Genomic DNA, 144,179 nt, shown 5'->3' on the forward strand with positions numbered 1-144,179 from the left:
AAGGAGTTGGGACTTCAACCAAGGATCAATTACCCAGCAAAGTTCAGCATAACATTTCAGGCAAGGAGAAAGTCATTCAACGAAATAAGGGATTTCCAGAGCTTCCTGACCAAAACACCAGAACTCAATAGACAATTTGATCTTCAAATGCAGGTCTCCAGAGAATCATAAAAAGGTAAACAGAGGGGAAAAAACAAAAACAAAAACTTGCTACTCAATTAGGGCAAACTCTTTACCTCCCTATAAGGGAAGATGATACCTGTTAATCTTGAGAACTGTGCAGCTATTATGATAAAAGGGATATATGTAGAGGGAACGGGCATAAAGTAAATGATGTCATGTCAAAAATATGATTTAAGTATGAGAAGGGATTGTAATAGGAGGTGTGAAAAGGGGGAAGCAGAAAATGGCAAATTATATCACAGGAAGAAGTACAAAACTATAGTAGAGGGAAGGAGGGGAGGGAGATGAGCATTGTTTGAGAGGTACTCTCATCTGATTTGTTCAAAGGAGGGAACAATAATCTTAAGTAGATAATCCTAACTAGCTCTATAGGTAGTAGGAGGGGAAGAGGGAAGAAAGGGGAGGGTGGCTAAAAGGGAGGAAAGAAGCAAGAAGAGTAAAGGGGAGTAAAAGGGAGGGGGGCTAATAGAAGGAGGGGAAGCCTGCAGGAGGAGGGGGAGAAAAGTGAATACTATTGAGGAGGGGAAGCGAGATGGGAGAGCTAAAAGCACAAATGGTGGGAAAGAGGTTGGAGGGAAATACACAGATTGTAATCATAACTGTGAATGTGAATGGAATGAACTCTCCCATAAAACGGAGACGGATAGCAGAATGGATTAAAAGCCATAATGCAACAATATGCTGCTTACAAGAAACACATTTGAAACGGGGAGATACACATAGGATAAAGGTCAAAGGATGGAGCAGAATATAATGTGCTTCAACTTATGTAAGAAAGGCAGGAGTAGCAATCCTAATCTCAGACAAAGCGAAAGCAGAAATAGATCTAATCAAAAGGGATAAGTATGGAAACTATATCCTGCTAAAAGGCACCATAGACAATGAAGCAATATCATTACTAAACATGTATGCTCCAAGCGGTATAGCATCCAGATTCTTAGAGGAGAGGTTGGTGGAGTTGAAGGAAGAAATTGACAGCAAAACTATACTAGTGGGGGACCTCAACCTCCCCCTCTCTGAACTCAATAAATCCAACCTCAAAATAAACAAGAAAGAGGTTAAGGAGGTAAATAAAACTCTGGATAAGGTAGATATGATAGATCTTTGGAGAAAATTAAATGGGAATAGAAAGGAATATACCTTTTTCTCAGCTGTACATGGAACATTTACAAAAATTGACCATGTACTAGGACATAAAAATCTCACAATCCAGTGCAGAAAGGTAGAGATAATCAATGCATCCTTTTCAGATCATAATGAATTAAAATTACATGTAATAAAAGGCCATGGAAAGAGAAACCAAAAATAAATTGGAAACTAAATAATCTAATTCTAAAGAAGGGTTGGGTTAAAGAAGAAATCATAGAAACAATCAACAATTTCATTCAAGAGAATGACAATAGTGAGACAACATACCAAAACTTATGGGATACTGCAACAGCAGTTGTTAGGAGAAGTTTTATATCTTTGAATGCTTACATAAATAAAATAGAGAAAGAGGAGATCAATGACTTAGGCTTGCAGTTGAAAAAGCTAGAAAAAGAAAAAATTGAAAATCCCCAAGTAAATATCAAATTAGAAATACTGAAAACCAAAGGAGAGATTAATAAAATTGAAATTAAGAAAACTATTGAATTAATAAATAAAACCAATAGTTGGTTTTTGAAAAAAGTAATAAAATTGATAAACCTTTGGTCAATCTGATTAAAAAAAAAGAAAGAAGAAAATCAAATTACTAATATTAAAAATGAAAGGGGTGAACTCACCTCCAATGAGGAGGAAATTAAAACAATAATTAGAAACTACTTTGCCCAACTTTATGCCCACAAATTCGATAATCTAAACGAGATGGATGAATATTTTAAAAAATACAAATTGCCAGATTAACAGAAGAGGAAGTTGAATACTTAAACAACCCCATCTCAGAAAAAGAAATTGAACAAGCCATCAATGAACTCCCTAGGAAAAAATCTCCAGGGCCAGATGGATTTACAAGTGAATTCTATCAAACATTGAAAGAACAGTTAATTCCAGTACTACATAGACTATTTTTGAAAATTGGGGAAGAAGGAGTCCTCCCAAATTCTTTCTATAATACAAATATGGTTTTGATACCCAAACCAGGAAGAGACAAAACAGAGAAAGAAAATTATAGACCAATTTCCCTAATGAATATAGATGCAAAAATTTTAAATAAGATTTTAGCGAAACGAATACAGCATCTTATCACGAGATTAATACATTATGATCAGGTAGGATTCATACCAGGACTACAGGGCTGGTTCAATATTAGGAAAACTATTAGCATTATCGTTCAAATCAACAACAAAGCTAACAAAAACCACATGATTATCTCAATAGATGCAGAAAAAGCTTTTGACAAAATACAACACCCATTCCTACTAAAAACCCTGGAGAATGTAGGAATAAAGGGAACTTTCCATAAAATAATAAGCAGTATCTATCTAAAACCTTCAGCAAGCATTATATACAATGGGGATAAGTTAGATGCATTCCCAATAAGATCAGGGGTGAAACAAGGTTGTCCATTATCACCACTATTATTCAATATGGTACTAGAAAGGTTAGCTGTAGCAATTAGACAAGATAAACATATTCAAGGAATAAGAATAGCCAAAGAAGATAATAAGTTATCACTCTTTGCAGATGATATGATGATTTACCTAGAGAATCCCAGAGATTCAAGTAAAAAATTACTTGAATTAATAAACAACTTTGGCAAAGTTGCAGGTTACAAAATAAACCCACACAACTCTTCTGCGTTCCTATATATTAGCAACAAAGTCCAACAGCAAGAGATAGAAAAAGAAATCCCATTTAAAGCTAGGGTAGACAGTAGAAAATACTTAGGAGTCTACCTGCCAAAACAAACCCAGGGATTATATGAACACAATTACAAGACACTTTTTGCACAAATAAAGTCAGATTTAAGTAAGTGGAAAAACATTAGTTGCTCATGGGTAGGCCGTGCTAATATAATAAAAATGACAATTCTACCTAAATTAATATACTTATTTAGTGCCATTCCAATTAAACTATCAGACAATTACTTTCTACAGCTGGATAAAATAATATCAAAATTCATTTGGAAAAACAAAAGGTCCAGAATATCAAAGGTACTAATGAAAAGAAATGCTTGGGAAGGTGGCCTCGCGCTACCAGACCTCAAACTCTACTATAAAGCAGCAATTATCAAAACCACTTGGTATTGGCTAAGAAACAGAGCGATAGACAAGTGGAATAGACTTGGCACTCAAGATGCAGTAGGCAAGGAATATAGCAACCTTCTGTTTGATAAACCCAAGGACCCCAGCTTCTGGGTAAGAACTCATTGTTTGACAAAAATTGCTGGGAAAACTGGATAATAGTGTGGCGGAAATTAGGCGTAGACCCATACCTGACACCATACACAAGAATAAAGTCCAAATGGGTACATGATTTAGGTATAAAGATTGACACCATGAATAAACTGGAGAAGCAAGGAATAGTGTATTTATCAGATCTATGGAGAAGGGAAGAATTCTTTACTAAAGGAGAGATAGAAAGCATTATGAAATGCAAAATGGATAACTTTGGTTACATTAAACTGAGAAGTTTTTGCACAACCAAAGCCAATGCAACCAAAATCCGGAGGGATGTAGTAAATTGGGAAAGAATTTTTACAGCTAAGCTCGGGGATAAAGGCCTCATTGCTAGAATATATAGAGAACTGACCCAAATGTATAATCATACAAGTCATTCCCCAATTGATAAATGGTCAAAGGATATGAACAGGCAATTTTCAGAGGAAGAAATTAAAGATATCTATAATCATATGAAAAAATGCTCTAAATCACTATTGATTAGAGAGATGCAAATCAAAACAACTCTGAGGTACCACATCACACCTATAAGATTGGCAAACATGACAGAACAAGAAAATGATATATGCTGGAGAGGATGTGGGAGAGTTGGAACACTAATTCATTGTTGGTGGAGCTGCGAGCGCATCCAACCATTCTGGAGAGCAACTTGGAACTATGCCCAAAGGGCTACAAAAATGTGCACACCCTTTGACCCAGCAATATCGCTACTAGGACTATATCCCCAAGAGATCATAAAAATGGGAAAGTGTCCCACATGTACAAAAATATTTATAGCAGCACTCTATGTAGTTGCCAAAAACTGGAAGTCAAGGGGATGTCCATCAATTGGGGAATGGCTGAATAAATTATGGTATATGAATATAATGGAGTACTATTGTGTCATAAGAAATGATGAACAAGAAGACTTCAGAGAGGCCTGGAAGGACTTATATGACCTGATGCTGAGTGAAAGGAGCAGAACCAAGAGAACTTTGTGCACAGCAACGACCACAGTGTGCGAGAGGTTTCTCTGGTAGACTTGGAATTTTGTAATAACGCAAAAACTTCTTATAAAAAAAAAAATCCCAAAGGTGGTTCTCAGGGCGAGGTGCCTTCCACCCTCGGAGGGGGAAGTGTGGGGGTCACTCGCAGAATTTAGCAGATCATGTTTGTGTGTGTGTATGTGTTTGTGTATCATGTTCTGATTTGTTGTACGATTTCTTTCATTTATTTTAGTCTGACTACATAGCATGACTATGGTGAGAATGTACTCAGTAGCAAGGTATATGTGGAATCTATACAGAGTTGTGTGCAATCATGGGGAGGGAGGGGGGTGGTAGGGGGTAGGTGGGGTGGAAAAAATCTCAATTGTATGGCAGTGATTGTTAAACATTAAAAAAAATAAAATAAAGTAATCTTTTGGTAGTTTGATTGGTAAGAGTTAAATAAATTAATTTAGGTAATCCTAAAAAAAAAAAAAAAAAAGAAAAAAGAAAAAACTATACTTGTTCCCTCCTACAAAACAATTCCCCTAAAAAGCTTCCCAAAATAAGCAGCCCCAGCAGTGGATGGGAAAGATATTCTATCACATTAAAATAATCAACAGACAAATACACAGTTTCTAGTTAAAGAAACTCTTGTTTTTGCACTTTACTATTTGTAAAGGCTCTTGATTGAGAAAGGCAAGATTCAATAAGAGGCAATTCATTATACTTAAACAAAAACAAAAAAGATCCTATTTTGATTCCATCACAATTGATACACAATACAGATATTAAGGTTGATACTACAAACAAATTAGGGTAACAAGGGACGGTTTATTGGTCAGATTTATGGAGAATGGAATCATTTTTTTTTTTTTTTTACCAAAGAAGGGATAGAGAACATTGTGTAATGCAAAATGGATAACTGTGATGGCACCAAATGGAAGGGTTTTGCACAAACAAACCCAATGCAATCAAGATTAGGAGGGAAGCATAAAATTGGAAAAGAATTTTTACAGCCAGAGTCTGTGAAAAACTCAAATTTGCAAAAATAGAAATCATTTCCCAATTGATGAATGCTCCAAGAATTTGAGCAGGCAGTTTTCAGAGGAAGAAATTAACGCTATTTAAAATCTTATGAAAAATGCTCTAAATCACTATTGATTAGAGAGATGAAAATCAAAACAACACTGAGGTATTATGTCACATCTATCACATTGGCTAACATGACAACACAGGAAGATGATAAATGTTGGAGAAGATGGGGAGAGTTCAAATAATAATTCACTGTTGGTGGTGCTGTGAGATGAACCAACCATTATGGAGAGCAATTTGGAACTATACCCAAAAAGCTACAAAAATGTGCACACCCGGGGCGGAGCCAAGATGGTGGAGTAGAAAGACACATATACACATAGCTCTGAACCCACAACCCATAGAACACTGGTAAAAAGGAACTCACGGCGAGTTCTGGAGTAGTAGAGGCCACAGCACAGTGGAGCAAAGGAGATTTCTGTTCCAGAGTGACCTGCAAACCTCTCGCAAAAGGTCCATCGCACTGCAGACGTGAAGCCCAACCCAGCCCTGCCACGGTCGCGGCACGGAGAGGAGCAGATCTGAGCGGGCTTCAGGGACTGGATCTCCAGCGGCCGCACGGGTCCCTCCACCCACAGGTGACGGGGGTCAGTGAGAGGGTCTTCTTGGCAGGTCGAGAGGGGAGTGGGGTGCCCCCATAATTCAGGACCCCTCGGGAGGCAGTAGCTGATGCAGTGGCAGACCAGGGCTCCCCAAGCAGGCAGGAGCCTGGATCCATTGTTGAAGGTCTCTGCATAAAGCCTCTGAGGGAACTGAGCCTGAGAGGCAGACCTGCCCTGACCTGAGTACCTGAACTTAATCTCACACTGAATAGCAGCCCCGCCCCTGCGGAAGCCATGAGGCTGGGAAGCGGCATTTGAATCTCAGACTCCAAGCTCTGGCTGGGAGGATCAGGAAGCAAGGTGGGTGTGAGGAGAATATTCAGAGGTCAAGTCACTGGCTGGGAAAATGCCCAGAAAAGGGAAAAGAAATAAGACTATAGAAGGTTACTTTCTTGGTGAACAGGCATCTCCTCCCTTCCCTTCTGATGAGGAAGAACAATGCTTACTATCAGGCAAAGACACAGAAATCAAGGCTTCTGTGTCCCAGCCCACCCAATGGGCTCAGGCCATGGAAGAGCTCAAAAAGGATTTTGAAAATCAACTTAGAGAGGTGGAGGAAAAGCTGGGAAGAGAAATGAGAGATATGCAGTCAAAGCATGAACAGCAGGTCAGCACCCTGCTGAAGGAGACCCAAAAAAATGCTGAAGAAAATAACACCTTGAAAAACAGGCTAACTTAATTGGCAAAAGAGGTTCAAAAAGCCAATGAAGAGAAGAATGCTTTCAAAAGCAGAATTAGCCAAATGGAAAAGGAGATTCAAAAGCTCACTGAAGAAAATAGTACTTTCAAAATTAGAATGGAACAGATGGAGGCTAATGACTTTATGAGAAACAAAGAAAACACAAAACAAAACCAAAAGAATGAAAAAATGGAAGATAATGTGAAATATCTCATTGGAAAAACAACTGACCTGGAAAATAGATCCAGGAGAGAAAATTTAAAAATTATGGGACTACCTGAAAGCCATGATCAAAAAAAGAGCCTAGACATCATCTTTCATGAAATTATCAAGGAAAACTGCCCTGAGATTCTAGAACAGAGGGCAAAATAAATATTCAAGTAATCCACAGAACACTGCCTGAAAGAGATCCAAAAAGAGAAACTCCTAGGAACATTGTGGCCAAATTCCAGAGTTCCCAGGTCAAGGAGAAAATATTGCAAGCAGCTAGAAAGAAACAATTCAAGTATTATGGAAATACAATCAGGATAACACAAGATCTAGCAGCTTCTACATTAAGGGATCGAAGGGCATGGAATAGGATATTCCAGAAGTCAAAGGAACTAGGACTAAAACCAAGAATCACCTACCCTGCACAACTGAGTATAGTACTTCAGGGGAAAAAACGGTCTTTCAATGAAATAGAGGACTTTCAAGCATTCTTGATGAAAAGACCAGAGCTGAAAAGAAAATTTGACTTTCAAACACAAGAATGAAGAGAAGCATGAAAAGGTGAACAGCAAAGAGAAGTCATAAAGGACTTACTAAAGTTGAACTGTTTACATTCCTACATGGAAAGACAATATTTGTAACTCTTGAAACTTTTCAGTATCTGGGTACTGGGTGAGATTACACACGCACACATGCACACACACACACACACACATAGAGACAGACTGCACAGAGAGAATTGGAGAGGATGGGATCATATCTTTAAAAAATGAAATCAAGCAGTGAGAGAGAAATATATTGGGAGGAGAAAGGGAGAAATGGAATGGGGCAAATTATCTCTCATAAAAGAGGCAAGCAAAAGACTTATTAGTGGAGGGATAAAGAGGGGAGGTGAGAGAAAAACATGAAGTTTACTCTCATCACATCCCACTAAAGGAAGGAATAAAATGCACGCTTATTTTGGTATGAAAACCTATCTCACAATACAGGAATGTGGGGGATAAGGGGATAAGCAGGGTGGGGGGGATGGTGGAAGGGAGGGCAGGGGGAGGAGGGAGCAATTTGAGGTCGACACTCATGGGGAGGGACAGGATCAAAAGAGAATAGAAGTAATGGGGGACAGGATAGGATGGAGGGAAATATAGTCAGTCTTATACAACACAACTATTATGGAAGTCATTTGCAAAACTACACAGATTTGGCCTATATTAAATTGCTTGCCTTCCAAAGGGAAGGGGTGGGGAGGGAGGGCGGTAAAGAAGTTGGAACTCAAAGTGTTAGGAACAAGTGTCGAGTAATGTTCTTGCCACTAGGAAATAAGAAATACAGGTAAAGGGGTATAGAAAATTATCTGGCCCTACAGGACAAAAGAGAAGATGGAGACAAGGGCAGAGAGGGATGATAAAAGAGAGAGCAGATTGGTGATAGGGGCAATTAGAATGCTCGGTGTTTGGGGGGGGGTAGGGGACAAAAGGGAAGAAAATTTGGAACCCAAAATTTTGTTAAAATGAATGTCAAATAAATAAATTTAAAAAAAAAATGTGCACACCCTTTGACTCAGCAATATCCCTTCCACAGCTGTATCCCAAACAGATCACAATAATGAGAAAAGGCCCCACATATACAAAAATATTTATAGTACCTACCTTTGTGGTGACCAACAAATGGAAATACAGGAAATACTCATGAGTGTGTAGAAACTAACTGACACTGCATGCCATTCTGAGGAGGCAGGGGGTAAGGGGGGGAAAATTCAAAACTTATGGAAGTAATTGTTGAAAACTGAAAACAAATAAATTGATGTAAAAGTAAAGGATAAAAAGAAAGAAAACATAGAGGAAACAAAACAAAAAACCGGGAGAGAAACGAAGTGAATATAGTCTGAGATGATCTGCTTTCAGATTCTATCTGTTTGTTTGTTTCTGAACATAGATAGCATTTTTCTTCTTGAGCTTTTCAGATTGTCTTGGATCCTTGTAGTGCTGGGAGTAGCTAAGTAACTCAAAGTTGATCATTGTATAATACTGCTGTTATTGTGTACAGCACTCTCGTGCTTCTGCTCACTTCACTTTGCCTCAGCTCATATAGCTCTTTCAAGGTTTTTCTGAAACAGTCATGCTCATCTTTTCTTACAGCACAATAATATTCCGTAACAATCATATATCACATTTTGTTCAGCTATTCCCAATTCATATTCCCATTCATTCCTCAATTTACAATTCTTTGCCACCACGAAAGAGTTGCTAATATATTTTTCCACATGTAGGATTTATCCAATTTTCTTTATCACTTTGAGATACATACTTAATAGTGGTATTGATGGGTCAATGGGTGTGAACAGTTTTGTACACTTTTGGCTGTAGTTCCAAATTGCTCTCCAAAATGGTTGGATCAGTTTACAATTCCAGCAACAGTGTATTTCATTCTCACCAACATTTGTGTTCTGTATTGCATCTGCCAATTTGACAGTTGTGAGGGGTACCTCAGAATTGTCTTACTTTGCATTCTCTAATCAATAGTAATTTAAAGGAGGGGTGGGGAACCTGTGGCCTAGTAGCCAAAAGGAATGCTAAAGAGATTAAGAATCTTCCCCACTCAGATGAGTCAACCTGGTAGAAGCTACAAACGTCACATTCGTGGGGGAAAGACAGGAGGCATCATCTGGCAAGGCAAGAACGTCAAACACTATCAACTCCTTGACCACTCTCTCATCTAGGAAGATGAGGACAATGGTATAGAACTTCAAACCCCAAAGCCAAAAGGATAGCAATGCTCCAAGCCAAGCGTCCACAGACATAAAGTTCAGATACAACCTTGTGGAGATGCAGCCTGGCAACTGCACATACAGTTTCCCCAAAGGCTTCAGCTCTGTGAAATGGTTCCCACCACGAAGTGATATAATTTTATAATAAAAGTGAAGGTAAGGGAAAGCCATGTCCTCTGCTTTGCTGCTACACCCTTAGGACCATGGGACCTTTCTATCTGACCTACAGATGAAATCCTCCGGGAGGAAGAGAGCTCCTTTACAGCAAAGGCTATTTTCATTTTCCTTCGGATCCCCAGTACTCAGTGTGGTGCTGCCACAGTAAGCAATTAATAAACATCTATGTGTTCATTCATTCCTTGTGGCTTTTACAAGATACCAATGGCTGAGGCTGGAAAGGCAAGCACTTCTCCATCAGAGTCTGTCCAATAAAATTTTACTTGGGTGTAATGATGAAAAAAGTTACCTGAAAGGGACCCATCACTTTTAAGAACTGATAGAACCATTACTTGAAGAAGTGAGCTCTATGTATGTGTTAAATATGTGAAAGCCTTTGGGAAGACTCTGAAAGAGCATGAGGGAAGATGCTGAAAGTGTTGGACCAGCTGAAAGGAAATAGCTAATGACTTTGAAAGGAGCACTCCTAGAGCAGTATGAACAATGTTATGGGTTTTAGTCACACTAAATCACAGGAAGACGGGAACCCAGTGTAGACAGAAGCGCCCCTGACTTGACTACATCCAAAGACCCTTTGAGATCTCAGGAGTTGGGTCCATTTTCCTCACCACTTGTTAAAAGTGATGGTGCTATCACCAAAGCACTAGATGTCCTCACTTGAGTGTATGACAATGAAGAGTAATGAAGCAGGAGAAGAGGCAAAGCTTGGTGTGAAAAGGAACCAAGTCTGTGGGTGACAACTGGAGAGTCAGAGACACCCAGCGTTCAGGACATGGTTGCTTCCACACAGAGGACCCAAGACTCTCCTCTTCTGAATCAATCCATCCTTTTATCTTGTCCTGTTCCAAGGACAGATGTTGGCTTAGAGACGTGGTGGGCAAGAAGCAGGGATCTTGTTCTGATTGTGGGGCCCTGAAGTTGTCTTAAAAGGGTGGGGTGGACCGGGCGTCAGCAGCCAGAAGGAGGCATTGTGGGCCTAGTTTGGGACAAGTAGTGATGGGATGGGGACCTTAGGAGTCTAATCTAGGGATAAGCCCAGCTGGCTCTGCCTATGACTGCTCTGACAGTTGGGATCATTCATGTGTGATATCTCTGCGGGGCTGGGCCAGGAAATCCCAACACCTCAAGCCTTCAACCTGAAAGACATGCCCTCCCCATGAACCCATCACCTCAGAAGTATGACATGGGGAATGGTTAAGAAGAGACTGCAAAAGGCACAGATTTGCATTAAGCCTGCTCCCACTCAAAACCCAGCACACACTTCAGGGAGAGGATGAGAGAGTCCTGGAACATGCTAAGCCCAGCTATGTGCTCTTGGAGCACTCTGAACCATGTCCTACCCTCTTCTCTGCCTCTTAGTACTGACTGTTTGCTCAGGTCATGGTTGCCCTCAGAGCCTTCCATGTCCTGCTCCCTCATCCCTGCCCTTGATCTTTGTGATGAGGACCTCTAAGCACCTTCTCCCTCTCATTTTCTTAGGCAATATTGCATTTCTTTGTTTCTAGGTTCCTTCTCCCAGCCTGTGCTGACTCAGGCACCCTCCATGTCTGCATCCCTGGGAGCCACAGCTAAACTCAGCTGTACTCTGAGCAGTCTATGCAGCATTTTCACAATCAAGTGGTTCCAGCATAGCAGAGGAATGAGCCCTTGGTATGTCATGAACGTCACCAGCAGTGGAAGAGGAAGTAGGGGTAAGGGGATTCCTGATTGCTTCTCTGGCTCCAGCTCTGGGGTAGACAGATACTTGTCCATCACCAACATGCAGCCCGAGGATGTAGCTGCTTACCAAAGTAGGGTAAATTATGGCACTGATAGTGGATGCTTAACACAGTGATACATTCAGTGAGAAAGTAAGACATAAATCTCCCAAGTCAACCCAGATCCAGATGGAAATCTGGCCCCAGGCTTCTCAAACTCTCTGAACTGCCAGGGCCAGGTAAAATCTTTCTGGTTCTTTCTGTCTCTTTCTTTATCTCTCTGACTCTGTCTCTGTCTATGTGTCTGAAACCAGATATTTTGATCTCAGAACAAGTATCTTCCCCCAAATACAACATGTGCACTCTGAGGAGACTGAGCCCAGGGGAACCTTTAGCTAAACCTTGGGGTTTTGGGCTTTGGCCAGAGTGGAGGGGACAGAGGAAAATCCTACCATGACTTAGCTACCATAGCTATGGCCCTGTGTCCTCTCATTAACAGTCGTTTGTTTGTCCAAGATAACCCTTAGACACTTGGCAGAGCATGACCACAATTGTCAGGCATTGTGCTAAGCTCTGGGAGTACAAAGACATAGACAATCCTGGATTTCAAAGAGCTTACAATCTAATAGTGGAGGCAAAATAAAAACAACCAGGTGCTGACATGCTGTAGACAAGCTAAGTGGAGGCTGTCCATGAATTGAAAACTCAGAGGGTTTGTGAAAGGCTCTGGGAGAGGGAGATTTTATCAGGGAATCCAAGGTACCGAAAGAATCAGACATGGGAAGGCAGAGCCTTCCAGGTATAGAGGCCAGTCAGTGGAAGTCTTCAGAGGAGGGAGAAGGAGAGTCTAGTGGAAGGAACAGCAAGGGTCACTTTCTATTAAAGACTTCCCATCACCAACAATGTCTTCTGTTTACTGAAATGCAGAAAAATCTAGTAGATAAGTGCTTGCAACAAATATTGACATTTAATAGACTATGGCTTTATTAACAGAAGAGAGACAGGATGGGACAGTGATGAAAGCAATGTGTGACACAGAGTGCTGGACTAAACGTATACTTATCTTCTCCAAAGTAATCATTTGTCCTCAACAGAAGCATTGACCCAAGGCAAGATGACAACCAGAAAACTAAATGTCAGCAGGTAAGAGAGCTTCTCCAAGCAGGCCCAGTTCATGGGTAACGTGGAGAGAAAGGTGTGCCATCACGTGGTTGACCACAGAGCAGCAGAAAAAGCGTAGAAGGCTTTCAGAGATTTGGTGGGCAGCACCACTTTTACTCCTCTGGGTCAGCACACTTGCATTCATAAAGATTTGTTTCTGAAAGTGATGGGAAATTCAGAACCTGCTAAATGGAAAATGGAAATTCTGCAGACTTTACCACCAGGATGGCTCATCCATCTCTGAGAAGGCATCATTTAAGTCCAAAAGAAATAAAATGCAAGTAAGTCTTAGAGAGATGCAGGATTTCTGGCTCAAGAAAGAGAGAGGAAATTCAGTTTTATGCTGATAGTTACAATCCAGAATGCTTTTATGATGCCCTGAAGGCTATTTGTGGGCTCAAGACATGTATCTGGATTACTCAGTGCTGATGGAGGCACATGTATCAATGCTAAGGAAATGATTCTGGAGAGCAAGGTTCAACACTTCTATAGACTTCTCAAGAAACCATCAACAACCTGTGCTGAACTCATTCACTATATACTTCAGGTTGAAGTCAATTCTTCTCTAACCAAACATTCAACAGAAGAAGAGGTTTTGAATATAAAAACTTAACTCTGATGTGGCAAAAGACCTGGTTTTGATTCTATACTAATTCATTCCCTCTTTGAAGAAGGGATTGCTTGGATGTTTTCTTATTATTCCTGATGCCTAGAACTATGTGGGATGGATAAGGGGTGATTATATAGGTGTTTCTTTGATTCATTGATTGAATGAACAACCAGGACAGTGTGACCTCTGACAGCATGTGTGAGAAGGAATCAAAGGAGGCCTGGTACCCCAGGCAGAAAGGCTTTTGGTATTCCATGAGATCTAGAGGCAACATGTCAGCTGAACTGGGTCAAGAAGAACTGAGAAGAACTTCAGGCATGCCCACCCGACCTCTGCTCATGCTTCTGAAGTCCTGGGTTTGACCTCAGTATGTAGATGAGAGAACAGATCTAGTCTTTGCCCCTCCTTCCTCCATATATGGAAATGTCAGGATTGTAACACTGGCAGGGTCTGCCATGATTCCCTTCAGGGCGAATACTTGAAAATAGTGGAAAGTCCAAAGGGTATCTCTTTGAATGTATCTGGGCAAAGTAATTGTGGAGTAGGGTATAGGTGCCACAATGATGAATGAGCATTTGAGGTTCATTTGTCCTGGAGAGACAGGGAAGAAGAGGAGCCATATCTGGATCTGGAAAATGATGTCAGGAGCAGAAAACAAAGAGGATCTTTCTTCCCAAAGCTCCTAGAGAAGAATGAGATGGATTGCGGGCTGCAGCAGGAGCTTGCACTGGCAATATAACATCACTCACAAGATATTAATGATTATAATAAAGTTTTTACTTTCTCCATTCAGTAAATAACTCTGATCTGTTAGGAACTGTGGGCCACTGAAAAGAAAAAAGCCCCACAGACATCAGAATGTTGATATCCATACTTTCTGTGATAGCTAAGGATTGGAAGTAAAGCAGAAGCCCATCACTGGAAGAAATCCCACACCAGCTGTACGTGGCTAATGTAATAGAATATCACAGAATGGAAAGGAAGGACGTGTGTGATAAACAGAAAGAAATATGGAAAGATCTGTATGACCTGATGTGGAGTGAAGTAAGCAGAGCCAGGAAAACAAGATACACAATGATAACAACAGTGTACATGATGAAGACAAGACACCGAAAAGGCAAAGGGAAATGGAACAAAATGATGGAGTCAAATGGGCCCTGAATGAACAGATAGGAATACCTTCCCAGCCCCCTCCTTTGTGGAGGTGGGAGGGGCACAGGTGTTACTCATGGCACATGGGCTCACATTTTATCAAGTTATTGTTCAGTTCTGCTGACTTTTTCACTATTCTTAAAGAAAACTGTTTGTCACAGGGGATATCTGTCAGGGAGGGGGAAGGGAAGAGCAATAGATTCATGGGATACTATGGGATTCATGGGAAACAGAAAATATCTACAAAAATAATTTATGAAAGGCAAAGAGAAACCAGCACACAGAAATTAAAAGTGTATGGACACTGGATGATCTACCAGTCATTCAAATTATGCCGTGGACTCCTTGATGAATTTCACTAATTTTTTCCTGAATCTTCATGAGATGAGCTGATACTTTCCTCACTTGTTCAATTAGAAAATGCAAAAAGTTAAATGCAAAAGAGTAAAAAGATGGAATTTTGTTCTCAGATGGATTCAACCTCCACCCCATCTTAGAAGATTAGAACAAGGCAACAATTCAAACAAGAGTAATGTTAATAGTACTCTCAAATTTCAACTGATTTTCAGTAGTAAGGTGGAGTAATGTGGACAGTTAGCCACGACAAAGACAAGGTGTGTTATTGCAGGTCATACATGAGGTGAGGAATTTCTGTGCCTTTAGACAGCTGTTCTAGCTGTACTGACCTCCAAGGAATCCAGAAAAGCTGGTTATTGTGATCCAGAGATGCAACTAATTGAGTTACTGAATTGAGCCACTGGCATGTAATTATGGCTCTGAATCTCAGAAACTGAAGGGGTTCCCCAAATTGTAGGTTAGCCATACAAGTCGATATGATCATCAGTGTGTCAGGGAGGACAACAGAACATTCATGTCTTTTTATGTCCTTGTACCACATGATGGCAAGATGCAAAGGAATAAAACAAAGAGCCAACCATAGTCTTCTGGGCAGACCGTCCTGATATCCAAGGTGGGCAAACCATGAGGGCATAAGAAATAGGCTAAAGACATAGACACTCTCCTTATACACCAATGTTTTATATTTATGAAAAAAAAATGCTTACATTTATCCCATTTGAAACTCGTACTTATTTTTCCCAATGACATTAAGAAACATTTTCAACATTCCATTTTTTTGAAATTTTGAATTCCAGATTCACTCCTTTTCTCTTTCTCCCCCTCTTTGAGATGGGAAACAAGTGATACTGATTATTCATGCAAGATCCATGCAAAACATATATTTATATTATTCATATTATGAAGGATAACACACACCAAACAAAACTAAACTAAATGAATAAAATCAAGTGAAAACAGTCTGATTTGATCTGCATTCAGACTCCATGCATTTTATTCTCTGGAGGTACATAGCCTGTGTCATCACGTTTCTTTTGGGAATGTCTTCGATGATTGTATTGCTGCCAGTAGCTAAGTCTGTCACAGTTGATCAGAGTATGATGTTGCTCTTATTGGGTACAATGTTTTCCTGGTTCTGTCCATTTCACTTTGCATCAGTTCATGTGATTATTTCCAGCTTTTCCTGAAATAATTTTGCTCATCATTTCTTAAAGTACAATAGTATTCCATGACAATCATATAGCACAGAATGTTTGGCTGTTCCCCAACCGATGGGCATATCCTCGAATTCCATTTCCTTCCAAGCACAAAATAATGATGCTATAAGTAGTTTTCTATCCATAGGATTTCTTTCCCTTTCCTTTCCATTTCTTTGACGACAATGAGACATAAAACTAGTTGTGGTATTCCTGGATCAAAGGCCATGCAAAACTTAATAGCCATTTGGGCAAAGTTTGAAACTGCACTCTAGAGTGGTTGGACGAGTTCACAACTCCCTCTACAACGCATTGGTGTTCCAGGTTTCTGACATCATCTCCAACATTTGTATATACATACATACATACATACATACATACATACATATATATATACATATATATATGTTTCTCTTTTGTACCTTATTAGCCAATATGATAGGTGCAAGTGGGATCTCAGAGCTGTTTTACTTTGCATTTCTCTAAAAAATAGTCACTTAGAACATTGCTGTTTCATATGAATATAGACAGCTTTGATTTCTTCTTCTGACAACTATATGTTCATACTCTTTGATCATTTATAAATTGCATAATGACTTACTTTGATATCAATTTGATACAATCCTTTATATGTTTGAGAAAGAAAGCCTTATTCAGAGATACTTGATGAAAAAGAATATTTTTCCTTGTTTCTTCTTTTATTCTAAACTCCATTGCATTGGCTTTGCTTGTAGAAAAGAATTTTATATAAAATTATTTGATTATGTAAAGGAAACAAAACTTTCCACTTAACTTTTCATAATGTTCTCCTCTTCTAATTATTATTGGTAAAGGTACATACTTTTAAGGATCAAGTCACATTTCTAACGAATATTTCTTGGAATGATTAAACAAAAGCCCTAGAGCGGACCAGTACATCACACCAGGATTCAAGATGTCCTTAATTACTTATTAAATGGCAAGAAGTTGTAATTTCTAATTCTTAGCATACCAGAAAGCTGAGGGAAAGACAAGAAGCAGCATGTAACAGGCAAGTAATCCCAATGCCACTGCATTGATCACCATCTCCCTACAGATTCTAAAGGAGACAACAGAGGACCCTGAACAAAGGAGCTTTGAGAAGAGCAGTGCTTCATTCCTAGTGTCGACCAAGATCCCACAACTATTCTTGAGGGAGAGATCATTTTGGATAAATGACCACCATCCATAGCAACACCAGTAACAACTGCTTACCAACAATCCCCAAAGGGATGACAACCAAAAATGATCAAGGAGTAGTGGGATCCCCCCCATAAGGAATCTCTATAACTATCACAGTTCTTAGAGCTGTCAGGCCTGGGAATACCTCTTGTGGAGGCGCGGTAGTCATCCTCAGTAACTGTCAAACAACTACTACCCATAACTCAGATGAGCCAACCTGTCAGAAGCCACTACCTCATCTCAAGGAGAAAGATAAGAGGTAGCATGTGCCAAGCATGTGTGATTGCAATCACCACCTTGACCAGCCTCTCCCCAATCATAAGGGCAATAATCCAGAATTTTGAACATTGCAACCAAAAGAATAGCAATGCTCATGGCCCAGGATCCATGGTCATAAAGTCAAGACACAACCTTGTTCAGATGCAACCTGGAAACTTTTCCTAAGGCATTGCAGTAACAACTTACAAAGACAGAGGAAAGAAGGCTCTGATTTCCAAAGGTTTCAACTGGATGAAGTGGTTGCAACCAAAAACTGATAAAATTTTAGGAATACAAGTGACCTCAAAGAAGAGTCATGAACCTCTGCTTTGGAGCCACATACTCATAATCATGAAACCGTTCCATCTGACCTGCAACTGAAAGCCCACAGGGAAAGGGAAGCTACTTCAGAACAGGGAATGTCTTCATTTCCCTTTGGATTCCCAGTCTTCAGCATAATGCTACCACAGGAAGAATTTAATAAAGGTTTTTGTGTCCCTTCATTCCTTGTGGTTATTTCCAGTTCCCTTTACCTGAGGTGGGAAAAGCAAGCATTTATTTGTCAGAATCTGTCCAACTAGATTTTTCTGGTTTGCACAGATGTCCCAGTCACTGTGAAGGCACCCATCAGCTTTAAGGAGTGATAGAACCATTATTTGGAAACCCAAGCTCTGTATATATGCTCATGACATCAGAACCCTCGGGAAAATTCTGGAAGAGCATGAGGATAGGCCTGAAGAAAATGGCTAGTGACTTTCAAGGAACAATCCTGAGAGTAATACACACAATCTATCATTAATTTAGGCCACATTATAACAGAGAGATGGGAATACATGCTGAGTGTAGACAGAAGTGGTTCTGAGTTCACTACATCAAAAAGCATTTTGAGATCTCAGGATTTTGGTCCATTTCCTTCACCATTCTTCAAAGGTTATAGTGTTTTTACCAAACCACTACATGTTCTCACTTGAGCATATATGATTGAAGACCAATGAAGCAGGAGAAGAAACATGCCTTTGTGTGAAAATGAACCATGCCTGTGGGTGACTACTGGAGAATCACAGAACAACCAGCTCTCAGAAATTGGTCTCTTCCACAAACCGGCTCCAGGGCTCTCCTCTCCTAATCCAATCCATCCTTATTTCCTGTACAAATATGCTGGCTTGGAGGCCTGTTGGGTAGCAAACAGGGGTCTTGTTCTGCATATGGGGCCTCTGAGGTTGGCTTACAAGGGTGAGCTGGATTGGAGGCCTGCAGCCAGGAGGTGGCACTGTGAGACTGGTTTGGGACAGGTACTGATTAGATGGGGAGCATGAGGTCAGAGGGTGCATCAACTCAGCTGCTTGTGTCTATGGCTACTCTGTTCATTCATAAATACAATCTATGCTCAGATGGGCCAGGAAATCCAAACTACCCATGCCCTTCCCCTTCAAGATATTACCTCCCCATGGACCTGTGACCCCAGGGGTGTGACATGGTAACGGTGATTAAGAAGAGCCTACATAAGGCACAGATTTGCATGCAGCCTCCTCTCATTGAAAACTCAACCCATGTCCCAGGGAGAGGATAAGAGGGAGTTGAAAGAGTGCTCTTTGGGGAGCAGAGCTTTTGGGGCCTTCTGCACCATGCCGTTGCCTCTTGTCTGCCTCTTACTGCTCATTGTGCTCAGGTCAGGGCTGTCCTCAGAACCCTCCCTCTCCAGCTCCCTCGTCCTTGCCCTTGGGCTCTCAGCTTAGGATCTTCAAAACCCTTCACCCTTTTTTCATATTCTAGTACATTAATGTATGTGTGTGTTTCCTGGTTCCTTTTCCCAGCCTGTGCTGACTCAGTGACCCTCCATGTCTGCATCTCTGGGAACCACAGCCAGACTCACCTGCACCTTCAGCAGTCAGCATAGCAGTTGCACTATTGCTTGGTTCCAGCAGAGTCCAGGAAAGTCCCCCTGATATGTCATGTATGTCAGCAGCATTGGAGGTGGAGGCAAAGGGAATGCGATCCCTGATCGCTTCTCTGGCTCAAGCTCTGGAGCTGATGCATACTTCTCCTTCAGCACCACTCAGTCTGATGATGAAGCAGATTACTACTGTGGGACAGATTACAGTGGTAGTAGTGCCTACATTTCTCTCAGTGATACATTTCGTGAGGAAGTGAGACAAAATCCTCCCCTACCAGTTCGGGCCCAGCTCCACACCTTGCCCTGGGCTCCTGCCAGGGATGTGTCAAGTCTTTCTACTTCATTATGTCTCTGTCTTTAGCTTTCTCCATCTGTCTCTGTCTCTCTCTGTCTCTGTGAATCTCTCCTTCAGTGCAGAAAATTATATGATGTGATTGAGGTCCCAATCAGAGGCAGAAACAGAAATGGGTCTTGAATCCAGGTCATCTGACTCCAGGAACAGGATGTTCCCCCACATCCCACATGTGCACTCTGAGGAGACTGAGACCATGGGGGCTTTTAGACGAGGCTTCAGGCTTTGGCATATGGCCTGGGCAGAGGAAACTGAGGCAAGCCCCGCTATGACATGGCTGACACAGCTGGGTCATGTTGGCTCTCCCAAACAGCAGCCTTCTTGTGTAACGTGACCCTTGAACACTTGCAGAGCATGCCCACAATGGTCAGGCATTGTGCTAAACTCTGAGAGTGAGAAGAACTAGGGCAATCCTAGGGCACTGATCACCATCTCCCCATAGACACTAAAGGAGACAGTAGAAAACCTGAACACAGGAACTATGGGAACAGTAGTGTTTCATGAAACGTCATACCAACTGACAGCCAGAACTACACAACTATCCTTAAGGAGAGAGGTCACTTTAGAAAAATGACTCACTTACCTCATTAACAGCAGCAACATCTGCTTACCAGCTGCCACAAAATCCTGACAACCACAAGTGAACAAACGGTAGCAGCATCCCTCAAACAAGCGATACTCTTCCTAAGTCAGTCATCACAGCCATCATCCATGGAGATAACTCTTAGGAAAGAGGGTCAGCCATCCTCAGCAACTGTCAATCAACTGCTACCCACAGTTCAGATAAGATAACCTGGGAGAAAGTATTAAGTGCACCAGCATTTGGGAAAGAAAAGAGGTAACATGTGCCAAGCATGTCAAACAGCTATAATCAATTTGACTTCTCACTTCCCTAGGGTCATAAGAAAAGTAGTGCTGAATTTCGAACCCTAAAGCTAAATGAATAGCAATTCTCCCAGCAAATGGTCCATACTTAGAAAGTTCAGATACAATCTCGTGGAGATGCAGCTTGACAACTACTGCTACAGGTACTATAGTCAAAACTGAGGAAGGCCCAGAAAAGAAGGTTCTGGTCCCCAAAGGCTTCAGCTCTCTGAAGTGATTCCAATCACAAAGTGATAATATTTTAGCAGTATAAATGAAGGTAAAGAAGAGTCATGGCCCTATGATTTGCTGCTACACCCTCAAGACTATGGGATCTTTCCATCTGACCTAAATTTGCAATCCTACAGAAGAAGGGGAACTCCTTGAGAACAGGGACTGGCTTCATTTTCCACTTGGATCCCCAATGTATAACAGGGTATTAGCACAGTAAGCACTTAATAAATATTTTGATGTCCATTCATTCCTTGTATATATTAGCAGATTCTTATGGTAGAGGTGGGAAAGGCAAACATTTCTGCATCAGTCTTTGCAACAAGATTCTCCTTGTTTGCACAGACCTACTGAGTCACCTTGAAGGCATTCATCACCTTTAACGACTGATAGGACCATTACTGGGAGAAATTTCTTCTATGTATGTGTTGATGACATCATACCCCTTGGGAAAACTCATAAAGATCGTGAGAAAAGATGCTGAAAGTGTAAGATCAGCCAGAAGAAATGGAGAATTATTTTCAATGAATAATCCATGGAGCTGTACAGATACTCTTATGCATTTGGCAACACTATATCACAAGGAGGTGTGAACATGTGCCCAGTGTGGACAGAAAGGACCCTGACTTCACTACATACAGACAGCCTTTGAGGTCTCAGGACTTTGGTCAATTTCTTCAGCACACATTGAAAGGTGTGGTGCTGTCAGCAAACCACTAGGTGTACTCACTTGAACATATGTAACTGAAGAGTAATGAAGCAGAAGAAGCCAAATTGGAGAGTCAGAGAAAAGCCAGTTCTCAGCACTTGGTCCCCTCCTCATAGAGGCACCAAGGCTCTCCTCTGCTGAGCCAATCCTTCCTTTTGTCTTGTGAACAAACACTGGCTTGGAGATCTGGTGAGCATCAAGCAAGGTTCTTATTCTGTCTGTGCTCCTCTGAAGGTGGCTAACACGGGTGTGGTAGATGGAGGACCCAACAGTCAGGAGGTGGCACTGTGGGACTGGTTTGAGACACGTACTAATGAGATGCGGAACCTGGGGGTGTGAGGGGGCATCAGCCCAGCTGGCTGTGGTATGGCTGCTCTAACTCTTGGGATCACTCATGAGTGACATCTCTGCTGGGCTGGGACAAGAACTCCCAACACCCCATGTCTTCCCCCTGAAAGACATGCCCTGCTCATCGACCTGTGACCCCAGAGGTGTGACCACAGGGGTGGATAAAACAAGCCTGCCTAAGGCAGAGATTTGAATTCAGCCCCTCCCACCCAAAACCCAACCCAGGCTTCAGGAAGAGGATAAGAGGGACTTGGAAGAGGCCAGGCCTAGCTGTGTGCTCTTTGGGGAGCAGAGATCTTAGGGCCCTCTGCACCATGGCCTGGCTTCCTGTCTGTCTCTTACTGCTCACTGTGTGCTCAGGTCAGGACTGCCCTCAGAAGCTTCCTTCTTCTGCTCCCTCATTCCTGCCCTTGGCCTCTCTGCTGAGAATCTCCAAGCAACTTCTCCCTTTCTCCTTATTCTAGGGCATTAATGTGTGTCTGTATTTCTAGGTTCCTTCTCCCAGGCTGTGCTGACTCAGTCATCCTCTATGTCTGCATCCTTGGGAGCCACAGCCAAGCTCACCTGCACCCTCAGCAGTCAGTATAGAAGGAACACTATATCTTGGATCCAGCAGAGCCCAGGAAAGGCCCCTCGGTATCTCATGTATATCACCATGATTGGAAGTGTAGACAAAGGTGAAGGGATCCCTGATCGCTTCTCTGGCTCCGGCTCTGGCGCTGACAGATACTTGTCCATCAGCAACCTCCAGCCCGAGGATGAAGCCAATTACTACTGTGGCACATATGGTAATAACTATCACACAGTGATACATTCAGTAAAGAAGTGAAACAAAAACCACCCCTGCCAACTCACACCCAGCTGCACACCTGACCCCAGCCTTCTGACACTCTCTGATCTGTCAGGGCTGTGTCAAGTCTTTCTGGTTTTTTCCTTCTCTGTCTTTATTTCCCTGAATCTGTCTCTGGGTCTGTCTATCTGTTTCAGTAGACAACATTACATGATATCCTTGAGTTCACACTTTGAGTAAGTGATTGAAGTGGACCTGGAACCCAGACCTATTCATCTGAAGATCACTATTTTCCCCCGTGTCCCACGTGTGGACTCTGAGGTGACTGAGCCCAGGAGGGCTTTAGCTGCGCCTTGGTATAGACATGAAATTCAGGAGACTTGAAATACACACACCTCTTATTCCTACACAACTCAGCAGGTACCACATGCAGATAGCCGCCCTGAGTGAATCAAGGCTGGCAAATGAAGATCAGGTTACCGACGTCCAAGTTAGTTACACATATTTCAGTGTGCCCACAGGGATGGGGAGAGCCCTGATCTGGGCATGGGTGTTTGAATCAAAATGCATCTAGTCAACAAGCTTGCGTGCCTCTCCAAAGGACTGAATCAGGGTCATCTTATGACAACGAGATTTCCAGAAAAGCACTAAGCCACAGTCATCAGCATCTGTGTACCCACCATGATAAACCTTGATATCAAGAAAAAATTTACGAAAACGTGGAGACCTGGATCATGAAAAAGCATGAGCTTGTAACTGGGTGACTTTAACACCAGCATAAGCCCACACTAACAGACATAGCAGAGATTCCTTATTGGAAGGGAGTCAGAAACAGCAATAGCAAGAGGCACTAACTACTGAAGACTGTTCATCTATGACCTTCTCATCACCAACACTCACTTCTGTTTACTTAAATGCCCAAAAAATTCATGGATAAATCCTCTCAGCAAATATGGGCATTGAATGGACTATATCATTGTAAGAAGAAATCGTAGGATGGGACAGAGATAAAGGTGAAGCGCAGGACAGAGTGCTGGACTAATCATGAACTTATTCTCTTCAGGGTAAACATTTGCATTCAACAAAAGCAGAAATTCAAGAATGAGAAAAGCTACCAGAAGACATATTGTCTACAAATCAGAGAGCTTCCCTGTGCCCAAATAGTTAGCCCCTGATTTGTAGGTAAAATTGAGTCAGCACACTGTTGGTAAGAGTGAAGCAGAAAAACAGTGAGAACATTTCAGAGATTTGATGTATAGCACCACATTTGTACATCTGTGTCAGAATGCTCTGAAACATCGGGACTGGTTTGATAAAAGCGATGGAAAAACTTAAAAGCTGGTAAATGGAAAAAATGAGAACTCTACAAGGTCTACCAGCAGCAAAGCTCATCCATGTCTAAAAGGCAGCATTTAACTCCATGAAGCTGATATTAACAATCCAAGCATTTTAACAATGTCCTGAAGGCCATGGGCCAAAGACCTGTGGTGCATCCCAATTACAGTGTTGATGCTTTCACACTGATCAGTGATAAGGGAATGATTCTGAAGAGAAGGACTTCCATGGTGCTCTCAACAGACCTTCATCAACCAATGCTGAAGCCATTTACCATTTCCATCAAGTTGAAGTCAGTGCCTCTCTACTGAACTTCCACCTGAAGAAGAAGTCTTGAATGTCATTAATTTCCTCTTGTGTGGCAAAATGCCTGCTGCTGAATCTATTCTAGCTGAGGTTTACAAGACAGGGGGTTCAGAGCTCATACAAAAGGTGACTGTGATGTTCTGGATTATATAGCAAGAGGTTATCCACAGGAGGTCAAGCATGTCTCCATTGTCCTTCTCTATTAAGGAAAAGGAAACAACGTGTCCTGTGACTCACAGAAAGGTTTTATTCTCAAAGTCACTGCTGGCAAGATTCTTGCTAGAGGCCTTCTGAACTGACTGATTCTTCACCTGGAAGATGGCTGTCTTACTCAGAGCTAGTTGGACTTCAGAAAAGATGAAAAAGACAAGTTAATTGCTGCCCAACAACTGCAGGAGAAATGCTGGGTTCAAATCAGTGGCCTGTACACAATGTTCATTGATCTAACAAAGGCCTTTGAGGCTACCAGTCACTATGACTTCTAAAAGAAATTTGGTGGCTCAGAGAAGTATCCTATGACAGTTTCACAAAGCCATGCTTGTACAGGTTCTGGATAATGAACAATTCTCTCAAACCTTCCCAGTGACCAAGCAGGGTGATGTGATTTCTCCCATACTTTTTAGCATGATGTTTTCAGCAATGTGGTCAGATACCTTCAACAAGGACCAAAACAGCATGAAGGTCAATTACAATGTTTAAAGGAAATTTAACTTGAAAGTACAAGGGTTCAAGGCAAGATTAAAGTGCAGGAAGAGTTCATGTTTGATTTGTTCACAAATGGTTGTGCAGACTCTCAAGCTGAGATGCAACAAAATATGGGACAATTCTATGTCATTTGTGTTAATGTTGGCTTAACAATTAACATGGAGAAAACAGAGGTTCTCTAGCAGGTAGCATTAGACCATCCATACATGGAACCATGAATTACAGCAAATGGAGAAATTTTAAATGTTGTGGAGAAGTTCACATACCTTGGCAGTATACCTTCCAGGAATGTCCACATGGATGAGAAAGTTGACTCATAAGGGAGTAACAAACTCTCATACTCATCATGGAAAACAAGAAATAACAAACACAGAGAAATAAAAGGTGAACTCCTATTCCAAAAGAAATTTCTTGGCCTCCAACATGGAAGGTCTGAGTTTCCTCCTTATCCTGCACATCCCTCCACACACATCTAAAAGGAGGAATAATAAGAACACTAGATTCTCTTTGGATGAGGACATCATGTAAGTGCTCATAAGGTCTGAATTTTGAGCCAGAAGAAAGGTTTCTCCTTCACCACTTTGTCAGAGAAGGGAACCAGCAACAAAATTTGAACACTTGCTCCAATTAGGAGGGAGACTTGGCCATTATACCTCCTCTGGTCATTGACGGAGGAGGTTCCCCAAGGTCATACACAAAAATGGCATATTTGCACTTCACCCCTTTATATTCTATAAGGGGCTGTGGCTATAGACAATGAACACCCTATATGGTGCAGTTACAGTCAGTGTATAAGGAAGTGAACCACACATGGGAGGAAAGAGGAAAAAGAAATCTGAGACTAATGCCCTCACACTTAGTTGAGAGATTGCACAACGACACCTAATGAATGCCCAAAGAAGTGCTGCCCAGGCATCTATCAGGGGACAGGGTAAGCATTCATTCCACTTATTAACATGAAGATTCTCTCCCCTTTTAATGCCCTCTTTGAAGCAGGTATTGCTTGAATGTTGTCTTGTATTCCTGAAGCCAAGTCCTGCGCCTGGATCAGAGTGGAGGACTATATAGATGTTTCACTGATTCCTTGATTGGCTGAAAAGCCAGAACAGTGTGACTTCTGAGAGTGTGCAAGGAAGGACAAAGGATGCCTGGGACCCCAGGCAAAAGGACCCCCTCCTCCTCCATGTAGTACTGAGAGATGACAAGCTAGTGAGGAAAAGGGATAGAGCCCTAGAATGAGGAACCTGGGGTTTCCACTAGCCTCTGCACTTTATCAGGCTGTGACCAGAAGGGAGGGGCTGGGCTCTGTTAAGGTTTGTTTTATGGTTCACAGAAGGGGAACCTGAGCCAAGTGAGAAGCTAAGATTTCTGACCATGGACCACAGGCATGAATGCCTCTCTGCTGCCTGAGTATTGTGAATGCAATGCCTGAGGTCAGAAGAAGGGGCCATAGACCAGGGCTGCTCTGGGTGCTGAAAGCTGCAGGTCAAGGGCTGAGTCTTTCCTTCGATGAGGACCTTATCTGGGGCCTCCCTCTGATTATGGATGAAAGATTTTGATAAAGGCAATGAGACAGCAAGAAGCCAAAAGTAAATGGAACAAAATGATTGAGGAAGATGTTCCCAGTCCACCCCTTCATGGAGGTGGGAGGCCTACAGGTGTCACTCATTACCCATGGGCTTAGATTTTCTCAAGGTATTGATCAGTTGTGCTAACTTCTTTTTTCCTTTCTAAAACAGCACCTTGTTGGGTGGAGCCAAGATGGATGAATAAAGGTAGGGACTCCCCTGAGATTTCTCCAAAAATATTTCAAATACCTTATAAAAAAACTCTAAACTATTTCTAGAGTGGCAGAACCCACAAAAAAAAAAGTGAAATAAATTTACAACCCCCATGGTCAAGAGAAAAGGTTTGTGCGTCCTCTGACAGACAGCAGTACAGCCCAGAGCAGGCCATGCCAGCAGAGACCCAGTTCCAGCAAAGCCAGAGGAGGCGTCAGGGAACTGAATCACTGGCAGCATTGGTGGTTTTCAAACTTTTCAGCACATAAGCCCTAACGACAGTTTACAAGGTCCACAGCAGGAGTCTGTTGGTCCTGGATGAGAAAGGAATGCAGTACATCACAAGTTGTGCCAGTCCAGCCCCAGTCCCAACAAACCAGAAGCAGGCCTTGGGAGTGGTTGAATCAGTAGCAGCAGAAGCACCAGCAGCTTATGGAGACCTCACTGCACAGGCTGAACGTTTAAAAGTCACCTATTTTGACTTCTTGGAGCTAACATGGCAGACTATGCCATAAGTTCTTCTCGCCCTCACTTATTGACCTTGAAAAGTCCAGAAAATACTGTCCCAGGAATATCTTGAATCATTGGACAAAGTGGTAAGACTAATTATAGCAATCTTTTAGTTCTTCAGGCTGAGGGGATCATCAGGAAAGATCCCTTTTCCTATGGCTGAAGGGGATGAGTACAGGACCAGACTCATCCAGTAAAGCCAGTAGCAAGCTCCACCTCAGCAAACCAATGAGAAAAGCTGAGCCCAAGGATGGTGAAGCAGGCAAACTGCAACAGGAACCTACTCTGAAAAACATAACCACGATAACAAAACTACCGATAATCATAATACACCTTTGATTTACCACATTCAGTCCAACATTCTGTCCTTTCATTAACGCTGGGCCGCTGATAGAAAAAAAATGCTATAGACTTCAAAATATTGATATCCATATTTTATGTGATAGCTAAGCATTGGAACCCTCATATCTTCCCATAGCCAGGGGAATTGGCAGATGTCAGCTCAGTGAACCACCACGAGCACTGGAAAACAGAACTCCCACAACAGCCAAACCTAGGAATGCACACTCTGACACTTCTTGCACTTGGGGCTGGGGGTCTGGTTACTGACTTTGTGTGCTGGATTCTGGAACCTTGCAGCTTCTACATTTAAAGATCAGAGAACAGGGAATATGATAATTCATAATGCAAAAGAGCTTGGATTACAACCAAAGATCAACTAATCAGTGAAATTGTACATAATCTATCAGAGGAGGAGACTGACTTTCAATGAAATAGGAGACTTTGAAACCTTTCTGATGAAAAGGCCAGAGTTCAACAGAAAATCTATTTTTCAAATACAAGACACAAGAGAGACATAAATAGGTAAACAAGGGGGAGAAACATCTATTTAGTAAGGGCAAACTGTTTACATCCCTATGTGGGAAAATTATACTGTAAACTATTAAGAAATATATCTTTATTAAAATATTTAAAAGGGATATAAATAGACAGAATGTGTGGGTTTAAGTTGACTCTAATTTGATGATATAAAACTGAATTAAGTGGGGAAAAGGAATTATAATGAGAAAAGAGGAAAGGGGAGGCTGAAAAGGGATAATTACATTACATGAAGAAGAAAGGATAATTATATCACATGAAGAAGAAAAAATATCATATTATAGTACAGGGAAAGAGCATGGCTTTCCAGAGTCTCCTCTGGACAAAGAGAACACTTCAAATCAATAACCTCAAAATAAAATGGCACTTCAGAATGTTAATTTTTTAGAGTCAGAAGGCACCACAACCCTTGCAACCAGTGCCTCTTTAGAAAAATAACAGAAGATGTGGGCCTTCCTACAAATCTTTCATAATCAAACTCCTCTTAATGAGCAAGCCAATTAATGGGTGGGGAAGATCTTCTCATTGAGAAGCAAAATTTTATTAGCAATAAGGAAAAATCCATTTTGAATACACAAATGAAGTAGTATTATTACTAAACATATGCATCAAGCGGTATAGCACCCAGATTCATAGAGAAGAAGTTGAGGGAGTTACAAGAAGAAATAGACAGCACACCTGTAGTAATGGGGGCCTCAGCTTCCCCCAATCAGAATAGGATAAATTGATCCACAAAGTAAACAAGAAAGAAGTTAAGGAGGTGAATAGAATTTTAGAAAATTGAGATGTGGTAGCCCTCTGGAGAAAACTGCATGGAGATAGAAGGGAATAGACCTTTTTGTCAGCAGTATGTTGCATCTACACAAAAATTAGCTATGTACTAGGGCATAAAATCCTCACAATCCAACACAGAAAAGAAGAAATATTAAATGCATTGTTTGCAGATCATGATGATAAAAGCTATATTAATAAAAGGTTAAGACTAAGAATTGGAAACTAAATGATCTATTCCTAAAGAATGAGTCAGACAAACAACAAATCACAGAAACAATAACTTCGTCCAAGATAATGATAATAATAAGACAACATGCCAAAACTTATTGGATGAAGCAAAAAAGTGGTTCTTAGGGGAAGATTTTTCTTTCTGCGACTTCCCCTGACAGAAGGTGCAGATGGAAACAGTTTGTCCCAATGGCCATGAAGGCTGCTGAAGTATGTTCTGTGGAGCACTTAGAACTTGAGTAGACCCTGAAGATGCCAAAGTCATTGAATGCAACGCCAGAGACCACCAGTTCCTTGCCATTGAACTTTGATGATTCTGGAAGAATGAAGGCAATGACTTCCTGCAACTGTGCATCACTTAAATCTAACGTATGCACAAGTCAAAAGACATCATTCTCTAATGTCAACATTTTTACCTACCTCAAAGTTCTGTAGTGACAGACAAGGGACAATGAAGTTGGTACAGAGACACTAGGATCTCTAGCCATATCCTTGTAAACAGATGGCCGAGACAATACGGTCATACGCTCCCCAGTGAGAAGCAGAAGTAGGATTCAACAGACACCTGGGTGTCTCAGCAATGATTTTGCAGGACTGTACTGCTCATTTCCTGAAGTATGAAAGGGGTCAGAAAAGGTGCCATACTACTTGTCTGTTTCACATAACTTAACTCTGGGCTGCTGACCACAGCATCTTGGGTTTCTACCTTGTGGTTGGGACACACACACACACACACACAAGCACACACACACAAACACACCCCACACTACAAAAACTTTTGCCAAGATGGTTCTACTCACCATTGGACCATACAATGTGCACAGGCTTATGGACAACATGAAATACTGTAGACCTTAAAGACAAACAGCTGTTGTTGCTAGAGAAGACACTAGGTTTCATATCCAAATAGCATCCTTGAGTGAAGCAAAGCTAGCAAATAAAGAGCAGCTTACCAATGTCAGGGTTGAATATGTGTCTTTCTGACTGCAAACAGTGATGAGGAGATCCTTGAAGCTGGCATAGGTTTTGGAATGAAAAATGATCTAGTCAACAAACTTGTATTTCTGTCAAAATGAGTGAATCAGGATGAGGTTATGAAAGTGAGATTTCCACTTGCAGGAAAGCAGCAATCCTCCCTCAGCAGGATATATGCATACACTGTGATGAACCTTCTGATATCAAAGAAAAATGTTATGAAAATCTGGAAACCCACATACCAAAAGAGAACAATCTACTAACTCTGGGTAACTAACAGAACAGGAAAAGATAATGAGACATAGCAGGGAGTCTTTGGTAGGAGCAGAGCAAGAAAAGGCAACAGCAAGGGGCACATGCTACTGAAGACTTGTACATTCCATGACATTCTCATCACCAACACCAGTAGCATAAATGCACTAAAACTTCATGTATTCATGCTCTCAGCAGTACTGGCACTGAATAGACTATGTCATGGTAAGGAGAAGTGACAGGAGGAGACAATGATCAAGGCAATGTGTTTGCACAGAGTGCTGGACTGAACGTAGACATCTTCTACCGGGTAAACATTTGCATTGAACAAAAGCAGTGGTGCCAATGCAAGATGACTAGCCAAAGACTGAATGTCAGCAGATCAGAGTGCTTCTCCAAGCATGAATAGTTCATATCTAACTTGGAGAGAAAAAGGAAACCACACTGTTGACAAGAGTGGAATAGAAAAAGAGCGAGCAGCTTTCAGAGATTTCGTGGACAGCACTACATTTATTCCTCTACATCAGTACACTTGAAATCAAAATTGAGTTCATAAAAATGAGGAGGAAATTCAGAAGCCACTTAATGGAAAATGAGAATTCCACAGGCTTGACCAGCAGACCGTTTCATCCTGGGTCAGTAAAGGGAGATGAAATTCAGTTGTGTAAGCCACAGTCATTTTTTCATGTCCAGAGGTTATTTACTGGCCAAGGACATACGGTGCATCTCAACGACTCAGTGCTAATAGAGCCACACTAATCAGTAATAAAGAAATGATCCTGTAGAGATGGGCTGAACCCTTCTGAAGGTCTCTTAAGGACATCAACGACCAATATTGATGTCATTCACTGTATACCTCAGGTAGAAGTCAGTTGCTGTCTAACCAAACACCCAACTAGAGAAGCAGCTTTAAATGTCATTATGCTACTTTTATATGGGAAAGCAGCTGGTACTGATTCTATTCTAGCAGAGATTTAAAAATCAGGGGTTCTACTCCTCATAAAAGTGCTGACTGAAATTTTCTGGGTAACATGGCAAAAGGAAATTGACTCTCAGAAATTCAAAGATCCCGCCATTGTCCACCTCTATAACCAAAAAAAGAAAAAGAAAAAAGGAAATAGATTGTCTTGTGACTATCATAAGATGATATCTCCATCTTAGTCATTGCTGGCAAGAGAGTTGCCAGGGTCCTTCTTAATATGCTGATCCTTCATCTGGAAGATGAAGGGTTAGTGCAGCTTCAGAAAGGACTGAGGAACAGTTGATAAACTGCTTGCTTCATGACAATTCTCATAGAATTGTGAAGAGCAACTCTGATGTTTGGATACAAAATTCATGAATTTGAACAAGTTCTGTGATACTGACATTTGTGAGAAATTGCCGAGAGAAATTCATTAGTATTGTAAACTACTTACACAGAGGCATCCTTAATCTAGTTTCTGGATAATGAACAATTTTCTCCCTCCTTCTCAGTCACCAAAAGAGCAAAGGAGTGATGTGTGCTTGCTCCAATCCTTTTGACCATGGTGTTTTCAGCAATATTGTTGGTTACATTCAAATAGGGTGAAAATAGTTTCAAGGTCAGTTACTGCTGATTCACGGAGTGTAAATTCCTTGGTGCAAATAACTGAATTTGAGAGTGCTACAAGTCCAGATTAAAGTGGAGGGAGATTTAGTACACGACTTTTTGTTCAGAGATAATAGCACACTCCATGAAGTCCCAGAGTTTGAGATGCAACAGAGTATGGGTGGATTCCGTGGTCCTTGTGTGAATTTTGATCTGATAAAAGAGGTTCTCCACTACCCAGCATGTTATCCATGTATGGAACCATCAGTTCCAACAAATGGAGAAATTTTAAATGCTGTGGATAAGTTCAGTTACCTTGGCAGTATACTTTCCAGAAATGTCCACATAAATGATGAAATTGACTGAAAAAGGAATCACCTACCTTAGAACTAATCATGTAAAACAAGAAATAAGAAAAACACAAAGAAAAAGCTGACCTCCTCCTTCACAGGCTATTTGTTGAACTCTGACAGCGAAGGTGTGCTTCTCCTCCTTATCCTTAGAAAAATAAAGAGAGGAAGGAAAAGCGCATTAGATTCTCTTTAGCTAAGGATACCTTGGGGATGCTCCCCGTCTCTGGCTCCTCAGACAATCAAAAGGCTTCCCTCTTTCACCACTTTGTCTGAGACAGGGACTTGTAACAGAATGTGGGCACAGAGAGAAGGAGCTGACAATTACACATCCTCTAGTCCTTGTGGGAGGAGGTTTCCCAAGGTCTTACACATGGAGATGGTTTCATCTGGACACAATGGATATGTTTCCACCTCAACCCGTTACATTTTATAAGGTGCTATATCGATAGACAATCATGAGATTATATAGTGCACTTAGAGCCAGTGTGTAAGGAAGTGGAGCACACATTGGAGGAAAGATGAAAAAGTAACTTGAAACTAATGACCTCACACTTGAGAGACTGTATAAAGTCGTCTATGGAATTCATAAAGAAGGGCTGCCCAGACATTGATTAGGGGAGCAGGAGAAGCCCTCATTACACCTATAAACATGAAGATTCTCTCCCCTCTAGATGCGTTCTTTAGAGAAGAGACTGCTTGGATGTTGTCTTGCTACTTCTAATCTCAGAAACTGAAAGTGTTCCCCAAGGTAGAAGGCTCTCCATATAAGCCGTTGTGATCGCCAGTGTGTCAGGGAGGATGAAAGAGCATTGATCTCTCCTTTAAGTTCTGATAGTACAAGATGGCCAGGTGCTTTGGAAGAAAATAAACCCAATCCATTGTCTCCTCATGAAAAGACATGTCAACTACAGATAATCCAGAATTTTGAAGAGGACAAACCATGACGCCATGAGAAATTGCCTGAAGATATAGGCACTCTTGTTACACAACAATACTATTTTATTTTACGATTTATGTACAGAGTGCTTAGATTTATTCCTATTTTGAATAACACTTTCTTAACAAATTCATGCAAAAAATTTCTCAACTTTCATTTTTTTAAAATTCTGAGTGCTAAACTCCCTTCTTTTCATTTTTCTTCCCCACTTGCAGAAACGACAGGCAACTTGATATAGGTTATAAATGTGAAATCATGAAATACACATTTCCATATTTGCATTTTGTGAAAGAAAACAAAATATATTAGGTACAGAATATACACTAGTCAGTGATTACAGAAATCTACTGTTTGATATACCCAAGGACCCCAGTTTCTGCATTAAGATCTCACTGTTTGATAAAACCACTGGAAATACTGGATAATATGTGGTAAAAACTGGGCAGGGAGCAATTCCTGACACAGTATACAAGAACAGAGTCCAAATGGGTGCAGCAGTAAGCACCTCAATATATTCAGAGAGCCTGCTCTCACAGCTTCTTAGATATGCATTCAAAGAGGGAAAGCAACTTTCAAGGGGTTAACAATCACTTTAATCAAGCACAAGTATCATTCCTTTAAGTACATGCATCAAATACTTATGTCATTCAGTTAGTTCAGGGAGTCAGCACCATAAATTTCAAAGGAAATACAGAGAAAACAAAACATCAGCAGACAGGGCTTCCTCTGCCTGAATTCAATAGACAATTGAAGCACAGCTGCCTAACCATCATCACCAGAGAGGGAAGCATGACATCTGTGTTCTCAAAGTAAGGGGGCTCCTTAGTGGTTTCCCAGAGACCTCATCTGGCATTCAAACCTTCCTACCAAAAACAAAGCCCCAAAGTAAAACCTCAACTAAGAGTATTTACACGCTGTTTGGAGCCAGAGGGCATCACATCTCTTTGACCCAGTGCCTCAGTAGAAAAAACTGCACTTTTTCCCTCCTACAGAACAATTCCCCTAACCAAGTTTCCCACAATAAGCAGTCCCATCAATGGAAAGGAAAGATCTTCCATCACATTAAAATAATTAACAATACCAATACACAGTTTCTAGTTAAAGAAACTTTTGTTTTTGTACTTTCCTACTTGTAAAGGTTCTTGATTGAGAAAGGCAAGATTCAGTGAGAGGCACTTGATTATACTTAAACAAAAACAGCAAAGATCCTATTTTGATTGCCATCAAAATTTGTATACAATGTAGGTATGAAGAATGATACTATGAACAGATTAGAGTACCAAGGGATGGTTTACTGGTCAGATTTATGGAGAATGGAAACATTTTTGACAAAAGAAGAGACAGAGAACATTACAAAATACAAAATGGATAATTGTGATTACATGAATGGAAAGGTTTTGCACTAACCAACCCAATGCAACCAAGATTAGGAGGGAAACATTAAATTGTGAAAGAACTTTTATAACTAGTGTCTGTGAAAAAGTCAAATTTTCAAAAATACAAATCATTTTCCAATTGATGAATGGTCCAAAAATATGAACAGGCAGTGTTCAGAGGAAGTAATTGAAGCTATTTATAATCATATGAAAAATGCTCTAAATCACTATTGATTAGAGAGATTCAAGTCAAAACAACACTGAGGTACTATGTCACATCTATCACATTGGCTAACATGACAACACAGGAAGATGATAAATGCTGGAGAAGATGTGGGAGAGTTCAAATAATAATTCACAGTTGGTGGTGCTGTGAGATGAACCAACCATTATGGAGAAAAATTTGGAACTACACCCAAAAGGCTACAAAAATGTGCACACCATTTGACTCAGAAATATCCCTTCCACAGCTGTATCCCAAACAGATCATAATAATGGGAAAAGGTCCCACATACAGAAAAATATTTATAGCAGCTCTCTTTGTGGTGACTGAGAAATGAAAATACAGGGAATGCCCATGAATGTGTAGAAACCAACTGACACTGCATACCATTCTGAGGAGGAAGGGGGCAAGGAGGGGGAGAAAATATAAAACTTCTGGAAGTAATTGTTGAAAACTGAAAACAAATAAATTGATGTAAAAATAAGGGGGGGAAGGAAGAAAACACAGAGGAAACAAAACAAAAAAACCATGAGAAAAGCAAAGTGAATGTAGTCTGATATGATCTGCATTCAGATTCCATCTATTTGTTTGTTTGTTTCTGAACATAGATAGCATTTTTCATTTTGAGTCTTTTCAGATTGTCTTGGATACTTGTTGTGCTGGGAATAGCTAAGTAACTCAAAGTTTATCATTGTATAATACTGCTGTTACTGTGTACAGCGTTCTCCTGCTTCTGCTCACTTCACTTTGCCTCAGCTCATATCGCTCTTTCAAGGTTTTCTGAAACTGTCACTCTCATCTTTTCGTACAGCAGAATAATATTCCATAATAATCATGTACCACATTTTGGGCAGCCATTCCCAGTTTATACTCATCACATCAATTTCCAATTCTTTGCAACCACAAAAGAGACGCCAGTATATTTTTCTACATGTAGGATTTATTCCCTTTTCTTGATTACTTTCAGATATATGTTTAATAATTCTATTGATGGGTCAATAGGTGTGAACAGTTTTATGGCCTTTTGGCTATAGTTCCAAATTGCTCTCTAAAATGGTTGGATCAGTTCATAATTCCACTAAAAGTGCATTTCATCCTATACAATATTTGTCATTTGTGTTCTTTATTGTATCTGCCCATTTGACACATGTGAGGGGTACCTCGGAATTATCTTAATTTCCGTTCTCTAATCAATACTTATTTAAAGCAGGAGGGAGGAACCTGTGACCTAGAAGCTAAATGTAATGCTAATGAGATTAAGAATCTTACACACCCATTTAAAGGTCTGCCCAGTAAGGGGACTTTCACTAGGGTAGATTTGTAGAGAAGTCCAAAGCTTTTGTTAATGAATCACTGGTTCCCAAGGGTGTGATATCCTGTGGTTCTGAAAAGTGTCTAAATATACTGAGGTGAAGTTTTACTTTGGGCATTACTCACCAGAAGTGTTTGTTTTGACAAAGGAGACTCTGGGCAGCCAGTAACCCAGCCTCCGACTTTGAAAACCCAGATGTTGGTGCTTCTCTCTCTGGTAACTATGTATGTTCTGGTCCTGGAATTTCTCCTGCGTTTGCTGGGCAGGAAACACCATATCCACTATTCCTTGGCCCTTTTTGCAGCCACACTGGCTTTCAGGTGGATAACCACCTTCCAGGTGAAGGATCAGCCTGTAAAGGAGGACCCTAGGAAGAATCTTTCCAGCAATGACTGAGAGAGAGACCCCTGCTGTGATTGTTGCAAGACAAAGTATTTCCTTTTCCTTTTCAGAAATACACAGTGGAGGCATCCTTGAACTCCTGGGGGATAACTTCCTCTTTCCATATAACCTGGAAACTTTCAGTCAGCTTTTGTATGAGCAATGACCCCCTACCTTGTAAATCTCAGCTGGAATAGAATCAGCACCAGGTACTTTGTCACATGATAGAAGTCTAATGGCCCTCAAAACCTCTTCTTCAGCTGAGGGATTGACTTTAACCTGAGGTAAAAGGTCAATGGCTTCAGCATTGATTGATGATGTTCTCTTGAGAACACTGTGGAAGTGTTCAACTCATGTCTCTAGGATTGTGTCCTTCTCACTAATCAATGTGTACAGTAGTCTGTGCACAACATCTGTAGATCTGACCAACGTCTTTGACACTGTTAGTCGTGAGGTTTTATGGGAAATTACATCAAAATTCAGTTGCCCAGAGAAGTTCATCAGTATTGTACATCAGTTTCATGATGGCATGTTTGCCTAGATAGTGGATAATACTATCATGACTTCCTAGTCACCAGTGGAGAGAAACAGGGCTGTGTGCTTGCTCCCCTGTTTTTTAGCATGATGCTTTCAGCCATGTTGTCAAATGCTTTCAATGAGGGTGAACACAACATCAAGGTCAGTTACTGTACTGATGGTAAATTCTTTGATTTGAAAAGGCCACAAGCCAAGATCAAAGTGGAGGGAGGGTTGGTACATGATTTCTGTTGAAGATGACTGTGCACTCCATGCAGCTTCTGAAACTGAGATGCAACAAAGTATGGATCAATTCTCTGCTGTCTGTACTAATTTTGGCCTAATAATTAACACCAAAAAAACACAGCTGCTCCTGCAGCCACCACCACACCATTCATATATGGAACCATTGGTGACAACAAATGGAAAAGTTTTAAGTGCTGTGCATAAGTTCACTACTTGGTAGTGTACTTTCCAGGAATGTTTCCTTTGACAATGAGATTGAGGCATGCATTGCCAGAGCTAGCTCAGTTTTGGGGAGGTTCCAAAGAAAAGTTTTGGAAAGAAGAGATATTAGACTAATTACCAAATTGAAGGTCTACAGAGCTGTTGTGCCGAACTCAATAATATCTAACTGTGCAACTTGGACAGTCTGCCAGGGCCATGCCAGGAAACTGAATCACTTCCATTTGAACTGTCTTGGGAAAATTCTGAAGATCACCTGGCAAGATAAGGTACCAGATACTGAAGTCCTTACTCCAACTACAATGCCAAGCATTCAAAATATACTTCAGAGAGTGCCACTCCAAAATACTGGCCACATTCTTTGAATGTGACATGTATGTTTCACAAAAATACTATTTTATGGAAAACTTGCATGGGATAAGCAGTCACTGCATGGGGCAGTCATTGCTGGCAAAATTTTTCCTAGAGTCCTTTACAGGTTGATCCTTCACCTGGAAGGTAGTGGTCTACCTGAGAGTCAAACAAGTGATCCAAGGACACTCTCATGGTCTCTGTCAAAAACTTTGGAATTGATTGTGTGACATGAAAGACATTGGCACAGGACTGCTCAGCATGGCGTGCCCAGATCAGATGGGGTGCTGTGTTCTATGAGCAACGCTGAATTGAAACAACACAAAGGAAATCTAGGATGCAAAAATTTGGAGTATCCACCCCAAATGGTCACATGGACTATCTGTACCCAATCTGTGGTAGAGCATTCTGAGCCCATCCAGGTCTGACCAGCCACCTTCTGACACACTGAAACTTGACATTATCATGAAGATGACATTTGTTCCTCTTCCAGATCAAAAGATAACCAACCATGTATATATGAACACACAGTTATCTGTCTATTGATCAGAGATGTGTGTGTGTGTGTTTTTCTTACTGTGAGATAGCGAAAAGCCCTGTCTGTTGATTTTTATTTTTCTGCATTTTCTCTGAAGTTTAGGGTGGTGACTTTTTCACCTCAGAGAAGAGAATGATACCTGTGCCGATTACAGAGAGTGTTGACCTTTCAAAAGTTGTTTTTCTTTTAGACAACCAGATCAAGAAACCTGTGATAGCAGCCCCTCCTGGACCTGTCAGGGTGCTTGCTTTTATACCACAGAAGATCTTTTAGGTCCTTGGATGTGGTCTTTTAACAGTCTAAATTTTGCAGAACAAATCTTTGTCTTAAAAGGATTATTGAAACAGCACAAAGAAAACCTAGGATGTACAATTTTGTAGTAACCACCACAAAGGTTCACACAGTGTTGGGATTGGAAGCTCAATTCCGTGTGGACAGTCTCAGGCGGGTAAAGGTGGGAGCTTCTAAATCTTAGAGCTCTCACGAGACCCTCCCAGGAAACGACAGGGAATCGAGGTGAACCGAGCTATCTCGAGTAATTCCGCCTCTTCCCGTGAGAAACGTGATGGGAGAGAGATCTCCCCGCCCTCGAGATTGTCCCGGATTGGAGCACACCTAGTTACCTAACAGCACGGTATTGAGATGCAAACTGTGCGGCTGAAGGTTAAGTAGGATTGAGGAAGCCTGAAAGCTCTCTTAGCACGTGAGGAGCCAAGAGGACAGTAGGCTCCGTTTTCTTCTTTCCTCTCTCCCCTCCCCCTCTCTCCCCGCTTGTGCTTCTACTTCCAATCCCTTAAGATTTTAGCCTCCTTAGGAAATCTCCCCCTCTTCCTCCTAAGGAAGACCCCCCTGCACTTGTAACTAGACCCTGAAATAAAGCTCAACCCTTGTTCGACTCTGGAACGTCCTTTCTCTCATATGAGCATCCAGCGTGGCCAGCCGAAGACCTCGGAGGTGAGGTAAGAAGACTCGGGTAGCCCACACAGGCCTCTAGGCCTGGCAACACAGACTACCTGTGCCTAATTGGTGGTAAAGCCTTCCGAGCTTGTATTGTTCTGATCAACCAGTCAGAAACATTGAAACTTCATTCATCATGGTGATGTCATTTTGGACCTTTTGAAGAATGAAGGACAGCAACCAAGTGTGAGGGGTACCTCAGATTTTTTTTCAATTTCCATGTCTCTAATCAATAGTTTTTAAAGAATTTTTATATGACTATTGATAGCTTTGATTTACTTTTCTGAAAACCATTTGTTCATATCATTTCACCATTGATCAAGCAGTAAATGAATTGTATTCTTTTATATTTGACCCAGTCCTCTACATGTTTGAGAAATAGGGCCTGTATCAGAAATACTTGCTGCAAAAAGAAATTCCTTGCTTTCTGCTTTCCTTCTATTCTTGGTTGCATTGGTTTTGTTTATACAAAAAGTTTTTTTTTTATTTGCTATAATGAAAATTTCTGATTTTACATCTCACAATCTTTTCTTGTAAATATTTCTGATTTGGTTATATTTTTAAGCATCAAGTCATTTTCCTCATCACTCTTTGTTGGAATGATTGGGCCTTGAACAAAATCAACGCAGTGAAGTCATACATCATGCCAGGATGCAAGAGGTACTTAACTATTTATTAATTAACAAGAAGGTTTTCCTGAAATTTTGAGGAGCCAGGATGGCTAAGGAAAAGACATAATGTTGCCTATGCCAAGCAAGTCAAACCACTGCTGCTGCACTGATCACCATTTCCTCATAGACACTAAAGGAGACAGTAGAAAACCTGAACACAGGAACTATGGGAACAGTAGTGCTTCGTGAAACGCCATACCAACAGACAGCCAAAACTGCACAACCATCCTTAAGGAGAGATATTATTTTAGACAAACTACTCACCTCAGTAACAGCAGCAACATCTGCTTAGCAGCTGCACAAAAATGTTGACAACCACAAGTGAACAAAGAGTAGCAGCAACCCTCATACAAGGGGTCCTATTTCTAAGTCAGTTATCATAGTCATCATCCATGGCAATAACTCTTGGAAGAGAGGGTCAGCCATCCTCAGCAACTGTCAATCAACTGCTACCCACAGATCAGATAAGACAACGTGGAAGAAAGTGTTAATTGCACCAAGACTTGGTAAGAAAAGAGGTAGCATGTGCCAATCACGTCAAACAATTATAATTAATTTGACTTTTCGCTTCCCTAGGGTCATAAGAAAAATGGCACTGAACTTTGAACCCTAAAGGTAAAAGCAGAGGAATGCTCCCAGAAAATGGTCCATAGTCAAAAAGTTCAGATACTATCTTGTGGAGATTCAGCCTGGAAACTACTCCTACTGCAGTCACAACAGAGGAAGACCCAGAAAAGAAGGCTCTGGTCCCCAAAGGCTTCAGCTCGCTGAAGTGATTCCGACCAAAAAGCGATATTATTTTAGCAACACAAACGAAGGTAAAGAAGACTCATGACCTTCTGATTTGCTGCTACACCCTCAGGACCATGGGATCTTTCCCCCTGACCTAAAGTTGAAATTCTACAGAAGAAGGGGAACTCCTTGAGAACAGGGACTGGCTTCATTTTTCAGGTGGATCCCAAGTGTTCAACAGGGTACTAGAATAGCAAACATTTAATAAAGACTTTGATGTCCACTCATTCCCTATCTGTATCAGCAGATCCCTATGGTAGAGGTGGGGAAGGTAAAAACTTCTTTATCAGTCAGTCTGTCCAACAAGATTCTCCTTGTTTACACAGATGTACTGGGTCATCTTGAAGGCATCCATCACCTTGAATGACTGATAGGACCATTACTTGGAGAAGTTTCCTCTCTGTATGTGTTGATGACATAGTACCCTTTGGGAAAACTCTGAAAGAATATGAGAAAAGACACTGAAAGTGTATGATCAGCCTGAAGAAATGGATAACTACTTTCAGTGGATAATCTGTAGAGCTGTACAGATATTCATGCATTTGGCAACACCATATCACAAAGAGGGGTGACCATGTGCCCAATGTGGACAGAAATGAGCCCGACTTCACTAGACTCAAACTCCCTTTGAGGTCTCAGGACTTTGGTCAGTTTCTTCAACACACTTTGAAAGGTGTGGTGCTGTCAGCAAACCACTAGGTGTCCTCACTTGAACATATGTAACTGAAGAGTAATGAAGCAGAAGAAGCCAAATTGGAGAGTTAGAAAAAAGCCAGTTCTCAGGACTTGGTCCTCTCCACACATAGGCGCCAAGGCTCTCCTCTGCTGAGCCAATCCATCCTTTTGTCCTGTGAACAGACACTGGGTTGAAGATCTGGTGAGCAGCAAGCAAGGGTCTCATTCTGCCTATGCTCCTCTGAAGTTGGCTAACAAGGGTGTGGTAGATGGAGGACCCAACAGTCAGGAGGTGGCACTGTGGGACTGGTTTGAGACACGTACTAATGAGATGCGGAACCTGGGGGTGTGAGGGGGCATCAGCCCAGCTGGCTGTGCATGTCCCTGCTCTAACTCTTGGAATCACTCATGAGTGATATCTCTGCTGCGCTGGGACAAGAACTCCCAACACCCCCATGTCTTCCCCCTGAAAGACATGCCCTGCTCATCGACCTGTGACCCCAGAGGTGTGACCATAGGGGTGGATAAAACAAGCCTGCCTAAGGCATATATTTGAATTCAGCCCCTCCCACCCAAAACCCAACCCAGGCTTCAGGAAGAGGATAAGAGGGACTTGGAAGAGGCCAGTCCTAGCTGTGTGCTGTTTGGGGAGCAGAGATCTTAGGGTCCTCGGCACCATGGCCTGGCTTCCTGTCTGTCTCTTACTGCTCACTGTGTGCTCAGGTCAGGGCTGCCCTCAGAAACCTCCTTGTTCTGCTCCCTCATTCCTGCCCTTGGCCTCTCTTCTGAGAATCTCTCAGTAACTTCTCCCTTTCTCCTTATTCTAGGGCATTAATGTGTGTCTGTATTTCCAGGTTCCTTTTCCCAGGCTGTGCTGACTCAGTCATCCTCCATGTCTGCATCCTTGGGAGCCACAGCCAAACTCACCTGCACCCTCAGCAGTCAGTATAAAAGCAATGCTATATATTGGATCCAGCAGAGCCCAGGAAAGGCCCCTGGGTATCTCATGTATATCACCAGCAGTGGAAGAGTAGGCAAAGGTGAGGGGATCCCTGATCGCTTCTCTGGCTCCGGCTCTGGTGCTGACAGGTACTTGACCATCAGCAACCTCCAGCCTGAGGATGAAGCCGATTACTACTGTGGCATATATTATGGTAACAAGTATCACACAGTGATACATTCAGCAAAGAAGTGAAACAAAAACCTGCCCTGCCAACCCAGGCCCAGCTGCACGCCTGACCCCAGGCTTCTGACACTGTCTGATCTCTCATGGCTGTGTCAAGTCTTTCTGGATCTTTCCTTCTTTGTCTTTATTTTCCTGAATCTATCTCTGGGTCTCTCTGTCTGTTTCAGTAGAAAAAATTACGTGATGTGCTTGAGTTCACACTTAGAGTAAATGACTGAAGTGAACCTTCAACCCAGACCTTTTGATCTCAGGATCAGTAGTTTCCTTCATGTCCCAGATGTGGACTCTGAGCAGACTGAGCCCAGGAGGGCTTTAGCTGACCCTTGGTATAGACATGAAATTCACGAGACTTGAACAACACACACCTCTTATTCCTAGCCAACTCAGCAGTTCCTACATGCAGATAGCTGCCCTGAGTCAATCAAGGCTGGCAAATGAAGATCAGCTTACCAATGTCCATTTTAGATACACATCTTTCTGTCTGCCCAGAGGGATGGGGAGAGCCCTGACCTGGGCATGGGTGCTTGAATCAAAATGAATCTAGTCAACAACCTTGTGTGCCTCTCCAAAGGACTGAATCAGGGTTGGCTTATGACAACGAGATTTCCAAAAAAGCATTGAGCCACAGTCATCAGCGTCTATGTTCTCACCATGATAAACCTTGATGATAACAAGAAAAAATTTACAAAAATCTGGAGACGCGGATCATGAAAAAGAATGAGTTCGTAACTGGGTGACTTTAACATGAGTGTAAGCCCAGACTATCAGACATAGCACAGATTCCTTATTGGAAGGGAGTCAGAAAAAGCAATAGCAAGAGGCACTAACTACTGAAGACTTTTCATCTCATGACCTTCTCATCACCAACAATCTCTTCTCTTTACCTAAATACCCGAGAAATTCATGGATTAATCCTCACAGCAAATATGGGCATTGAATGGACTATATCACTGTAAGGAGAAGTCTTAGGATGGGACAGAGATGAAGGTGAAGTGCAGGACTAATCATGGACTTAACCTCTCCAAGGTAAACATTTGCATTCAACAAAAGCAGCAACCTCAAGAATGAAAAAAGCTACCAGAAGATATATTGTCTACAAATTAGAGAGCTTCTCTGTGCCCAAATAGTTAGCCCCTGATTTGTATTTGAAATTGAGTCAATGCACTTTCGGTAAGAGTGGAGCAGAAATGGAATGGGAACCTTTCAGTGTTTTGATGTATAGCACCACATTGGTACGTCTGTGTCAGTACACTCTCAACCATCAGGACTGGTTTGATGAAAATGGTGGAGAAACTTAAAAGCTGGTAAATGGAAAAAATGAGAACTCTACAAGGCCTACCAGCAGCATAGCTCCTCCATCTCTAAAAGGCAGCATTTAACTCTATCAAGCTAATATTAATAATCCAAGCCTTTTAACAATGTCCTGAAGGCCATTGGCCAAACACCTGTGGTGCATCCCAATTGCAGTGTTGATGCTTTCACACTGATCAGTGATAAGGACATGATTCTGAAGAGAAGGACTTCCATAGTGCTCTTAACAGACTATCATCAACCAATGCTGAAGCCCTTCACCATTTCCCTCAGGTTGAAGTCAGTCCCTCTCTACTGAACTTCCAACTGAAGAAGAAGTCTTGAATGCCACTAAGTTCCTCTTGTGTGGCAAAATGCCTGCTGCTGGATCTATTCTAGCTGAGATTTACAAGAGTGGGAGTTCACTGCTCATGCAAAAGCTGACTGCAATGTTCTGGATTATATAGGGAAAGGTTATCCCCAGGAGTTCAAACTTTTCTCCTCTGTCCTTCTCTATTAAGGAAAAGGAAATGATGTGTCCTGTGACCCACAGAAAGGTTTTTTCTCTTACTCACTGTTGGCAAGATTCTTGCTGGAGGCCTCATTAACTGACTGATTCTTCACCTGGAAGATGGCTACCTACCTGAGACCTAGTTGGACTTTAGAAAGGACGAAAAAGAATTGACAATTTGATTGCTGCCCAACAATCCCAGTAGAAATCCTGGGTGCAAAACAGAGGCCTGTCCACAATGTTCATCGAGCTTACCAAGGCCTCAGAGGCTATCACTCACAAGGACTTCTGGAAGAAATGTGGTTGCTTTGAGAAGGATCGTATGACAATTTCACAAAGCCATGCTTGAACAGATTCTGGATAATAAACAATGCTGTCGAACCTTCCCAGTCACCAAGCAGGGTGGTGTGATTTTTCCCATGCTTTTTGGCATGATGTTTTCAGCAATATTATCAGATACCTTCAACAAGGACCAAAACAGCATGAAGGTCAATTACCATGTTCAAAGGAAAGTTAACTTGAAAGTACAGCAAGGCTTCAAGACAAGATTAAAGTGGAGGAAGAATTCATGTTTGATTTGTTAACAAATTGTTGTGCAGACTCTCAAGCTGAGATGCAACACAATATGGGACAATTCTCTGCCATTTGTGTTAACGTTGGCTTAACAATCAACATGAAGAAAACAGAGGTTCTCTAGCAGGTAGCATTAGAGCACTCATGCATGAAACCACCAGTTACAGTAAATGGAGAAATTTTAAATGCTGCAGAGAAGTTCACATTCCTTGGCAGTGTACCTTCCAGGAATGTCCACATGGATGAGAAAGTTGACTCAGAAGGGAATAACAAACTCTCATGCTCATCGTGGAAAACAAGAAATAACAAACACAAAGAAAAAAAAAAAGCTGGACTCCTATTTCTAAAGAAATTTCCTGACCTCCCACAGGGAAGGTCTGAGTTTCTTCCTTATCCTGTGGTTCCTAGCACATCCCTCCACACACACCTAAAGGGAGGAATGACAAGAACAGCAGATTCTCTTTGGATGAGGACATCATGCAAATTCTCATAAGGTCTGAATTTTGAGGCAGTATAAAGATTTCTCCTTCACCACTTTGTCTGAGAAGGGAATCAGTAACAGAATTTGTACAAAGGCTCCAAATACGGAAGGAAACTTGTCCATTACACCTCCTCTGGTCATTGATAGAGGAGGTTCCCTGAGGTTATACATAAAAGTGGCATGTTCGCACCTCACCTCCTTATATTTTATAAGCGGCTGTGGCTTCAGATAATGATCACCCTATATGGTGCAGTTAGAGTCAGTGTATAAGGAAGTGAAGCACACATGGGAGCAAAGGGGAAAAAGAAACCTGAGACTAATGGTCTCACACTTAGTTGAGAGATTGTACAAAGACCTGTGATGAATGCCCAAAGACTGGCTGCCCAGGCATCTATCAGGAGAGCAGGGTAAGCATTCATTCCACTTATTAACATGAAGATTCTCTCCCCTGTTACTGCCCTACTTGAAGCAGGCATTGCTTGAATGTTGCCTTGTATTTCTGAAGCCAAGTCCTGCTCCTGGATCAGAGTAGAGGACTATATAGATGTTTCATTGATTCCTTGATTGGCTGAACAGCCAGGACAGTGTGACTTCTGAGAGTGTGTGTGGGGAAGGATCAATGGATGCCTGGGACCCCAGGCAGAAGGACCACTCATCCTCCATGTGGTGCTGAGAGATGACAAGTTGGGCAAGAAAAAGAGTTAAAGTCCTGGAAGAAGGAATACAGGGTTTCCAATAGCCTCTGAAATTTATCTGTCTGTGCCCAGAAGGGAGAGGCTAGGCTCTGTGAAAGTTTGTTTTATGGTCCAGAGAAGGGGAACCTGTGACGAGTGAGAAGCTAACATTTCTGACCATGGACCACAGGCATGAATGCCTCTCTGCTGCCTGAGTATTGTGAATGCAAGACCTCAGGTCAGAAGAACGGGTCATAGACCAGGGCTGCTCTGGGTACTGAAATCTGCAGGTCAAGGGTTGAGTGTATCTTTGGATGTGGACCCTATCTGGGGCCTTCCTCTGATTGTAGATGAAAGATTTCGGTAAAGAGAATGAGACAGGAAGAAGCCAAAAGTAAATGGAACAAAATGATTGAGGAAGATGTTCCCAGCCCACCCACTGATGGAGGTGGGAGGGGCACAAGTGTCACTCATTGCCTATGGGCTCAGATATTCTCAAGGTATTGATCAGTTGTGCTGACTTCTTTTTTCCTTTCTAAAACAGCACCTTGAAGGTTGGAGCCAAGATGGATGAGTAAAGATAGGGACTCCCCTCAGATCTCTCCAAAAATCTTTCAAATACTTTTTAAAAATAACTCCCAACTATTTCTAGAATGGCAGAACCCACAAAAATAAAACAAAATGAAACAAATTTACCACCTGCATGGTCAAGAGAAAAGATTTGTTGGTCCTCTGATAGACAGGAGTACAGCCCAGAACAGGCCATGCCACAAAGACCCAGTTCCAGCAAAGCCAGAGGAGGTGTCAGGGAACTGAATCACTGGCAGCATTGGTGGTTTTCAGACTTTTCAGCACATAATCCCTAACGACAATTTACAAGGTCCACAGGAGGAGTCTGTTGGTCCTGGATCAGAAAGGAATGCAGTACACCACAAGTTGTGCCAGTCCAGCACCAGTCCCAACAAACCAGAAGCAGGTCTTGGGAGTGGTTGAATCAGTAGCAGCAGCAGCAGCAGCTTATGGAGACCTCAGTCCACAAGCTGAATGTTTGAGAGTCACCTATTTTGACTTCTTGGAGCCAACATGGCAGACTATGCAGTAAGTTCTTCTTGCCTTCACTTATTGACCTTGAAAAGCCCAGAAAATACTGTCCCAGGAAAGTCCTGACTCACTGGACAAAGTGGTGAACTAATTATGGCAGTCTTTTAGCTCTTAAGTCTGGGGAGATTAACAGGAAAGGTCCCTTTTCCTATGGCTGAAGGGGATGAATACAGGCACAGAGTCATCCAGTCAAGCCAGTAACAAGCCCCACCTCAGCAATCCAGTGACAGGTGCTGAGCCCCAGGATGGTGAAGCAGGCAAACTGCAGCAGGAACCTACTCTGGAAAATATAACCACAGTAACAAAAATAGCAATGATTATAATAAATCTTAGATTTACTACATCCAGTCCAACATTCTGTCCTTGCATTAACATTGGGCCACTGATAAGGAAAAAAGGCATACAGATTTCAAAATATTGATCTCCGTATTTTATGTGATAGGTAAGCATTGGAACCCTCATGTCTTTGCACAGCCAGGGGAACTGGCAGATGTCAGCTCAGTGAACCACCACAAGCACTGGAAAACAGAACTCCCCCAACAGCCAAACCTAGGATTGCACTCCCCTACACTTCTTGCACTTGGGGCTAGGGGTCTGGTTACTGACTTGGTGTGCTGGATTATGGAACCTTGCAGCTTCTACATTAAAATATCTGAGAACAGGGAATATAATAATCCATAATGCAAAAGAGCTTGGATCACAATCAAAGATCAACTAGTCAGTGAAATTGTACATAACCTATCAGAGGAGGAGATTGACTTTCAATGAAATAGGAGACTTCCAAATCTTTCTAATGAAAAGGCCAGAGTTCAACAGAAAATCTAATTTTCAAATACAAGACACAAGAGAGACATAAATAGGTAAACAAGGGGGACAAACATCTATTCAGTAAGGGCAAACTGTTTACATCCCTATGTGGAAAGATTACATTGGAAACTCTTGAGAAATATATCTTTATTAAGACAATTAAAATGAATATAAATAGATAGAATATATGGGTTTAAGATGACTTTAATTTGATAACATAAAACTGAATTAAGTGGTAAAAAGGAATTATAAAGAGAAAAGGGGAAAGGGGGAGGCAGAAAAGGAATAATTATATCACATGAAGAAGAAGGGATATTATATCACATGAAGAAGAAAAACTATCATATTACCGTAGAGGTAAAGAGGCTGGCTTTCCACAGTCTCCTCTGAACAAATAGAACACTTGAAATCAATAACCTTAAAGTAAAATGGCACCTCAGAATCTTTATTTTTCAGAGGTGGAAGACACCATAACCCTTGAGAACCAGTACCTCGTTAGAAAATTAACACAAATGTGGGCCTTCCTATAAATCTTTCATAATCAAACTCCCTTTCAGGAGCAGGCCAGTTAATGGGTGCATAAGATCTTCACATTAAGAAGCAAAATTATATTAGCCATAAGGAAAAAGCCATTTATGAATACACAAATGAAGTAGTATTATTACTAAACAAATGCACCAAGTGGTATAGCATCCAGATTCTTAGAGGAGAAGTTGAGGGAGTTACAAGATGACATAGACAGCACTCCAATACTAGTGGAGGCTTCAGCTTCCCCCACTCAGAACAGGATAAATCTATCCCCGCAATAAACAAGAAAGAAGTTAAAGAGGTGAATATAATTTTAGAAAATTGAGATGTGGTAGACTTCTGGAGAAAACTGAAAGGAGATAGGATGGAATAGACCTTTTTCTGAGCAGTATGTGGCATCTACACAAAAATTGACCATGTACTAGGACATAAAACCTCACAATACAATGCAGAAAGGAAGAAATATTGAATGCATTATTTGCAGATCATGATGCAATGAAAATTATATGTAATAAAGGGTTAAGACTAAGAATTGGAAACTAAATAATCTATTCTTAAGGAATGAGTTAGTCAAACAACAAATCATAGGAACAATAGCTTCATCCAGTAGAATCAAATTAATAAGACAACATGCCAAAACTTATGAGAGACGGCAAAAAAAAAAGGATTCTTAGGGGAACATTTATATCTCTGAAGACTTCCCCTGACGGAATGGGCAGATGGAAACAATTAGTTTCAATGGCCACGAACGCTCCTGAAGCATGTGCTGTGGAGCACTTAGAATTTGGGTAGACACTAAGAATGCCAAAGTCATTGGATGCAGCGCCAGACACCACCAGTTCCTTGCCATTGAACTTTGATGATTCTGGAAGAATGAAGGCGATGACTTCATGCACCTGGGCCTCACTGAAATCTAACGTAAGCACAAGTCAGAAGACATCATCCTCCAGTGTTAACATTCTAACCTCCCTCAAAGTCCTGTGGTGACAGTCAAGGACAAAGAAGTGGGTGTAGATACACCAGGAGCTCTAACCGTATCCTTGTAAACAGGTGGCCCAGGCAATAGGGTCATCCTCTCCCCAGAGAGAAGCAGCAGTGGGATTCAGCAGACACCTGGGTGTCTGAGAAATCATTTTGAAGGATTATACTGCTCATCTCCTGATGAAAGAAAGGGACCAGAAATGGTGCCATACTACTTGTCTGTTTCACATGACTTAATTCTGGGTTGCAGACTAAAGAATCTTGGGTTTCTACTTTGTGGTTGGAACACACATGTGCACACACACACACACACACACACACACACACACACACACACACTACAAAAAATTTGCCAAGATGATTCCACTCACCATTGGACCACAGAATGTGCACTGGTTTATGGACAACATGAAATACAGTAGACCTGAAAGACAAAAAGCTTTTGTTGCTAGAGAAGTCAGGAGATTTCATATCCAAATAGCCTGGAGTGAAGCAAGGCTGGCAAATACAGAGCAGCTTACCAATGTCAGGGTTGAATATGTGTTTCTGAGTGCAAACAGTGATGGGGAGAGCCTTGAAGTCAGCATAGGTTTGGGAATGAAAAATGTTCTAGTCAACAAACCTGTTTTCCTGTCAAAAGGAGTGAATGAGGAAGAGCTTATGATAATGAGATTTTCACTTGCAGGAAAGCACCAAGCCACCATAAGCAGGGTATATGCACACCACATGATGAACGTTCTGACATCAATGAAAAATGTTATGAAAACCTGGAAACCTTCATACTCAAAGAGGAAAAGCTAGTAACTCTGGTAACTAACATCAGAATAGGAAAAGATAATGAGACATAACAGGGAGTCTTTGGGAGGAACAGAGCAAGGAAAGGCAAGAGCAAGGGGTACTTCCAACTGAAGACTTGCACATTCCATGACATTCACATCACCAAAAATGTCAACAGAGATGCACTAAAACTTCATGGATAAATCCTCTCAGCAAATATTGGCATTGAATAGCTTATATCACTGTAAGGAGAAGAGACAGGAGGGGACAATGATCAAGGCAATGTGTTTGCACAGACTATTGAACTAAACACAGACATCTTCTACAAGGTAAACATTTGCATTGAACAAAAGCAGTGGTCCCAAGGCAAGATGAGTACCAGAAACCCGAATGTCAGAAGATCAGAGTGCTTCTCCAAGCATGAACAGTTCAAGTCTAACTTGGAGGAAAGCTGAAATAACACATGGCTGACAAGAGTGGAACAGAAAAAGAGTGAGCAGCTTTCAGACATTTGGTGGACAGAACTACATTTATTCCTCTACATCAGCACACTTGCAATCAAAATTTGGTTCATAAAAATGAGGAGGAAATTCAGAAGTCACTAAATGGAAAATGAGAATTCTACAGACTTTACCAGTAGGACATTTCATCCATCTCTGTGAAGGCAGCATTTAACTCCATCTAAAGTAAAGTGTAAGTGAAATTCAGAGAGATATAGGATTCCTAGCTCTGTAAAGAGAGAGGACATTCAGTGGTGTATTGATAGTAACAAGACACAGGACATTTTTCATGCTCAGAAGGCTATTTATGGGCCAAGGACATGTGGTGCATCTCAACTATTCAGTGCTGATAGAGCCACACTCATCAGTGATAAAGAAATGATCCAGTAGAGATGGGCTGACCCCTTCTAAAGGTCCCTCATGAACATCAACAACCAACCTGAGTCATTCACTGTATACCTCAGGTTGAAGTCAATTCCTCTCTAGTCAAACATCCAAATTAAGAAGTAGTTATAAATGTCATTATGCCACTCTTATATGGCAAAGCAGTTGTTACTGATTCTATTCTAGCTGAGAATTACAAATCAGGGTTTCCTCTCCTCATAAAAGTGCTGACTGAAACTTTCTGGGTACTATGGCCAATAGAAGTTGACCCTCAGAAATTCAAAGGTGTTTCCACTGTCCGTCTCTATTAAAAAAAGGAAATAAATCATAGGAGGATCTCTCCCTCTTATCCGTCACTGGTAAGATAATTGCTAAAGTCCTCCTTAGTATGCTGATAATTCATCTGGAAGATACTCATCTACCCGAGGGTCAGCATGACTTCAGGAAAGGCTGAGAAGTGGTTGATATGCTCCTTGCTTCATGGCAATTCCAACAGAAATTCCAAGAGCAGAACACAGGTCTGTACACAAAATTGAGCATGTTCTTTGACACTGACATTGGTGAGAAATTGTGGAAGATTATGGGAAAAAAAGTTAATTGCCCAGAGAAATTCATCAGGATTGTAAGTCAGTTTCACAGTGACATACTTATCTCATTTCTGGATAACGAACAATGTTCTCTTGCTTTCTCAGTCACCAAAGGAGCAAAACAGGGATGTGTGTTTGCTCCAATTCTTTTGAGTATGGTGTTTCCAGCAATATTGTTGGTTGTCTTAAAAGAGGGTAAAAATGTCTTCAAGGTCAGCTACTGCTGATTCCCCGAGTGTAAATTCTCTGATGATAAATAGTTCAATTTGAGAAGGCGACAAGCTCAGATTCAAGTGGAGGGAGAGTTAGGACATGACTTTTTGTTCAAAGATGGTAGCACACTCAATGAAGTCCCAGAGTCTGAGATGCAACAGAGTATGGGTGGATTCCCTCTTCCTTGTGTGAATTTTGGTTTGATAAAAGAGGTTCTCCACCACCCAGCATTTTATCCATATATGGAACCATCAATTACAAAAAGCAGAAAAAATTTTTTTGAGGAAATTATATTTTATTAACTTCTATACATTTCTGTTATATTCCAAAAGAGGTCATATAATGTAGTAAATAAAGATTACATTGTATGTAACTATTTTGATTTATTTATATTTATTTTCTATATATGTGTTTTGAATGAGTAACTGGTGTCTCTTCTTTAGAATGTAAGTTCCTTGTGAGTAGAGATTTTTTCATTCTTTCTATTTATCACCCCAGAACATAACACAGTGTCTAACACATACTAGGAACCTAATAAATGGTTGATTGATTTTGCTTAGTCACATTTATTTGACTATTTGTTTTACATAGAGTGTTGGCCTCACAATCTGGAAGACCTAGATTTTAAGTCTCAGCTCCAACATATATTGGATTAGTGACTTTGGGGAAGCTAATTTATCTTTCCTTGTCCAAACCAACTTTTCAAGATAAAAAGTTGCAGAGCAGGGCTTCAACTCCCTTGATAAAGGAGGTTTCATTAGAGATCCAAAGCAATCCTTCAGTTAATAAATGTTTATTAAGTGGTTATTATATGCCAGTTTCTGTGTTGGATTCTAATCAGACAAAGATAAAATTGGAACAGTTCCTACCCTCAAAGAACTTTATTCTGTTGGTGGTAAACAGTGTATTTATACAAAATGTATAATTTCGAGTAATTTTAGGGAGAGGAAGGAAGTAGTGACTTATGGAGTGGCGGTGTGGGATTAGGCAAAACTTAGAAGGCACTTCTTAAGCTAAGTCATAAAAGAAACTAAAGACTCTAAGTGGGGAATAAATTCCTGATATGAGGGAAAACTTTTTCAAAGAAAAGGAAATTGTAGATGATTTCTTTTTATTATTATTATTTTTTAATGTTTAACAATCACTGCCATACAATTGAGATTTTATCCCCCCCACACCTACCCCCCAGTACCCCCCTCCCTCCCCACGACTGCATACAATTCTGCATAGGTTCTACATATACTTTCCTATTGAGTATATTTTCACTATAGTCATGCTATGTAGTCAGACTAAAATAAATGAAAGAAATCATATAACAAATCAAAACATGATACACAAACACATACACATACACAAACATGATCTGCTATATTTTGCGAATGACTTCCATATTTCTTTCTCTGAGTGTGGAAGGCATTTTCCCTTGAGAACCACCATTGGGATTTTTTTTTTATAAGAAGTTCTTGCGTTATTACAAAATTCCAAGTCTACCAGAAAAAACTCTCGCACACTGTGGTCGTTGCTGTGCACAATGTTCTCCTGGTTCTGCTCCTTTCACTCAGCATCAGATCATATAAGTCCTTCCAGGCCTCTCTGAAGTCTTCTTGTTCATCATTTCTTATGGCACAATAGTACTCCATTACATTCATATACCATAATTTATTCAGCCATTCCCCAATTGATGGACATCCCCTTGACTTCCAGTTTTTGGCAACTACATAGAGTGCTGCTATAAATATTTTTGTACATGTGGGACCCTTTCCCATTTTTATGATCTCTTGGGGATATAGTCCTAGTAGCGATATTGCTGGGTCAAAGGGTATGCACATTTTTGTAGCCCTTTGGGCATAGTTCCAAACTGCTCACCAGAATGGTTGGATGCGCTCGCAGCTCCACCAACAATGAATTAGTGTTCCAACTCTCCCACATCCTCTCCAGCATTTATCATTTTCTTGTTCTGTCATGTTTGCCAATCTTATAGGTGTGATGTGGTACCTCAGAGTTGTTTTGATTTGCATCTCTCTAATCAATAGTGATTTAGAGCATTTTTTCATATGATTATAGATATCTTTAATTTCTTCCTCTGAAAATTGCCTGTTCATATTCTTTGACCATTTATCAATTGGGGAATGACTTGTATGATTATACATTTGAGTCAGTTCTCTATATATTCTAGCAATGAGGCCTTTATCCCCGAGCTTAGCTGTAAAAATTCTTTCCCAATTTACTACATCCCTCCGGATTTTGGTTGCATTGGGTTTGGTTGTGCAAAAACTTCTCAGTTTAATGTAATCAAAGTTATCCATTTTGCATTTCATAATGCTTTCTATCTCTCCTTTAGTAAAGAATTCTTCCCTTCTCCATAGATCTGATAAATACACTATTCCTTGCTTCTCCAGTTTATTCATGGTATCAATCTTTATACCTAAATCATGTACCCATTTGGACTTTATTCTTGTGTACGGTGTCAGGTATGGGTCTATGCCTAATTTCCGCCACACTGTTATCCAGTTTTCCCAGCAATTTTTGTCAAATAATGAGTTCTTATCCCAGAAGCTGGGGTCCTTGGGTTTATCAAAAGGAAGGTTGCTATATTCCTTGCCTACTGCATCTTGAGTGCCAAGTCTATTCCACTTGTCTACCTCTCTGTTTCTTAGCCAATACCAAGTGGTTTTGATAATTGCTGCTTTATAGTACAGTTTGAGGTCTGGTAGCGCTAGGCCACCTAGCAGAAAAATTTTTAATGCTGTGCATAAGTTCAGTTACCTTGGCAGTACACTTGCCAGGAAAGTCCACATAAATAACAAAACTGACTGAAAAAGGAATGGCCAACTTTAGAACTCATCATGGAAAACAAGAAATAAAAACCACAAAGAAAAACCTGACCTTCTACTACACAGGCTATTTGTTGAACTCCGGCAGTGAAGGTATGCTTCTCCTCCTTATCCTTCCAAAAATAAAGAAGAAGGATGAGAGCACCAGATTCTCTTTAGCTGAGGATACCTTAGGGATGCTTCCCATTTCTGGCTCCTCAGAAAATCAAAAGGCTTCTCTCTTCCACCTCTTTGTCAGAGACAGCAACTAGTAACAGAATGTGGGCACAGACTCCAAGCAGAGAGCAAGACCTTACCATTACACCTCCTCTGGTCCTTCTGAGAGGAGGTTTCCCAAGGTCTTACACATGGAGATGGTTTTAGCTGGACATAATGGACATGGTTCCACTTCACCCCCTTATATTTTAGAAGGTGTTTTATCTACAGACAGTCCTGAGATAATATAGTACAGTTAGAGTCAGCGTATAAGGAAGTGGACTACACATTGGAGGACAGATGAAAAAGAAACCTGAAACTAATGACCTCACACTTAACTGAGAGACTGTGCAAGGTCGTCTATGGAATTCATAAAGAAGGGCTTCCCAGACATTGATCAGGGGAGCAGGGTAAGCCTTCATTACACCTATAAACATGAAGATTCTCTCCCTACTAGATGCCCTCTTTGTAGAAGGGATTGCTTGGACGTTGTCTTACTACTTCTAATCTCAGAAATTGAAAGGGTTTCCCAAGGTTGTAGCCTAGCCACAAAAGCTGTCATGATCAGTACCATGTCAGGGAGGACAACAAAGCATTGCTCTGTCCTTTAAGTTCTGTTACCACTAGATGGCAAGGTGTTTTGGAAGGAAACAAAACCCAACCCATTGTCTCCTGATAGAAAGACAATGTCAAGTACAGATAGTCCAGAAGTGCAAAGAGGGCAAAACATGAGGCCATGAGAAATTAGCTGAAGATATAGGCATTCTTGTTACACAAAAATACTATTTCATTTTACGATTTTTATACAGAGTGTTTACATTTATTCCTTTTGTGAATAACACTTTCTTAACGAATTACATGCAAAAAAAAATCCTCAACATTCATTTTTTTTTAAATTTTGAGTGCTAAATACACTCCTTTTCTCTTTTTCTTCTGCAATCCCTGAAACGACAGGCAACTTGATACAGGTTATAAATGTGAAATCATGCAAGACATATTTCTGTATTGTGAAAGAAAACACAATAGATTAGGGACACAAGGCACTCTAGTCAGTGATTACAGCAATCTACTGTTTATAAACACAAAGATCTCAGCTTCTGCAATAAGAACTCATGGTCTGACAAAAACTGGATAATATGTTGGAAACCTGGGTATGGAGTAATGCCTGACACAGTATACAAGAATAAAGTCCAAATGGGTGCAGCAGTAAGCATCCCAATATATACAGAGGGCCTGCTATCACAGATTCTTAGATGTGCATTTATACAAGGAAAGCAACTTTCAAGGGGTTAACAATCACTTTAATCAAGTACATGTATCATTCCTTTAAGCACATCTATCAAGTACATATATCATTCAGTTAGTTCAAGAAGTCAACACCCTGAATTTCAAAGGATTTATAGAGAAATCAAATCATCAGCAGACATGGCTTCGTCTGCCTGAATTCAATAGACAATTGAATCACAACTGCTTTAAAATCGTCACCAGAGAGGGAAGTATGACATCTGGGTTCTCAAAGTAAGGGGGGTCCTTAGTGGCTTCCCACAGTCCTCATCTGTCATTCAAACATTCTTTCCAAAAACAAAGGCCCAAAGTAAAACCTCAACTCAGAATATTTACACACCTTTTAGATACAGAGGGTATCACATCCCTGGGACTCAGTGCCTCTATAGAAAAAACTATATTTGTTTCCTCCTACAAAACAATTCCCCTAAAAAGCTTCCCAAAATAAGCAGCCCGATCAGTGGATGGGAAAGATCTTCTATCACATTAAAATAATCAACAGACAAATACACAGTTTCTAGTTAAAGAAACTCTTGTTTTTGCACTTTACTACTTGTAAAGGTTCTTGATTGAGAAAGGCAAGATTCAATGAGAGGCAATTGATTATACTTAAACGAAAACAACAAAGATCCTATTTTGATTCCATCACAATTGGTACACAATGTAGATATAAGGCTAATACTATAAACAAATTAGGGTAACAGGGGATGGTTTGTTGGTCAGATTTATGGAGAACGGAATCATTTTTTTTTACCAAAGAAGGGATAGAGAACATTGTGAAATGCAAAATGGATAACTGTGATTACACCAAATGGAAGGGTTTTGGACAAACAAACCCAATGCAATCAAGATTAGGAGGGAAGCATAAAATTGGAAAAGAATTTTTACAACCAGAGTCTGTGAAAAACTCAAATTTGCAAAAATACAAATCATTTCCCAATTGATGAATGGTCCAAGAATTTGAGCAGGCAGTTTTCAGAGGAAGAAATTAACGCTATTTAAAATCTTATGAAAAATGCTCTAAATCACTATTGATTAGAGAGATGCAAATCAAAACAACACAGAGGTACTATGTCACATCTATCACATTGGCTAATATGACACACAGGAAGATAATAAATGTTGGAGAAGATGGGGAGAGTTCAAATAATAATTCACTGTTGGTGGTGCTGTGAGATAAACCAACCATTGTGGAGAGCAATTTGGAACTAAACCCAAAAGGCTACAAAAATGTGCACAACCTTTGACTCAGGAATATCCCTTCCACAGCTGTATCCCAAACAGATCATAATAATGGGAAAAGGTGCCACATATACAAAAATATTTATAACACCTATCTTTGTGGTGACCAACAAATGGAAATCCAGGAAATACTCATGAATGTGTAGAAACTAACTGACACTGCATGCCATTCTGAGGAGAGAGGCGGTAAGGGGGGGAAAATTCAAAACTTATGGAAGTAATTGTTGAAAACTGAAAATAAATAAATTGATGTAAAAATAAAGGGAAAAAAGAAAGAAAACACAGAGGAAACAAAACAAAAAACCACGAGAAAAACGAAGTGAATATAGTCTGAGATGATCTGCATTCAGATTCTACTTCTTTGTTTGTTTCTGAACATAGATAGCATTTTTCTTCTTGAGCTTTTCAGATTGTCTTGGATCCTTGTCATGCTGGGAGTAGCTAAGTAACTCAAAGTTGATCATTGTATAATACTGCTGTTATCGTGTACAGCACTCTCGTGCTTCTGCTCACTTCACTTTGCCCCAGCTCATATAGCTCTTTCAAGGTTTTTCTGAAACAGTCATGCTCATCTTTTCTTACAGCACAATAATATTCCGTAACAATCATATATCACATTTTGTTCAGCTATTCCCAATTCATATTCTCATTCATTCCTCAATTTACAATTCTTTGCCAAAATGAAAGAGATGCTAATATATTTTTCCACATGTAAAATTTATCCAATTTTCTTTATCACTTTGAGATACATACTTAATAGTGGTATTGATGGGTCAATGGGTGTGAACAGTTTTATACACTTTTGGCTATAGCTCCAAATTGCTCTCCAAAATGGTTGGATCAGTTTACAATTCCACCAACAGTGTATTTCATTCTCACCAACATTTGTGTTCTCTATTGCATCTGCCAATTTGACGGTTGTGAGGGGTACCTCAGAATTGTCTTAATTTGCATTCTCTAATCAATCTTAATTTTAAGGAGTGGTGGGGAGCCTCTGGCCTAGTAGCCAAAAGGAATGCTAAAGAGATTAAGAATCTTGCCCACTCAGATGAGCCAACCTGGTAGAAGCTACAAACGTCACATCCGTGGGGGAAAGACAGGAGGCATCATCTGGCAAGAACGTCAAACACTATCAACACCTTGACTACTCTCTCATCTAGGAAGATGAGGACAATGGTATAGAATTTCAAACCCCAAAGCCAAAAGGATAGCAATGCTCCAAGCCCAGCGTCCACAGTCATAAAGTTCAGATACAACCTTGTGGAGATGCAGCCTGGCAACTGCACATACAGTTTCCCCAAAGGCTTCAGCTCTGTGAAATGGTTCCCACCACAAAGTGATATAATTCTATAATAAAAGTGAAGGTAAGGGAAAGCCATGTCCTCTGCTTTGCTGCTACAGCCTTAGGACCATGGGACCTTTCCATCTGACCTACAGCTGAAATCCTCTGGGAGGAAGTGAGCTCCTTTACAGCAAAAGCTGTCTTCATTTTCCTTCAGATCCCCAGTACTCAGTGTGGTGCTGCCATAGTAAGCAGTTAATAAACACCTATGTGTTCATTCGTTCCTTGTGGCTTTTACAAGATACTAGTGGCTGAGGTTGGAAACGCAAGCACTTCTCCATCAGAGTCTGTCCAATAAGTTTCTACTTGGGTGTAAAGATGAAAAAAGTCACCTGAAAGGCACCTATGACTTTTAAGAACTGACAGAGCTGTTACTTGAAGAAGTGACATCTATGTATGTGTAAAATATGTCATAGCCTTTGGGAAGACTCTGAAAGAGCATGAGGGAAGAAGCTGAAAGTGTTGGACCAGTTGAAAGCAAATAGCCAATGACTTTGAAAGGAGTACTCCTAGAGCAGTACGAACACTGTTATGGGTTTTGGTCACACTAAATCACAGGAAGACGGGAACCCAGTGTAGACAGAAGTGCCCCTGACTTGACTACATCCAAAGACCCTTTGAGATCTCAGGAGCTTGGTCCATTTTCCTCACCATTTGTTAAAAGTCATGGTGCTATCACCAAACCACTAGATGTCTGCACTTGAGTGTATGAGAATGAAGAGTAATGAAGCAGGAGAAGAGGCAAAGCTTGGTGTGAAAAGGAACCAAGTCTGTGGGTGATGACTTGAGAGTCAGAGACACCCAGCGTTCAGGACATGGTCGCTTCCACACAGAGGACCCAAGACTCTCCTCTTCTGAATCAATCCATCCTTTTATCTTGTCCTGCTCCAAGGACAGATGTTGGTTTAGAGACCTGGTGGGCAAGAAGCAGGGATCTTGTTCTTTTGTGGGCCCCTGAAGTTGTCTTAAAAGGGTGGGGTGGACTGGGGGTTGGCAGCCAGAACGTGGCATTGTGGGCCTAGTTTGGGACAAGTAGTGATGGGATGGGGACCTTAGGGGTCTAATCTAGGGATAAGCCCAGCTGGCTCTGTCTATGACTGCTCTGACAGTTGGGATCATTCATGTGTGATATCTCTGCGGGGCTGGGCCAGGAAATCCCAACACCTCAAGCCTTCAACCTGAAAGACATGCCCTCCCCATGAACCCATCACCTCAGAAGTATGACATGGGGAATGGTTAAGAAGAGACTGCAAAAGGCACAGATTTGTATTAAGCCCCCTCCCACTCAAAACCCAGCACAGACTTCAGGGAGAGGATGAGAGAGTCCTGGAACATGCTAAGCCCAGCTATGTGCTGTTGGAGCACTCTGAACCATGTCCTACCCTCTTCTCTGCCTCTTAGTACTGACTGTTTGCTCAGGTCATGGTTGCCCTCAGAGCCTTCCATGTCCTGCTCCCTCATCCCTGCCCTTGATCTTTATGATGAGGACCTCTAAGCACCTTCTCCCTCTCATCTTCTTGGGCAATATTGCATTTCTTTGTTTCTAGTTTCCTTTGATCAGCCTTTACTGACTCAGGCACCCTCCATGTCTGCATCCCTGGGAGCCACAGCTAAACTCAGCCATAGTCTGAGCAATCCATGTAGCATTTTCAGAATCGAATGGTTCCAGCATAGCAGAGGAATGAGCCCTTGGTATGTTATGAACGTCACCAGAAGTGGAGGAGGAATGAGGGGTAAGGGGATCCCTGATTGCTTCTCCGTCTCCAGCTCTGGGGCAGACAGATACTTGTCCATCACCAACATCCAGCCCGAGGATGAAGCTGCTTACTAAAGTAGAGTAAATTATGGCACTGATAGTGGATGCTTAACACAGTCATACATTCAGTGAGAAAGTAAGACATAAATCTCCCAAGTCAACCCAGATCCAGATGGAAATCTGGCCCCAGGCTTCTCATACTCTCTGAACTGCCAGGGCCAGGTAAAATCTTTCTGGTTCTTTCTGTCTCTTTCTTTATCTCTCTGACTCTGTCTCTGTCTATGTGTCTGCAACCAGATATTTTGATCTCAGAACAAGTACCTTCCCACAAATACAACATGTGCACTCTGAGGAGACTGAGCCCAGGGGAACCTTTAGATAAACCTTGGGGTTTTGGGTTTTGGCCAGAGTGGAGGGGGACATAGGAAGATCCTAACATGACTTAGATGCCATAGCTATGGCCCTGCATCCTCTCCTTAAGAGTCGTTTGTTTGTCCAAGATAACCCTTAGACACTTGGCAGAGCATGACCACAATTGTCAGGCATTGTGCTAAACTCTGGGAGTACAAAGACATAGACAATCCTGGATTTCAAAGAGCTTATAATCTAATAGTGGAGGCAAAATACAAACAACCAGGTGCTGTGATGCTGTAGACAAGCTAAGTGGAGGCTGTCCATGGATTGAAAACTCAGAGGGATTGTGAAAGGCTCTGGGAGAGGGAGATTTTATCACGGAATCCAAGGTACCCAAAGAATCAGACATGGGAAGGCAGAGCCTTCCAGGCATAGAGGCCAGTCAGTGGAAGACATCAGAGGAGGGAGATGGAGAGTCTAGTGGAAGGAATAGCAAGGGTCACTTTCTATGAAAGACTTCCCATCACAAATACTGTCTTCTGTTTACTCAAATGCAATAAAATCTCGTAGATAAGTGCTTGCAACAAATATTGACATTTAATAGACTATGGCTTTATTAACAGAAGAGAGACAGGATGGGACAGTGATGAAAGCAATGTGTGACACAGAGTGCTGGACTAAACGTATACTTATCTTCTCCAAAGTAATCATTTGTCCTCAACAGAAGCATTGACCCAAGGCAAGATGACAACCAGAAGACTGAATGTCAGCAGGTAAGAGAGCCTCGCCAAGCAGGCCCAGTTCATGGCTAACTTGGAGAGAAAGCTGTGCCATGACGTGGTTGACCACAGAGCAGCACAAAAAGAGTAAAATGCTTTCAGAGATTTGGTGGACACCACCACTTTTACTCCTCTGGGTCAGCACACTTGCATTCATCAAGATTAGTTTCTTAAAGTGATGGGAAATTCAGAAGCTGCTAAATGGAAAATGGAAATTCTGCAGACTTTACCACCAGGATAGCTCATCCATCTCTGAGAAGGCATCATTTAACTCCAAAAGAAATAAAATGCAAGTCTTAGAGAGATGCAGGATTTCTGGCTCAAGAAAGAGAGAGGAAATTCAGTTTTATGCTGATAGTTACAATCCAGAATGCTTTTATGATACCCTGAAGGCTATTTGTGGGCTCAAGACATGCATCTGGATTACTCAGTGCTGATGGAGCCACATGTATCAATGCTCAGGAAATGATTCTGGAGAGCAAGGTTGAACACTTCTATAGACTTCTCAAGAAACCAGCAACAACCAGTGCTGAACTCATTCACTATATACTTCAGGTTGAAGTCAATTCTTCTCTAACCAAACATTCAAAAGAAGAAGAGGTTTTGAATATAAAAACTTGACTCTGATGTGGCAAAAGACCTGGTTTTGATTCTATACTAAATCATTCCCTCTTTTAAGAAGGGATTGCTTGGATGTTTTCTTATTATTCCTGATGCCTAGAACTATGTGGGATGGACAAGGGGTGATTATATAGGTGTTTCTTTGATTCATTGATTGAATGAAGAGCCAGGACAGTGTGACCTCTGACAGCATGTGTGGGAAGGAATCAAAGGAGGCCTGGTACCCCAGGCAGAAAGGCTTTTGGTACTCCATGAGATCTAGAGGCAACATGTCAGCTGAACTGGGTCAAGAAGAACTGCCAAGAACTTCAGGCATGCCCACCCGACCTCTGCTCATGCTTCTGAAGTCCTGGGTTTGACCTCAGTATGTAGATGAGAGAACAGATTTAGTCCTTGTCCCTCCTTCCTCCATATATGGAAATGTCAGGATTGTAACTCTGGCAGGGTCTGCCATGATTCCCTTCAGGGCGAATATTTGAAAATAGTGGAAAGTCCAAAGGGTATCTCTTTGAATGTATCTGGGCAAAGTAGGGCAAAGTAATTGTGGAGTAGGGTATAGGGGCCACAATGATGCTTGAGCATTTGAGGTTCATTTGTCCTGGAGAGACAGAAAAGAAGAGGAGCCATATCTGGATCTGGAAAATGATGTCAGGAGCAGAAAACAAAAAGGATCTTTCTTCCCAAAGCTCCTAGAGAAGAATGAGATGGACTGCGGGCTGCAGCAGGAGCTTGCACTGGCAATGTAACAACATCACTCATAAGATATTAATGATTATAATAAAGTTTTTAATTTCTCCATTCAGTAAATAACTCTGATCTGTCAGGAACTGTGGGCCACTGAAAAGAAAAAAGCCCCACAGACATCAAAATGTTGATATCCATACTTTCTGTGATAGCTAAGGATTGGAAGTAAAGCAGAAGCCCATCACTGGAAGAACTCCCACACCAGCTGTACTTGGGTAATGTAATAGAATATCACTGAATGGAAAGGAAGGACGTGTGTGACACACAGAAAGAAATATGGAAAGATCTGTATGACCTGATGTGGAGTGAAGTAAGCAGAGCCACGAAAACAAGATACACAATGATAACAACAGTGTACATGATGAAGACAAGACACCAAAAAGGCAAAGGGAAATGGAACAAAATGATGGAGTCAAATGGGCCCTGAAAGAACAGATGGGAATACCTTCCCAGACCCCTCCTTTATGGAGGTGGGAGGGGCACAGGTGTTACTCATTGCACATGGGCTCATACATTATCAAGTTATTGTTCAGTTCTGCTGACTTTTTCACTATTCTTAAAAGAAAACTGTTTGTCACAGGGGATATCTCTCAGGGAGGGGGAAGGGAAGAGCAATAGATTCATGGGATACTATGGGATTCTTGGGAAACAGAAAACATCAACAAAAATAATTTATGAAAAGGCAAAGAGAAACCAGCACACAGAAATTAAAAGTTTATGGACACTGGATGATCTACCAGCCATTCGAATCATGCCATGGATTCCTTGATGAGTTTCACTAATTTTTTCCTGAATCTTCAGAAGATGAGCTGATACTTTCCTCGCTTGTTCAATTAGAAAATGCAAGAAGTTGAATGGAAAAGAATAAAAAGATGGAATTTTGTTCTCAGATGGATTCAACCTCCACCCCATCTTAGAAGATTAGAACAAGGCAACCATTAAAACAAGAGTAATGTTAATAGTACTCTCAAATTTCCACTGATTTTCAATAGTAAGGGGGAGTGATGTGGACAGTTATCCATGACAAAGACAAGGTGTGTTATTCAAGGTCATACATGAGGTGAGGAATTTCTGTGCCTTTAGACAGCTGTTCTAGCAAGATACTAAGGAATAAAGCAAAGACCCAACCACGGTCTTCAGTGCAGACAGTCCTGATCTCCAAGGTGGGCAAACCATGAGGGCATAAGAAATAGGCTAAAGACATAGACACTCTCCTTATACACCAATGTTTTATATTTATGAAAAAAATGCTTACATTTATCCCATTTTGAGTTAGTACTTATTTTTCCCAATGACATTAAGAAACATTTTCAACATTCCTTTGTTTTGAAATTTTGAATTCCAGATTCACTCCTTTTCTCTTTCTCCAGCTCTTTGAGATGGGAAACAAGTGATACTGGTTATTCATGTAAGATCATGCAAAACATATCTGTATATTATTCATATTATGAAGGAAAACACACACCAAACAAAACTGAATTAAAGGAATAAAATCAAGGGAAAACAGTCTGATTTGATCTGCATTCAGACTCCATCCATTTTATTCTCTGGAGGTACATAGCCTGTGTCATCACACCAGGATTCAAGATGTCCTTAATAACTTATTAAATGGCAAGAAGTTGTAATTTCTAATTCTAAGCATCCCGGAAAGCTGAGGGAAAGACTAGAAGCAGCATGTAACAGGCACGTCATCCCAATGCCTCTGCATTGATCACCATCTCCCCACAGACTCTAAAAGAGACAACAGAGGACCCTGAACAAAGGAGCTTTGGGAACAGCAGTGCTTCATTCCTAGTGTCGACCAAGATCCCACAACTATTCTTGAGGGAGAGATCATTTTGGATAAATGACCACCATCCATAACAACACCAGTAACAACTGCTTACCAACAATCCCCAAAGGGATGACAACCAAAAATGATCAAGGAGTAGTGGGATTCCCCACATAAGGAATCTCTATATCTATCACAGTTCTTAGAGCTGTCAGGCCTGGGAATACCTCTTGTGGAGGAGCGGTAGTCATCCTCAGTAACTGTCAAACAACTACTACCCATAACTCAGATGAGCCAACCTGTCAGAAACCACTACCCCATCTCAAGGGGAAAGATAAGAGGTAGCATGTGCCAAGCATGTGTGATTGCAATCACCACCTTGACCAGCCTCTCCCCAATCATAAGGGCAATAATCCAGAATTTTGAACATTGCAACCAAAAGAATAGCAATGCTCCTGGCCCAGGATCCATGGTTATAAAGCCAAGACACAACCTTGTTCAGATGCAACCTGGCAACTGTTCCTAAGGCATTACAGTCACAACTTACAAAGACCGAGGAAAGAAGGCTCTGGTTTCCAAAAGTTTCAACTGGATAAAATGGTTCCAACCAAAAACTGATAAAATTTTAGGAATACAAGCGACCTCAAAGAAGAGTCAAGACCCTCTGCTTTGGAGCTACATACTCATAATCATGAAACCATTCCATCTGACCTGCATCTGAAATCCCACAAGGAAAGGAAAGCTACTTTAGAACAGGGAATGTCTATTTTCCCTTTGGATTCCCAGTCTTCAGCATAGTGCTACCACAGGAAGAATTTAATAAAGGTTTTTGTGTCCCTTCATTCCTTGTGGTTATTTCCAGTTCCCTATACCCGAGGTGGGAAAAGCAAGCATTTCTTTGTCAGAATCTGTCCAACTAGATTTTTCTGGTTTGCACAGACGTCCCATCCACTGTGAAGGCACCCATCAACTTTAAGGAGTGATAGGACCATAATTTGGAAACCTAACCTCTGTGTATGTGCTCATGACATCAGAACCCTCGGGAAAATTCTGGCAGAGCAAGAGGATAGGCCTGAAGAAAATGGCTAGTGACTTTCATGGAACAATCCCGAGAGTAATACACACAATCTCTCATTAATTTAGGCCACATTATAACAGAGAGATGGGAATACATGCCGAGTGTAGACAGAGTGGTTATGAGTTCACTACATCAAAAGGCATTTTGAGATCTCAGGATGGTGGTCCATTTCCTTCACGATTCTTTAAAGGTTATAGTGTTTTTACCAAACCACTACATGTCCTCACTTGAGCATATATGATTGAAGAGTAATAAAGCAGGGGAAGAAACACCCCTTTGTGTGAAAATGAACCATGCCTGTGGGTGACTACTGGAGAATCACAGAACAACCAGCTTCCAGAAACTGGTCCCTTCCACAAACAGGCTCCAAGGCTCTCCTCTCCTGAGCCAATCCATCCTTATTTCCTGTACAAAGATGCTGGCTTGGAGGCCTGTTGGGGAGCAGACAGGGGTCTTGTTCTGCATATGGGGCCTCTGAGGTTGGCTTACAAGGGTGAGCTGGATTGGAGGCCTGCAGCCAGGAGGTGGCATTGTGAGACTGGTTTGGGACAGGTACTGATTAGATGGGGAGCATGAGGTCAGAGGGTGCATTAACCCAGCTGCTTGTGTCTATGGCTGCTCTGTTCATTCATGAATAAATTCTATACTCAGATGGGCCAGGAAATCCAAAGTACCCATGCCCTTCCTCTTAAAGATATTACCTCCCCATGGGGAGCTGTGACCCCAGGGGTGTGACATGGGAAGAGTGATTAAGAAGAGCCTACAGAAGGTATAGATTTGCATGTAGCCTCCTCTCATTGAAAACTCAACCCAGGTCCCAGGGAGAGGATAAGAGGGAGTTTAAAGAGTGCTCTTTGGGAACCAGAGTTTTTGGGGCCCTCTGCACTATGGCGTTGCCTCTTGTCTGCCTCTTACTGGTCATTGTGCTCAGGTCAGGGCTGTCCTCAGAACCCTCCCTCTCCAGTTCCCTCATCCTTGCCCTTGGGCTCTCGGCTTAGGATCTGCAAAGCCCTTCACCCTTTCTTCATATTCTAGGACATTAATGTATGTGTGTGTTTCCAGGTTCCTTCTCCCAGCCTGTGCTGACTTAGTGACCCTCCATGTCTGCATATCTGGGAACCACAGCCAAACTCACCTGCACCTTCAGCAGTCAGCACAGTAGCTTCTCTATTACTTGGTTCCAGCAGAGTCCAGGAAAGTCCCCCTGGTATGTCATTTATGTCAGTAGCATTGGAGGTGGAGGCAAAGGGAATGCAATCCCTGATCGCTTCTCTGGCTCAAGCTCTGGAGCTGATGGATACTTCTGCTTCAGCAACACTCAGTTTGAGGATGAAGCAGATTACTACTGTGGGACAGATTATGGCGGTAGTAGTTCCTACATTTCACTCAGTGATACGTTCAGTGAGGAAGTGAGACAAAATCCTCCCCTGCCAGTTCGGGCCCAGCTCCACACCTGGCCCTGGGCTCCTGCCAGGGATGTGTCAAGTCTTTCTACTTCATTATGTCTCTGTCTTTAGTTTTCTCCATCTATCTCTGTCTGTCTCTGTCTCTGTGAATCTCTCCTTCAGTGCAGAAAATTATATGATGTGATTGAGGTCCCAATCAGAGGCAGGAACAGAAACGGGCCTTGAACCCAGGTCATTTGACTCTAGGAACAGGATATTCCCCCACATCCCACATGTGCACTCTGAGGAGACTGAGACCATGGGGGCTTTTAGATGAGCCTTCAGGCTTTGGCATATGGCCTGGGCAGAGGAAACTGAAGCAAACCCTGCCATGACATGGCTGACACAGCTGGGTCATGTTGGCTCTCCCAAACAGCAGCCTTCTTGTGTAACGTGACCCTTGGACACTTGGCAGAGCATGCCCACAATGGTCAAGCATTGTGCTAAACTCTAAGAGTACAAAGAACTAGGGCAATCCTAGGGCACTGATCACCATCTCCTCATAGACACTAAAGGAGACAGTACAAAACCTGAACACAGGAACTATGGGAACAGTAGCGTTTCATGAAACGTCACACCGACTGACAGCCAGAACTACACAACTCTCCTTAAGGAGAGAGGTCACTTTAGAAAAATGACTCACTTACCTCATTAACAGCAGCAACATCTGCTTACCAGCTGCCACAAAAATCCTGACAACCACAAGTGAACAAACAGTAGCAGCATCCCTCAAACAAGGGATATTCTTCCTAAATCAGTCATCACAGCCATCATCCATCGGGATAACTCTTAGGAAAGAGGGTCAGCCATCCTCAGCAACTGTCAACCAACTGCTAACCATAGTTCAGATAACATAACCTGGAAGAAAGTATTAAGTGCACCACCATTTGGGTAAGAAAAGAGGTAACATGTGCCAAGCAGGTCAAACAACTAAAATCAATCTGACTTCTCACTTCCCTAGGGTCATAAGAAAAGTAGTGCTGAATTTTGAACTCTAAAGCTAAAAGAATAGCAATTCTCCCAGCAAATGGTCCATACTCATAAAGTTCAGATACAATCTTTTGGAGATGCAGCTTGACAACTACTCCTACACATACTGGAGTCACAACTGAGGAAGGCTCAGAAAAGAAGGTTCTGGTCCCCAAAGGCTTCAGCTCTCTGAAGTGATTCCAATCACAAAGTGATAATATTTTAGCAGTACAAATGAAGATAAAGAAGACTCATGACCCTCTGATTTGCTGCTACATATTCAAGACTGTGGGATCTTTCCATCTGACCTAAAGTTGAAATCCCACAGAAGAAGGGGAGCTCCCTGAGAACAGGGACTGGCTTTATTTTCCATTTGGATCCCCAGTGATCAACAGGGTACTATTACAGTAAGCACTAAACAAACAATTTAATGTCCATTCATTCCTTAAGTGTATTAGCAGATCCCTATGGCAGAGGTGGGAGAGGTAAAGACTTCTTCGTCAGTCTGTCCAACAAGATTCTCCTTGTTTACACAGATGTCCTGAGTCACCTTCAAGGCATTCCTCACCTTTAATGACTGATAGGACCATAACTGGGAGAAATTTCCTCTATGTATGTGTTGATGACATCATACCCCTTGGGAAAACTCATAAAGAACGTGAGAAAAGATGCTAAAAGTGTAAGATCAGCCAGAAGAAATGGAGAATTATTTTCAATGAGTAATCCATAGAGCTGTATAGATATTCTTATGCATTTGGCAACATTATATCACAAGGAGGTGTGAACATGTGGCCAGTGTGGATAGGAATGACCCTGACTTCACTACATACAGACACCCTTTGAAGTCTCAGGACTTTGGTCCAATTTCTTCAGCACACATTGAAAGGTGTGGTGCTGTCAGCAAACCACTAGGTGTCCTCACTTGAACGTATGTGATTGAAGAAAAATGAAGCAGAAGAAGTGAAACTGGAGAGTCAGAGAAAAGCCAGTTCTCAGGACTTGGTCCACTCCTCACAGGGGCACCAAGGCTCTCCTCTGCTGAGCCAACCCATCCTTTTGTTTTTTGAACAAACACTGGCTTGGAGATCTGGTGAGCAGCAAGCAAGGGACTCATTCTGCCTGTGCTCCTCTGAAGATGGCTAACAAGGGTGTGGTAGATGGAGGACCCAACAGTCAGGAGGTGGCACTGTGGGACTGGTTTGAGACACATAGTAATGAGATGCGGAACCTGGGGGGTCTGAGGGGGCATCAGCCCAGCTGGCTGTGTGTGCCTGCTCTAACTCTTGGAATCACTCATGAGTGACATCTCTGCTGGGCTGGGACAAGAACTCCCAACACCCCATGTCTTCCCCATGAAAGACATGCCCTGCTCATCGACCTGTGACACCAGAGGTGTGACCATAGGGGTGGATAAAACGAGCCTGCCTAAGGCAGAGATTTGCATTCAGCCCCTCCCACCCAAAACCCAGCCCAGGCTTCAGGAAGAGGATAAGAGGGACTTGGAAGAGGCCAGGCCTAGCTGTGTGCTCCTGGGGAGCAGAGATCTTAGGGTGCTTGGCACCATGGCCTGGCTTCCTGTCTGTCTCTTACTGCTCACTGTGTGCTCAGGTCAGGGCTGCCCTCAGAAACCTCCTTGTTCTGCTCCCTCATTCCTGCCCTTGGCCTCTCTGCTGAGAATCTCCAAGCAACTTCTCCCTTTTTCCTTATTCTAGGGCATTAATGTGTGTCTGTATTTCTAGGTACCTTCTCCCAGGATGTGCTGACTCAGTCATCCTCCATATCTGCATCCCTGGGAACCACAGTCAAGCTCACCTGCACCCTCAGCAGTCAACATAGAAGCAATTATATATCTTGGATCCAGCAGAGCCCAGGAAAGGCCCCTCGGTATATTATGGAAGTCAGCAGCAGTGGAAGTGTAAGCAAAGGTGCGGGGATCCCTGATCGCTTCTCTGGATCCAGCTCTGGTGCTGACAGATACTTGTCCATCAGCAACCTCCAGCCCGAGGATGAAGCCAATTACTACTGTGGCACATATGGTAATAACTATCACACAGTGATATGTTCAGCAAAGAAGTGAAACAAAAACCACGCCTGCCGACTCAAGCCCAGCTGCACACCTGACCCCAGCCTTCTGACACTCTCTGATCTGTCAGGGCTGTGTCAAGTCTTTCTAGTTTTTTCCTTCTCTGTCTTTGTTTCCCTGAATCTGTCCCTGGGTCTGTCTATCTGTTTCAGTAGACAAAATTACATGATGTCCTTGAGTTCACACTGCGAGTAAGTGATTGAAGTGGACCTTGAATCCAGACCTATTTATCTCAAGATCACTATTTTCCCCCATGTCCCCCATGTGGACTCTGAGGTGACTGAGCCCAGCAGGGCTTTAGCTGAGCCTTGGTATAGACATGAAATTCAGGAGACTTGAAAGACACACACCTCTTATTCCTAGACAACTCAGCAGTTACCACATGCAGATAGCTGCCCTGAGTGAATCAAGGCTGGCAAATGAAGATCAGCTTACCAACGTCCAAGTTAGATACACCTCTTTCTGTGTGCCCACAGAGATGGGGAGAGCCCTGACCTGGGCATGAGTGTTTGAATCAAAATGAATTTAGTCAACAAGCTTGTGTGCCTCTCTGAAGGACTGAATCAGGGTCAGCTTATGACAATGAGATTTCCAGAAAAGCACTGAGCCACAGTCATCAGCATCTATGTTCCCACCATGATAAACCTTGATGAAATCAAGAAAAAATTTACGAAAACGTGGAGACCCGGATCATGAAAAAGAATGAGCTTGTAACTGGGTGACTTTAACATGAGTGTAAGCCCAGACTATCAGATATAGCAGAGATTCCTTATGGGAAGGGAGTAAGAAACAGCAATAGGAAGAGGCACTAACTACTGAAGACTGTTCATGTCATGACCTCATCACCAACACTCACTTCTGTTTGCTTAAATGCCCAAAAAATTCATGGATAAATCCTTACAGCAAAAATGGACATTGAGTGGACTATATCATTTTATGGAAAAGTCCTAGCATGGGACAGAGATGAAAGTGATGTGCGGGCACAGTGCTGGACTAATCAGGGACTTAACCTCTGCAAGGTAAACATTTGCATTCAACAAAAACAGCAACTTCAAGAATGAAAAAAGCTATCAGAAGACATATTGTCTACAAATTAGAGAGCTTCTCTGCCAGGCCTAGAGGCCTGTGGGCTACCCAAGTCTTCTTACCTCACCTCCCGAGGTCTTCGGTTGGCCAAACCGGATACTCGTATGAGAGAAAGGACGTTCCAGAGTCGAACAAGGGTTGAGCTTTATTTCAGGGTCTCAGTTACAAGTGCAGGGGAATTCTTCCTTAGGAGGGATAGAAGAATCTCCCAAGGAGGCAAAGATCTTACAATAAGAGATTGGAAGTAGAAGTACAAGCGGGGAGAGAGGGGGAGGGGAGAGAGGAGAGAGGAAAAGCGGAGCCTTGTTGTCCTGTCCACTCCGCGCCCCTCAACCCCAGAGGCTTTTTCGGGCTTTCCTGGACCTACTTAAGCCCTCTGTCGCGTAGTTTACATATCAATATCGAGCCTGTTAGGAGACAACAGGTGTGTCCAATCCGGGACAGCCTCAAGAGCAGGGAGGCTCCACCCATCACATATCTCCCGGGAAGAGGCGGAAATACCCGAGCTAGCCGAGCTAGCTCGGTCTGACCTTCTCGATTCCCTGCAGTTTTCCTGGGGGGCCTCGTAAGAACTCTAAGATTTAGAAGCTCCCACCTTTACCCGCCCGAGACCGTCCACACGGAATTGAACTTCCAACCTTCACACTTCTCTGTGCCCAAATAGTAAGCTCCTGATTTGTACATAAAATTGAGTCAGTGCACTGTTGGTAAGAGTGAAGCAGAAAAGGAGTGGGAACCTTTCAGAGATTTGATGCATTTGCACATCTGGGTCAGAACACTCAGAAACATCGGGATTGGTTTGGTGAAAATGATGGAGAAATTTAAAAGCTGCTAAATGGAAAAAAATGAGAAATTTACAAGGTCTACCAGCAGCATAGCTCATCCATCCGCAAAAGGCAGCATTTAACTCCATCAAGCTGTTATTAATAATCCAAGCCTCTTAACAAAGTCCTGAAAGCCATGGGCTGAACACCTGTGGTGTATCCCAGTTACAGAGTGTTGATGCTTTCACACTGATCAATGATAATGACATGATTCTGAAGAGAAAGACTTCCATAGTGCTCTCAATCGACCATCATCAACCAATGCTGAAGCCGTTAACTATTTTCATCAGGTTGAAGTCAGTCCCTCTCTACTGAACTTCCAAATGAAGAAGAAGTCTTGAATGTCATTAATTTCCTCTTCTGTGGCAAAATGCTTGCCGGTGAGTCTGTTCTAGCTGGTTTTACAAGACAGAGGGTTCACAGCTCATACAAAAGGTGACTGCGATGTTCTGGATTATATAGCAAGAACTCCCCAGGAGTTCAAGCCTGTTTCCACTGTCCTTCTCTATTAAGGAAAACGAAACAATGTGTCCTGCAACTCACAGAAAGGTTTCTTCTCTTACTCACAGCTGGCAAGATTCTTGCTAAAGGCCTCCTTAACTGACTTTTTGTTCACCTGGGATATGGCTATCTACCTGAGAGCTAGTTGGGCTTCAGAAAGGACCAAAAAGAATTGACAAGTTGATTGCTGCCCAACCACTCCAGGAGAAATGCTACATGCATAATAGAGGCCTCTACACAATGTTCATCGATCTAACCAAGGCCTTTGAGACTGCCAGTCACAAGGACTCCTGGAAGAAATTTGGTTGCTCAGAGAAGTATCCTACGAAAGTTTCTCAAAGGCATGTTTCTATAGGTTCTGGAAAATGAACAATACTCTCGAACCTTCCCAGTCATCAAGCAGGGTGGTGTGCTTGCTCTCATGCTTTTTAGCATGATGTTTTCATCAATGTGGTAAGATACCTTCAGTAAGGACAAAAACAGCATGAAGGTCAATTACCATGTTCAAAGGAAAGTTCACTTGAAAGTACAAGAATTCAAGGCAAGATTAAAGTGGAGGAAGAGTTTATGTTTGATTTGTACACAAATGGTTTTGCAGACTCTCCAGCTGAGATGGAACAAAATATGGGACAATTCTATGTCATTTCTGTTCACATTGGCCTAACAATTAACATGAAGGAAACAGAGCTTCTCTAGCAGGTAGCATTACACCACCCATACATGGAACCCTCAATTACAGCAAATGGAGAAATTTTAAATGCTGCAGAGGAGTTCACATTCCTTGGCAGTATACCTTACAGGAATGTCCACATGGATGAGAAAGTTGACTCATAAAGGAATAACGAACTCTCATACTCATCGTGGAAAACAAGAAATAGCAAACACAAAGAAAAAAAAGCTGAACTCCTATTTCAAAAGAAATTTCTTGGCCTCCAACAGGGAAGGTCTGAGTTTTCTACTTATCCTGCACATCCCTCCACACACACCTAAAAGGAGGAATGACATGAACACCAGATTTTCCTTGGATGAGAACATCATGTAAATGCTCATAAGATCTTAATTTTGAGCCAGTAAAAAGGCTTGTCCTTCACCACTTTGTCAAAGAAGGGAACCAGAAACAGAATTTGGACACAGACTCCATTTAGGGAGGGGGACTTGGCCATTACACCTCTTCTGATCATTGACGGAGAAGTTTCCCCAAAGTCATACACATGGAAATACACTCAGCTAGATAAAAGTGGCATGTTCGCACCTCATCAACTTATATTTTATAAGGGGCTATGGTTATGGACAATGATCATCCTATATGGTACAGTTAGAGTCATTGTATAAGGAAGTGAACCACACATGGGAGGGAAGAGGGAAAAGAAACCTGAGACTAATGGTCTCACACTTAGTTGAGAGATTGTAGAAAGACCCCTAATGAATGCCCAAAGAGGGGCTGCCGAGGCCTCTATCAGGGCAGCAGGGTAAGCCCTTATTCCACATATTAACATGAAGATTCGCTCCCCTCTTGATGCCCTCTTTGAACCAGGGATTGTTTCAATGTTATCTTGTATTCCTGAAGTCAAGTCATGTGCCTGGATCAGAGTGGAGGGTTATATAGGTTTCATTGATTCCCTGATTGGCTGAACAGCCAGGACAGTGTGATTTCTCAGAGGGTGTGTGGGGAAGGATCAAAAGAGGCCTGGGACCCCAGGCAGAAGGACTCCTCATCCTCCATGAAGTGCTGAGACATGATAAGCTGGTCAGGATAAAGAGATAAAGTCCTAGAAGAAGGAATGGGAAAAGAACTGGGATTGAAACCAAGAATCACCAACCCCACAAATATGAGTATAATACTTCAAGGGTCAGTCAATGATATAGAGGACTTTCAATTCTTCAAATTGATGAAAAGACCAGATCTGTATAGAAAATGTGACTTCCCAAGACAAGAATCAAGAGAAGCATGAAAAAGTAAACAGGAGAGAAATATCATAACAGACTTTCTAAAGCTGAACTGTTTACATTACTACATGGAAAGAAAATATTTATAACTCTTGAATATTTTCTCAGTGTTTGAGTAGATGGAGAAATTGTACATACACACATACACGCACATACATATATATAGACAGAGAGTACAGGATGCCTTGAATCAGAAGAGATGATATCCCCACACAGCCAAAAAAATAAAATAAAATAAAAAGTAAGGGTTGAGAGAGGAAAACACCAGGAGGAGAAAGAGAGAAATGGAATGGGGCAGGATATAACTCTTAAAAGAGATAAGAAAAATTCTTCTTCAATGGGGGAGAAAAAGGAGAAGGAGAGAGGGGAAAAGGGAACCTATTCTCTCCAAATGTGGCTGAAGGAGGGAATAACATGCTCACTAAATTTAATATGGAAATCTATCTTACACCACAGGAAAGTAGGGAAGGAGGTGACAAGTGGAGTGAGGGGAATGATAGCAGGAAGGCAAATGGGAGAAGGGAGTTACTAGAAATAAACACTTTTGAGAAGGGACAAGGTCATTTGAGGGGGGAAATAAGGGGAGGACAGAGTAGGACAGAAGGCAGTCTAGTCAGTATTACACAACATGATTATCATGGAAGTCTTTTGCAAAATGACACATATTTACTCTGTATTGAATTGCTTGACTTCTCAGTGGGGTTGGGGAAGTGGGGGAGGGAGAGAAATTGGAATTTATAGTATTGGCAACGAATGTTGAGAATTTTTATTGCATACAATCTGAAAATAAGAAATACAGGGAATGTGGTATAGAAATTTATCTTGCCCTACAAGAAAAGAGAAAAGATGGGGATAAGGGACGAGTGGGGTGTGGTAGAAGGGAGGGTACATTGAGGGAAGGAGTAATCAGAATGCAAGGTATTAGGAAGCAGAGGGAGGGGAGTGATGGGGAGAAAAATTGGACATGTTTTAAAGTGAGGTAAAAGCAATCAGCATTAAAACAATTGACAGAATTAATTACTCAGAATAAATCAATGAAACCTTTTATTTGGAAAAAAGAATTTTAGTTTAAATTTCCTAGAGTAAGGTAACCTTGGGTAAAATATGGCACTGAAGGAAAAGTTAAGATTTTAATGGTAAATTTAATTTTATGATTGTTATTGAATCAGGAACTAGAACATGTATAGCAAGCCATGTAAGCCACTGAAGACTTGCCTCAAAAGATGTTCCTTAGTCAAAGTGAAATTATACTCCTATTTGAAACCTGGTTATTGGAATTTGCTATTTTTAGATGCTACAGGATTGTTAAGTAACTGTTCTTCTGAGTCTAACTCCAGATATTGATAGTAAGAAAGGTGGTCCGAGCCTCCAATTCATGATGCCTGTAAGCATGTGAGATGCTGGTATGAACAGCAAAAGATGATCTCATGGGAAGAGTGGGAGAGCAGCTGTTCAGTCTGGCTGAGGTGGGAGTCTCCTGACTCAGTTTCCCAACTGACATCTGGGAGACTTTAAGCCTGACCAAATGTAAGTTGACAATCTACTCCTGTCTGAAATTGACATGAAGTTCGGGAGATATTGCATCCCTGCAATGTCCATACTTTGGTGGCAATTTCCTATAGTCAAAAGGTTTGTAAGCTTAATACTGGAGCTATTAACTTGCAGATTATTGTTAGAGGACCATCTTAGGTTAAGTGTAAAATTAAGCTATTAGGCTTAAGGACTTTAGACCAACAACAATAAATTAAGGTCCTCTAATTCTTAGTAATACTGCGCAGACAATTAGGTCAAGATCTCGTGAAGTTAGCAAACATAAATATTATTTTTGTCTCAGTTGGTTAATGTCTAAAAAAAAAAATTATTTGTGCTCCAAATTGTAAATGCTTTAAATTGAAGTATCACCTGACCAAAAGTTTGAATTGTTCTGTTATAAACTGTGTTAAAAATGAAAAATAAAATTTAGAAAAATAACTCTATTTCTAGAGTGTCAGAACCCACAAAAACAAAACACAGTGAAACAAATTTACAACCTGCATGGTCAAGAGAAAATGTTTGTTGGTCCTCTGATAGACAGGAGTACAGCCCCAATCAGGCCATACCAGCGGAGACCCAGTCCCAGCAAAGCCAGAGGAGGCCTCAGGGAACTGAATCACTGGCAGCATTCATGGTTTTCAGACTTCTCAGCACATAGTCACTAACAACAATTTACAAGATCCACTGGAGGAGTCAGTTGGTCCTGGATGAGAAAGGAATGCAGTACACTACAAGTTTTGCCAGTCCAGCCTCAGTCCCAACAAACCAGAAGCAGGCCTTGAGAGTCATTGAATCAGCAGCAGCAGCAACAACAGCTTATGGAGACCTCAGTCCACAGATTGAATGTTTGAAAGTCACCTATTTTAACTTCTTGGAGCCAAGATGACAGACTAAGCAGTAAGTTCTTCTCACCCTCACTTAATGACCTTGAAAAACCCAGAAAATACTGTACCAGGAAAAATCCCGGATCACAGGACAAAGTAGTAAGACTCATTATGGCAGCCTTTTAGCTCTTGAGGATGGGGGGATCAACAGGAAAAATCCCTTTTCCTGTGGCTAAAGAGGATGACTATAGGACCAGAGTCATCCAGCCAAGCCAGCAGCAAGCCCAACCTCAGGAAACTAGTGAGAGATGCTGAGCCCCAGGATGGTGAAGCAGGCAAACTGCAGCAGGAACCTACTCTGGAAAACATAACCACCATAACAAAAATAGCAATGATCATAGCAAACCTTTGATTTACCTCATCCAGTCCAACATTCTGTCCTTTCATGAATGTTGGGCCACTGATAAGAAAAAAATGTTTACAGACTTCAAAATATTAATGTCCGTATTTTGTGCAATAGCTAAGTATTGGAACCCTCATACCTTGGCACAGCCGGGGGAACCGGCAGTGTCAACACAGTGAACCCCATGAGTATTGGAATATAGAACTCCCCCAAAAGCCAAACCTAGGACTGAACTCTCCAACACTTCTTTTACTTGGGGTTAGGGGTCTGGTTACTAACGTTGTACTAGATTCTGGAACCTTGCAGCTTCTACATTAAAAGATCAAAGAACAGGGAATTTGACAATCTATAGTGCAAAAGAAGTTTGATTACAACCAATGATCAACTAGTCAGTGAGATTGTACATAATCTTTCAGGGGAGGAGGTTGACTTTCAATGAAATAAGAGACTTCCAAGCCTTTCTGATGAAAAGACCAGAGTTCAACAGAAAATCTATTTTTCAAATACAAGACTCAAGAGAGACATAAATAGGTTAACAAGGGGAGAAAACATCTATTTGGTAAGGGCAAACTGTTTACATCCCTATGTGGAAAGAGTATACTTGAAACTATTGAGAAATATATCTTCATTAAAATATTTAAAAGGGATATAAATAGATAGAATGTATGGGTATCAGTTGACTTTAATTTGATGATATAAAACTGAATTGAGTGGTAAAAAGAGATTACAATGAGAAAAGAGGAAAGGAGGAGGCTGAAAAGGAATAATTATACCCCATGAAGAAGAAAGGATAACTATATCAAATGAAAAACAAAAAATATCATATTAGAGTACAGGGACAGAGGATGGCTTTCCAGAGTCTCCTCTGGTCAAAGATAACATTTCAAATCAATAACCTCAAAATAAAATAGCACTTCAGAATATTAATTTTTTAGAGCCAGAAGGCACCACAACCCTTGAGAACCAGTGCCTCATTGGATAATTAACAGAAAATGTGGGCCTTCCTACAAATCTTTCCTGATCAAACTCCCCTTAATGAGTAGGCCAACTGATGGGTGGGGACTATCTTCCCATTAAGAAGCAAAATTATATTAGCAATAAGGAAAAATCCATTATTAATACATCAAAGAAGTAATATTATTACTAAATATATGCATCAAGTGGTATAGCATCCAAATTCTTAGAGGAGAAGTTGAAGGAGTTACAAGAAGAAATAGACAGCACACCTGTACTAGTGGGGACCTCAATTTCCCCCAATCAGAACAGGATAAATCGATCCACAAAATAAACAAGAAAGAAGTTAAAGCGGTGAATAAAATTTTAGAAAATTGAGATGTGGTAGACCTCTGGAGAAAACTGAATGGAAGTAGAATGGAATAGACCTTTTTCTCAGCACTACATGGCATCTACACAAAAATTAACTGTATACCAAGGCATAAAATCCTCACAATCCAATGCAGAAAGGAAGAAATATTTACTGCATTATGTGCAGATAATGATGCAATAAAAACTATATTAATAAAAGGTTAAGACTAAGAATTGAAAACTAAATAATGTATTCCTAAAGAATGAGTCAGTCAAACAACAAATCATAGAAACAATAGCTTCGTCCAAGAGACTGACAATAATAAGACAACATACCAAAACTTATTGGATGAAGCAAAAAAGTGATTCTTAGGCTAAGATTTTTATCTCTGAAGATTTCCCCTGACAGAATGTGCAGATGGAAACAATTTGTTCCCATGGCCATGAAGGCTGCTGAAGCAAGTGCTGTGGAGCACTTAGAACTTGGGTAGACACCGAAGATTCCAAAGTCATTGAATGCAGTGCCTGACACCACCAGTTCCTTGCCATTGAACTGTGATGATTCTGGAAGAATGAAGGCGATGACTTCCTGCAACTGTGCCTCACTTAAATCTAACGTATGCACAAGTCAAAAGACATCATCCTCTACTATTAACATTTTTACCTACCTCAAAGTCCTGTGGTGACAGACAAGGAACAACGAAGTGGGTACAGATACACTAGGATCTGTAGCCATATCCTCGTAAATAGTTGTCCCAGACAATAGGGCCATTCCTGCCCCAGTGAGAAGCAACAGGGGGATTCAGCAAACATCTGGGTGTCTGAGAAATCATTTTGAAGGACTGTACTGCTCATTTCCTGATATAAGAAAGGGGCCAGAAAAGGTCCCATACTCCTTGTCTGTTTCACATAACTTAACTCTGGTCTGCTCACCATATCATGTTGGGTTTCTTCCTTGTTGTTGGAACACACACACACACACACACACACAAACACACACATTACAAAAACTTTTGCCAAGATGGTTCCACTCCCCATTGGACCATAGAATGTGCACAGGCTTATGGACAACATGAAATACTGTAGACCTTAAAGACAAACAGCTGTTGATAATAGAGAAGTCAGTAGGTTTCACATCCAAATAGCATCTTTGAGTGAAGTAAAGCTGGCAAATAAAGAGCAGCTTACCAATGTCAGGGTTGAATATGTGTCTTTCTGACTGCAAATAGTGATGAGGATATCCTTGAAGCTGGCATAGGTTTTGGAATGAAAAATGATCTAGTCAACAAACTTGCAATTCTGTCAAAATGAGTGAATCAGGATGAGCTTATGATAATGAGATTTCCACTTGCAGGAAAGCACCAAGACACCATCAGCAGGGTATATGCACACACTGTGATGAACCTTCTGACATCAAAGAAAAATGTTATGATAATCTGGAAACCCGCATACTCAAAGAGAACAAGCTACTAACTCTGGGTAACTAACAGAACAGGAAAAGGTAATGAGACTTAGCAGGGTGTCTTTGGAAGTAACAGAGCAAGAAAAGGCAACAGCAAGGGGCGCTTCCTACTGAAGAACTGTACATTCAATGACATTCTCATCACCAACACCATTAACATAAATGCACTAAAACTTCCTGAAGTAATGCTCTCAGCAAATATTGGCATTGAATAGACTATGTCATGGTAAGGAGAAGTGAGAGGAGGGGACAGCGATCAAGGCAATGTGTTTGCACAGAGTGCTGGACTGAACATAGACATCTTCTACCAGGTCAACATTTGCACTGAACAAAGGTGGTGGTCCCAAGGCAAGATGACTAGCCAAAGACTGAATGTCAGCAGATAAGAGTGATTCTCCAAGCATGAACAGTTCAGATCTAACTTGGAGAGAAAGAGGAAACAACACATGGTTGACAAGAGTGTAACAGAAAAAGAGTGAGTAGCTTTCAGAGATTTGGTGGATAGCACGACATTTATTCCTCTACATCAGCACACTTGAAATCAAAATAGGGTTCATAAAAATGAGGAGGAAATTCAGAAGCCACTTAATGGAAAATGAGAATTCCACAGGCTTGACCAGCAGACCATTTCATCCTGGGTCAGTAAAGGTAGATGAAATTCAGTTGTGTATTGCTAGTAACAAGCCACAGTCATTTTTTCATGCCCAGAGGTTATTTATGGGCCAAGGACATGTGGTGCATCTCACCAACTCAGTGCTGATAGAGTCACATGCATCAGTGATAAAGAAATGATCCTCTAGAGATGGGCTGAACCCTTCTAAAGGTCTCTTAAGGACATCAACAAGCAATATTGATGTCATTCACTGTATACCTCAGGTTGAAGTCAATTGCTATCTACTCAAACACCCAGCTGGAGAACCAGCTTTAAATGTCATTATGCTATTCTTATATGGAAAAGCAGCTGGTACTGATTCTATTCTAGCGGAGATTTAAATATCAGGCGTTCCACTCCTCATAAAAGTGCTGACTGAAATTTTCTGGGTAACATGGCAAAAGGAAATTTACCCTCAGAAATTCAAAGATTCCGCCATTGCCCACCTGTATAACCAAAAAAAAAAAAAGAGAAAGAAAAAACGAAATAGATTGTCCTGTGACTATCATAAGAGGATATCTCCCTCTTAGTCATTGCTGGCAAGATAGTTGCCAAAGTCCTTCTTTATATGCTGGTCCTTCATCTGGAACATGGTCATGTACTCGAAGGTAAGTGTGGCCTCAGAAAGGACTGAGGAACAGCTGATAAACTGCTTGCTTCATGACAATTTTAATAGAATTGTGAAGAGCAGCTCTGATGTCCGAACACAAAATCCATGAATCTGAGCAAGTTCTGTGATGCTGACATTTGTGAGAATTGTGGGAGATTGTGGAAAAAGAAATTGCCCAGAAAAATTCATTAGGATTGCAAACCAGTTTCACAATGGCATTCTTAATCTGGTTTCTGGATGATGAACAATGTTCTCTTGCATTCTCTGTCACCAAAGGAGCAAAGGAATGATGTGTGCTCGCTCCAATCTTTTTTACCATGGTGTTTTCAGCAATATTGTTGGATACATTCAAATAGGGTGAAAATAGCTTCAAGGTGAGTTGCTGCTGAATCATGGAGTGTAAATTCCTTGGTGACAAATAAATGAATTTGAGAATGCTACAAACCCAGATAAACGTGGAGGGAGAGTTAGTGCATGACTTTTAGTTCAAAGATGATTGTACACTCAATGAAGTCCCAGAGTCTGAGATGCAACAGAGTATGGGTGGATTCTCTGGTCCTTGTGCGAATTTTGATCTGATAAAAGACGTTGTCCACTACCCTGCAATTTATCCATATATGGAACCATCAGTTCCAATAAATGGAGAAATTTTAAATGCTATGGATACGTTCAGTTACCTTGACAGTATACTTTCCAGGAATATCCACATAAATGATGAAATTGACTGAAAAGGGTATAACCAACCTTAAAACTCATCATGGAAAACAAGAAATAAAAAACACAAAGACAAAGCTGACCTCCTCCTTCACAGGCTATTTGTTGAACTCCAACAGTGAAGGTATGTTTCTTCTCTTTATCCTTATAAAAAAAAGAGAGGAAGGAAAAGAACACTAGATTCTCTTTAGCTGAGGATGTCTTGGGGTTGCTCCCCACCTCTGGCTCCTCAGACAATCAAAAGGCTTCTCTCTTTCACCACTTTGTCTGTGATAGGAACTAGTAACAGAATGTGGGCACAGGGAGCAGGACCTGACAATTACACCTCCTCTAGTCCTTGTGGGAGGAGGTTTCCCAAGGTCTTACACATGGAGATAATTTCAGCTGGACACAATGGACATGTTTCCACCTCAACCCCTTACATTTTATAAAGTGCTATATCTATAGACAATTATAAGATAATATGGTGCAGTTAGAGCCAGTGTATAAGGAAGTGGAGCACAAATTGGAGGAAAGATGAAAAAGAAACTTGAAACTAATGACCTCACACTTGAGAGACTGTATAAAGTTTTCTATGGAATTCACAAAGAAGGGTTGCCCAGACATTGATCAGGGGAGCAGCATAAGCCCTCATTACACCTATAAACATGTAGATTCTCTCCCCTCTAGATACGTTCTTTAGAGAAAGAACTGCTTGGATGTTGTCTTGCTACTTGTAATCTCAGAAATTGAAAGTGTTCCCCAAGGTAGAAGGTTCTCCATACAAGCCGTTCTGATCATCAGTGTGTCACGGAGGACAAAAGAGCATTGATCTCTCCTTTAAGTTCTGATAGTACAAGATGGCAAGGTGCTTTGGAAGAAAACAAACCCAACCCGTTGTCTCCTCATGAAAAGACATGTCAACTACAGATAATCCATAATTTCAAAGAGCAGAAACCATGAGGCCATGAGAAATTGGCTAAAGATATAGGCACTCTTGTTATACAACAATACTATTTTATTTTACAATTTATGTACAGAATGCTTAGATTTATTCCTATCTTGAATTGCACTTTCTTAACAAATCACATGCAAAAAAATTCTCAACATTCATTATTTTTTAAATTCTGAGTACTAAACTCTCTTCTTTTCTCCTTTTCTTCCCCACTTCCAGTATGATCATCAGTGTGTCAGGGAGGACAACAGAACTTTGATCTATTCTTTATGTTCTGGTGTGTGTGTGTGTGTGTTCGTCCTTCGTTGCAAAAAAGACTATGCCATGAGACAAATGATGACATGACTTACACTTGACTTTATTTTCAGTGAGGAAGGGCTGTACAGGTCACAGCCTCACTTCTCCTCCGGAGCCATCTGAATCCAGTGACCAGATATTCATCAGGATGACTGGAGATGACTCAGGATGAGGCAACTGGGGGTAAGTGACTTGCCCAAACTCGCACAGCTAGTGAGTGTCTAGTGTCTGAGGTGAGATTTGAACTCAGGTCCTCCTATTTCCTTCACTGGTGCTCTATCCACTGCACCACTTAGCTGCCCATGTTCTGGTACCACAAGATGGCAAGATGCTGAGGAATAAAACAAAGAGCCAACCCATGTCTCCTATTGGAATACCTTCAGTGCAGGCAGAATTGATACGCAACATGGGAAAACCATGAGGGCATAAGAAGTAGGCCAAAGACATGGACACCCTCCTCATACACAAATGTTTTAGTTTTATGAGAAGAATGCTTACATTTATCCTATTTTGAATTAGTACTTATTTTTCCAAATGATATGAAGAAACATTTTCAACATTCATTTTTTTTGGAATTTTGAGTTCCAGATTTACTCCTTTTCTCTTTTTTCCCTCTTTCTGAAATGGGAAGCAATTGGTATTGGTTAAACACGTAAGGTCATGCAAAATATGTGTGTATTTTATTCATGTTGTGAAGGTAAACGCAGACCAAACAAAACTAAACTAGATAAATGAATAAAATACAGTGAAAATTGTCTGATTGGATCTGCATTCAGACTGCATCCATGTTATTCTCTGGAAGTACATAGACTGTGTTATCATGGGTCTTTTGGGAATGTCTTGCATGATCGTATTGCTGGCAGTAGCTCAGTCAATCACAGTTGATCAGAACATGATGTTGCTCTTACTGGGTATAATTTTATCCTAGTTCTGTTCGTTTCACTTTGTATCACCTCATGCAATTCTTTCCAGGTTTTCCTGAAATAATCCTGGTCATCATTTCTTATAGCACAATAGTATTTCATAACAATCATATACCACAGATTGTTCTGCTATTCCCCAACTGATGGGCACATCCTTGAATTCCAATAAATAGTTTTCCATTCATAGGATGTCCTTTCCCTTTTCGTTGCTTTGATCACGTTGAGATATAAACCTAGTAGTGCTATTGCTGGGTCAAAGGCCATGCAAAAGTTTATAGCCATTTGGCCAAAGTTCTATATTGCTCTCCAGAACGATTGAATAAGTTCACAACTCCTCCTACTGTGCATTGGTGTTCCAGTTTTCTGACATCGTCTTCTATATTTATATAGGTTTTCTGATATCATCTTCAATATTCATGTAGGTTTTTCTTTCATATCTTTTGTTAGTCAGTCTGATAGGTGTAAGTGCAATTTCAGGGTTGTTTTTCTTTGCATATCTCTAAAAAATAATCACTTAGAACATTAAGGTTTCCTATGAATATAGATAGCTTTGATTTCTTCTTCTGAAAACCACATGTTCATACCCTTTGACCATTTATAAATTGGATAATGGCTTACATTAAAGTAAATTTGGTGCAGTCCCTCACATATTTGGGAAAGAAAGCCTTATTCAGTGATACTTGATGTAAAATTTTGTTTTCCTTAGCTTTCTGCTTTTCTTTTAAACTCCACTGCACTGGTTTTTCTTGCACAAAAGCTTTTCATATAAAATTATTTGATTATGTAAAATAATCAAACTTCCCAATTAACTTCTCATAATGTTCTCCTCTTCTAAATATTATTGGTAAAGATGCACACTTTTAAGGATCAATTCAGATTCCTAACCAATATTACTTGGAGTGATTTAAAAAATCCGTTACAGTGGGCCAATACATCACACCAGGATTCAAGATGTCCTTAATTACATATTGAATCACAAGAAATTGTAATTTGGAATTCTAAGCATCCAGAAAATCTGAGGGAAAGACAAGATGTAGCATGTGCCAGGCAAGCCATCCTAATGCCTCTGCACTGACCACAATCTCCCCACAGACTCTAAAAGAGACAACACATGACCCTGAACACAGGAGTTTTGGACACAGCAGTGCTTCATGAACCACCATTTCTAGGGTCGACCAAGATCCAACAGCTATGCATGAGGGACAGATCATTTTGGACAAATGACCCACCATCCATAACAACACCAGCAACAACCACTTACCAACAGTCACCAGAAGGATGACAAGCAAAAGAGATCAAGGAGTAGTAGCATCCCCCAAATAAGGGGTCTCTGTGTCTAGCACAGTCCTTATACCTGTCATGTCTGGGAATAACTCTTGTGGAGAAGGGGTAGCCATGCTCAGTAACTGCTACCACATGTCAGATGAGCCAAACTGTCAGAAGCCACTACCCCATCTCAAGGGGAAAGACAACAGGTATCATGTGCCAAGCATGTCTCATTGCTTTCACCACCTTAACCAGCCTCTCCCTTGATCATAAGGGCAATAATCCAGAATTTTGAACACTTCAACCAAAAGAATAGCAATGCTCATGGCCCAGGATCCATGGTTATAAGGTCAAGACACAACCTTGTTCAGATGCAACCTGGCAACTGCTCCTAATGACGAGAAAATTCAAAAGCTGCTAAATGAAAAATGAGAACACCACAGGATTTACCAGCAGGATAGTTCATCCACCTCTAAGAAGGCAGCATTTAATTCCATCAAAAGCAAAGTATAAGCAAAGCTTAGAGATGCAGGATTTCTGGCTCAGTAAGAAGGCAGATGAAATTCAGTTTTATGCAGAGAGTAACAATCCAAAACACTTTTATGATTCCCTGAAAGCTGTTTATGGATAAAAACCTATAGCGCACCACAACTGGTTAGTACTGATGGAGTCACATTGATTAGTGATAAGGACATGATCCTAGAGAGATGGGCTGAATACTTTCATAGTGTTCTCCATCATTACTCAATGCTGAGGCCATTGACCATTTACCTCAGGTTGAAGTTAATCCCTCCTTAGCTGAACTTCCAACAGAAGAAGAGGTTTTGAGGGCCATTAGCCTCATTTCATGTGACAAATCACCTGGTGCTGATTCTATTCCAGCTGCAATTTACAAGGTAAGGGGACCATTGCTCATAAAAAAGATGACTGAAATTTTTCAGGTTATATGGCAAGAGGAGGTTATCCCCCAGGAGTTCAAGGATGCCTCTATTGTCTATCACTATAAGGTTAAAGGCAATAGATTGTCCTGTGACAATCACAGGGGGATCACTCTCTTTGTCTTTGGTGGCAAACTTCTTGCTAGAGTCCTCCTTAATAAGCTTGTCCTTCACCTGGAACATGGTCATATACCTGAGGGCCAGTGTGGATTCAGAAAGGGCCAAGTAACACTCGAGGTGTTCGCTGCTGACAACTCCAGGAGAAATGCCAGGAGGTCTGTATACAAGGTTTGTAGATCTGACCAAGGCCTTTGACACTGTTAGTCTTGAGCGTTTATGGAAAATTATGTCAAAATTTGATTGCTCAGAGAAGTTCATCAGTATCGTACGTCAATTTCATGACGGCATGTTTACCTCGGTTCTGGATAATGGACAAGGCTCTCTTGCCTTCCCAGCCACCAGTGGAATGAAACAGGGCTGTGTGCTTGCACCCATGCTTTTTACCATGGTATTTTCAGCCATGTTGACAAATGCTTTCAATGAGGATGAAGAAGGCATCAAGGTCAACAATCATACTGATGGTAAGATCTTCAATTTGAAAAGGCTACAAGCCAAGAGCAAAGTGGAGGAAGTGTTGGTACATGATTTTCTGTTTGCAGATGATTGTACACTCAAGCCAGACTCTGAAGTTGAGATGAAAACAAATGATGGATCAATTCTCTGCTGCCTGTGCTAATTTTGGCCTAATAATTAACACCAAGAAAACACAAGTGCCCCACCAGCCACCACCACATCACCTCTACGTGGAACCATTGGTTACAAAAAATGGAGAAGTTTTGAATGCTGTGGATAAGATCACTTACCTTGGTAGTGTAATTTCCAGGAATGCACACATTGAAAATGAGGTTGATGCACCCATTGTCAGAGCTAGCTCACTATTTGGAAGGTTCCGAAGAAAGGTTTGGGAGAGAAGAGATATTGGACCAACTGCCAGACTGAAGGTCTACAGAGCTGTTGTGTTGAATTCATTGTTATATGCTAGTGAAACATGAACAGTCTACTAGTACCATGCCAAGAAACTGAATGGCTTTCATTTGAACTGTCTTAGGAAGATTCTGAGTATTGGCTAGCAGGATAAGGTACCAGACACTGAAGTCCATGCTTGAGCTGAACTGTCAGGTATTCAAACTGTGCTTCAGAGAGCGCAACTCCAATGGGCTGGCCACGTTTTTCGAAGGCAAAATGTACGCCAAAAAGACTATTTTATGGAAAATTCGCATGGGGTAGGCGATCACAAAGTGGCCAGAAGAAACCATAAAAGGACACTCTCAAGGTCTCTCTCAAGAACTTTGCATTTGACTATGCAATATGGGAGACGCTGACACAGGACTGCTCAGCATGGCATGCCCACATCAGAAAGGGTGTTGTGTTCTTTGAGCAAAGCAGCATTGAGACAGCACAACATAAACGCAGGATGCACAAATTTGGGATATGCCCTCCAAATATTCACATGGACCATCGGTGCCCAGCCTGTGGTAGAGCATTCTGAGCTCATAGGAGTCTGATTAGGCAGAGTGTGACACACTGAAATTTCACTTTATCATTGTGATGTCATTTTGGTCTTCCTCAAAGATGAAGGACAACAACCAACCAGCTATGAACAGAACCCATGTAAGATTGTCTGCCATATCAGGGAGAGAGGGGGAAAGGAGGAGAAGAAAATTTAAGACTTATGGAAGTGATTTTTGAAAACTGAAAACAAATTAATCTTTGCAAAAAGAAAAGTAACAAAAAAGAAATGACAAACAGGTAAATTTCAGAAAAACTTGGAAAGACTTACATGAACTGATGATGAGTGAAATGAGCAGAAGCAGAAGTACATTATACGCAGTAACAGCCACAGTGTTTGAGTACTATTTCTGATAGACTTAGCTCTTCACAGCAATGCAAGGACCTAAAATATTTCTAAATGTTTCTTGATGCAAAATACCATCCACCTCCAGAGAAATAACTATAGAGTCAGAATGCAGAATGAAGCAGACTATTTTAGTTTTTATTACGTTTTCTTTTGTTTTAGTTGTTTTCCTGATTTCTTCCATTTGTTTTAATTCTTCTGTGCAATGTGACTAATGTGAAACTGTATTTAATAAGAATATATATATAGAACTGATATAAAATGGCATGCCATTTTGGGGAGGGAGTGGAGAAGGAAGAGGAGAAAATTTAAAACATATGGAAATGCTTGTTGAAAACACAATAAATTAATTAATAGTAAAAAGAAAAAATGTTAAGTTCCTGGAAATAAAATATTTTTTGTCATATGCATGGCTCTTAGGTAGAGGAAGGGAAAGGAGAGATTCATGGGATACTATGGGATTCATGAGAAACAGCAAGCATCAATAAAAATTATTTATGAAAACTAAAAGAGAAAACAGAATAAAAAATTAACACTATGTGCATATGGGATGAGGAACCCAGTCACCCTGTGAGCTCCTGCATTTGTGTTAGTGATATATTCCTTCATTTACATAACATGAGCTGATATCTTCATCTCTTCCTCAATTATAAATTTTAATCTTTCTTTCTCCCCCCCAACAAAATTAGATGCAAAAGAGAAATAAGATGGAAATTTGACTACATATGGATTCTATCTGAACCCCTTTACAGAAGATGAGAACAAAGTAACAATTAAAATAGTAACAGTAAAACAATAGGTACAAATTAAATAATAGTAATATTAATAGCACTCTCAAAATTCAACTCATTTTCCATATCAAGGTGGGCTGATGAGGAGAGCTGGGAATGACAAAGACAAGGTTTGCTACTGAAGGTGATGCAAGGGGAAGGAATTTGTGTGCCTGAAGACAGCTCTTGTAGCTGCAATGGCTTCCCAGGAAGATAGAAATGCTGGTAATTGCACTCAGGAGATGCCACTGATTCAATCACCAACCTGAGCCACTGGCATGTAACTGTTCCTCTGAATCTCAGAAACTGAAGGGGTTCCCTAAAATTACAGTCCCAATCATAAAAGCCATTATGATCATCAGCATATCAGGGAGGAAGATAGAGATTGATATCTTCATATTCTGGTACCACAACATGGCAAGATACTGTGGAACAAAAGAAAGAGCCAACCCATTGTCTCTTGATGTAAAAACTTCTTTGCAGATGGTCCTGATGTCCAAAGTGGGCAAACCATGTGAGCATAAGAAATAGACTAAAGACATGGTCATTTTACTTTTTATGACGAGCACTTAGATTTATTCCTTTTTTAACAATTATTTTTCCCAATTATGTGCATAAAGAATTTTAATGTTCTTTTTTTTTTTTTAATTTTGAGTTCCAAACTCTCTCCTTTACTCTTTTTCTTCTCACCTCACTGAGATGGCAAGCAATTTGAAATAGGTAATCATATTATATAAATTATATCATATAAAACATATGTCAGTATTATTGTGAAAGAAAACACAAACCAAACAAAATGTAACAAAAAAACACGAAAAAGTGAAAATAGTCTGATTTTATCTGTATTCAGACTCCATTTACATGTTTTTATTTGGAGGTAGATAGCATTTTTCACCTTCATGATTATATTGGATCATTGTATTACTGGGAATTTCTGGAGTCATTCACACACAGTTCATCATTATGCGACATTACTGTTATTGTGTACAATGTTCTTCTGGTTCTGCTTACTTCACTTTGCATCAGCTCGTGTATTTATTTCCAGGTTTTTTTCTGAAATAATCCTGCTCATCATTTCTTCTAGCACAATAGTATTCCATCAAAATCTTGTAACAAACCTTATTCAGTTATTGTCCAATTGATAAGCACGCTCTCTATTTTCAATTCTTTGTCACCACAAAAAGAGTTGTTAATATATTTTTCTTCATACAGATTTTTTTTTCCTTTTTTTGATATTTCGAGGTATATACTTAATAGTGGTATTGCTCGGTCAATGGGTACGCACAGTTTTATAGTCTTTTGGCCATAGTTCCAAACTGCTCTCCAGAACGGTGGGATCAGTTCACAACTCCACCTACACAGCATTGGTTACTGTCCCAGTTTTCCCGCATACTCCCCAATATTTATCATGTCTCTTTTCTATTGTATTAGCCAATCTGATAGATGTTAGGAGTACCTCAGAACTGACTTAGTTTGCATTCTCTAATCAATAGTTATTTAAAGTAGGGGTAGGGAACCTGTGGCCTAGAAGTCATATGAGATGTTCTAAATCCTTGTAGTTGGCCTTTTGACTCAGTTCAAAATTTTACGGAACAAATCCTTTGCTTAAGGGAATTTATGCTGTAAAGTTTGGATTCAGTCAAAGGGCTGCACCTGAAGCCTTAAATGGCCAAATGTCACCTGAAGACCATAGATTTCCCATCCCTGATTTGGAGCATTTTTTTTTTCATGTAACTATAGATAACTTTGATTTCTTCTTCTTAAAAGCACCTATTCATATCCTTTGACCATTTATCAATTGGGGAATGACTTAGATTCTTATTAATTTAACTCAGTCCTCTACATATTTGAGAAAGAAGACCTGTATGAGAGACACTGGTAAAAAAAACAATTCCAAACTTTCTGTTTTTCTTCTAAGCTTAGTTTATGTAACAATTGCTTACTTTAATGCAACAAAAATATCCATTTTACTTCTCATAGGATTCTGTTCTACTAAATGACACTGGTTTAAGTGCATTTTTAAGAGTCCAGTCACTTTCCTGTGAAGTATCCCTTGGAATGCCTGAGCCTTAAACAAAAGCACTACAGTGGACCAGTACATCATGCCAGGATTCAAGATGTCCTTAATTATTTATAAATTGAGAAGAAGGCTTTTTTGGAATTTTAAGTATACAGGACCCCTGAGGGAGAGACAAGATATAGCATGTGCCAGGCAAGTCAAACCACTCCCACTTCACCGACCACCATCTCCCCATAGACTCTAAAGGAGAAAGCACAGGAACCTGAACATAGGAAATTTGGAAACAGCAATGCTTCATGAACCACCATAACATCCAGGCAAGATCCCACAGCCATCCTTTAGGGGGAGATTATTTGTGAAAAATGACCCACCTTTATCAGCACCACCTGCAGCAACTGCTTACAAACTATTACCACAATGCTGACGAACAAAGGAGTAGCAGCATCCCCCACACAAGGGTTTCTGTTTCTACCTCAATCATTACAGCCATTGTCCATGGGAATAACTCTTGTGGAGGAGGGTTAACCATCCTCAGAAACTGTCAACCAACTGCGACCCATAGCTCAGATGGGTCAACATGATAGAAACTACTAACCCCACTACCATGAGAGCAAGCCGGTCAAATGACTGCCATCACCTTGACCACCCTCTCCCCTAAGATAATGAAGAAATGGTCCAGAATTTTGAACCTCAAAGAATAGCAATGCTCTCAGCTCAGTGTCCAGGGTCACAAAACTAAAATACAACCTTGTGGAGATATAGCCTGGCAACTGCTCCTACAGGTACAGCAGTCACAACTGAGGAATATCCGGAAAAGAATGTTCTTGTTCCTAAAGTCTTCAACTATGTGAAAAGGATGCCACCACAGAGTGATGTAATTCTATCAGTACAGGTGGAAGTGAATAAACATGATACTCTGTTTTACTGCTACACCCTGAGAACCAACGGGACCTGTCCCTTTGACCTGCAGCTGAAGCTATCCAAGAGAAGGGCACCTCCTGCAGAATAGGGGCTGTCCTCATTTTCCCTTTGGATTGCCCTTCCTTAGTATGGTGCTACCACAGCAAGCATTTGATAAAAGCCTTTTTGGCCCATTCATACCTAGTGGATTTTACCAGAATCCTATTACAGAGATGGGAAGGGTAACAACTTGTTTGTCCAAATCTGTCTAACAAAATTCTCCTTGTTTGCACAGATGTACAGACACCCTGAAGGCATCCATCACCTTTAAAGACTGATTGAACTATTACTTGGAGAAGTGACCTCTATGTGTGTGTTGTAGACATCATACCCTTTTGGAAAACTGTAGAAAAACATGAGGGAAGATGCTGAAAGTGTTGGATCAGCCAGAAGAAAATGGACAACAGACACTCTATTAGGGATTTCGGGCACACTACATCACAGAGAGGTGTGAACACATGTCCAATGGAGACAGAAGTGCCCCTGACTTCACCATATCCAAAGACACTTTGAGATCTCAGGACTTTGGTCCAGTTTCTTCACCACTCATTAAAGGTGATGGTGCTATCAACAAACCACTAGATGCCCTCTCTTGAGCATACCTGGAGGAAGAATAATGAAGCAGAAAAAGAAGTAAATCTTTGTCTGAAAATGAACCCAGCCTGTGGGTTGGTATTGGAGAGTCAGAGAACAAGCATCTCTTAGGATTTGGTCCCTTCCACACACAGGTACCAAGAATGTTCTCCTGAGCCAATCCATCCCTTTGCCCTGTAGACAGAGGCTGGCTTAGATAACTGGTCGGAAGCAATCAGCTGCATGTTCTGGCTGTGGAACCCCTAAGATCTGCCTACAAGGGTGAGGGTAAAGTGGTGACCTGCAGTCAGGAGGTGGTGCTGTGGGACTGTTTTGGGACAGGCAGTACTGGGATGGAGAGCCTGAGGATCTCAGAGGGGATCAGCCCAGTTGACTGTGTCTGTGCTGCTCTAATCCTCATGATCATTCATGACTGAAATCTCTACTGGACTGGGCCAAGAAATCTCAACACCCCATTCCCTCACCCTGAAAGACATGTCCTCCCCATGAACCTGTGACCTCAGAGATGTAACAACCCCCAAAGGTGGGTAAGAAGAACCTGCATAAGACAGAGATTTGCATTCAGCCCCCTCCCACTCAAAACTCAACCCAGGCTTCAGGGAGAGGAAGAAAGGGACTTGGAAGTGGCGAGGTCCAGCTGTGCGCTCTTTGTGGAACAGAGCTCTTGGGGCCTTCTGCACCATGGCCTGGCCTCTTGTCTGCCTCTTACTGCTCACTGTCTACTCATGTCAGGGATGCCCTCAGAATCCCCATTGTCCTGCTCCCTCATCCCTGCCCTTGGTTTCTCTGATGATGATCTCCAAGCACCTTCACGCTTTCTTCTTATTCTAGGACATTAATGTGTACCTGTGTTTCTAAGTTCCATGTCCCAGTCTATGTTCACTCAGTCACCCTCCATGTCCGCATCCCTGGGAGCTACAGCCAGACTTACCTGCACCCTGAGCAGACAGCACAATAGCTACACTATTGCTTGGTTCCAGCAGAGCCCAGGACAGGTCTCTCGGTAAGTCATGTATGTCAGTAGCAGTGGAGGTGGAAGGAGAAGAGATGGGATCCGTTATTGCTTCTCTGGCTCTAGCTCTAGAGTCCACAGATACTTGTCCATCAGAAACATCCAGCCTGAAGATGAAGCAAATTACTACTGTGGGTATGGTTACGGCAATGCTTAACACAGTGATACATTCAGCAAGGAAGTGACACAAAAACCTCCCCGGCCAGACCAGGCCCAACAACACACCTGGTCCTAGGCTTCTGACACTCTCTGAACCACCAGGACTGGATCAAGTCTTTCCGGTTCTCTCTATCTCTGTCTTTATCTCCCTGACTCTTTCACTGTCTCCTCCAGTACAGAAAATTATATGATGTGCTTGACATCCCACCTAAACTCAGTGACAGAAATGGACCTTGAACCCAGGTCTTCTGAATCAAGGACCAGGAACTTCCCCATGTATCTCATATGGACTCTGAGGAGACTGAGTCCAGGGGAGGGATTTATGTGAGGCTTAGGACTTTGGGATTTGGCCTGGGGGGAGAGGACAGAGGGAGGCCTGCCATGACTTGGCTGGCACAGCTGGGAACCTGTTTGCTCTCACAAAGAGCAATCTGCTTTTCTAAGGTGACCGTTGGACTCTTGGCAGAGCAGATGAGCCTATGACATAGACAGCTTCAAAGGAAAACAAAGACATCAGATGGAAGTGTGAACAAAGAAGCTGGGGCCTGCTCCTGACAGTGCCTTGAAGATATTTGCACACTGCTGTGAACAAGCACCCCCACATCCAGCAGGTCCTGACTAAGGTCCGCTGAAGTGAACTTTAATCCCCAAGACTGCCAGACCTCCCTTAATATCAAAAATCAGGCCATGTCCCATCCTGGTCCTGCCAACCAGACAGCTAGAAAAGCAAGTATCAGAAAATATGCCCTAAAACTTCTCTGCTTTGGAGCAAGAGCTATGGTAGTGTGTAGGCACAGAGTTGCTGCTGCTGCAGAACAGACAAGAAGGGGTGTTGTTAAAATTACTGTGGAAACAAAATATAATTTCATAAAGACATAATGGACAGACAAGAGAGAAGATAAGGTGAGTGTGAGGACCCAGATGCTATGTATGTGAAATGAAAATCTTCTGACAATCATGAATTTATTGTGAAAAGGGAGCAGGCTTTAACAACAGGAACAATAAAAGCCATGTTAGATCGTGTGGGTCATTTGGCTGAAAATGGAGCCAAATAGATTAATTTTAAATTCCATCACTTTTGCTACCAAAAGTCTGTGTGGATTTTCCCTACAAGGTTTGCTTCACTAACAGCTCTACAGAGATTCCTGAATTCCCAATTGTACCTGAAATTGTACTGGAATTGCTGATGGCTGTGAACTCTATAGACTGTGAAATAAAATAAATTATAATAAACTGTTCACATTTTCAGTTTTTAATACCTGCAGTTCAGTTACTTTTGTCATATAGTATATTGTGCAGGGCATGGGGGTTGGTGGTTCTCCTCTTCTAAATATTAATGGTCCAGGTACATATTTGTAATGATCAAGTCAATTTCCTCACCAATATTGCTTGGAATGGCTGAAGAAAAGTGCTACAGTGGATCAATACATCAGATAAGGATTCAAGATGTCTTTAATTATTTAATAAATGACAAGAAGTTTTTCTTTCAAATTTGAAGCATCCAGGAAACCTGAGGGAGAGACAAGATGCAGTATGTGCCAGGCAAGTCATTCCAATGCCTCTGCACTGACCACCATCTTCCCACAGACTCTAAAGGAAACAACATAGAAGACAAGAGCTTTGGGAACAGCAGTGCTTCATGAACCACCATTGCTAGGGTCGATCAAGACCCCACAGACATCCTTAAGCGGAGACATCATTTTGGGCAAATGACCCACTTTCCTCAGCAACACCAGCAACAACTGCTTATCAAAAATCACCCAAAGGATGGCAACCATAAGAGACCAAGGAGTAGAAGCGTCCTCCAAATAAGGGGTCTGTGTCTAGCACAGTCCTTACAGCTGTCATGCCTGGCAATACCTCTTCTGGAGGAGGGGTAGCCATGCTCAGGAACTGTCAACAAACTGCTACCCACAGCTCAGATGAGCCAAGGTGGTAGAAGCCACTATCCCACCTCAAGGGGAAAGACAAGAGGTAACATGTGCCAAGCATGTCTGATCACTATCACCACCTAGACCAGCCTCTCCCCTATGATCATAAGGACAACAATACAGAATTTTGAACACCACAGCAAAAGGAATAGCAATGCTCTCAGACCAGGGTCCATAGTTATAAAGGCAAGACACAACCTTCTACAGATGCAACCTGGTAAATGTTCCTACAGGTATTACAGTCACAACTTAGGCCCAGAAAACAAGACTCTGGTTCCCAAAGTCTTCAACTGTGTGAAATAGTTCCCACCACAGTGTGAAATTATATTATCAAGTATAGGTGAAGAGGAGGCATGACTTTCTGCTTTGCAGCTACCCCCTCATGATCATGGAACCTTTCCATCTGATCTGCAGCTGAAATTCTTCAGGAGAAGGGAAGCTACTTGAGAACAAGAACTGTTGTCATTTTCCTTTGGATTCCCAGGCCTCAGCAGAGTGCTATGACACTAAGCACTTAAATAAGGTTTTTGTGTCCATTCATTCCTTGTGTTTCCTTCCAGATCCCTATGGCAGAGGTGGGAAAAGTAAAGATTTCTTCAGCAGAATCTGTCCAACTAGATTCTCCTTATGGTCACAGATGTACCAAGTCACCTTGAAGGCACCCATCACCTTTAAAGACTGATATAACTATTATTTGGAAACTTGACCTCTGTGTCTGTGTTAACGATATCATACCCTTTGGAAAAAACTCAAGAAGAACACAAGGGAAGATGCTGAATGGATTGGATCAGTCAGAAGAAAATTGCCAGTGAAATTATGAGGGCATAAGAAAGAAAATTAAGACATAGACACTCATTGTACACCAATATTATTTTATTTTAATTTTTATGAATGGATTTATTCCTGTTAAATAATTATATACATAAACATTAATAAATATAATTAATAATAATTATAAAAATTATTGTAAAATAACTTTAAAAATTATAAAAATAATTAATACATATAATAAAAATAAATAATTTGTATATGAATGCAAAAAGTTCTGGTTTTCAACATTCATTTTTTAAAATTTTGAATTCAAAAGTTATGTCATTTTTCTTCCCTCCTCCCAGAATGGGCGAGCAATATCATATAGGTTATATATGTTAACTGATCCAAAATATATTTCTGTTTTAGTCATGTTATGGAAGAAATCACAGACCAAAAAAATAAATCATGAGGAAAATAAAGTGAAAATAGTCTGATTTCACCTATACTCAGACTCCATCCATTTTCCGTCTCCAGAGGTGGATAGGATTTTTCATCATGAGTCCTTTGGGATTGTCTTCTATCAATACATTGCTGGGAATAGCTAAGTCCTTCAAAGCTGGCCACTGCATGTTACTGCTGCTATTGAACACAGTGCTCTCCTAGTTCTGCTCACTTCCCTTTGCATCAGCTCATGGAATTATTTCCATCTCATCATTTCTTAAAGCACAGCAGTATTCCATAACAATTATATACCACACCAAGTTGAGCTGTTCCTCAATTCTTCGACTTCCCCTCAATTTTCAATTCTTTGCCCTCAGAGCAAGAACTGCTATAAATATTTTTCTACATACAGGAATTCTCCCCTTTTCATCTCTTTGAGATATGTAACTACTAGTAATATTTCTGAATTAAAAGATATACAGAGTTTTATAGCGTTTTACTCACAGTTCCAAACTGATCTCCACAATCAATGGATGAGTTCACAGCTCCACCAACAATGCATTATTGAGTTTCCCAATTTTCCCACTTCTCTCCAGTATTTATCTTCACTCTTTTCTATCACATTAGCCAATCTGATCAATGTGAGGGATACCTCAGAGATCTTTTAATTTGAATTCTCTAATCAGCTGTTATTTAGATCATGGATGGGGAACCTGTGGCCTAGTGGTCACATGTGCACTTTTAGAACTTTTGGTGAGGCCTTTAGAAGGAGTCCAAGTTTTACAAAACAAATCGTTCTGTTGAGGGGATTTACTCAGGAAAGATTGGATTTAGTCAAAATGCAGCACTTGATGACCTAGAGGGCCACATGTGGCCTGAAGACCATAGATTACCTGAAACTGATTTAGAGCATTTTTTCATAAAGATTTTCGTAGGGAGTTTTGATTTCTTCTTGTGAAAACAACTTATTCATATCTTCTGACTATTTATCAATTGGGGATTGGCTTGTAGTGTTGTAAAGTTAAATCAGTCCCCTTGAAACTTTAGAAATAACACCTTTCACAGAGATATTTGCTGAAAAAATTCTGGCTTTCTCCTTTTCTTCTAAGCTTGATTTCATGGATCCTGTTTCTGGAAAAAAAAATATATTAATATAATCAAAACTATCCAATTAACTTCTTTTATTGTTCTCTTCTCCTAAATATTACTAGTCTGGATGAATTTTGTAAGAGTCAAGTCATTTCCTCATCAGTATCACTTGAAATGATTGGGCCTTGAACAAAAGCACTGTAGTTAACCAATAATTCATGCCAGGATTCAAGATGTCCTTATTATTTATTCATCGACTAGAACTTTTTTCAAGACACAGAAAGTGGCAGGCATGTCAAAGTGCTGCCACTGTACTGACCACCATTTCCCCACAGACTCTAAAGGAGACAGCACAGAACTCTGAACACAAGACTGTTGGGAAGAAAATGCTTCATGAACAACCATACATTCCAGTATCAATAGTGGAATTATTAATTAATATTTTAGAAATTAATCAATCAATCAATTAATAATGAAATATCCATTAAATACACATTCCATTTTAGACACCAAACCATCCTTAATGAGAGAGATCATTTTGGACAAATGACCCACCTTCCTCAGCACTGCTAGCAACTGGATGCCAACAAAAACTAAAAAATTGACAAACCACAACACACCAAGAAGTAGCAGCATCCCCCACAAAAGTGGTCCTATATATAGCTCACTCATCACAGCCATCATCCATAGGAATAACTCTTCTTGTCAACCAAACTTCTACCCACAGCTGAGATGCCCCATCTGGATAGAATCCACTACCCCTTAACCAGGAGAATGGCAGGAGTTAACAGGCGAAATCACTGTCACCACCTTGAGCACCTGTTCTCCTAGGGCCATTTGGATAATGGTGCAAAATTTTGAACCACAGAACTAAAGGAATAGCAATGTTACCAGCTTAGGGTCCATTGTCATAAAGCTAAGAGAGACCCTTGTGGACATGCTATCTGGCAATTGCTCCAGGAGGTACTTTAGTCACAACTTAGAAAGGCCCAAACAAGAAGATTTTGTTCCCCAGAGGCTACAACTTGGGGAGACAGTTCCCATCTCTAATGGGAGTGTAAAACCTTCCCTGTCCGTTGATAACCCTCAGGTGAGGCTACTGAGGGAGGCTTGATTAGGGGAGGCCTGTTTCCTATGAAGGCCCACACCTATTGCTGATTGCTAATAAGGTACTGTGTCAAGAGGGGTTGTACCCTTTGGCTCTGAAAAGAGCATAAATATTTTGAGGGTGAGGTTTTCCTTTGTGGTTTGGTTTTGAAAGAAGGTTTGTTTGACCAGATGAGACTCTGGAAAGCCATTAAGCAGCCTCTTGGCTTACAAAACTCAATTACTGGTATTTCCCTCTCTGGTAGCTATGTATGTATGTATGTATGTATGTACGTGTGCATGTATAGTCAGAAAATTGGAAGCTTATCGTTTGTACCCAGTACGGTGCACATAATTGAAGTGATTCTTGACCACTCAAAAATTGCCTTTCCTTTTATAAATGAAGATCTAAGAACCTGTGATTGCAGCCCCCCCCACGCTGTATACGTTGGGGTGCTTACTGATACAGCACCACAAAGTGATACAATTTCAACAACATAAATGAAGGTAAAGAAGACCCATGACCCTCTGGTTTGCAGCTACACCCTCAGAACCATGGGAACTTTCCATCTAACCTGCATCTGAAATCCTACAGGAGAAGGGTAACTCCTTGAGGACTTTTATCATTTTGTTTTGGATCCCCAGTCCTCAGCATGGTGCTACCACAGTAAGCACTGAATAAAGATTTTGTCTCCACTAATTCCTTGTGGTTGTTACCAGATCCCTATACCATAGGTGGTAAAGGTCAAGACTTCTTTATCAGCATCTGTCCAAAACAATTCTGCTTGTTTGCTCAGATGTACCAAGTCACCTTGAAGGCACCCATCTCCTTTAAAGACTGGTAGAACCATTACTTGGAGAAGTGACCTCTTTGAATAGGTTGAAGACATGATAAATTTTGGGAAAACTCTGGACGAGCTGAGGGGAGATGCAAAAAGTGTTGAATCAATCAGAAGAAAACAAACAATGACTTTAATGGACAGTCCTGAGATCTGTACAGACAATATTATGGGTTTTGGTCACATTATATCATAAGGAGGAGTGAACACATGATCAATGTAGACAGAAGTGCCCCTGACTTCACTGCATACAAAAACCCTTTGAGATCTCAGGACTTTGGTCAAATTTCTTCACTATTTATTAAAAGTGATGGTGCTATCACCAACCACTAGGTGTCCTCACTTGAGCATATGTAACTGAAGAGTAAAGAAGCAAACCTTTATTTGAAAATGATCCAAGCCTGTGGATGGCCATTGGAAAGTCAGAGAACCACCATCTTTCAAAAGATGGTCTCTTTCACACAAAGGCACCAAGGCTCTCCTCTCCTGGGAAATTCTTCATTTATCCTGTGGATTGAGGCTAGCTTCAAGGCCTGTTGGGTAGCCAGCAGGGGTCCTGTTCTGGCTGTGGGACACCTTAGGTTGGCTTACAAGGGTGGAGTGATTGGGAGCTTGCAGCCAGGAGGTGTCACTTAGTTCCTGGTTTGGAACAGGACAGTGATGGAATGTGGAGTCTGGGGGTCTTATCTGGGGATCAGCCCAACTGGATATGTCTGTGACTGATCTGACACTGGAGATCACACAGGAGTGAAATCTCTGCTTGGCTGGGAAAAGAAATTCCAAAAACCCCACGTCTTCTACCTGAAAGACATGTCCCTGCCCTGGACTTGTGCTTTCAGAGGTGTGACATGGGGGAGGTTAAGAAGAGTTTGCATAAGGCACAGATTTGTATTCAGTCCCCTCCCACACAAAACCCAATGCAAGATTGAGGGAGAGGATAAGAGGGACTTGGGAGAAGCCAGGTCCAGGTGTGTGCTGTTTGGAGAGCAGAGCTCTTGGGGCCCTCTGCACCATGGCCTGGCCTGTTGTCTGTCTGGCACTGCTCACTGTGTGCTCAGGTCAGGGATGCCCTCAGAAATCTCCTTGTCCTGCTCCCTCATCCCTGCCCTTGGCTTCTCTGCTTAAGATCTCCAAGCCCTTTCACCCTTTCTTCTTATTCTAGGACATTAATGTCTGTCTCTTTTTCTAGGTTCCTTCTCTCAGCCTGTGGTGACTCAGTCACCCTCCATGTCTGCTTCTCTGGGAGGCACAGTTAAACTCACATGCACCCTCAGCAGTCAACACAGCACCTACACTATTGCTTGGTTCCAGCAGAGCCCAGGAAAATCCCCTCGGTATATTATGGATGTTGGCAGCAGTGGAGGTGGAAATAAGGGCGATGGGATCCCTGATCGCTTCTCTGGCTCCAGCTCTGGAGCTGACAGATACTTGTCCATCAGCAACATCCAGCCTGAAGATGAAGCAGATTACTACTGTGGGTATGGTTATAGCAGTGGTAGTGACTATGCTTAACACAGTGATACATTCAGTGAGGAAGTGAGACAAAAACCTCCCCTGCCAGCTCCACACCTGGTTCCAGGCTTCTGAAATTCTCTGAACTGCCAGGGCAGGGTCAAATCTTTCTGGTTCTTTTTGTCTGTATCTCTATTTGTATCTCCCTGACTCTGTCTCATCTCTGTCTCTGGGTCTGACTCTCTTTTAGTATAGAAAATATATGATGTACTTGAGGTCACACTTAAGAGTATGTGATAGAAATGGACCTTGAACCCAGATCTTCTGACCCCAGGACCAGTATTTTCCCCCACATTCCACATGTGGACTCTGGAGACTGAGTCCAGGGAGGGCTTTAGCTGAGCTTTCAGACTTTGAAATTTGGCCTGGAGTAGGGGACAGAGGTAGGCCCTGCCATGACTTGGCTACCACAGCTGTACCCTGTTTACTCTCCCAAAGAATAGTATGCTTGTGCAAGGTGACCCTTGGACACCTGGCAGAGCTGATGAGCCCATGACAGAGACATCAGAAGGTACTGTGAGCAAAGAAACCTGGACCAGTTGCTGACAGTGCCTGGGCAATATTTGCACGCTTCTGTGAACAAGCACTTGACCCCCTCCAGCAGGCCCTGAGTAGTCTCCCCTTTGGCTAGTCTGAATCCTAAAGACTGACAACCCTGCCCCTAATCTCAACCACTAGGACATATCCCATCCAGGCCCTGCTGTTAGAAGTGAGCCGATCTATCAAACCCCAACTCTGAGAAACATGCTCATTTTAAATAAAGAATACTACTGGTTATGAAATCAGGAAACCTTTCATCAATTCTTAGATCCCTTTCCCCTAAATGAACAGGTAGCCTGTCCTGTAAAGTTATAAAAATATTACTGCAATGCATTCAGAAACATGGAGGTTCTTATGCTCTTTTCCAAACTTTAGATCTTCCACCACACCTTCCCCTCACCTTGTGACTATGTTCTCCTTATCATTCACCTTGTTCAAAGGAGTCAGCAACCTGAACTTCAAAGAAAATACAGAGAATTAAAAGATCAGCAGGCATGACGTCCTCCACCTGGTCATCAACAGACAGGTCCTACTGTCTGACCATAGTTACCAGAGAGAGAAGCACCAAAATCTGGGTTTTCCAAGCTGGTGGGGGAGGGAAAGAGGGGATTCCTTATAGGCTTCCCAGAGGCCCCCTCTGGTCAAACACTTCCAGTAATCCCCAAAGTAAGACCTCAGCTAAGAGTATTTATACATTTTTAGAGCCAGAGGGCATCCCAACCCTTGACAACCAGGGCCTCATTACAAAAAAAAGGTGTGAGCATTCCTACAAATCTTCCCTAATCCAGCTCCCCTTAATGGGCATGTCCATTCATGGTTGGGGAAGATTTTAGTCACATTAACAATACAAATAGATATGCTATTTCTAATCGAAGTAATGCTTCTTTCTGTACTTTACTCCTAGTGAAGACTCTATTGATAAAGGCAAGATTCAATCAGAGGCACTTGACTATGCTAAAACAAAAACAGCAAAAGATCTAATTTAGCTTGCCATCGCACTCTGACATAATGATGAATTGTGGGTAACTTGGCCAATTAGTCAGCCTCTCTTAGTCTCAGTTTCCTAACATGTGAAACAGGCATAAGGGTTCCAGCCTCCAAACGCTGTTTTGAGGACAAAGTGAGACAGTGTTTATAAGATGCCTTGCAAACCATAAAGCTCTACATTAATGTTATTTTTATCATCATCAAGTCCACTCTGCCCCTCCCACCAGCTGCACTCACAGGGTGGTTGCCCTAGCACAGAAACACAAGGGATGGTCTTGGGTAGGTCCCCAGGTCTTTAACAAACAACCAAAGAGAACACATACCTCCAAAATAGGCATTAAATCAAGTGGTACATCTGTGGACAATAATGAACAAACATTGGGAAGGACCCTCCTAGAAGTATGCTGAGCTTTAGTGAGAAGAGGGGGCACACCTTGGCAGCATCTGTCAGGGAAGCAGTGCGAGCCCTCATTACACCTATAAACATTGCGTTTGTTTCTGCTCTAAATGCACTCTTCCATTCAGGGAATGCTTAGACGTTGTCTTAGAATTCCTGATGCCAAGCAATCTGCCTGATGGCAAGTTAATATAGTTTATATATGTGAAACCATGCAAAACATATGTCGATATTAGTCGTATAGTGAAAGAAAACACAGACCAAACAAAAGAAACAACAAAAAAAAAACATGAAAAAATAAAGTACAAATAGTATTATTTTATCTGCATTCAGACTCCATTGATTTTTTTTTTCCTCTAGAGGTAGAATTTTTTTAGTATGAGTCCTTTGGTATTCTCTTAGATCACTGTACAGCTGAGAATAGGTAACTCATTCAGAGTCACTCATTATGTAATATTGCTGTTATTGTGTACAATGTTCTGGTTCTGCTCACTTCACTTTGCATCAGCTCATGTAAGTCCAGATTTTTCAATAATAATTCTACTCATCATTTCTTATGGCACAATAGTTTTCTTTTACAATCGTGTACCACAGACTCCTCAGCTATTCCCAAATTGATGGACATCCCCTCAATTTCCTATTCTTTCTCACCGCTAACAGAGGTGCTATAAATAATTTTCTACATACAGCATTTTTCCTTTTGTGATCTCTTTGAGGTACAGTAATATATCTTTTTGGCCCTAGTTCCAAATAAATCTCCGGAATCTCCAAGTCAGTTCAAAATTTCCCAATTCTACATAAGTATCTCAATTTTCCAAGATCCTCTGCAATATTTATCATTTTTTATTCTGTCATAGTAGTCAGTCTGATAGGTGTGATGGATACCTCAGAGTTATTTTAGTTTGCATTTCTCTAAGCAGTAGTTGTTTAGAGAATTTTGATATGACTATAGATAGCTTTGATTTTTTCTTCTGAATACTACCTGTTCGTTTCATGTGACTATTGATAAAGGGAGAATGATTTGTATTCTAATATATTTAACTCAGTTTTCTATACATTTGATAAATATAATCTGTATTTGAAACACTTCTTGTAAAGAAAAACTTTCCCAGCTTTCAGCTATTCATTTGTTTTATTTGTGTGAACTCATTAATTTAGTATATTGAAAATGATCACTTTTACATGTCAAAATGTTTTCTTGTAAATATTGTTTGTGTAGGTACATTTTTGAAGGGTCAAGTCAATTTCCTCACCACTATGCCTTGGAATGATTGGGCCTTGAACAAAGTCAGTACATTGGAATCATACACCATGCCAGGATACAGGAGGTCCTTAATTATTTATTAATTGAAGAAAAGGGTTTTTTTTTTTTCCTAATTGTAAGCATCCGGGACACCTGAGGAAGAGAAAATATGTTGACTATGCCAAGCAAGTCAAACCACTGCCACTATACTGACCTCCATCTCATCATAGATTGTAAAGTATACATCAGAGAAGCCTTAACACAGGAGTTGTGGGAACAGCAGTGTTTCATGAATCATCATACCAACTGCCAGCCAAGATCACACAACCATCCTTTAGGGGAGATATGGTTTTAGACAAATGGCCCACTTGCTTCAGCAACACCAGCAACAACTCCTTACCAGCTGCCACAGAAATGCTGAAAACTGCAAGTGAACAAAGAGGAGCAGCAACCCCTAAACTAGGGGTCCTGTTTCCACTTCAGTCATCACAGTCATCATTCATGGGAGAAACACTTGGGGAGGAGGTTCAGCCATTCTCAGCTACTGTCAATCAACTGCTGCTCAAATCTAAGATGAGCCAACCTGGTAGAAGCTACTAACCCCACCATCATGGGGTAAAGACAGGAGGTAACATGACCCAAGCAAGTCAAACATCTATAACTAACCTGACCTCTCTCTTCCCTAGCATCATGAGGAAAATGGCCCAAAATTTTGAACCCCAAAGCTAAAAGAATAGCAATGCTCACAGCCCAGGGTCCGTAGCCATAAAGCACAAGTAAAATCTTGTGGATAAGCAGCCTGAGAACTGTTCCCACAGATACGGCAGTAACAGCATGAGAAGACTGAGAAAAGAAAGTTCTGGTCCTCATAGTCTTCAGCTCTGTGAAATGGTTCCTACCACAAAATGATAAATTTTTTATCAATATTATTGAAGTTAAAGAAGAGTCATGAAGCTCTGCTTTCTTGCTATACCCTAAGGACCAATGGACTTTTCCATCTGACCTGCAACTGAAATCCTACAGGAGATGGGGAGCTTATCGAGAACAGGGGATGCCTTCATTTTCCATTTGGATCCCCAGTTCTCACCAGGGTGCTTCCACAGTAAGCACTTACTAAACTCTTTTGTGTCCATTCATTCCTTGTGTCTATTATGAGATTCCTAAGGCAAAGGTGGGAAAGGTAAATACTTCTTTCTCAGAATCTGGCCAATGGAATTCTCCTTGTTTTCACACATGGTCAAGCCTCCTTGAGGGCACCCATCACCTTCAAACACTGACAGAACATTTACTTAGAGATTTGACCTCTAAGTGCGTGTTGATGACCTCATATTCTTTAGGAAGTCTCTGGAAGAACATGAGGGAAGGTTTCAAATGTATTGATTCAGCCAGAAGAAAATAAACAATGACTTTCAATAGACAATTTCTAGAGCTGTACAGACTCTATTATGGATTTGTTCACATTATATCACAGGGAAGTGTGAATGTATGCCAAGTGTAGATGGAAGTGCCCTTGACTTCACTACATCCCAAAGACCCTTTGAAATCTCACGACTTTGCTCCAGTTTCTTCACCATTCATTAAACATAATGGTGCTATCACCAAACCACAAGATATCCTCTCTTGAGTATAGGTGACTGAAGAGAAATGAAGCAAGGGAAGAAACAAACTTTTGTCAGAATATGAACCAAGCCTGTGGGTGACTACTGGAGAGTCAGAAGAACCAGTTCTCAGGACTTGGTCACTTTCACATATTGGCACCAAGGCTCTCCTCTCATGAACCAATCCATCCTTTTGTCCTGTGGACAGATGCAAGCAGGGGTCTTGTTATGACTGTGGGATCTCTGAGGTAGGCCTGAAAGGGTGGGGTAGATTGGGGGCCTGCAGCCAGGAGGTGACACTGTGGAACTGAGTTGAGACAGGCAGTGATGGTATGGGGACTCTTGGGGTCTGAGGTGCGGTCAGTCTAGTTGACTATTTTCTTGGCTGCCCTGAAGGTCATGATTACTCATGAGTGACATCTTTGCTGGGCTTGGCCGAGAAATCCCAATTCCCTACCCCAGAAAGACATGTCTTCCCCATGGTCCTGTGACCCAAGAAGTATGACATGGGAAGAGTGGCTAAGAAGCATTTGCATAAGGCACTGAATTATATCCAACCACCTCCCACCCAAATATGTATGAACTGCCAGGGCCAAGCCAAGTCTTTTTTGTTCTTTCTGTCTCTGTCTAGATCTCCCTGATTCTCTCTCTATAATTGTCTCTGTATCTGTCTCTGTGTCTGTCTCTGTGTCAGAGTGTCTCTTTCAGTACAAAAAATTATATGATGTGATTGAGATCCCACTTAGAATAAGTGACAGAAATGGACCTTCAACCCAGACCTTCTGATGCCTGAATGCATATCTTCTTCTAAGTATCATTTGTGGATTCTGAGGAGACTAAGCCCAGGGTAGCTCTTTACCTGAGCCTTCAGGCTTTGGGATTTGACCTGGAGAGAGGCAACAGAGAGAAGTACTTCCATGACTTGGCTGGCTCAGCAGGGACCCTGTTTACTCTCAAAAGAACAGTGTGCTTGTCTCAGGTGACCTTTGGACATGTGAATAAGCTGATGAGCCCATGACCACAGAAATCTTCAAAGGGAAACAAATACATTGGAAGCAAGTGTGAACAAAGGAACTGGAGACAGCTGGTGACACTGCTTGGGCAATATTTACACGCTTCTGTGAACAAGCCCCTGTACTTACAGCAGGCCTTGACTAGTCTGCCCTGGAGGTTAGTCTGAATCCGAAAACCTTCAACCCTGCCACTAATCACAAAACCTAGGTCATGGCCTGTCTAGGTACCCTGCCAAGTGGACAGAATCTTCCACTATTTCCACACACCAGCTCACAACGCCATGGTTCACTCCATTGTACTTATTGTCAATAGCAGAGAGCCAGGACACCATGTAAACAATAAAGTCCCTTGAGACTACAGTGTCCTCTAGTGAGTCAGCCAGGTGGCACCATAGAAGAGAGACTGCTGGCACTGGATTCATGAAGACCTAAGGTCTAATCTGCCCTCACAGAAAGATGAGTTGTGGAAACCTTGGCAAATCAGTCAGCTTTGCTAAGTCTCAGTTTCCTCATCTATCGAACAGGCATAAGAGTCCCAACCTCCTAATGTTGTTTTGAAGATAAAATGAGAAAGTGCTTATAAGTGCCTTGCAAACCATAAAGCTCTACTTTAATATTATTATTATCAAGTCCACCCTCCATATCCCACCAGGTGCACTCACAGGTTGCTTCCCCAAGCACACAAACGCATGTACTTGGGACCCTCCTACCAAACAATTTCTTTATTCAAGCTTCCCACAAGGAGCAGGCCCATCAATTGGTGGGAAAGATCTTTGATCGCGTTAAAATAGTTAACAATATAAAAACACAGTTTCTAACTAAAGAAATTGTTTCTGTGGCTTACTCCGTGTAAAGACTCTTGATTAATAAAGGCAAGATTCAATCAGAGGCACTTGATTATACTCAAAACAAAACAGCAGAAGACCCTATTTTGATTGTCATCACAATGGGTACAAAATGTAGATATAAAGGCTGACACTGTAAAAATAATAGGAGACCAAGGGATGATTTATTTGTAATATTTATGGAGAATGAAAAATTGAGACCAAATAAGAGACAGAGAACATTATGAAATGCAAAATGGATGATATTGATCATATGAAATTGAAAATTTTATCACGAATAAACCCAATGCAACCAAGATTAGGAGTGAAGCAGAAAACAGGGAAAGAATTTTTACAACTAGTGTCTATGAAAAAGGCCTCATTTCTAAAATTTTGAGAACTGAGTGAAATTGCAAGAATGCAGATCATTCTGCAATTGATAAATAGCCAAAGGATATGAAGAGGAAGGAATTAAAGTTATCTATAGTCATTTGAAAAAATGCTCTAAATTAATATTGATTCGAGAGATGAAAATCAAAAGAACTCTGAGTTACCACATCCCACCTATCAGATCGACTAACATGAAAAAAGCAGAAGATGATAAATGTTGGAGAAGATGTGGGAGATTTGGAACACTAATTTATTGTTGGTGGACCTGTAATCTGACCTAAACATTCTGGAGAACAATTTGGAACTATGCCCAAAGGGCAAAAAAAAATAATGCATAGCTATTGGCCCAGCAATATCACTTCTAGGACTGTATCCAAAAAAAGATGATAAAAATGGGAAAAGGTCCCAAGTGTACAAAAATACTTATAGCATCTCTTTTTGTTGTGGCCAAGAATTGGAAATCAAGGGAATGCCCATCAATTGAGGAATGGCCAAACAAGTAGTCGTATAGAAATATAATGGAATAGTATTGTGCTATAAGAAGTTGTGAACACTTTTTTTTTTTCAGAAAAGTCTGGAAAGATTTAAACGAACTGATGCTCAGTGAAATGAGGAAAAGCAGGAGAATATTATACACAGTAACAGCCACAGGATGCAAAGATTGTTTCTGATAGACTGAGCCCTTCACAGCAATGTAAGGACCTAAAACATTCTCCAAGGATCCTATATGCAAAATGTCATCCACATCCAGAAAAAGAATTATGAAATCAGAACTCAGAATTTAAACAGACTTTTCTCTTTTGTTATGTTTTGATTGAGTTTGTTTTTCCTCATGGTTTCTCCCATTAATTTTATTTTTTTCTATGCAAAATGACTAATGTGAAAATGTGTTTAATAAGAATGTATGTACAGAACTCATAAAAGATTTGTGCCATCTCGAGGATAGAGGAGGAAGAGAGGGAAAGAAAATATAAGATTTATCGAAGTGATTGTTGATAACTGAACACAAATAAAGTGATTTAAAATAAGAAAAAAAGGATGAAAGCACGTATCAAACAAAAGAGAACAAAAGAATAGAGCTAAAGAAAAATAGAGCTAAAATAGTCTGATATCATCTTCATTCAGACTCCATCTATTTGTTTGTTGCTTTGTTTCTGGAGGTAGATAGCATTTTTCATCTTGACTCCTTTCTTATTGTCTTGGATCATTGCACTGTTGGGAATAGCTAAGTATATCAAAGTTGATCATCGTATAATATGGCTGTTATTGTGTACAGTGTTCTTGTGCTTTTGCTCACTTCACTTTGCCTCACTTCATGTAGGTCTTTCCAGGTTTTTCTGAAATAATCAAGTTCATTATTTCTTATGGCACAATAGTATTCAAAAACAATGATATAGGACATTTTGTTCAGCTATTTCCAATTCATAGGCATCACCTCAATTTCCAGTTCTTTGCCACCAGAAACAGTGCTGCTAATATGCTTTTCTGCATATGGAATTTATTCCCTTTTCTTAATCTCTTTGAGATATATACTTAATAGAAGTATTGATGGGTCAATGGGTGTGAACAGTTATATAACCTTTTGACCAGTGTTCCAAATAGCTCTCCAAAATGGTTGAATCAGTTCACAACTCCTCCAAAAGTGCATTTCATCCTCTCCAATACCTGGCATTTGTCTTTTCTATTGTATCAGTCAATCTGATAGATGTGAGTGGTACTTCAGAATTCTCTTAATTTGCATTCTGTAAACAATAGTTATTTAAAGCAGAGGTGAGGAACCTGTGACCTAGAAGAGAAATGTAATGCTAATGAGATTAAAAACTTTCCCCAGATAATAATGACCCTGCCCATTAAGGGGAGTTTCATTGGGGGAGATTTGTAGGAAAGCCCAGAGCTTTTGTTAATGAGTCACTGTTTCTCAAAGGTTGTGAAGGCCTCTGGCTTTGAAAAGTGTATAAATATTCTGAGGTGAAGTTTTACTTTGGAGCTTACTCAGTGGAAGTGTTTGTTTGGGCAGAGGGGACTCGGGGGCAGCCACTAAGAAGCCCCCCCAACTTTGAAAACCCAGGTGGTGTTACTTCTCTCTCTAGTAACTATGTATTTTCTACTCCTGGCATTTCTCCTGGAGCTGTCTGGCAGCAAACACCATTTCCACTGTTCCTTGACCCTTTCTGAAGTCACACTGGCTCTCAGGTAGATGACCATCTTCCAGGTAAAGGACCACCTATTTAGGAGAACTCTAGCAAGAATCTTACCAGCAATGGCTAAGAGAGAAACTTCCCTGTGATTGTTTTAGGACAATCGATTTTCTTTACCTTTACAGATATGGACAGTGGAGTCATCCTTGAACTCCTGGGAGATAATCTTCTCTGCGAAATTTTGGTCAGCTTTTGTGTTACCTATGATCCCCGTACTTTATGGTACCCCCCTATGGTACCCCCTGAGCTGTAAATCTCAGCTGGAATAGAATCAGTACCAGGTGCATTGCCATATGAAAAGAGCTTAATGAAACTCAAAGTCTCTTTGTCAGTTGGAAGTTCAGCTAAGGAGGGATTGACTTCACCCTGAGGTAAAAGATCAGTGGCCTCAGTATTGATTGATGATCTTCTGCTGAGAACACTACAGAAGTGTTCAGCCCATCTCTTTAGGAACATATACTTATCACCAATCAACGTGTACCGTGATCAGTACACAACATTTGTAGATCTGACCAAGGCCTTTGACACTGTTAGTCATAAGGGCTTATGGAAAATTATGGCAAAATTCAGTTGCCCAGAGAAGTTCGTCAGTATTGTACATCAATTTCATGATGGCATGGTTGCCTGGGTTCTGGATAGTGCACAATACTCTCATGCCTTATCAGTCACGAATGGAGTGAAACAGGATTGTGTGTTTGGTCCTATGCTTTTCAGCATGACGTTTTCAGCCATGTTGTCAGAGACTTTCAATGAAGATCAATATGGCATCAAGGTCAACTATCATACTGAAGATAAGTTCTTCAATTGGAAAAGGCTATAAGCCAAGTCTAAACTGGAGGGATGCAGTCTCTGAAGTTGTGGTGCAACAAAGTATGGATCACTTGTCTGCTACTTGTGCTAATTTTGCCATAATAATTAACACCAATAAAACACAGGTGCTCCATCAGCTACCACTACACCAGCCATATGTGGAACAAATGGAGAAGTTTTAAATGCTGTCGAGAACTTCACTTACCTTGGTAGTATACTTTGCAGGGATGTACACATTGGCAATGAGGTTAACGCATGCATTGCCAGAGCTAGCTCAGTGGTTTGGAGGCTCCAAAGAAAAGTTTGGGAGAAGAGGTATTAGAGTGACTACCAAATTGAAGGTCTACAGAACCATTCTGCAGACCCCATTGTTGTATCTTTGTGAAACATAGACATTTTACTAGCACCATGCCAGGAAACTGAATCGCTTCCATTTGAACTGTATTAGGAAGATTCTGAAAATCACATGGCAGGATAAGGCACCAGACACTGAAGCGTTTATTCAAACTAAACTGCCAAGCATTCAAACTGTGCTTCAGAGAGGGTAACTCAGATGGGCTGGCAACACATGGGCATAGACCAATGCCTGACACTGTACACAAGAATAAAGTCCAAATGGACACATGATATAGGTATAAAAACTGATACTCTAAAAAATGTAGGGGAGCAAGGAATAATATGTTTGTCAGATTTATGGAGAATGGTGAAATTTTTGAACATACAAGACATAGAAAACATTATGAAGTGCAAAATGAATAATTTTAATTGCATTAAATTGAAAAGTTTTTCCACAAACAAATACAATACAACCAAGATTAGGAGGGAAGCAGAAAACTAGTAAAGAATTTTTACATCTAGTTTCTGTGATAAAGGCTTCATTTTTAAAATATATAGAGAACTGAGTTAAACATATAAGAATACAAGTCATTACACAATTGAAAAATGGCCAAAGGATATGAACAGGGAGGTTTCAGAGGAAGAAATTAAAAGCTATCTATAGTCATATGAAAAAATGCTCTAAATTACTATTGGCTAGAGAGATGCAAATCAACTCTGAGATACCACATCACACCTGTCAGATTTTTTAACATGATAAAACAGGTAGATAATAAATATTGAAGAACATGTGGGAGAGTTGAAACATTAATTCATTGTTGTTGGAGCTGTGAGCTGATCCAACCATTCTGGAGGGAATTTCGAACTATGCAGAAAGGGCTATAAAAATATGCATACCATTTGACGCAGCAATATTGCCTCTAGGACTATGTCCAAACAGATCATTAAGACGGAAAAGGGTCCCCCATATGCAAAAATATTTATAGCAGAAATCTTTGTGGGGACCAAGAAGTGGAACTCAAAGGGATGCCCAATAATTGGGGAATTACTGAACAAGGTGTGATATATGAATATAATGAAACATTATTGTGGTCTAAGAAATGATGAAGAAGAAGATTTCAGAGAGGCCTGCAAAGGCTTATATGAACTGATGCTGAGTGAAAGGAGCAGAAACAGGAGAACTTTACACACAACAACAACCATAGTGTGTGAGGAATTTTTCTGGTAAACTTAGTCCTTCACAACTATGCAAGGCCCCCAAAAATTTCCAATGGATTCTTGAGGCAAAATGCCTTTCACATCCAGAGAAAGAAGTATGGAATTGGATTGCAGAGTGAAGCAGACCATTATCTTTTGTTGTATGTTTTTTATGTAATGGTTTCTCCCATTCATTTTTAAGTGTTCTGTGCAACAAGACTAAGGTGAAAATGTATTTAATAAGAATGTATGTGTACAAGCTATATAAGATTGCTTGGTTTTTCAAGCAGGACAAAAGTCTAAGACATATGGAAGTGACTGTTGAATATGGAAAAAAATAAAATATTTTTAAAAATAAAAAATATTAAAATGTGTCCATTTTGAACTTTCAAAAAATAAAAACTCCTACCAAATTCTTTTTATGATACAATTATGACTCTGATACATAAACCAGGAATAGTTAAAACAGAGAAAGAAAACTATAGACCAATTTCTCTAATGAATATAGATGCAAATATTTTAAATAAGATAGTGGCAAAAAGATTACAGGAACTTATCACAGGAATGATAAACTATGATCAGGACTGGTTCAATATTAGGAAATTTATCAACATTATTGATTATATCAACAACAAATCTAAGAGAAACCACATGAATATCTCAATAGGTGAAGAAAAAGCTTTTGACAAAACACAGCACTCTTTTCTATCACAAACACTGGAGAGCATAGCAATAAACTGAGCCTTCCTTAAAATAATGGGTAGTATCTACCTAAAACCATCAGCAAGCATTATATGTAATGGGGATAAGCTTGATGCATTTCCATTTAGATTGTGGGTGATAAAGCATGTCCATTATCAACACTGTCATTCAGTATGATAATAGAAATGTTAGCTTTAGAAATCAGAGAAAAAAGGAAATGGAAGGAATTAGAATAGGCAAAGAAGAAACTAAGTTTTCACTCTTTTCATATATGTGATAATATACCTGAAGAATACTAGAGAATCAAGTAAAAAGTTTCTTGAAATAATAATTAATTTTGACAAATTTGAGGTTACAAAATAAAATCACATTAATTATCTGCATTTCTATATATTACTAACGAATCCCAACAGGAAGAGACAGAAAGAATAATCCTGTTTAAAGTTATGGTAGACACCATAAAATATTTGCGAGCATCCTTCTCAAAACAAACTCAAAGACCATATGAACACAATTACAAGACACTTTCCTCACAAATAAATTCAAATCTAAATAATTGGGAAAACAGCAGTTGTTCATGGGTAGGCCAAGCTAATATCATAAAAATGACAATTCTACCTAAATTAATTTACTTATTTAGTTACATACCAATCAAACTACAAGAAAATTATTTTCTAGACCTAGAAAAAATTGCATCAAAATTCTTCTTTAAAAACAAAATGTCCAGAATATTGAGGGAATTAGTGAAAAGCAATGCTAGGGAGGATGATGTAGCCATGACAGATCTCAAATTGTATTATGAAGTATCAATCAAAAGTACTTGGCACTGGTAAAGAAATCAGGGGGAAGATCAGTGGAAAAAGTTATGTACACAAGACACAATATTCAATGATTGGGGCAGTCTACTCTTTGATAAATCCGAGAACCCCAGCTTCTGGGATAAGAACTCCCTGTCTGTCAAAAATTGCTGGGAAAACTGGATAATAGTGTGTTAAAAACTGGGCATACACAAATCCCTGACGCCATGCACAAGTATAAAGTCCAAACGAGTACATGATCTACTTATGAAGTCTGGTACTATGAACAAGTTAGGGGAGCCAGGAATAGTTTATTCGTCATGAGAATGAAGAAATTTATGACTTAACAAGAGATAGCAAACGTTACAAAATGAAAAGTGGATCATATGGTAATGTAGTAACATTGAATTGAAAAGCTGTTCCACACAGTCAATGCAACCAAGATTAGGAAGGAAGCAGAAAACTGGGAAAAAAATTTGACAACAAATATCTGTGATAAAAGATTGATCTTTAAAAATGTGTAGAGAACTGAATCAAACTTATAAGAATACATGCCATTCCCCAAATGATTAAAGGTCAAATGACAACAATAAGCAATTTTTAGAGAAAGAAATAAAAGGTACCTACAGGAATATGAAAAAATAGTCTAAGTTACTATTGACCAGAGAGATGGAAATCAAAATAACTCTGAAGAACCACATGACACCTATCAGACTGGCTAACATGAGAAAAGAGGAAGATGATAAATGTTGGAGAAGATGTGAGAGAGTTGAAACATTAATTCATTGTTGGTAGAGCTGTGAGTTGATCCAATCATTATGGAGAGCAATTTGGAAGTATGCCCACAGGGTTACAAAAATGAGTATGCACTTTGACCCTTCCAAAGAGATCATAAAAACTGGAAAAGAACCCACATGTACAAAAATATTTATAGCAGTTATTTTTGTGGTGGCCAAGAACTGGAAATAAATGGAATGTCCATCAATGTGGAAATGGTTGAACATGCTGTGGGATATGATTGTAATGGAATGTTATTATTGTATGAAAAATGATGAATAGGAGGACATCAGAAAAGCCTGAGAATACTTTTATGAATTGATGCTGAGTGAAATCAGCAGAAACAGGAGAACATTAGACACACAGTAACAGCGACAGTGTGTGAGGACTGTTTCTGATAGACTTTGCCCTTCACAGAAATGCAAAGACCTGAAAAATCACCAAAGGACTCTTGAGGCAAAATTTCATCCACATTCAGAAAATGAACTATGGAATTGGAATGCAAATGAAGTAGACCCTTTTATGTTATGTTTTGTTTTGGCTTGGCTTTTCTCATAGTTTCTGCCATTTGTTTTAATTCATCTCTGCAACGTGACTATTGTGAAAAAGTGTTTAATAAGAATGTATGAGTAGAACCCATGTAAGATTTCATGCCATTTCAGGGAGGGAGGGGGAAAGGAGGAGGAGAAAATTTAAGACTCATGGAAGTGATGGTTGAAAACTGAAAACTAATGAATTAATTTTAACAAAAATAAAAATAACAAAAGAAGAAATGATAAACAGGTAGACTTCAGAAAAACTTAGACTTACATGAACTGATGCTGAGTGAAATGTGCAGAAGCAGAACATTATACACAGTATCAACCAAAGTGTTTGAGGACTATTTCTGATAAACTTGGCCCTTCAAAGCAATGCAAGGACCTAAAACATTTCTAAATGTCTCTTGATGCAAAATACTATTCACATCCAGAGAAAAAACTATCCAGTCAGAACACAGAATGAAGCAGACTATTTTAGTTTTTATTATGTTTTTGTTTGTTTTAGCTGGTCTCATCGTTTCTTCCATTTGTTTCAATTCTTCTATACAACGTGACTAATGTGAAACTGTGTTTAATAAGAATGTATGCATATACAATTACATGCAAGTTTGGGGCGGGACTGGGGAAGGAAGAGGAGAAAATTTAAAACATATGGAAATACTTGTTGAAAACCAAATAAATTAATAATAAATAGAAAAAACATAAGTTCCTGGGAATAAAATATTATTTGTCATATTACATGGCTTTTAGGGAGAGGAAGGGGAAGAAGGAGAGATTTGTGGGATATTTTGGAATTCATGAGAAACAGAATACATCAATAAAAATTATTTTATGAAAAGTAAAAGAAAACAGCGTAAAAAATTGACACTGTGTGCATACTGGATTAGGTACCCAGCCATCCTGTGACCTCCTGCATATGTTTCAGTGATATTTTCCTGAATTTACATAACATGAACTGGTATCCTCATCTCTTCTTCAGTTATAAAATTCAATCTTTGTTTCTCCTCCACATAGAAAATTAGGTGCAAAAGAGTAATAAGATGGAAATTTGACCTCAAATGGATCTTATCTGAACCCCATTATAGAAGATGAGAAGAAAGTAACAATTAAAATAATAATAACAGTAAAGCAATAGTTACAAAGTAAATAATAATAATATAAATACCACTGTCAAAGTTGAACTCATCGTCCATATCAAGGTGAGGTGATGGAGAGAGCTGGGAAGGACAAAGACAGGATGCGTTATTGAAGGCGATGCATGGCGAAGGAATTTGTGTGCCTGGAGACAGCTCTGGTAGCTGCAATGACTTCCCAGGAAGACAGAAATGCTGGTAATTGCTCTCAGGAGATGCCACTGATTCAGTCACCAACCTGAGCCACTGGGTTGTAACTATTCCTCTGAATCTCAGAAACTGAAGGGGTTCCCCAAGGTTGCAGGCTGGCCATATAAGCCATAATGATCATCAGAATATCAGGGAGGAAGATAGAGACTGATCTCTTCTTTATGTTCTGGTACCACAAGATGGCAAGATGCTGTTGAACAAAACAAACAGCCAACACACTCTCCCTTGATGCCAAGACTTCAGCGTAGATGATCCTCATGTCCACAGTGGGCAAACCATATAAGCATAATAAATAGGCTGAATACATGGTTATTCTCATTATATACCAATACTCTATTTTAATTTTTATGAAGTCCTTAGATGTGTTCCTTTTTTAACAATTATTTTTCTCAATTATATTTAAAACAATTTTAACCTTCTTTTTTTTTTTAATTTTGAGTTCCAAATTCTCACCTTTTCTCTTTTTCTTCTCCCCTTACTGTGATGGCAAGGAATTCGATGTAGGGAATATAAGTGAAATCCTGCAAAACATATGTCAGTGTTATTCATATTGTGAAAGAAAACACAAACCAAACCAAACATACGACAAAAGCATGAAAAAGTGAAAATAGTTTGATTTTATTTGCATTCAGACTCCATTCCCTTTTTTTTCTCTAGAGGTAGATAGCATTGTTCACCCTTTATGATTATATTGGATCATTGTATCACTGGGAATAGCTACATCATTCACACACAGTTCTTCACTACGAGACATTGCTCTTATTCTGTGCAATGTTCTTTTGGTCCTGCTCACTTTCCTTTGCCTCAGCTTGTGTAATTATTTCCAGGAGTTTTTCTGAAATAATCCTGCTCATCATTTCTTATAACACAATAGCTTTCCATCAAAATCTTATACCAAACTTTGTGCAGCTGTAGTCCAATTGATAAGCACCCTCTGAAATTTCAATTCTTTGTCACCACAAAAAGGTTTGCTAATATATTTTCTTCATATAGAATTTTTTTCCTTTTTTTGATTTTTTTGATATATATACTAAATATTGGTATTGCTGGGTCAGTGGGTATGCACAGTTTTATACACTTTTGGCCGTAGTTCCAAACTGCTCTCCAGAATGGTTGGATCAGTTCACATCTCCACCTACAGGGCATTAATTAGTGTCCCATTTTCCCCCATTTTCTATAATATTTATCATCCCTCTTTTCTATTGTATTAGCCATTCTGATAGATGTTAGGAGTACCTCACAATTGCCTTAATTTGCATTCTCTAATCATTAGTTATTTAAAGTATGGGTAGGGAATCTGGGGCCTAGATGCCACATGAAATGTTCTAAATCCCTGTGGTTGGTCTTTTGACTCGGTTCAAATTTTACAGAACAAATCCTTTTTTTAAGGGGATTAACGCTGTAAAGTTTGGATTTAGTGAAAGAGCTGCACCTGAAGATGTAAATGGCCAAATGTCGACTGAAGACTATAGACTCTCCATGACTGATTCAGAGCATTTCTTTCATATAACTATGGAAAACTTTGATTTCTCCTTTTTAAAAGTACCCGTTCACATCCTTTCACCATTTATCAACTGGAGAATGACTTGAATTCTTGTAAATTTGACTCACTCCCTTATATATTTGAGAAATGAAGCTGGTATCAGAGACACTGATAAAAACAATTCTGGACTTTCTGTTTTTCTTGTAAACTTGGTTGTATTGCTTTGTTTGTACAAAATGTTCATACTTTAATGTAACAAAAAATATGCATTTTACTTCTCATAATATTCACTTCTCCTAAATGACACTGGTTTAAGTCCATTTTGAAGAGTCGAGTCACTTGCCTCTTAACTGTCCCTTGGAAAGTGTGAGTCTTAAACAAAAGCAGTACAGTGGACCAATACATCATAGCAGGATTCAAGATGTCCTAAATTATTTATTAATTGACAAGAAGGCTTTTTTTTTGGAATTTTCAGTATGCAAGACCCCTGAGGGAGAGACAAGATGTAGCATGTGCCAGGCAAGTGAAACCACTGCCACTTCACTGACCACCATCTCCAAACAGACTCTAAAGGAGACAGCACAGGACCCTGAACATAGGAAATTTGTAAACAGCAGTGTTTCATGAACCACCACAACTACATCCAGCAAGGACCCCACAGCCATCCTTTAGGGGAGAGATCATTTGTTAAAAATGATCCACCTTTATCAGCACCACCTCCAAAAAAGGAGTAGCAGCATCCCTCACATAAGAGTTTCTGTTTCTACTTTAATCATTACAGTCATTGTCCATGGGAGTAATTCTTGTGGAGAGGGGTTACTCATCCTCAGAAACTCAACCAACTGCTATCCACAGCTCAGATGAGTCAACTTGGTAAAAGCTACTAATCCCACTACCCTGGGAGAAAGCATATCAAATGACTATCATCATCTTGATCACTCTCTCCCCTAATATAATGAAGAAAATGGCCCAGAATTTTGAACCTCAAAGCTCAAAGAATAGCAATGCTCTCAGCCCAGGGTATGTAGAAAGAAAACTAAAACACAATCTTGTGGAGATGTAGCCTGGCAACTGTTCATACAGGTACTACAGTCACAACTGAGGAATACCCAGAAAACAATGTTCTTGTTCCTAAAGTTTTCAACTATCTGAAAAGGATCCCACCACAAAGTGATGTTATTCTATCAATACAAGTGGAGACAAATAAACATGATACTCTGCTTTCCTGCTACACCCTGAGGACCAATGGGACCTGTCCATTTGACCTGTCGTTGAAATTATTCAGGAGGGCACCTCCTGTGGAATAGGGGTTGTCTTCATTTTTCATTTGGATTGCCATTTCGTAGTATGGTGCTACCACAGTAAGCACTTGAGAAATGCTTTTTTTCATCCATTCACACCTAGTGGATTTTACCAGAATATTATTACCGAGGTGGGAAAGGTAACAACTTGTTTGTCAGAATCTGTCTAACAAAATTCTCCTTGTTTACACAGATGCACCAAGTCACCTTGGAAGGCACCCATCATCTTTAAGGACTAATTGAACTATTACGTAGGTGTGTTGTAGATATCATATCCTTTAGGAAAACTGTAGGAGACTATGGGGGAAGGTGCTGAAAGTGTTGGATCAGCCAGAAGAAAATGGAAAAGAGACACTTTATTAGGGATTTGGGGCAAACCATATCACAGGGAGGTGTGAACACATTCCCAATGGAGACAGAAGTGCCCCTGACTTCACCATAAACAAAGGTACTTTGAGATCTCAGGACTTTGGTCCAATTTCTTCACCACTCATTATAATGGAATTGCTGATGGCTGTGAACTCCCTGGACTATTCAATAAAATGAATTTTAATAAACTTTTCACATTTTCAGTTTTTAATACTTCCAATTCAGTAACTTTTTCATATAGTATGTTGTGCAGGATGTGGGGGTTTGTGGTTCTCCTTTTCCAAATATTAGGGGTCTTGGTACATATTTTTAAAGCTCAAGTCAATTTCCTCACCAGTATTGCTTGGAATGACAGAACAAAAGTGCTGCAGTGGATCAATACATCAGACAACGATTCAAGATGTCCTTAATTATTTAATAAATGAGAAGAAGTATGGGGCGGAGCTAAGATGAAGGAGTAAGAGCAATTACTCACCTAAGCTCTCAGACAAACTCCTTCAGATAACTCTAGAAAGAGAATGTGACCAAATTTTAGAGGTGGAGAATCCAACAGGAGAAAGACTGTGGCAGATTCACAGCCCAGAACCGACTAGAAGGTCGAAGAATGTTCTGTTCTGCGGGTGTGAGCTCATAGCACAGAGCACAGTGTGTCCAGCACAGCAGAGTGGGAGGGCCGCATGGAGGCCTGAGGCAACAGAAGGGTGAAGCACCAGAGTGGGTAGCCCAGGGTGAGAGACATGCAGAGCCTAGCGAGTGACACCCACTGAGACCCACATATCAGCCACAGCTCCTGAGACTTTCAGCCCACAGATCAAATGTCTGTAAGTCACCTACTAGAACTTCCAGGAGTTAAAATTGTAGAGCAACTGATAAATGCTCTCACCTCCTCCCTTGTTGACCTGGAAAGAACGATAAAATATTTCTCCAGAAAAATTCCGAATCAAGGGGCAAAGTGAAGGGATAAACAGTCTCATAACACTTGAGGCTAGGAAAATATCTAAGGGGGATTTCTTTTGCTGTGGCAGAGGTGAAAGAGAAAGAGAGGGGTTCCAGGCACTGGAAACTTACACTAGGACCCAGGTGTTCCTCAGCACTTCAGGGGAACAGGAAGACAGTAGGGCAGCTGGGATAACCAACCCCTGAACTTGCTTTTGCCTCAGCTCTGCGGAGGAGATCTCCCAGGGCCTGATCACCCCTCCCCCACACTTGACAAGTTAGCCCCAGGGCTGATAGGGGAAACACAAAACAGAAGGATAAATTAGCCCCTGCCCTTAGGTTTTTTACACCAGTCAGCTCAACACCAACTTCTGTGGCTCCTAAGTGAAACAACTAGAAGCCACAACACAAATCATCATCATGAGCAAGAAAAAGCAAAGCAAGGGTGAAAAAAACATAGAATCGTTCTATGCGGAAAAGGACCAAAAGAATGATAAAGACATCAGTATTGAGACTGTACTCCCATCTGAAACTTCAGAAGGGACTATGGACTGCTCGCATGCACAAACAGCTCTCCTGCAACAGCTGAAGAAGGAAACAGAAGAGAAACTGGCTAATGATTTTAAAAGTATGAAAAAAGAATTCACCAATGAGAACAACTCTTTACAAAGGAAAATTGAACAAATGGAAAAGGAAGCACAAAACCTAACTGGGAAAATTGAACAAATGGAAAAGGAAGTACAAAAACTAACTGGAGAAAATAACTCCTTGAAAGGAACAATTGGACAGATGGAAAAGGAGATACAAAAGTTAACTGAAAAAAACAATTTCATAAAAATTAGAATTAGGCAAGTAGAAACTAATGGCTCTATGAGTCATGAAGGCTCAGTCAAACAAAATCTAAACAATGAAAAGATAGAAGAAAATGTAAAATATCTAATTGGAAAAAGAACTGACCTGGAAAAATGATCCAAGAGAAAAAATTTAAGAATTATTGACCTGCCAGAAAGCCCTGATGAAAAAAGAGTCTGGATAATATCTTCCAGGAAATCATCAAGGAAAACTACTGAGAAATGCTAGATCCAGAGGGCAAAATAATCATTGAAAGAATCCACCGTTCACCTCCTGAAAGGGATAGCAAACTAAAAACACCAAGAAATATTATTGCCAAATTCCAGAACTATCAAATGAAGGAGAAAATACTTCAGGTAGCCAGAAAGAAAGCATTCAAATATTGAGGAGCAACAGTCAGGATCACCCAGAACCTAGCAGCGTCTCCTTTAAAAGAACAAAGGAATTGGAATATGGAATTCAGTAAGGTAAAGAGCAAGGACTACAAGCAAGGATCAATTACCCAGAAAAGTTCAGCATAATATTTCAGGACAGGAGATGATATTTGAGGAAATTAGGGAATTCCAGACCTTCCTGACAAAAAGGCCAGAATTCAATAGAAAATTCGGTCTTCCAATGCAGGTCTCAAGAGAGGCATGAAAAGGTAAACAGGGGAAAAGAAAAACTTGTTCCTCAAGTTGGGCAAACTGTTTACCTCCCTATAAGGGAAGATGATACTTGTTAATCCTGAGAACTGTACACTTATTATGAAATATAAAAGGTATATACATAGAGGGAGTGAGTATAACAAAAATGATGTGATGATAAAAATATGATTTAAGCATACAAAGGGATTGTAACAGGAGATGTGGAAAAGGGGAAGCAGGAAATGGTCAATTACATTACAGGAAAAAGTACAAAATTATACTAGAGGGAAAGAGGAGAGAGAGATGAGCATTGTGTGAGAAGTACTCTCATCTGATTTGGTTCAAGGAGACAGCAATAAACTTAATTAAGTATATAAATTTAACTCTCTATAGGCAGTAGAAGGGGAAGGGGGAAGAAAGGGGGGGGGAGTAAAAAGGAGGGAAGAAGTAGTAAGGGTAATGGGGAGTAAATGGGAGAGGGGTTGAAAGAAAGAAGGGAAGACTGTGGTAGGTGGTAGTGAAAGTGAAAACTCTGTTGAGGAGGGGAAGAAAGAAAGGAGAACTAAAAGCACAAACAGTGGGAAAGAGGATGTAGGGGAAGACACAGAATGTAATCATAACTGTGAAAGTGAATGAAATGAACTCTCCCATAAAAATGAGACAGCTAACAGAATGGATTAAAAGCCATAATCCTACAATATGTTGTTTACAAGAATCACATTTGAAATGGGGGGATATACACAGGGTAAATGTCAAAGGTTGCAGCAGAATATATTGTGCCTCAGCAGATGTAAGCAAATGAGGGGTAGCAATCATAATCTTAGACAAAGCAAAAGCAGAAATAGATCTAATCAAAATTGAAAAGGAAGGATATTATATTCTGCTAACAGGCATCATAGACAATGAAGCATTATTATTACTAAACATGTACGCTCCAAGTGGTATGACATCCAAATTCTTTGAGGAGAGGTTGGGGGAGTTGAAGGAAGAAATAGACAGAAAATCTATACTAGTAGGGGACCTCAACCTCCCCCTCTCTGAACTTGATAAATCTAACCTCAGAATAAACAAGAAAGAGGTTAAAGAGGTAAATAAAATTCTGGCTAAGGTAGATATGATAGATTTCTGGAGAAAATTGAATGGGAATACAAAGGAATATTCCTTTTCTCAAAGGTACATGGCACATATACAAAAACTGACCATGTTCAAAGGCATAAAAATTTCACAATCCAGTGCAGAAAGGCAGAGATAGTCAATACATCTTTCTCAGATCATAATGCAATAAAAATTATATGTAATAAAATGTCATGGAAAGATAAACCAAAAATTAGTTGGAAACTACATAATCTAATACTAAAGAGGGAATGGGTTAAACAAGAAATCATAGAAACAATCAACAACTTAATTTAAGAGAATGACAATAATGAGACAACCTACCAAATCTTATGGGATACTTCAAAAGCAGTACTTAGGGGAAGTCTTTTATCTTTGAATGCCTACCTGAACAAAATACAGAAAGAGGAGATCAATGACTTGGGGATGCAGCTGAAAAAGCTACAAAAAGAACAAACGGAAAATCCCCAAGCAAATATCAAATTAGAAATACTGAAAACCAAGGAAGAGATTAATAAAAGTGAAATTAAGAAAACTATTGAATTAATAAATATAATCAACAGTTGTTTTTATGAAAAAACTAAAAAAATGGTATTAGTTGGTCTGATTAAAAAAAAAAAGAAGAAAACCAAATTACTAAAATCAAAAATGAAAGGAGTGAACTCACCTCCAAAGAAGAGGAAGTTAAAATGGTAATTAGAAATTATTTTGCCCAACTTTATGCCCATAAATATGAGATGAATGAGTATTTTAAAAAATACAAATTGCCCAAATTAACAGAAGAGGAAGTTGAATACTTAAACAACCCCATCTCAGAAACAGAAATTGAACAAGCTATGAGCGAACTCCCTAGGAAAAATTCTCCAGGGCCCGATGGAATTACAAGTGAATTCTATCAAACATTTAAAGAACAGTTAATTCTAATACTACATATACTATTTTTGAAAATTGGGGAAGAAGGAGTCCTCCCAAATTCTTTTTATGCTACAAATACGATTTTGATACCTCAACCAGGAAGAGACAAAACAGAGAAAGACAATTACAGACCAATTTATCTAATGAATACAGATGAAAAATTTTAAATAATATTTTAGCAAAAAGAATACAGCAACTTATCACGAGAAGAATACATTATGATCAGGTAGGATTCATACAAGGAATGGAGGGCGGTTCAATATTAGGAAAACTATTAGCAACAAAACTAACAGAAATCACATGATTTTCTCAATAGACGCAGAAAAAGCTTTTGACAAAATACAATTCCCATTTTTGTTAAAAACATTGGACGGTATAGGAATAAAGGGAACTCACCACAAAATAATAAGCAGTACCTGCTTAAAACCTTCTGCAAGCATTATATGCAATTGTGATAACACAGACGCATTTCCAGTAAGATCAGGGGTGAAATAAGGATGGTCATTATCACCACTATTCTTCAATATGGTACTAGAAATATTACTTATAGCAAATAGACAAGATAAAGAAATTAAAGGAATTAGAACAGGCAAAGAAGAAACTAAGTTATCACTCTTCGCAGACAATATGATGATATACTTAGACAATCCCAGTGATTCAAGTAAAAAACTATTTGAAACAATAAACAACTTTGGCAAAGTTGGAAATTACAAAATAAACACCCACAAACCTTCAGCATTTCTATATATTAGTAACAAAGCCCAACATCAAGAAATAGAAAAAGAAATCCCATTTAAAATTAGGGTAGACACTATAAAATATTTCGGAGTTCACGTGCCAAAACAAACCCAGGGACTATATGAACACAACTACAAGACACTTTTCACACAAATAAAGTCAAATCTAAGTAAGTGGAAAAACGTCAGTTGCTCGTGAGTAGGCCAAGCCAATATAATAAAAATGACAATTCCACCTAGATTAATTTACTTATTTAGTGCCATACTAATGAAACTATAAGATAATTATATTCTAGAGCTGGAAAAAATAGTATCGAAATTCATCTAGATGAACATATGGTCCAGAATATCAAGGGGACTAATGAAAAGAAATGCTAGGGAAAGTGTCCTAGAGCTACCAGATCTGAAATTGCATTATAAAGCAGCAATTATCAAAAGACTTGGTACAGGTTAAGAAACAGAAGTGTAGACAAGTGGAATACACTAGGTACTCAAGACACAGTAGGCAATTTACATAGCAGTTTCCTGTTTGAAAACCCAAGGACCCCAACTTCTGGGATAAGAACTCACTTCACGGCAAAAATTGTTGGGAAAATTGGGTAAAAGTGAGGCAGAATCTAGGCATAGACTAATGACTGACAGCATACACAAGAATAAAATCCAAATGGGTACATGATCTAGATAAAAATATCGATACTGTGGACATATTGGTTGAGCAAGGAATAGTGTATTTATCAGATTTATGGAGAAGGGAAGATTTTTGACTAAAGAAGACATAGAAAGCATTATGAGGTGCAAGATGCATAATTTTGATTACATTAAACGGAAAAGTTTTTGCACAAACAAACTCAATGAAACAAAAATTTGGAGGGATGTAGAAAACTGGGAAAGAATTTTTACAGCTCATCTCGGGGATAAAGGATTCATTTCTAGGATATATAGAGAACTGAGTCAACGGTTCAAAAATACAAGTCATTCCTCAATTGATAAATGGTCAAAGAATATGTACAGGCAATTTTCAGAGGAAGAAATTAAAGATACCTATAGTCGTATGAAAAAATGCTCTAAATCACTTTTGATTAGAGAGATGCAAATCAAAACAACTCTGAGGTAACACATCACACCTATCAGATTGGCAAACATGAGAGAACAGGAAGACGATAAATGTTGGAGAGGATGTGGGAGAGTTGGTACACTAATACACTGTAAGTGGAGTTGTGAGCTGTTTCAACCATTCTGGAGAGCAATTTGGAACTATGTCCAAAGGGTATAAAATATGCATACCCTTTGACCCAGCAATATCACTTCTAGAACTGTATCCCCAAGAGATCATAAAAATGGGAAAGAGTCCCAATGTACAAAAATATTTATAGAAGCACTCTTTGTGCTGGCAAAGAATTGGAAATTGAGGGGCTGACTATGAACTGGAGAATAGCTGAAGAAGATGTGGTATATGATTATTATGGAATACTATTGTGCAATAAGAAATGATGAAAGGGAAGACTTCAGAGAGGCCTAGTAAGACTTCTATGCTCTGCTGCTGAGTGAAAGGAGCAGAACCAGGAGAACTTTGTGCACAGCAATGACCACAGTGTGCAAGAGTTTTTTCTGGGAATCTTGGAAATTCATTGCAATGCAACGACTTAAAAAAAAATTCCCAATGGTCTTGTAAGGAAAAATGCCTCCTACATCCAGAGAAAAACTAGGGAATTCAATGGCAGATTGTAGCAGATCATTTGTGTGTATGTGTGTGTGTGTGTGTGTGTGTGTGTGTGTGTGTGTAGCAGTTTGGTTTGTTAAAAACAATTCTTAATACTCATTTTTGTTAATTTTTGGATACCAAATTCTCTCCATTTCTCTTTTTTTCCCCACTTCCAGAAGTGGCAAGCAATTTGATATAAATTATATATGTGAAATCATGGAACATGTATATCTATATTAGTCATGTAGTGAAAGAAAACAGATCAAACAAAAGAAAAAATACATGAAAAAATACAATGAAAATTATCTGATGTGATCTGCATTCAGATTCCATCTATTTGTTTGTTTCTGGGAGTAGCCAACATTTTTCATCTTTTTGAGGCTTTCTTATTGTTTTGAATCATTGTACTACTGGGAACAGTTAAGTAATTCAACGCTGATCATTATATAATGTTACTGTTATTGTGTACAGTGTTCTCCTGGTTAAGCTCCCTTCACTTTGTCTCAGTTCATGTAAGTCTTTCCAGGTTTTTCTGAAATAGTCAAGCTCATCATTTCTTATCACACAATAGTACTCCATAATAATTATACACCACATCTTCTTCAGCTATTCCCCAGTTCATAGTCAGCCCCTCAATTTCCAATTCTTTGACATCACAAAAGAGCTGCTAATATATTTGTCTACATATGGCATTTATTCTCTTTTCTTGATCTCTTTGAGATATATATTTAATAATGGTGTTGATGGGTCAATGGGTATGAACAGTTTTATAGATTTTGGCCATAGTTCCAAATTGCTCTACAGAATGGTTGGATCAGTTCACAACTCCACCAAGAGTGCATTAATTAGTGTCCCGGTTTTCCCGCATCCTCTCTAATATTGATCATGTCTCTTTTCTACTATGTTAGCCAATCTAATAGATGTGAGGCATACATCAGAGTTGCCTTAATTTGCATTTTCAAATCAATAGTTATGTAAAGCAGGGGTGGAAACCTGTGGCCTAGAAGCAAAAAGTAATGATAATGAGATTAAACATGTCCCCCACTTATTAATGGGCTTGTCCATTAAAGGGAATTTAATTAGGGGAGATTTGTAGGCAGACTCAAGCCTTTTGTTAACGATGTACAGGTTCTCAAGGACGGTGTTGCCTTCTGTCTCTGACAAGTGTATAAAAACTCTGGGCTAAGATTTTACTTTGGAGTTTATTCATTGGAAGTGTTTGTTTGGACAGACAAGACTCGAGGTAACAGCTAAGAACCCCCTCCCCTGGGTTTGAAAACCCAGGTGTTGGTTCTTCTTTCTCTTGTAACTGTGGATGCATGGCCAGACAGTTTTCTGGCTGTTAATCTGTGATGTATGTATCATTTACTATCAGACAGTTGGAAGCCCTGTCTCTCCCCTTGTATGTTGGGCTACAAGGTAAAGTTTTTACAATTATAGAGGAAGTGGGGGGAAGTGAAAGGGAATGAGTGAACCTTGATTCCATCAGATTTGGATTAAGCAGGAAGTAATATGCACACTCAAGTGGCTATGAAAATATATCATATCCCAAAGCAGAGGGGAAAGGGATGAGAGAGGGGGAGATGATAGAAGGAAGGGCAAATTGGAGGGGGATAATCAGAAGAATCCTTGAGAAGGGAGGTGGTTAAAAGAGAGGATAGAATAAATGGGGGATGGGATAGGATGAAAGGATGTTTTTCACAATATGTCTATGATAGAATGGTTTTGCATGACTGCACATGCATAATGTACATTGAATTACTTACCTTCTCAATGGGGGTGAGTGCAGAGGGATAAAGAGAGAGAATTTGGAACTCAAATTTTAAAAATGAATGTTAAAAATTGTTACGTGCAACTGGGAAATGAGATATATAGGCAAAGGGATATGTAAATCTATTTTGCCAATAGGAAAACAGAAGGGAAGGGGATAAAGAGCGTGTGATGATATAAGGAAGGGCAGATTGGGGAAACGGTAATCAGACTGCACAGCATCTTGGGGTGGGGGAAAGGGAAAAATGAGGAGAAAAGTTGGAATTCAAAATCTTATGGAAGTGAATGTTGAAAACTAAAAGTAAATTAAATCAATAAATAAATGAAATTTAAACAAAAGAACGACTGCCTTGTGGAACAAGTCAGTAGAGGAGAGATGAAAATGACTTTGCAATCTGATAGCCTGGAATTTGAAGAAACAGGTGATTCTTTCTGTCTCTAAAGACAATTTTCTCCTCCTGTGCTTCAAGTGAGGAGAATATATCTGATCTTATTTATTCTACTCAAAGAAGCTGCAGTGCATGAAGTCTTAGTTCTTCCAGCAGTTGGCAGTGAATTCAGTCAGTATATGCCCACAATGGTTCCCCTTTACCTCTAGGATTTCTGTCCATTTCTTTTTTAATGTTGGGTGTCTCATTGCTAGATAAAAGAAAGCCAAAACAAGTAAATTTACTGCTGTGAGTAAGCACCATTACTTGAAGATAGTGTGGAATTTAGGCTTAGCAAGTCATAAATTTTAAAATAAAGTGTCAGCTTATATGGTGCCTATTGGAAGACAATTGAAATCCAAGCCACAATAGGTCTGGGTCCAGGTTCTCCATCTGCTGATATTCCCATGCAAAATGACCTTGTAGCAAGCACAAAGTGATACAGAAGGAAAAAAAAAGAACTCACAGAGAATTTTAATTTGAATCTTCACATTCAACACAAGATACAGTCATACACATATAATTTTTGACTGATGCTGGAAGACAAGGACAAACAGAAGAGACAGGAGGGGAAATGCAACTGGGCTCTTCCATCCCTGGCAACCAACCTTGTGCTGAATTGGGGGAGTCCCTCACCTACCTTACTACATATGCTACACTTGAATAACAGTGTGATAGTTAATACTATTCTTTGCCAAAGACTGAGACCTAAATGAATATGGACTGACCCCATAATGGTGTTATACCTTCTTCAATACCAAATCCAAAGACTTTACTTCTGATCTCGAAACAGATGGAGATCATGACTACACTGACAAGCTTCCCTTCTCTCAATGACCACCTTGTATTAATAAAGAGGAGCAGAGAAGATGAGAAAATATGGGGTTGGACAAGGTTGAGTGGTTAAGGCAAAGTCTCCATGAGGAACTTGCCCTTGAATTAAAACGTGTTTGTAACATTTTTATCATTCTGAAAGCAAATCACACAGAAGATAGAAGATGATGATTCCTCATTTTTTCCTACTCCTTTCTCTCCAGACAGGATACCTTCAAGATGTAAACCACAAGGCTTCGCAACTTACCATTGCATTTCAGAAACAGTTTTACCTTTGTAGATTTCAAAATGAATTTCTAAGGAAATAAAATATGATATGGTTAACGATACATTGCTTTACACAAAGGGGTCAACGGTTTTCAGAAATATAGTGAACAGCACCACACTTACTTCTCTGGGTTAGCACAACTACAGCCATCAACACTGAACTGACAAAAATAATGGGGAAATTCAAGGGCTGTGAAATGGAAAATGAGAATTCTAGAGTTCACCAGCAGGACAGTTCATCCATCTCTAAGAAGGCAGCATTTAACTCCATCAAAATGAAGAATAAGTGATACTTAGAGAGATATCATATTCCTAGCTCAATAAAAAGGAAGAAGAAATTCAGTTTTTACAAATTATTGGTGGATTTGCAAATGATGATGACAAAAAGAGCTAGGACAGCAACTTTCAAGAAACTATCAAAGAAAACTGCCCTGAGGTCTTAGAACCAGAGGGTGAAATAGTCATTGAATGAATCCAGCAATCACTTTCTAAAAGAGACCCCAAATTGAAAACATTAAGGAATAATTGAAGCCAAATTCCAGAATTAACAGGGCAAGGAGGAAGTACAGCAAGCAACCACAACGAAACAATGTAAACAGCATGGAACCAAATTTAGTACTATGCAGGACCTTTCAGCTTCTATATTAAAAGATCAGAGGGCAGGGGAAATGATATTTCATAAAACAAAGCAACTCGGATTACAATGAAACATCAACCAGTCAGTGAAATTGAGCATAATCATTCAGGGAAGGAAATGGACATTTTATGAAATAAGGGACTTCCAAACCTTCCTGATGAAAAAACAGAGCTTAACAGAAAATTTTATTTTCAAAAGCAAGACTCAGGAGTGGTATATAAAGGTAAACATGAAAGGAAAAAAAACCCAACATGATATTCAATAAGGAAACATTGTTTACATCCCAAAAGGGAAGACGAGATTTAGAAGGGATATACATAGACAAAGGGCAACCTTTTAACCAGCAATACCACTTCTATATCTATCACAAAGACATCATAAAAATAGGAAAAGGACCCACATGTACAAAAGTATTTAAAGAAGTTTTTTGCGGTGCCAAAGAATTGGAAAGTGAAGGGATGCCTTTCATGGTTGAACAAGTTGTGGTATATGAATGCAGTGGAATAGTATTAGTATAGGAATTAGTATAAGGAATGACGAGCAAGTGAACTTCAGAAAATCATGGAAAGACTTGCACGAACTGGTACAAAGTGAAGTAACCAGAACCAGGAGAACATTGTTCACGGAAACAACCACATTGTGCAATGACTGATTTTGATACACATCTCTTCACAGCAATGCAATAACCTAAGAGAACTCTAAAAGACAAATGAGGGAAAATGATGTTCACATGCAGAGAAAACTGTGGAGTTTAAATGCAGATTGAAGCTAATAATTTCCTCTCTCTCTATTTTCTCTTTCTTCTTTCCCATGATTTCTCCTATTCATTCTAATTCTTCTAATACATATTACATGGTATCTTGGGGTGGTGAGAGGGGAGAGAGGTGGAGAAAATTTGGAAGTCATAATCTAATGGACGTGAATATTGAAAATTAAAAATAATTTTTAAAAGAATATAAGTTCCTTAAAAAATACTATTTGTCGGATGGGATGACTTTAACAGAGGAGGAGGGGAAAAGGGAGAGAGTCTTGGGATACTATGGGATTCATGGGAAACAGAAAACGTCAAGAAAACTTATTTTTAAATGATAAGAGAAACAAGCATAAAAAAATTAAAACAGTGTCGATACTAGAGGAGTTTTCCATTCATCCTGTGGACTTCTGGATTTCTTTCAGTAATATTTTACTGAATCTACTTAAGATGAGCTGATATCCTCATCTCTTGTTCAATTACAAAAGGCAGTCTTTGTTTTCCCCCACAAAAACAATAAACGTAAAAGAGTAACAAGATGGAGATTTGTCCTCAGATGGATTCTATCTGAACTGCATTGTGAAGGATGAGAACAAGGTAACAATTAAAATAACAGTAACATAGTAAAATAAAAGGAACAAAATAAGATCAATATTAATAGCACTCTCCAAATTGAACTTATTTTCCATATCAAGGTGGGAGGATGGAGAAAGCTAGGAATGACAAAGACAAGGTGAGTTAATGAAAGTAATACATGGGGTGAGAAATTTGTGTGACTGAAGATAGCTCTGTTGGCTGTGAATATCTCCCAGGAAGCCAGAAATGGTGGTTCTCAGGTTGTGGAGATGCCACTGTTTCAGTTAGTAACCTGAGTCACTGGGATGCAACTGTTCCTCTGAACCTCGGAAACTGAAGGGGTTCCTCAACTTTGAAGGATGACCATACAAGCCATTATGATCATCAGCATATCAGGGAGGATGATAGAGTTTTGATCTCTTCTTTGTGTTCTGATACCAAAAGTGACAATGTGCTTTGGAACAAAACAAAGAGCCAACCCATTGTCTCCTGCTGGAAAAGCTTCAGTGCAGATGGTTCTGATGTCCAAAGTTGGCAAACCATGTAGGCATAAGAAGGAGGCTGAAGACATGGGCACTCTCATAATACACTAACACTTCTTAATTTTACTTTTTGTACAAATAGTATTCAGATTTATTCCTGTTTTGAATAATACATATTTTCCCAAATATATGCAAAATCATTTTTAATATTCATTTTTTAAATTTTGAGGTCTAAATTCTCAGTTTTTCTTTTTCTTCTCCACTCCCTGAGATGACAATAAATTTGATATAGTTTAAATATGTGAAATTATGCCAAATATTTGTCAATATTAAACATGTTCTGAAATAAACACAGACCAAGCAAAACAAAATAAAAGATTGTAAAAGAATAAAGTGAAAATTGCATATTTTATTTGCATTCAGACTCCATTAATTTTTTTTCTCCAGAGGTAGACAGCATTTTTTACCATGAGTCCTTGAAGATTCTCTTGGATCACTGAACTAGGAATAATTAAGTCCTTCACAGTTCATCATTGTGTGATATTGCTATTATTGCCTACAATATTTTTCTGGTTCTGCTCAGTTCACTTTGTATCAGCTCATGTCAGTCTTTCCTGTTTTTTTCTGAAATAATCCTGCTCATCATTTCTTATACTGCAGTAGTTTTCCATTAAAATCATATACCACACATTGCTCAGCTATTCCCCCATTGACGTGCATCTCCTCAATTTCCAATTCTTTCTCAACACAAAAAGAATTGCTATAGATAGTGTTGTACATATAGGATCTTTCCCTTTTTTGACCTCTCTGAGCTACAGCTGTAGTAGTGGTATTGCTGTGTCAAAGGGTATGCACAGTTTTATATTCTTTTGACCACAATTCCAAATAAATGTCTGGAATGGTCAAATCAGTTCACAGCTTCCCTAATACTGCACTAGTGTCCCAATTTTCCCACACTCTTTTCAATATTCATCATTTTTCTTTTCTATCATATTAGACAATCTGATAGGTGTGAGGAGTGATGTCTTTTGATTTGCACATAAATTGTATTTAAGAGAGGCAGAGTTGCATGAAGTAGTCAACCTTACTCTCTCCTCCAAAAACATCACAATCCAGTGTCAGGACAGAATCAAGACAGCCGGAGATGGCTCAGGATGCAGTGGATGACCTTGGCATTTTCGGTGTCTAACCAAGCTCTAAGCACTCCACTTCATCTGCTTCAGCTGCCTTCATGGCCGTTGGAACAAATGGTTCTTATCTGACCATTTGACCAGGAGATGTCTTCGTATACTTCAGTTAGACACTCGCCTAACTCACTAATGGGTCTGATACCTTTAGATTACCCTAAAACTTGTTTAGCCCATCTACCTGAAGAGTTTACCAGGGTATGGCCTTTGTGCATGCAATAGCTCCTTGCAGCCACAGGTAAGAGTGGGATGGAACAGGTGGACACCAAAGGTGGAAAGATCCCTCACAAGGGCTTGGCAGCCATCACACCAAAGCTACTGATCCTTTCTGAATACACTCTGCTCCCAACAACTCCAGGAGAAATGCCAGAAGCAAAACAGAGGTGTATATACAACGTTTGTAGATCTAACCAAGACCTTTGACACTGTGAGTCATGAGGGCTTATGGAAAATTATGTCAAAATTTGGTTTCCTAGAAATGCTCATTAGTATCACACTTCAATTTCATGATGGCATGTTAACCCAGGTTGGGGACAGTGGACCTTGTTCTGGTGCCTTCCCAGTCTCCACTGGAGTGGAACAGGGCTGTGTGCTTGCTCCCATGCTTTTTAACATGATGTGTTCAGCCATGTCATCAAATGCTTTCAGTGAGGATTAACACGACATCAAGTTCAACTACCATCCCGTTGGTAAGATCTTCAATTTAAAAAGGAAACAAGCCAAGACCAAAGTGAAGAGTATTAGTGCATGATTTTGTGTTTGCAGATGATTGTGTACTCAATGCAGCCACTGAAGCTGGGATGCAAAAAAGGATGGATCAATTCACTTCTGTCTATGTTAATTTGGCCTAATAATCAACACCCAGAAAACACAGGTGCTCTGTCAGACACCATCACATCATCCATACATGGAAACATCAGTTACAACCAATGTAGAGGTTCCGAATGCTGTGGATAAGTTCACTTACCTTGGTAGTGTACTTTCCAAGGATGTACACACTGACCATGAAGTTGACAAATGCATTGCCAGAGATAACTCAGTGTTTGGGAGGCTATGAAGAAAAGTTTGGGAGAGAAGAAGTATTAGAATGACTACCAAACTGAAGATCTACAGAGCCGATCTCATTGTTGTAGGCCTGTGAAACATGAACAGTCTACCAGTGCCATGCCAGGAAACTGAATTGCTTCCATTTGAACTGTCTTAGGAAGATTCTGAAGATGACTTGGAAGAATAAAGTGCCAGAAACTGAGGTCCTTCTTGAACTAAACAGCCAAACATTCAAACTGTGCTTCCAAAAGCATAACTACTATGGCTTGACCACGTTGTTCAAACACAAAATATGTATTTGCCAAAAAGGCTATTTTATGGAACTCCCACAGTGCGAGCAATCACATGGTGGTCAGAAGAAATGATACAAGGACACCCTCAAGGTCTCTCCCCAGAACTTTGGATCTGATTGTGCAACATGGGAGAGACTGTCACAGGACTGCTCAGCAAGGCATGCCCACATCAGAAAAGGTACTGTACACTATGAGCAAAGCAAAATTGAAACAGGAGAAAGGAAAAATAGGATGCAGAGTTTTGTAGTAACCTTCCCAAAAGTTCACAGAGACTACCTGTGCTAAATCTGTGACAGAGCATTCTGAGCTTGTATTGTTCTGATCAACCACAGTCAGAAACACTGAAACTTCATTTATCAAGGTGATGTCATTTTGGACCTCTTCAAGAATGAAGGACAGCAACCAGGTGTGAGGAGTACCTCAGATTTATTTCAATTTGCATTTCTCTAATCAACAGTTTTTTATTTTTTTTCTCTCTCTTTTTTTTTTATTTTGTAATGTTTAACAATCACTGCCATACAATTGAGATTTTATCCCTCCCCACCTACCCCCCACTACCCCCCTCCCTCCCCACGACTGCATACAATTCTGTATGGATTCTACATATACTTTCCTGTTGAGTATATTTTCACTATAGTCATGCTATGTAGTCAGACTAAGATAAATGAAAGAAATCGTATAACAAATCAGAACATGATACACAAACACATACACATATACAAACATGATCTGCTACAATATGTGAGTGACTTCCATATTTCTCTCTCTGAGTGTGGCAGGCATTTTGCCTTGAGATCCTCCACTGGGATATTTTTTTTTTTTTTGGTAAGAAGTTCTTGTGTTTATAGAAAAATCTAAGTCTACCAGAAAAAACTCTCACACACTGTGGTTGTTGCTGTGCATAAAGTTCTCCTGGTTCTGCTCCTTTCACTCAGCATCAGGTCATATAAGTCCTTCCAGGCCTCTCTGAAGTCTTCTTGTTCATCATTTCTTATGGCACAATAGTACTCCATTACATTCATATACCATAATTTATTCAGCCATTCCCCAATTGATGGACATCCCCTTGACTTCCAGTTTTTGGCAACTATATAGAGTGCTGCTATAAATATTTTTGTACATGTGGGACCCTTTCCCATTTTTATGATCTCTTGGGGATATAGTCCTAGTAGCGATATTGCTGGGTCAAAGGGTATGCACATTTTTGTAGCCCTTTGGGCATAGTTCCAAATTGCTCTCCAGAATGGTTGGATGCGCTCGCAGCTCCACCAACAATGAATTAGTGTTCCAACTTTCCCACATCCTCTCCAGCATTTATCATTTTCTTGTTCTGTCATGTTTGCCAATCTTATAGGTGTGATGTGGTACCTCAGAGTTGTTTTGATTTGCATCTCTCTAACCAATAGTGATTTAGAGCATTTTTTCATATGATTGTAGATAGCCTTAACCTCTTCCTCTGAAAATTGCCTGTACATATCCTTTGACCATTTATCAATTGGGGAATGACTTGTATGATTATACATTTGGATCAGTTCTCTATAAATTCTAGAAATGAGGCCTTTATCCCCGAGCTTAGCTGTAAAAATTCTTTCCCAATTTACTACATCCCTCCGGATTTTGGTTGCATTGGGTTTGGTTGTGCAAAAACTTCTCAGTTTAATGTAATCAAAGTTATCCATTTTGCATTTCATAATGCATTCTAGCTCTCCTTTAGTAAAGAATTCTTCCCTTCTCCATAAATCTGATAAATACACTATTCCTTGCTTCTCCAGTTTATTCATGGTATCAATCTTTATACCTAAATCATGTACCCATTTGGACTTTATTCTTGTGTACGGTGTCAGGTATGGGTCTATGCCTAATTTCCGCCACACTATTATCCAGTTTTCCCAGCAATTTTTGTCAAACAATGAGTTCTTATCCCAGAAGCTGGGGTCCTTGGGTTTATCAAATAGAAGGTTGCTATATTCCTTGCCTACTGCATCTTGAGTGCCAAGTCTATTCCACTTGTCTACCTCTCTGTTTCTTAGCCAATACCAAGTGGTTTTGATAATTGCTGCTTTATAGTACAGTTTGAGGTCTGGTAGCGCTAGGCCACCTTCCCAAGCATTTCTTTCCATTTGTCCCTTTGATATTCTGGACCTTTTGTTTTTCCAAATGAATTTTGATATTATTTTGTCCAGCTCTAGAAAGTAATTGTCTGATAGTTTAATTGGTATGGCACTAAATAAGTATATTAATTTGGGTAGAATTGTCATTTTTATTATATTAGCACAGCCTACCCATGAGCAACTAATGTTTTTCCACTTACTTAAATCTGACTTTATTTGTGCAAAAAGTGTCTTGTAATTGTGTTCATATAATCCCTGGGTTTGTTTTGGCAGGTAGACTCCTAAGTATTTTATACTGTCTACCCTAACTTTAAATGGGATTGCTCTTTCTATCTCTTGCTGTTGGACTTTGTTGCTAATATATAGGAATGCAGAAGATTTGTGTGGGTTTATTTTGTACCCTGCAACTTTGCCAAAGTTGTTTATTAATTATAGTAATTTTTTACTTGAATCTCTGGGATTCTCTAGGTAAATCATCATATCATCTGCAAAGAGTGATAACTTAGTTTCTTCTTTGGCTATTTTAATTCCTTGGATATCTTTATCTTGTCTAATTGCTACAGCTAACATTTCTAGTACCATATTAAATAATAGTGGTGATAATGGACAACCTTGTTTCACCCCTGATCTTATTGGGAATGCATCTAGCTTATCCCCATTGCATATAATGCTTGCTGAAGGTTTTAGATAGATGCTGCTTATTATTTTATGGAAAGTTCCCTTTATTCCTACATTCTCCAATGTTTTTAGTAGGAATGGATGTTGTATTTTGTCAAAAGCTTTTTCTCCATCTATTGAGATAATCATGTGGTTTTTGTTAGCTTTGTTGTTGATGTGATCGATAATGCTAATAGTTTTCCTAATATTGAACCAGCCCTGTAGTCCTGGTATGAATCCTACCTGATCATAATGTATTAATCTTGTGATAAGATGCTGTATTCGTTTTGCTAGAATCTTATTTAAAATTTTTGCATCTATATTCATTAGGGAAATTGGTCTATAATTTCCTTTCTCTGTTTTGTCTCTTCCTGGTTTGGGTATCAAAACCATATTTGTATCATAGAAAGAATTTGGGAGGACTCCTTCTTCCCTAATTTTCAAGAATACTGTATGTAGTATTGGAATTAACTGTTCTTTAAATGTTTGATAGAATTCACTTGTGAATCCATCTGGCCCTGGAGATTTTTTCCTAGGGAGTTCATTGATGGCTTGTTCAATTTCTTTTTCTGAGATGGGGTTGTTTAAGTATTCAACTTCCTCTTCTGTTAATCTGGGCAATTTGTATTTTTTAAAATATTCATCCATCTCGTTTAGATTATCGAATTTGTGGGCATAAAGTTGGGCAAAGTAGTTTCTAATTATTGTTTTAATTTCCTCCTCATTGGAGGTGAGTTCACCCCTTTCATTTTTAATATTAGTAATTTGGTTTTCTTCTTTCTTTTTTTTAATCAGATTGACCAAAGGTTTATCAATTTTATTGGTTTTTTCATAAAACCAACTATTGGTTTTATTTATTAATTCAATAGTTTTCTTAATTTCAATTTTATTAATCTCTCCTTTGGTTTTCAGTATTTCTAATTTGGTATTTACTTGGGGATTTTCAATTTGTTCTTTTTCTAGCTTTTTCAACTGCAAGCCTAAGTCATTGATCTCCTCTTTCTCTATTTTATTTATGTAGGCATTCAGAGATATAAAACTTCCCCTAATAACTGCTTTTGCAGTATCCCATAAGTTTTGGTATGTTGTCTCACTATTGTCATTCTCTCGAATGAAATTGTTGATTGTTTCTATGATTTCTTCTTTAACCCAACCCTTCTTTAGAATTAGATTATTTAGTTTCCAATTGATTTTTGGTTTCTCTTTCCATGGCCTTTTATTACATGTAATTTTTAATGCATTATGATCTGAAAAGGATGCATTGATTATCTCTACCTTTCTGCACTGGATTGTGAGATTTTTATGTCCTAGTACATGGTCAATTTTTGTAAATGTTCCATGTACCACTGAGAAAAAAGTATATTCCTTTCTATTCCCATTTAATTTTCTCCAAAGATCTATCATATCTACCTTATCCAGAGTTTTGTTTACCTCCTTAACCTCTTTCTTGTTTATTTTGAGGTTGGATTTATTGAGTTCAGAGAGGGGGAGGTTGAGGTCCCCCACTAGTATAGTTTTGCTATCAATTTCTTCCTTCAACTCCCCCAACCTCTCCTCTAAGAATCTGGATGCTATACCACTTGGAGCATACATGTTTAGTAATGATATTGCTTCATTGTCTATGGTGCCTTTTAGCAGGATATAGTTTCCATCCTTATCCCTTTTGATTAGATCTATTTCTGCTTTCGCTTTGTCTGAGATTAGGATTGCTACTCCTGCCTTTCTTACATGAGCTGAAGCACAATATATTCTGCTCCATCCTTTGACCTTTATCCTATGTGTATCCCCCCGTTTCAAATGTGTTTCTTGTAAGCAGCATATTGTTGGATTATGGCTTTTAATCCATTCTGCTATCCGTCTCCGTTTTATGGGAGAGTTCATTCCATTCACATTCACAGTTATGATTACAATCTGTGTATTTCCCTCCAACCTCTTTCCCACCATTTGTGCTTTTAGCTCTCCCGTCTCCCTTCCCCTCCTCAATAGTATTCACTTTTCTCCCCCTCCTCCTGTAGCCTTCCCCTCCTTCTTTTGACCCCCCTCCCTTTTAGTCCCCTTTACTCTTATTGCTTCTTTCCTCCCTTTTAGCCACCCTCCCCTTTCTTCCCCCTTCCCCTCCTACTACCTATAGAGCTAGTTAGGCTTATCTACTTAAGATTATTGTTCCCTCCTTTGAACAAATCAGATGAGAGTACCTCTCAAACAATGCTCATCTCCCTCCCCTCCTTCCCTCTACTATAGTTTTGTACTTCTTCCTGTGATATAATTTGCCATTTTCTGCTTCCCCCTTTCCACACCTCCTATTACATTCCCTTCTCATACTTAAATCATATTTTTGACATGACATCATTTACTTTATGCCCGTTCCCTCTACATATATCCCTTTTATCATAATAGCTGCACAGTTCTCAAGATTAACAGGTATCATCTTCCCTTATAGGGAGGTAAACAGTTTGCCCTAATTGAGTAGCAAGTTTTTGTTTTTGTTTTTTCCCCTCTGTTTACCTTTTTATGATTCTCTGGAGACCTGCATTTGAAGATCAAATTGTCTATTGAGTTCTGGTGTTTTGGTCAGGAAGCTCTGGAAATCCCTTATTTCGTTGAATGACTTTCTCCTTGCCTGAAATGTTATGCTGAACTTTGCTGGGTAGTTGATCCTTGGTTGAAGTCCCAACTCCTTTGCCTTACAGAATATTGGGTTCCAATTCTTTCGATCTTTTAATGTAGAAGCTGCAAGGTCCTGTGTGATCCTGACTGTGTGTCCTTGATATTTGAATTGTTTCTTTCTGGCTGCTTGTAGTATTTTCTCCTTCACTTGATAGCTCTGGAATTTGGCAACGATATTTCTTGGGGTTTTGAGTTTGGGATCCCTTTCGGGAGGGGAACGGGGGATTCTTTCGATGACTATTTTGCCCTCTGAGTCTAGTACTTCTGGACAGTTTTCCTTGATGATTTCCTGGAAGATATTGTCCAGACTCTTTTCTTCATCATGGGTTTCTGGCAGGCCAATAATTCTTAGATTTTCTCTCCTGGATCTATTTTCCAGGTCAGTTGTTTTTCCAATTAAATATTTTACATTTTCTTCTATCTTTTCATTCTTTAGATTTTGTTTGACTGATTCTTGTTGCCTCATTGAGTCATTAGTTTCTACTTGCCCAATTCTAATCTTCATCGTAGTGTTTTCTTCAGTTAGCTTTTCCATCTCCTTTTCCATCTGACCAATTTTTCCCTTTAAGGAGCTATTTTCTCCGTTTAATTTTTGTACTTCTTTTTCCATTCGACCAATTTTCCCAGTTTAGGTTTTGGGTTTCCTTTTCCATCTGATCAATTTGCCCAATTAGGTTTTGGGTTTCCTTTTCCATTTGATTAGCTCTTCCTTTTAGGGAATTATTCTCTCCAGTTAATTTTTGAACTTCCTTTTCCATTTCTTCAATTTTCTTTTTCAGGGTGATGTTCTCATCAGTGAATTCTTTTTTTATAGTTTAAAATCATTGGCCAGTTTTTCTTTTATATCCTTCTTCAGACGTTCCAGGTAATCTAGTTGTGCTTGCGAGAAATTCATAGTCCCATCTGAGGTTTCAGATGGAAGTACAGTCTCAGCTCTAACCTCTTTGGTGTTTGTGTTTTGGTCCTTATTCCCATAGAAAGATTCTATGGTTTTTTCACTTTTCGTCTGCTTTTTCCAATTCATGATGTTGGCTGAGTGTTGCAGCTTTTGGTTCTTTCAGTCAGAAGGTACAGATCTTTAAGTTGAGCTGATGTGTGTCTAGGCTAAAAGCAGGCTTTTGTTTTTTGTTTCCCCAGATCAACCCTGGGGTTAGCTTGTTAGGTGTGTGGGAGGGGTGGTCTGGTCTCAGGATATCTCCTCAGTTGACTTGAGGCAAAGGCAAGGTCAGGGAATGGTGATCCCAGCTTCCCTATTGTCTTTCCTTTTCCCCTGGAGGGCTGGGGCACGCCTAGAAGCTAACGCGTGTTCCCACCCCTCCTGGGCTCGTCTCCCGGCTCTGAGGCTTGCCTGGGTCTCAGTGCGAATTTTCTCTGCCCTGGGTCGTCTGTCCCTCCAGCCGTCTCCGCCACCGTAGGAAGAATCCCCCTTTGCCACTTTTCCAGCCTCTGGTGTTATGAGACCACCCGCCCCCTTCTGCTGTTCCCGCTGATCCAGGATTAATCTGGGGAAGAATTTTATGGTTCCCTCACGGTCATCGGGGGGAGGAGAGAGCACTTACTGATCACTCTGCCATCCCAGTTCCTGGAAGTTCAAGTAGTAACCCACCGAAGTCCGTCTTCAGGCTGAAGATTTCAAGGGCTGCTGCGCTGATGTCTGGCACTCAGCGGCTCTCACCGGCTCGGCCTGGCTTATCTCCTGCTCCGCTGGTCTCACCCGCCACTCTCGGGCTCCTCTGGTCCCCTCCACCCTGCAGCACTGACCGCGCTGCGCTGTGCGCCAGGGTCTTACCCCCGCGGAACAGATCCCTCCCGTGGACCCTCCGGTCCAGCCTGGGCTCCGAATCCATCAAAGTCCGTCACCCACTGGATTCTACACCTCCAAAGTCTGGTCAGACTCTCCCCCCAGAGATATCCAGAGGAGTTTTTCCAGGAGCTTAGGTGAGTCGTTGCTTTCACTCCGCCATCTTGGCTCCTCCCCTAATCAACAGTTTTTTAAAGAATTTTTATATGACCATTGATAGCTTTGATTTCTTTTTCTGAAAAACGTTTGTGCATATCGTTTGACCATTGATGACGTAGGGAATGCCTTGTGTTTTTATATATTTTACCCAGTCCTCTATATGTTTGAGAAATAAGGTCTATGTCAGAAATATTTGTTGCAAAAAAAAATTTCCTAACTTTCTGCTTTCCTTCTATCCTTGGTTGCATTGATTTTGTTTATACAAAAATCTTTTAATTTAATGTAATGAAAATGCTTGGTTTTACATCACATAATATTTTCTTGTAAATATTTCTGATGTGGGTATATTTTTTAAGAGTCAAGTAACTTTCCTCGTCATTATTCCTTGGAATGATTGGGCCTTCAAGGAAATCAGTGCAGTGGAGCCATACATCATGCCAGGATATTTAATTGATTTATTAAATTATTGATTGATTGATTGATTGTTTATTATTTATTAATTGATAAGGAGGATTTCGTGGAATTTTAAGCAGCCAGGATGCCTAAGGAAAAGATAAAGTGTTGGCTATGCCAAGCAAGTCAAACCACTGCTGCTGCACTGATCACCATCTCCTCATAGACACTAAAGGAGACAGTAGAAAACCTGAACACAGGAACTAGG

The 144,179-nt window shown here is 40.3% G+C and overlaps 1 long non-coding RNA gene and 1 pseudogene across 1 annotated transcript; one reads left to right on the forward strand and one right to left on the reverse strand.

Moving 5' to 3' along the window:
* Positions 1 to 39,497: 39,497 nt before the first annotated feature.
* Positions 39,498 to 94,774, reverse strand: LOC140498863 (uncharacterized). Its single transcript, XR_011965196.1, has 3 exons — positions 94,542 to 94,774; positions 94,236 to 94,423; positions 39,498 to 41,909 (listed from the first exon to the last, which is right to left on the reverse strand). It is a non-coding gene; the product is annotated as an uncharacterized lncRNA (long non-coding RNA).
* A 579-nt stretch (positions 94,775 to 95,353) lies between these two features.
* On the forward strand, positions 95,354 to 95,697 carry LOC140498822 (elongin-C pseudogene; annotated as a pseudogene).
* Positions 95,698 to 144,179: the final 48,482 nt, after the last annotated feature.

This window comes from Notamacropus eugenii, chromosome 4, assembly GCF_028372415.1.
Source record: "Notamacropus eugenii isolate mMacEug1 chromosome 4, mMacEug1.pri_v2, whole genome shotgun sequence".
NCBI lineage: Eukaryota > Metazoa > Chordata > Mammalia > Diprotodontia > Macropodidae > Notamacropus > Notamacropus eugenii.